This window comes from Buteo buteo, chromosome Z, assembly GCF_964188355.1.
Source record: "Buteo buteo chromosome Z, bButBut1.hap1.1, whole genome shotgun sequence".
Taxonomy (NCBI): Eukaryota; Metazoa; Chordata; class Aves; order Accipitriformes; family Accipitridae; genus Buteo; species Buteo buteo.
The window spans coordinates 76,890,841-77,035,019 of record NC_134204.1 but is presented as its reverse complement, the minus strand read 5'-3'; the positions used below and the strand labels follow the sequence as shown (position 1 = coordinate 77,035,019).

The 144,179-nt window shown below is 43.6% G+C and overlaps 3 protein-coding genes across 8 annotated transcripts in view; 2 read left to right on the top strand and 1 right to left on the bottom strand.

The window, feature by feature from the left end:
- PALM2AKAP2 (PALM2 and AKAP2 fusion) overlaps positions 1–66,181 on the top strand; it is a 271,441-nt gene extending 205,260 nt beyond the window's left edge. For 4 of the 6 annotated variants that reach the window (XM_075021178.1, XM_075021183.1, XM_075021182.1 and 1 more), the window contains 4 exons: positions 41,846–44,237; positions 52,425–52,603; positions 56,005–56,043; positions 62,518–66,181. In XM_075021178.1, the coding sequence (XP_074877279.1) occupies positions 41,846–44,237; positions 52,425–52,603; positions 56,005–56,043; positions 62,518–62,610 (2,703 nt within the window). In that variant the 3' untranslated portion in view covers positions 62,611–66,181. Of the gene's footprint in view, positions 1–41,845; positions 44,238–52,424; positions 52,604–56,004; positions 56,044–62,517 lie in introns of those variants that run through there. The other 2 variants (XM_075021180.1, XM_075021184.1) reach the window with 2 other exon arrangements.
- A 12,469-nt stretch (positions 66,182–78,650) lies between these two features.
- Positions 78,651–86,143, top strand: SLC46A2 (solute carrier family 46 member 2). Its single transcript, XM_075019959.1, has 4 exons — positions 78,651–79,962; positions 81,584–81,667; positions 83,315–83,471; positions 85,470–86,143. Exons 1-4 carry the CDS (start codon positions 78,888–78,890, stop codon positions 85,525–85,527), a joined length of 1,374 nt encoding a protein of 457 aa, XP_074876060.1. The 5' UTR covers positions 78,651–78,887; the 3' UTR covers positions 85,528–86,143.
- Positions 86,144–86,921: 778 nt separating this feature from the next.
- SNX30 (sorting nexin family member 30) lies at positions 86,922–140,003 on the bottom strand. Its single transcript, XM_075020351.1, has 9 exons — positions 139,631–140,003; positions 118,284–118,472; positions 111,942–112,052; positions 108,095–108,253; positions 105,547–105,742; positions 104,689–104,888; positions 98,790–98,876; positions 94,078–94,230; positions 86,922–92,213 (listed from the first exon to the last, which is right to left on the bottom strand). The coding sequence occupies exons 1-9, from the start codon at positions 139,790–139,792 to the stop codon at positions 92,154–92,156; spliced, it is 1,317 nt and encodes a 438-aa protein (XP_074876452.1). The 5' UTR covers positions 139,793–140,003; the 3' UTR covers positions 86,922–92,153.
- Positions 140,004–144,179: the final 4,176 nt, after the last annotated feature.

The window sequence follows — 144,179 nt, the reverse complement described above, 5'->3', positions numbered from 1 at the left end:
AGGGACAGCGAGACCAAGGGAGCAGATGAGAGCAGAAATTTTCCTCCATACCTATCATCCCAGCCCCAGCAGAAAGCATGCCAATGGGCATTCCTTGTTCTGCAAGTGCCAAGACCCGCCTGACCATGCATGAATAGCCTCTGTTAAACCTTCGCAAGGCCTGTGTGGATTTCTCTGCTTCACAGCCCTGAAATCAACACGGCAGAGAGCCTTTGAATGCCTGCGGATAGCGTCAGCACTGCTTACCCACGCCTGACACTGTGCCAGCAGTGCCTGAACCTTGCTCGGCCGTGCAGCAGAGGTGCTGGCAGAGGGGCCAAGGCGCAGCGGGGAGTGGGGTGTGAGAAGGGATGGGGCTGGTGTGGGGGTCAGGAGACAGCAGGAGCTGGTGCTGGTGGCAGGGGAGGCGGTGGTGGTGTGGTACTGGATCCGAGGAGGCTTGGATCCATATTTATGACAGTTATTTATTATTTATTGCATTCTGCAATAAAGCTTGGCAGGGCAGTGCTTGGGAGCTGGTGGTCTGAGAGGTGATTGATTTTGTGGCTGTGGTGGTATGGACTGCTCCGACATGAAGCATCAGAAAGAGGGTGATGTGAAAGGAGAAGGGATTTTCCGCCCGAGTTCCCTACTGGGTTGTTGAAACTTTCTCCCGTGTAAGCAAAGCGGTTGCGTGAGTATCCTCAGTTTCGTTTTTCCCTTCTGGTGCCACTTCATGCAAAGGAAATGAGCTGCAAGTGTTTAGTTTGGCACTGTAACTTCGGTAATCATATCCAGGGCATAGAGTAGCATGGGCTGGTGCTTAATCATTCACTCATTAGATCAGTGTCAGTTCAGCTTCAAGACAAATAGAGGGTAAGAAATTGTGTCAGTCTGTCTGAAAGGAGCAGGTATGAGATGGTTTGGGAAGCACAACATACTTTCTGGGCTTCTTGGTGCACTGGCTCATTGCCTTTCCAGCACAGCTGTTGCTGCTGCTGCTACCAGTTTTAGAGAAAACGTCTGTACTTGAAGTGCCCATCTGCTTGCAGCTGTTGTCCTTTTTTAATTGGCGTAATCCTGTCGGATGAGTGTAGCACAACTGTGACCTTCTCCTGCACTGTCCACCCAACTGCCAGCACCTCCTGTGTCACACACTGGTTTTGTCCATATGCTTTCTGTAAAAATACCTTCCTATGCACCCAGGGAGGCCCCTGAGGGCTGTCTTTACTTATGTGGCTATACAAAGAGGATTTCTCCACCTCCAGCTATGATTAATTACCAGTCAGGGCATTTCCAAACAGGATAGGGACACATGAACACCGTTGCAGACACTGCTGGTAAGACCGTACCTGCAACACCATATGCATTTCTGGCCACTCATGTTCCAGAAATGTGACTTGACACTGCAGTGGATGCGGGGGGTGGTCTGTGTGGACAGCAGGGAGATGAAAGCCTGACATGCAATTTGAGATTAAAGGAGCTTTACTTGTTTAGTCTAGAAAAATGCAGATTGGGATATATCAGAAGTTTATATATGCATCAGGGAAAGAAAAACCAAGAACGGCAATAGGTTACTAAACTGCATGGTCAGTACTGGAAAAAGAACAAACAGGGATGAACTAGCCATTAGTAGATGTAGACTAGAAACTAGAAGCCAGCCCTTAAGGATCAGACTAACAATACCATGTCAACAGCGGGGACAAATTTTCTTTGCTGTTTTTAAGACGGAGCTTGAGTAGGTTCATGGAGGGGATGAGCTGACAGGCTTTCCTGCCATAACAGGTGATGCGACTGCATGACATAGGAGATCTTGTTTCCTTCTTGTATCAGTCTATTCACAACATGCATTTATTAAAGTTCCTGCAGGAGTTTTGCAGTGGAGCCTGAGATACTGCAAATGGAAAGTGCATTCGTGGATTTGAACTGTACACAAACACCACTTCAAACTATGAGCTGAACAAGTTTCACGGGATTGGGAGGGGGATGCCTAGCCAGTGGCTTGGTAGCTGACCACCCAAGGTAAACATGGTGCTTAGGAAACTGCAGTGCCAATGTACGCAGGGTCATGTTTGCTCACTTGGAGGCTGAGTCCAGCCAGACATGAACCACTTTTTTTTTTTTTTTTCCCTTTTTACTGAGATTACTTTTCAGCCATATCACCAGACAGACAACCAAAATCAGCATGGCCAGCAAGGAGGCAAGCAGGATTTCAGCAACTCCTTTAGCACTGGCTTTCACTGCCGTGTGACCGTGGCTGCCTGCTTTCCTTGCATCAGTATCAAACCACAGTGTAAGTGCTGTTGGGCTAATGAAAAGGCTGTTTTTCCATGGTGATGCGACACATGATCCTGACTGTGGTTATGTAAGTACTTGTGATATTTTCTGCCAAACCACAAGAGATTTCACTTTCATGATTAGTGCATAATCTCTTGTGTAGATGGCCCAGGGACAAGTTTGGTGTGTTACCTATGGAGGGACATCCTAGAAAAGCTGAGAAGGAGAGTTGTTAGGCAGTCGCTCAGTATCTTCCAGGACAGCCAATGTACATCCATCCCACACTACCTTCTGATGCAGATGTGTTCCTCTTGTTCATTTTATATTGGGTGTCTCTGAGGTACTGAGTTAGGAAGCTATATATATAAAAAATCCCGGTTACAGTGCAGAATTTAAGGGAGTTTCCTCTTCTACTAATTGTTTCAGGATTTTTGTCATCTTTCCCACTTGTAAAAGTGTTTGGCTTTTGGTCTTTCAGAGGTTAAAAGGTGGGCAAGCAGCAGTTGGATCTGATTTGAAAAGAATATGAATGAGAATTCAGGATTTCCTGCTTAGGGAGAGCCGTGTGAATACCAGTGAATGAGCCCAGTCCAAAGCTCATTGCACTGTACAGTTAGTTAGATACCCATTTAATTCCACGTATTTTGAGCCATGCCTTAAAAGCACAGGTTGCTGAGATCCCAGAGCTAAGCTATGGCTTGCAAAATTTCTTCTTCCTGGGTTTTTGGTGGCAGGATTTATTTGACAACATGCTAGTAAGCTCTTACAGATCTTCACCAGGCCAAGTAATTTTCTGTATGATGTGAAAATAATTCATGCCTCTGTATCATCCCTAGTTGTATGCAGTGCACACAATGATGTATTCAAGGGAAGTTTTGCATCCAATGGCTGATAGGCTCTTAGTCTTCTTGATCTCATGCATTCCTTCTGAGAAGGTAGTCAAAATAACCACACTCATGTATAGCTGCATTGCAGAGTGTTTGGACAGACTACCTTTTTCTTACACCCTTTCTTACTGCTTTTCCTTTCAAACAGAAGGTAGAAAATTGTGCTTCTCAAGTTTCTGCTGTTTATGTGATTTAATCTTTCCAGACAATGTTAGTCCAGCCCATAGTCACTTAGTTAGCCTTTTTTTTTTTTTTTAACCTTTCTTTTTCAGAATAAAGGCATTTTGTCTTGATGGGATAAGCTTTTCCAAATATTGAGAAAATATTTTGGTACTGAGCAACTTCTTGCCTACGCTTTTCTTGAAATACTCCTTATGGTATTACTCCTTGGAGCACCAAGTATCAGCTGATGTAATCACTACACACTGTGTTTTCTCAGAGATGACATTTTTTTGTTAGGAGGATGGACATTTAATAATAGGAGCAGTGTTGTATCCACAGAGGTTTACTGTGCAACAAGGGAGACAGGTTTTGTAGAAAGAAGCAATACCTTTTATTAGCCTGAATGAAAGAAGTAAGAGAAAAGACCAATATTTTGGGCTTAGCACCCAATCATCAGCTCACATGCATGATAACTTAACTTTCTTCCGTGAAGCCACAGGATGTTTTCCAGGTTTGCATGCTGCAGGCTTCCCATTCAGGCCCCAGATAAAACTTCTCTGTTTTTTCCAGGCTTTTTCATTTGTGTAAGGAAATGCACTTAGCCTTTGGGATACGTGATTAGAAAAGACAGGCTCCTCATATTGCTGACATTGCATATTTTTGGTGTACTGTCTGAGATCTTGCATGAATTGTCTGGTGATAGAGATGACTTCAAATCTGATCTTTTGTGTCACATATAAAATAGAGATAATAAAATGATGTGCAACAGAAAAGAAGAGGTAAGATGAACAAAGTGATAAATTTAAATCAGGAGATTTAGAGACTGGCGGCTTTAAAATTTCTGTCTCACTCTCCTTTCCAGCCAGGAGTTCGGAATGGAAAACCAGGTCTCGTTCCTGTAGGAGGACTCTTGCCACAGGGAGGGAGGAGCAGTACAGTAGAACCATAGTAATAGTAGTAAAAATAATAATAATAAAGCAACAAATACTAGAAATACCTGTCACTCTTTCCTGAGGAGCTCACCAGACTGAATTCTTGGGCTTTCTTATTCAGTCCTGCAGTTCTTGTTATTGCAATATTGTACTCATGGAGTTCAGTAACTGGAGACTGAGACTAGGTAGGATTAGACTCCTAAGTACTTTTGCCCAAATTTCAGATTATCAAACCAGGTATTTTGCTGTTGCCAAACCTTGCCATTATTTAAAGTCTCTGAGTACTCATTTCCAGGACTGAGAGAGCCTTTGGATCCTATATAGCAGTGTCCTGTGTCAGCCAGGCTACATTCTGTACTACAGGTATGGATCCAGTTTTCTACCTTTTGTAAGGGAAAAACAGAGCATAGTGATGTATTATTTCTCACACCAGTTTGGTGTTTGCACATTACATACAGCATGGACAAAACCAAAGGCATTTCAGGAAGTTTCAAATGTCTTGGTGTCAAATGTCAGAAGTGGTGACCAGAGGAAGGGGAGCTGAGGTCTTCCTCACGCTGCTGGGACTGTATCTGCAATAGACTGCATGAGACATGGCATCTCAGTAAAGCACTGAGAGACCAGGAAAATGCAGTGAACCATTTTAATGGGGAGTAAAATGAAAAATGAATATTGAAAATCTTGGGTGTCTTTTCCTCTTGGATTCTTTGAATACCAAAATTAAAAAAGATACAATATGGGTACGTCTCTCACAGGCTCATTTTATGTGAAAGATTATTTTTCCTGCTTTCTCAAAGAAGGAAATAAATTAGCAAGTGTCCTCATAAGCACACTTTTTGCACTCAACTTGCAAAATACACTATAAACACATTTCTGATAAAAGGCACGGTGAGATTAAGTGATTTTTCCCAAGACGTCAGAGCCTGGGACTGGATTTGATCTCATAAATTCCAGTCTAGTATTTTAGCCACTTGCTTTTTCACAGCAGGAGGTTTCATCTCTTTGATGCCGTGTCTCATTTTCTTTACTCATGGACAACTGGAAGACAAACAACTTTTATGGCTTCATCAGCTTGAGTAAGTTCTTAACCTTATCCAAAGGCTTTGTATTTATTGGGAAATAAAAGGAAGTGTAGAAAGGCAGCACTGGTAAATCCTGTGCGGTCAGATCTCACAGGAAGTCGAATGACCCTTGCTTGAGAAACACAAACCACAAAATGTGGGTGTGGTATTTACTGGTATGTGCTTCGCATTCTTCTGTGAGGACTGATGGCATTTTGCATCACTACTGTAAATCCTGCCTACCTTTTCCAAGGAGATTTCAACACTAACTTCTCTGAAGACAATCTGCTGGAGAGAAACGCTGTGAGGGTTAGCATTTTGACTTCTGAGTGAGTCCTGGAAAACTCTCCCCTGGTGTTAATGATTTCTGGTAAGGGGGAGAAGGATGGGCTTTCATGTGCGGTGACCATTCATTAGCATGTACCATCAGTCTCAATAGACCTCTGCTTGGATGGCACAGTCATATCTCTTTGTGGCTTCCTTTTAGTATATCTCTGTTTACTTTTTCTCCCTGAAGACAAGTGAACAATTGCATTAACTTTCTGATCTTGCTATGGGAATGTTTATATTAATTTCCTGTCATCAGGAGCTCTGTGATCTCTCATTTAAAACAGGCTATGGCGAGAAGTTGTTTCAGTAGTCCTGTTTTTTTATTAAAAAGAGAGCAGGGCAAGCCCAAAATGAAGGGGAACAAAGAAGGCTAACTTTTGCAGAAAGTAAGCAGGTTATATTTGTATGTGTGTAAGGTCACAAAAGTTCAGATTAGGTGTTGTTAACTGTTTACCTGTATGAATGTTTCTTAATATAAAAGATGTAAAAGTGGCTTTAATGTGTTGTTCACAGTTAGTTAACTATCCTAAATATGGCTGATATATCACAATATTTTTGTCTAGCAGTTTCTGAGCTATTCAAGAGCACTCAGTTCACCCACTAGGAAAATCAAAGATCAGAGGTCTTCTCTCTAAGAAGCTTGTTTAATATTCTACATTAGGCCAAAACATTTTGTCATTAATATTTGCCTTGGGATCTCCTAGGTTTCAGGTGTTTTGGCAGACTTAGTTCACTGTTAATTCTGCAGACTCATATCTTAGGACTTAGGTTGATCTAGTCTGTATTTATATTCTCATTTACCTTCGAATTAAATCCTGTGATACAGACTTCATCATGTAGGTAATGAGCAAGGCACACAACCTTTAACAAAAAAGGGAAGATAGTAGGAGGCTACAAGATGAAGATGCATGTGGACAGGCTTGTTTCCATTGCACGGCAGTTGTTTGCATATCTGACCAAGGGAAGGTTCAAAGGATGTGTGGAATGGCCATTGCTCACCAAAATTCTTATTTCTACCCTTAGCCATACTGAAGTAACTTGATGTTACTTCAGCAGAAGGCACTTGATCTCTTTTGTGTTTGCAGCCTAAGTCCTCCTGTAATCCATGTTAGAGTCATGTCCAGATTCTTACTGAGGAACAGGATTTGTCCTTTGCTCTTTTTCTGGTTGTTATAAAAACATACTAATTGGTGAAATATTAGCCATGGTACTCAGGTTTGTTCTGTCTTAAATCACTTTCAGCTACTGAAGAAACAACTGAAGTAATTTGTTGCTTCCAAAATGGACTTCAGAGGTGTCAAAGCAAAAGGTCAAAATACAGAGAGAGGTGAAGGAAAAGAGAGTTCCTCCTATCTGGTTATCAAGGAAAGCCATCTCAGTAAGCTGAGCAAAAGCCAGGGCTGTATGTACTGCGCAGTCAAGGTTGTATAGAAATTGTTAAAGCCACTGCTAAGTGATGTGTGTAGTATATAATTTGAATAATTTTAAACAGATCTGCACTTTCACATTTTTTGAACTGGCACCATTTCTGTGTTAATTATGTATGTGCAACAAATACCAGTATAGTAACAAATTTCTCAGCTGAGATGGAGCTCAGGTATGTGTTTGTTTTTTGCCAAATACTTGGTGAAATCAGCACTTCAGTACTTCTCTAGGTTTTTTCCATGGCTGTCTATCACTTCACTGTCAAGAAAAGACAAAATACTTATGAGGAGGTATATTTTCCTCGGAATTTCTTTAACAAAACTACCAAGCATGTGAGAGTGCTTTGGCTGGTATTCGTGCTGCAGTCGGACTTGCAGAACTGCATTATAGCTATTTTCAGTACACCGAGCCGATGGGGGAGCAGCGCTGTGCGCAGGTGCCTCAGTTCTCTGCTAGAAGTAGCTGTAGAGACAAGTCTTGCACAGTTCTTTCTGCATCCCTGTAATTTATTTGGGTGGGATTGCAGCAGTACAAGTACTGGAGATAAAATGTTGAAGACCACTGAGTCAGATTTGAGTTAATATAAATCTAAAATTACTTCTTCTTCCTCTACCAAAGGGGGAGGGGGGCGTGGGGGGGGGAAGCCAGGATAAGTTAGTTACTTGATCTGTGTGGCTGGATTTGCATCAGTGATGTTTTCTGAGTACAAACAACTGCCATAAAAGAAAAGCAAACGTGGCCATGGTATGCATACAACATCTCACCGTTTTCTGAGCAGCGGTAGGGTACAAAAGTACCACTTCAGTTCATTACTGAAATAACATAAATGTAGAAAATAACAGATTTTTACTCTTTTACCAGTTTAATCTCTTGGAGTCTAGGCCTTGGCCTCTGACTGAAAAAGTGACAATCCATTAAGGGAAACTTAACCACCAGCAAGGCTGCAGCATATCATATTTGCCAGTGCAAAGAACTCACTTCAATGTATTTTGGAGAAAAACTCAGTCTCATTTAAGGTAGTAACCTTATTTACTATAGTGGTTTTATCGTGAGAGTGTTTATAGCAGCTTCTGTGTGAATTTATTCAGTAAAATCATGCTGATTGCCAAGTAGAGGTCAGGATACTGGAAACAGGTAAGGTGAATCCCTCCTGACAGAAGGAAAAGGGATTTCCTTTAAGCCAGGCTAAAACATAGTAGCAAAAATAAAAAATGCAAAGCTACAGATGGTCTCTGATAGCTGCTTCTGGACATTTGAAGCAGAGTCGAATGCCAGCAGTGGAAATACATACAAACTGGAGATTTGCAAGAGAGGGAGTGACCCTGCCGTGACGTGCTATCCACCATCGGCTCCTCGGAGAGGAGGAGTGGGAAGTTCAAAGGTTATCATCCTATTTATGCTAATTGAGTTTGAGCTAAGCTCTTCCCAAGAAAAAAAGCCTCTTATTGAATTAGTTATTCAGTTCCTCAGCGTGCAAGTGGAATGGCTGTAACGCTGTCTTAGAGTCTGCTCCGGGGGCCCTTGAAGAGTACAACTAAAGGATTTCTCTCAATTTAAGCATCCCTCAGATGAAGAGCAACCAGGAGACCTGAGAGACTTGTGTGCCTTTTGCTATTTAGTCTGTCTACAGAAGGGGCCAAACATGTTCAGGTACACAGCACCCTGGCAGGTCCTCTGCTTGTCCATGGAGCAGGGGCTGAGGGTAAGAACAATTTGTTTTCATACTATTGTTAAACAAGCATAATTTGTAATCTTAAGAATGTGCTGTAAAGGGGAGGCAGCATCAGAGCTACCTATACAGAAAATGAAGGATCTGTAGGGTTGTGTAGTGTTTATTCCTAAATTGTGTATTTCCATGTTGCTGTTACTTGAGGGAACAAGTCAGAAGAAGTTATGTGAAAACATGTTGTGTATCTTTATGTGTCTCTGCATTTATATTCATACAGCAAACATATGGCACTCTGTACCTTTGTATGTAGGAAAATATTGTTAATTATTTTCATTTCCATAGCCCTTTCTATCCCTAGGCTTTTGAAAGGTTTATAGGCACAAATTAATTAATTAAACCTCATAGCAGTCTTAGGAGATGCTTGTTAAGGTAGGGTTGCCGCCTAGATAAGGTAAGTCTTTTATTCAAGGTCATGCAGCAAGTCATGAGCAGATAGGAGAATGAAATCCAGATCTTCTGATTCTGAGTCCCTCTAGTTGCTTAATAGCTGTTAGTTGTCTTCTAAATTGGATTTTCTTCAAGACCGTTAGCCTTGAGGACTCATGAAAGTATGACAATTAACTGTAGCAGAACAACTATGGACAAGACTGACATCTGAAAAGCATAAATTTAAGTCAACTTGGCCTGTCGTTATTTGTACTCTTATTCTCACAGTACACTGCAGTATTCTTTTCCATGAAAGCAGTCTACTAGTCTCTGATGGCATTTAATATGAAAGAGTTACTTTGCAATTCAAAAATACCTATTACATTTCCGCAAGTCTCCTGATTTTATTACAACTCTTGAAATATTTGGTATGGTTTTTCTTTCAAAAAATGCCAAATGCCAGAAATACCTTTAATTTTTGAAAATATGTTTCCAGCCTCAGAAGTTGCAAAGAAATACTGAAATATATGGCTTCTAAATACTACCTCTTGATTTGCCTTTCTGCACCTGCCCACAAAAGGAGCAAATCAAAATTAAAATGCTGTTTGTATCATTTTGTTTTTACAATTTGCAAGACTTGCATCTCACTAGCTTTTATGATTTTTGAAGATTGATCTTTTTTATCAGTCTCTCTAGAAGGCACATGCTTTGAAACAGAATGGTCAAGGTCTACATACACTACTGTTTCTCTGTACAAGGATAGCTTGCATTTGTTATTGCTAAGTCCATTTTGACTATTCCCTTTCTAATCCTTTTATCTTAAGGGATCCAAACTATACAGATTGTATGGATCACTTATCGGTCATTATGTAATCTTCTTTGGGATGGAGGTGGGATTTTGTGCTGTCAAAATGGTGGCACCAGGACTTAGAAAGTGCTGGTATTTGTGCAAAGTAGCCCCCTGGAATGGGCGCTCTGGAATAGTAGTGGGATCTCTGTCAGCAGAGGTTTTAGTTTTTTAACTATGCCCTACTATATTATAAAAGCTTACTTCTGGATAAATATAAATCTATAATATATGTGGTACTGGCTTTCACAATTAACATGTCTCTAAACACTCTGTTTTTGCAGAAGCCTCTCCCTTCTTTTCCCCCCTGGTGTCTTAATCAAGCATTACTGAAAAAAAAAAAATTCAGAAAGTCCATGAAGTGCTTTTTTGTCCTGGTTCTATTTTAACACAGACAGCTCTGCAGTCATAAGTTACAGCATATCTGAGACACCCAGTATATTAGCAGAAGCTGTAGATGAAAAGAAAATTTGGCCGTGTGTCCAGTGGATCCCTGAAGGCATGGCATTCTTCATTGAGTTGTGTGCAGTGCAGAGCTGTTCAAGTACTAAAGCAATGATAATAAATTTTGGATGTTTGGATCCAAATGCATTAAGGTGTCAGAAAGCAGAATGCCAGCATTGGCTGCAGTTCAGTCTCTGGGCTTCTATTCAGGGTATTGCCTAAGCCAAAAATTAAATAGGGTGCCTGGGGAACACTTACATCAAATGAAATCGAATGCCCACTTCCTGTCAGAAAGGTTAAAAGATTAAATACCTTTAATGTCCTTGCAGTACAATCTTGTGGTTGTGATACCAGCTCAAACAGGAATATGTGTATTTCTGTTCTAATTTAAATCCATCGGGCAGATGGCCACTGCATTGAAGTAAGTAGTGCCTTGAGCTTGCTTTCTTTCATTGCTTACTCAAAAACAGGCAGACATGGCTTCCCCCTAGTAAGTGGTACTGCACCCCCATATAGATGAAGTCATGCCTGCTATGGCTATGCCAGTCTGTGAAATCATAGCCTGCTGTCCACATACCATGCGTTCATTACACATGTGCGTGGACAACTATCCAGGATCAAGCTGGGAAGTGTTACATACGGCTGTGCTCAGAAGGTGCGAATTCCACAGGACTTTCTCTGGGTAGTGTTAGGACACTTTGAAACCTCAAGTATGTCAATGATGTGGAAGCTGTCCATAGCCCCTGGTTTACAATTCTGCCTTGTACATGTTGAAAACAAACAATACAGTTTAATATAAATATTTGTTTCTATAAGTTATTTGCATTTCTCTATTGCAATGAGCTAATTTAGTCAAGCCAGTGATAAATTTAACATTACCTTTTGCCTGTGCAGGCACTGTTGTACATTAATATTTATTAAATCATATTAATTAGACAGTTGATGAGAGTACACCGTTGACCTTCCTGGAGGAAGGCTGCAGTATTTCTTCTCTACTCCTAGGTAAGCCTAGGGTCCAGCCAAAATCGCCATTTAGCATTTCATACTTGGAAGACTGTCCAGTCCACCTTTGACTTCCATGAAGGCTGTGGTCCACATTCAGGCTTACAGCCTGCTCCTGCTGAAGTCAATGGCAAAACTCTCCTTGGTTTGAACTGGTGCAGGGCTGGATGTACAAAGATAATGTGGCAGTAGTTTGAAGGTACTATTTATAGTGATCCCAAAAGTGGAGAAGTTTGCCGAAACATTATTGCTAGGGGCTTTGGAGTTAGCACAGATACAATTAGTGAAAAGGCAGGGCCACCTCTAGTCTCTTGGCGCATAGCAACACTGTTCTAAGACTAATTAGGGGCACATTCAGGCAGTGCAGTATTAGTAGTAATTTGATTTAATAAATGCTGCTCATTTAAAAAGCTGTAATTTGTGTTCAGCCCTGAAGAAGTAAGGAGGAACTGCAGAACATAAATTCCCTCAAGCAGAGGCACAGCCTTTCCAGATGTGTGACTAAAGGACATCATAAGCCTTACCAGAAACAAACAAAGACTGTAAATCATTAGAGTTCTGCAGCTGATCTGTCAGGTTTGTCATTCTGAATTTTACAGAACTGTGAAGTGCTATATGTTTGCACTAAATCATTTTGAATTTAAGATCAGATAAAACTGAAAAGGTCTTGGCGGTAAAGGTAAATGCAATCTTTTAATTTCATTGGGGTGAATTTTGCTAGACTGGGTGGTGTTTTTCCTTTATACATCCAGCTGTTTGTTCTAACATCTCTAGATTTTAGTACTTTATTAGGTGATGTGTTAAAGGCAAGATTTGGAAGAAATACTCAAGTTACGATTACATGCAAATAATCTGTTTCTAGCTGATGGTTCCCAGATTTCAGCTACCACCTATTAAATCTGGCACTGAAAGCAAGTAAATTTTAATACCTAACCAAAATTGTTCTCATTATGTCTTCAGTGATTCAGATGAATTAACTCATGGCTTGTTCTCTTCAGAATGCAGAGCTGGTACAATTTCCTAGCATTTTTCAGTAAGGAGGCTCTTGAGAGTGATTTCTAACATAGCTCTCCAGCCCTTATAAGAACCTGTATTCCCAGGCAAATAAATAGACCCATACAATGAAAAATAATCATGTTGTCTTACAACTGAAGTGGTGTTTTCAGACCAGTGATTTGTCTTGGTAACAAGTAAATACAAAAGCATCCTAGGAGGAGCTGGCTTATGCTTAACATCATGTGGTAGCAGAAGATGACTCTGGCTGCATACATTTGGTTCAGGTACTGCCAGTCCTCAGCATACAAGGTCCTAGCAAAACAACACCTCAGTGTCCTACAAAGTAAACAGAAGAAAGGGCAATGAACACTCAGCATGGCTGAATGATGTTTGCATGTAAGTGGTTCTATCCTTTCTGTACTGCCAGGTTTTTTGGTTCTGTTCTGAGTGTTGGAATAGTTAGCATTTCTCTGAAACTCTGAGTTCATGAAATTGAAGGAGCACAGAAGAATTTCAGTTTGGTTTAAAAATTATTACAAGTTTCTAACTTTTTCTGGTTGCAGAGAAAAGCTTGAAAAAAAGTCAGACTGACCTCTGAGGGCTTAAAAAGCATGAGGAAAATAAAAAGGACTTTATGGCTACACTTCTGTGCTTATAAATGGCATTTCTTGGCTTTCTGGGACTTCAGTAATGACATCTGAGCAAATGGAATTAGTTTTATTGCTGTATGATTAGGAAGGTTTAGTACCATCAAGTGCCAGCAATACCTGTTTGTGCACATTATTATTATTATAGTAACATGGGTCATTTTGTCTCTGCTATTGATAGTCACTCTTCTACAAACTGCATTTAAACCAATTCTAGCTTATTGTTTCTGTTACTACGTGGTGCCCATAATCTGCCGTTCAAATGTGCACCCAGTTCTTTTCAACTTCCATTTTCTTTCTTAGTCTTTAGTCTCTTAATGTTGACCTCATGCGACACAGGTCTGCCTAAGGAATAGAAGCACCTATTGCCCTTTGTTTTTCATATGACCAATGAGTAAACAATTTTTACTGGATTGAAGAGGAGGCTTCTGGGAATTAGATTTGAATGGTTGTCCTTTAAGGATTTGGGGGTGATATTTCCAGGCTGCACATTCAGCAGAAGACACTTTCAGTTTTCTCTTGAAAACTACAAATGTTATTTGTTACGTATGTCCATTTTTGTAGGAAAAAAAAAAAAAGAAAAGAATGTTTAGACAACTACTGTGTTTTTGTACATTACATATCTTGGAACTTAAACCTCATAAGAATTAGAATTTTGAAATAAGAATTTTAATGGGGTTGGAAAGCAAAAATACAAGCAAGCTTACTTTAAATGAAAGATAATTAACTGAGTGGAAGAGGTAAGGTCCCATACTGTAGTCTTGTGATATTTATCTGGTTGCCCTTGAGTAGCCCAGCAATTTGAAACCAAGAAATATTGTTCCAAAATTAAAGAAATGCAAATGAGCAAAACACATCAATTTGAATTAATAAATCTGGGACTGCAATAATTTAATTTACAGAAGCGTCTTCTAACAACAAGAAGGCCTGACTCTTTGTATAGTTCCTTACTTTCTAGGTTGTAATAATACTCCGGGCTAATTTTTAGCAGCATAATTTTAACTCTGCACTTCAGAACCTAAACCTCTATTTCTCTCAAGGCCTTGATGCTCTTTGACTTTTCTATTTATTTGCTTCACTGTAAAATATATCAGCTTTGATACTATGCATTGTTGTTGGCCAAATGAGGAATATTGTCCTCAGTATACCAGCATTGTTCAGCTTGGAGGTAATTTTTGAATGCAACGTCAGAGCAAATCCAGGGAATAGTCTAGGCACCAAAGCATGAATTTTGGTGATACTAATAAAAATCGGGAAACCAGAAGCCAAGAAATGGGAGCTCCAAACATCCGCAGAAATTAGTACAAACATGAAAAAATTGCTAATATATTGCAGAATATCATGCATTCAATCTCAGCTGAGCTCAGCCTGGATTTCAGATTTAAATCTTAACACCCTGCATGTAGGAATCCCAATCACTTGTCTGCCAGTGGGGCAGAAAGAAAATAATGGTGGCAGCAGATCCTAGAAATTATGGAAGAACCTGAAGCAAAGGGAGGAGCAAATGAGGGATAAACAGACCCATCCATCTGGGAACAGAAGGTATTGGAAGGCCTTACACGAAACAGAGGTCCCAGTGCCCTTGGTGTTAAGAGACTGGAGAAGGCAGAAGAAAGGTAGTAATGATCAACTGGGGGAAAGAAGAAGTGATGATATCAGCAGGTTACCTGACAGGTAACCAGAAGCTGGCCAGCAGAAGTGTCTTAATCTGTTTTGAGCCGACGACCATGTTCACTGTCCTCCTTCAGTGAGAAAGACTTGCAGGGCCCCTTCTCAAGACAGTTTTAACTACATGTTTAAGCATGCAGCTGTGTACCTTCACTGCTATTTTCTGGCAGTAATAAGGACCAGATTCTGATAATGTGTTCATAATATATTCTGGGCCATTTTGGTATAAATTCTAAATAATTAAAACTTGGCTCCAGTTCCCATTAGAAGATCCTTGCTCATTTTGTGCTGGGAAAGCATACCTGGACTTAAGGACAAAAAATGGAGCTTTTGCTGAAGTCAATTTTTTATCATAATTCCTGGAAGAAGAACTTGTCCAAGCCATGGCAATCATCAGGGAAAAAAGTTCTTGAGCAAAGTCACAGTAAAATACATCATTAATTGTAACCCACCCACATCCAGGCACCATATCACCAGACACTTGATTGGAGGAAGGAACAGTACTGTTGGTATTCATGACTCATTATATTTCATGGGTTATAAGGTTTAAAGAGTCAGCTGTGATCACATTATCACTGGCATTGTGACATAGACCACTGGATTTCCCTAAATTGACTTCTGTTTGGATTAGAGCTTATCTTTTAGAAAAACATCCAGTTTTGATTCCACATGTCCTGCAAGGCAGTATTCGTCACAGCCTGTATTAAATTGTTCCCTTCATTAATTATACTCAGTGCTAAGACCTTCCTGTTAGAAGACATGCATTATTTTCCTCTTGGTCTTCCTGAACACTCCCCAGTGCAGACCGAAATGTCTTGTGCTCCTTTCTCCTCTGAGGAGTTGGCTTTGTCTGAAGATTGTTGAGTGAGTGCTTTTTTTCCTTGCATAACCTGTGAGCACTTGGAAGGAGTTCTGATTTATGGCTTTAATTACAGCCTGTCTAACCATCTAAAAAACCTTCTCAGTGTCTTCCTTCAAGTCTCACCCTTGTTGTGATGCCCACACACACATCTGGCTGGGAATAGTAATGTTGATGGCATATGCGTGGCCTCCACTTTTCATCCATACTACTTTCACCTTGTTGTCACCTGATATTGCACCCTACCTTCATGTGTCCATCTCTTTGCTTAGCTCTGGTTGGAGGCTGTGACCAGGTTATTATTGCTGTGTTAAAACTAGGATAGTGTCTAGTACATTGAGGTCCACATCTGGGCTGTGTCGGGAGCTTCTGAGCATTAATCAGATTTCCTGATTAAATGGTCAAGGTGAAGTGTCTTGGTTAGAGTTCTTCGTCCAGTTTTGGCATCATTTAGGGCTGTACTTGGATTTCCACAACAAAATTGAAATATGTGTTGACATCAGAGACTTGCATCCTCATCCTTTGGGTCAGATGAGGACCTCTGGCAGTCACATGCATCCCTCACTGCAGAACAGGCAGGTTTAAAGGTGGACACAGCAGCCATGTGGACTCCAGCCTGTGTCACTAGCCCAGAAAAGAGGTTTCTGTGTATGAACCAGAGTGGTAATGGGATGCAACATGCAGGTGTGAGTGAACTCAACTTTGAAGATGTACCCTTAATTACACTACAGGTTTCAGCAGTGCTTCTGTAATAGCTGACTGTCACATCACCTCAAAAAGCTATGAGCTTTCCTTTATCCTTTTTGAGACCGTGCTAATTGGTAGGAATAGATGTCAGTGCTAACATACCGATAAGCACATTAGCCAGGCTGTTACTTAGTCAGTTGCTGAGATGTTCACAGTTCCCTAATTAAAGGCATATATTACCTTTGGGTAAATTCTGCTTAGCTGACTTACTCAGCGAAGCTCTGTCCAGATGTGTTTCTGGAATTTATCAGCTGACATAATATGAAATACTTTTTTATGCACATCTGTACAGAGTCCAAAGTCAGAAGGTGTAGCCAAGCAAGATACTGCCCATTGAGCGGAGTACCAGGGTGCTACAAAAACCATTTCTGGGTGGAAGAACAATGTGCTCTTTCTATGCCCTGACAGAACAACCCAGAGGTCTCACCGAGGTCAAGTTGAATTATCCTTTTGCAAGCTGGGTACTTCCCCTCCTAGTCAACAATGTGAATAATGATTGTCCTTGGTTTGGAGAAGTGTCAGCCCTTGGACTGTGGTGTGTATGTTTTAAATTCAGCCATCAGCAAACTTTTGAAGTAGTTTGGGTAACTTTCCTGTTGAGGTTGTGATGAAAATCAAGTAGCACTGTACACCTTTCCTTTCAGAATCTGAGATTCTCAAGCATGAGAAGTTATGTTAGTGATCAGATTGGCCTTCTGGCATATATTCTATTTTTCCTCTTGATGGGACCTTGACAAATCTGAAACTTGAAAGGTTGAACACCTGAAATTCAGCATTTAAATCTGAATGTATATGCATCAGTAACATCTAGATACATCAGCCCAAAAAAACCACTTTCTAAGTGTCAGGAACTGAACCTGGGAGTTTAACTTTAAGCACCAGGGTTCCAGTATTTTTGTTTTAAGGGCCTGGTCTGCAGTGTTTGTGGTTCCAAAAAACAATGAGCTCTGCTTTCAATACATCTGGAGCTGATCCAGCTCTCTGCTGTTGTCCATGTGCAAGCTGCTGCTCACCATTCCAGAAGAGAGGCTGTTTCCCACGTTCGTCCCACTTGCAAACAGCAAAACAACTTGGTTTTCTTCAAGTGTTTTTTTTTCAGTGAGTGACTTTTTAATGGCACATTTGTATCCTTGTATTCACAGAATTGTTGAAAGTTCATGGTGATTCTGAAGTGGTGCTATGATTATGGGTTTAATTTTATTTGCCTTTTAATACTAGACCTACTAAGAGGATTTTTTTTTCACCTGTGATGTAAGAAATGTTAAACGCTATCTGATGAAAATGCATTTGTTATTTATAGGTAAATCCAATTATTCAGTTAGTTAATGGATCTTAAAAATAGCTATAAGAAATGGTCATTCATATATTTGCCAGCAGCTGACTGCTACTTCCCCCTATGAAAAACATTCATTCTGATTAATTGATGGGTGGGCATTTGGCTTTGTGAAAGGAAAACCAGACCTGTTAGCATAGCTTTATCTTACATGTCGTAGATAACAGACAAGTACGTCCTTCTTGAGCCACCCTGTAATTGCATTAGTCTGTAAACTTCTGGTGGCCTGGTTTCCTCTCTTACTAAACTGAATGAGAAGAGTTGGAGACATGCTTGGATAGTTGCACTTGTAGATTAGAGATTTCCTTTTTTGGAGGTCTGCTTTACTGGCTTGTTTTTTCATTAAAAATGAGACATGGTTTTGGTCGGTGTTATTTTTTGTTCTGCCAGAAAACTGTGATGCATTAAGTCCTGCATGTAAAAAATGTTGGTTTGTTCTAAGCTAAGTTTATTTATAGCTCACAGATCTCAGATGATGAAGACTGCCAGCTTTAAGTCATCATAAAGAATACAAATTGAGTTCTGAGATTAGCTATTGTATTTATTTTTCTAGTTATGATAACTAATTTAGGTCCCTGCCTTATTTTGAATGTGTCAATTTTGATAAATGATATTCAACTCATAGAATACACATGACTCTGCTGTCATTCAGTGAGTTGCAAAGTATATAAAAAGAAAAATAAAATGCATGTTTATCCTCCTCATAAAAGTTCTTTTGAATGAGCAAGTTCTTGTTAACCTGTCAGTCAGAAAGGGAAACCACCAAAACTAACAAGTCAATGGGGGGCAGTGGGGGAAGTGCTGCATTGTTTTTGTTGTGTGAAAATCAGCTTGAGATTTTTCCCAGCATCCTGAGTTCCTAAGCTCCTGCATCAAAACCAGAGAAGCCACCTGGGGGCAATAAAGTTAGGTGCTTAAGCATGTTTTGGGAGCCTATGGCAAGGGGAAGGAGTTTGGGGCAAGGGGCAGGAGTTTTGAACTGATGCCACAGGCATGCATGGCTGCTTCAGCTGGCAGCTGCCACTGCCCCGGCCCCTTCCTCTGGCCCTGCAGTTGCTCCTAAGTGAGTAAACAGCCAAGGTTTGTCCCAAGTCTGCTGTATGACCGGAGAATCCTGTTCAGACAACAGCTAGGCAAATGCCAAACAAATAGACAGTTTGTACTTCAAACCTCAGGCTTTCAGCCTAAAAGTGATAACAATTCCAGTACTTTTACAATAATTTTTATTAATATGAAAGAAATCTTGGCGTTAACCCTTTCCTGCAAGCTAAACCTCTGTTTACTAACCAGTCGGTCAAAAAAATGGCAATGAGAAATAAAAGTTATTTTAGTAGTGATTTTATTAGTGATAGTCTAAAAGTCATTAGACCAAGCTAATACTTGGTCTAAAGTTGTGACCCTAGAAAGGCATACAGTGCCAGAGACTATGGAGTCCTCCACAGTTATGCTATTGCCCTTTTCTATGGGCATCTGTTCAGCTATGGAAGGAAGAAGGATCAATATAAAACCCTAAAAAGGATTGATGCCAGCATGGGTGTTTAGTTTTCTTCTGGTGGACAGAGGACAGCTGTCATGAGAAATTTCTCAGAAGTCCCACACTGCATTTTACTGACAACCATCCTTGCCCTTCCTAAGGTTGTCTGTGTGCAGGAAGGTGGGAGGCTTCAAAATGGGCAAATTTTGTCTGAGTTTCATCCTAGAGCAATAATCTAAGAACAGAGGCATGTGTCGTGTGATTTTCCCCCCTTTGATGACTGTCTTTCACTTAGTGGTGCTCCACAAGTAATTCACAGGGTGGTAATCCAGCCCTTCCTACCTGAGTTTGAAGCTGCTCTGCCTCTCCCCTGGCCTGTGTTACAATTTTGTGGTGAAATTTTGGCCCAGTTTACCCTATTGCAAGAGAGGACTTCCTGCACTGCAGGGAGAGGAGGTGTTGGCACAGAGCCCTTCACCAGCAGCTCCCAGGTAAAATGGGGTGGAGACGTCTCAGAGCCTTTACAGCATCTTGGGTGCGGTCTCATACCTAAGGCATTAATGCCCTGGCGTCTAATTCACGAGTTTGGTTCTTTGCCATGAGTCAGATATTTGACACGTTGCTTACACTTGTTACTTTTTCAAGCATTCCCCAGTTTTAAGTTGTCCCAGTTTGGTCACTGCCTTACTGGAGAGAATCGGGGTCTGAACCTCTGCACTCTTGGTAAAATGTAGTAGGAGGGTAGTCTCCTAAGAAAGGAAGACATTTAAAAAAATACTGATTTAGATAATTTTGTAAAATAGAAATAATTTCCTGGCTTGTTGGGAAGCACCTGGGTGCCTGCAGTGTGGTTTGAGATCTTTGTATAGTGAGACTAGAAATATGCAAGATGTTGTTCTGTCCATCATCCCTGTAATAGCAAAAGAAATACAGATGGGCTTTGTGGGTTTCTTCTTGTGCCTATGCTTTCCAGACTGCATCCTTTAATACATGAAATTGCAGTGCCAGCCCATGTTTCTGCAGCTGCCTCTGTGCAGACTGCTACATTAATCCTACGGGAATACAGGTTGGGAAGACGGTCCAAGCTGGGCAGCCTTCCCCAGACCTAGAATATGCCATGAAATAGCATATATTGGCATATGCAGAGATGCATCAGATGAAGCACAGCATAAAGTCATCCTCTGGTGCCACAGTGAGTTACCACAGTGGGGGCTGCTCCCTCCCGTGTTTCCATCTAGCTATATAAAAATGGCAGGAAGAGGTGAGCTCCTTCCCTGTGAAGGTATGATCACTGTGACTCCTGTGTGTATCACTGCTGGAGAGAGCTTTTCACTGCCCCTAAAGACAGCTGCACACAGTGGACACTGACTAGTATAATATTTGCAGTTCCTTTCCAAAATCCTGCATCCTTGTCATTGTTAGAGCCTTAATTAGCTCAGCAGCTGGTTTGAGCCCAAGAAATCATTATGGGTTGATTTTATTATTGCTATTGTTGTAATAGGAGGAGGGAATTAAAAACAAATGTCTCAGTGCTGGTGTTTGCCTGGAGCGTGAGACAACACATTGGTTTAGAGACTGATACATTACCCCAGATTGTAGCTGAACACTTGAAAATGCCGAGCAGGAAGACTGCTAGGCATTGATCATTTTGTAGCTGTGTTTCAGCATTGCGTTCAGAGTGGGATCCATACACAGAACCTCAGCAGAGGTCAGCTTGGGCAGGGGCAGGGTGAACACACTCAAACCACGGGGATCTCGCTATTACAAGATGCTGTGCGGAAGGAACATGGCTTGATGCACTTAGCATGACCTCTTTCACTGATACGTGAGCAGGTGGTGGATGGAGGAAGCCAGAGGAGAAAGAAGGACAGCTGGCACTGAAGAGAAAGCTTGAGGAAAACCAAAGACCAATACAAGGAAGAGAACATATTCTGGAAAAAAACTCAGAAAAAAGAAATTTTGGACACATGTGTTTATGTGGGTAATCATCACTGCCAGTTCTGCAGTCTCCCAAGAGGCAGCAGCTCCCATTTGTCTCTCAGCAGTGATGGAGCAGAAGAGGTCTCTGCCAAACCTTCCCATGAAGCCACTGTGATGCTCATGGCTGCCCGAGAGAAAGTTCCTTTTAAGTGGCAGAAATGGTGGGAGGTATTTGCTAGATCTTGCAAACAGAGATGAGGATTAGCAATATAGGGAGAGCTTCAAAATGAACACTGTGTGTTCACAATGTGTGTTCAAGTGTGTTTACAACTGCTGCCACGTCTTTTTATCTTCTCAAAGAGTTGTAGATGAGTCTTAGTGTGAAGGAAAATAAACCCTGCTAAAAGAAAAAAGGGAGATAAACAGTTGCCCCAGGTAATTCTAAGGTGAGTAAACTGTTTCAACCAACAGCACAGTATTTGTATAGGAAGATTTGAGGTCTGTCAATACCTAACAGTTCGTAATTTCTGTATCCAGGGCATAATTCATGCTGTCTATGTTGAATCTCTAGTGAAAAGAAACTGATAAATACAGCAACACAGTCCAATAGGGTATCAGCAACAGTCCTGTAAGCTCTCTGCATTTCACACAAGAGTACAGATTTACAGAGAGCTCTTTGCCGTCAGTCCTTAAAAGAGAAGTAAATTTGCAAGAGAATAATTTCAAAAAAATAAAAATCATGTCATCAAGAAATCATGTTGTAATATTCTTACACAATAAAAAACAGGCTCTCCCACATATTCTATAAATTAATCAATTAGCACTCAAATAGAAGATATCTGTAGCCCTCTCTTTAACAAGATTTTGGTATTATACATCTTCTATTTAAATTGATTTTTACTTTAAAATGCACATGACTTTCATAGTCTCAGATAACACCAGGATAAAGTATGTGCTAACCTGTATGCACGTGTGTTGACTTTCACAGTGCCTTGCCTTTCCTTCTGATTATGTGAACTTTGAGCATCTGCCTTGTCCTAGGACAAATTGTGCTGCTCAGAAATGTCTTGTCTTTGTGTGGTTTTTCTGCCCCAATATGGAAAAACTCCTTCAGCATTCTCCTTCACCTCCCTCTCCAAAGTGTGAAAGGCAGTTCAGATATTTCCAACCCAGCATTTTTTTAAATAAGAAAATATTATTGCATCAGGAGGAGTATGCTTATAGTGGAACATGGTGCTTATTTCAGTGCATTTGCTGTTGGCAAGCTCATTCCTGTTTTCTCCTGTTCAGCTTTATAGTTGAATCTGGTATCTCAGAAGGCAGTGGAATTTCAAGGGGATCCTGTAGGCCCAGAATTCACGTGGTATCACAGTTTCACCTGCTTAAAGAGAAATTGATAAATTGCACTGAAGAACGAACTAAGTTTTAGCACTGGATTTATGTAGGATGTTGTACTGCAATCATATCTATACCTTTTCACACATTGCCATCAATTCAATGAAGCTTAATTTTATAGCAGGGAGCATTTTAAGAAATCTATAATGACTAGGAAGATAAGCCAGTGCCTCGACACAAGCTTATTGGTAAGACACTAGCGGAAAATTTTAAATAATTGCTTCTAAATACTAGAAAATGACTGCAACTAGGGATGCATGTTCGTGTTTCTTTCATAATTAAAGATACCTTAACATTTCCAGATATGCCCTTGCTCATTTGGTAAGCAGCACAGTGCTCATCTTTGTATGCCTGGAGTCTTGCTGGATGGCATCATCCTCTACTGGTGTTAGATGTATGTTGTAAGATTTAAGCTGTGACCAGCAGACATCTTACTTGTGTTTGCTTTTCCCATGCCTTTCTGGAGTCATAAGAAAGCAAGATTATGGATAGCTGAAAGGTTTTAGTGAAATGAACTTAAGCTGGGTTTTTAGACCAGGAATAGCCTGCCTGCTCCTCCTAAGCTATGTACAGCTGTTTTCCAAGGAAAATACAATTCTTTGAATCCTGGACTCTTGTGAAGTATAGCCTTAGAAGTTGCTGCCTGTCACAGGAGAGACTTAATGTCAGCCAGCTCATGAGCATCATTTTGCTGCTGTGCAGGATTCCCCCTGAACACCCAACTCTGCTGGTGCTGGGTGATGGTGAGGGGCAGGGTGCTAAGGGTTTGGGGTGGGAGGGAGGAGGTCAGGGAAAAGGACTCTGGATGGTTTTTTCCCTGACATAAAGTAATTTTATTGTTGCTATTGTTGTTTATTAAACAGAGCTACCCTGTTAAGAAAAACAGCTACCTTATTAATAAAATGAATCAATTGTAGTAGAACAAAATTGGGTGTGTTTTGACATTTGCCAATATTAAGTATAGAAGAAATGGCAGCTGAGTAATTACAGCAAAAGAAGCATTAAATGCAGTTTGAAATATACACATCTTTTCTAAGCTTGGGGCTGTCTGACATTTCGTAGTGTTGATTCTTGGTTTGTAATAGGCTAGTCATGTTCAGTTTATGTTGATAAGTTGGGTTGTGCTTACTGGTCTCCTTTAGGTAGTTGGTTGATAGCAGTGTGTGCTGTTACTGCAACCAAGTGTTCTTTTCTTTCCAGGCTGCTGGGATTTCTTCTTTCTAATTTTCTCTGTATATGTTTAGTTAAAGTACTGTGTCTGTTCAAAGCTATGGCAACCCTGCATCTGCAACAACCCCACACATTCTCTGGTTATGCTTAGAGGAATTTGCTGTAAGTCTGTTTTATTTAACATATTCAACAGAGGGTAATGGGAGTCTCTCCCGATAATACCTGAATTCTTCTGAAACCCCAGGTAAACTGCAGACAGCCTGAAGGATTTTCACTCTGACTTCAGACCTCTAGCTCCCTCAAAATTCAGTAGGTTTTCTATATACCTGGGAAAAGGTTTGATTCCACTGAAGAAATCCTGACTCACATAACTGCGAACTATCCTCCGTCTTTTGCCAGTGCAGGATATGTAACTCTTCAAGACGGCATCAGAGCTAAAACACTCAGATGAATAGAAATTAACAGGCAGAACTCCAGCTTGCAAGACTGGGAGTTACCTAAATATTTTGTTTAAAACAAACATTTTTCTGTTAGCTTTTTCAAAATTCCCAAGGATCTTTGTTTCCAGCCACCTTCTCTAAACAAATCAAAGCAAATGCTGCACACAGGTTCCTTGCTACCACAATAAATGGCTTGGTTTAACTTGGGTCATTGTGGAGTGGGGTTTTTTTGTCTTGTCTTTTGTGTTTGTCTGAGAAACAGCCTCAGCATGTAGGGTGACAGGTCATCTCAAGTGGTAACAGTATTTAAAATCAGTCCAGAGGAAGATTCTTCAAATCATCTTGCATTTACGGAGAGGCGAGAGCCTGCACAGGACCGTTGCCATCGGGCAGCTGGTAGGGGACTGCTCAGTTACCCCTTTGGTGTTTGTGCACACCTAGCACTTGGGAGCACAAAGCAGCTGAAGAAGGTTTGCAGCAGGACAAAGTGGCTTCCTACTTTTCCTGTGAGCGCGGGTCAGGCCGGCTTGAGTTACCTCACTTTTAACGCTAAGGAGAAGCTCACCGGCTTGCATACCTCTCCAGCAAGGGATGCTGAAATGAGCTTTAGACTTTTAAACCTCAGAAGAGCGGAGGTGAAAAGTTTACTGTGAAGTGACTGAGTACCTGGCTACAGGAATTACACTGGGTGGCAGTGGTCGCATCTGCTGTCGCAGGTTGTGGTGTGCAGCTTTCACCCGCCCAAGCACCCACAGCGAAAGTGTATAGATAAGCCCATGCTTTTGAGAGGTACTGAAAAAGTGGAGAAAAGATGAGAGGAGAGAGGAATTCTTTCCCTCTATATATGGCTTTCAACAAACATAAGTAATTTCTCATTTCCGATTTGTTGTTTACTTGCTAGAGTAGATAAGGAGATGAACAGCCAAACATTAACTGTAAGTATATGAGGAAAACAAGTAAGTGGGATGCTGTATGACCTTTCTCACTTGTTTTTCCAGCCATCATCTTTTCGTGAAATGTTGCACTGTCAGCTGATTGGCATTTATGGCTCCAGCCCTTGTAATTTTGACAAGGTATTTTATGTTTGCTGTGCTGGGAGTAGTAACCGTGCCATGTGCCACTTTCCCTCTGAATGGAGAATGCCCCCGAGCCCCAGTTTTCAGAGCAGTCAAGTGTGAACACATCTTTTAAAAAGTTTTACCTGTTCAGCATGGGAAATAAGAAGGATGAAGGCCATTTTTAGCCTTGGAAATGAATTTCAACCCAAGTAGCATCAATAGAGGGCCTCCAGGTATTCTTTGAGTTGGGTTGAACACAAAACTCTTGGTTTTCAACAGAGTTAAAAAGTTTTCAAGGTGTGAGTCCTACTTACATTACCCAATCCAGCTGCCAGCACAAGTAGACATTCATGTGAGTATGAGTACACATGGGAGGCATTTTCTTTCTGAAGAAGCTGTAGTCTTTCTCTATTGCGAGAAGACACAGTCCCAACAGCAAGCAGTGACAGAGCCTGGCACTGGTCCCACACTGCACCTCCCCGCAGTGAATCGCCAAGAAATTGCAAAGCACGAGTGAAATGTAAGAGCCCTCTGCTCCCCCATCAAGGTCTAATGTGACAATTTCCTCTCAGATGTTTATTTCGGTGGCATCTTTGGGTTAATTCATGCTGAGCAGTTATTCTCCTGTTGCTACGGCTGCAGACCAGACTTTGTCTGAAATGCAGGTGTTGGGTTGGGGTTTTGCTCTGGAAAGGAGAGGTTTGAGGTGTGAGCGAGCTGTTCATGCAGCCTATCCTCAGAAATTGGTTTTATTTCTGTCTCATCCTGGTTGTCTTTATAAGAAGAACAGCAGGTCTGGTTACAGCACCAGGGGAAATTAAACTGACAGAGCCAATTTGTTCTCATAAAATAAATAGAAGTGGCCTTTGGGTCTAAAGTGTTTGATTTCTGCAAAAGGAGGAGGAAGAACAATTAAGATTGCTCACCAGATTAAATTCTTTGTAACTGCTGGTTATCAAATAGCCACTTAAACATGAGGAAATATTCGAGAAAACTATTTATTTTTAAAAAGTATTTGTTGCAGGAAAGAATTCTGTTGGATTGGCTTCCCTGGCAGCTACGAGCCCTCTCTGCTGAAAATTGAAAACGGGCTTGTGAGCAGGCGTGACATAACCAGCATCACAGGTGGATGGACACCTGCAGAGAAAACGGTCCGTGTCGTTCCTCCCCCCCCCCCCCCCCGTGCTTTCTGCATCTCCTTGCACTGTGTGGGGCCATACAGAGAAGTCAGAAATGTTTTACCTGGAGAGAAGCCTGAAGCATGGAGCAATTCACTTAAAAGCCAAAAACCACCATACCAGCCAGTGATAGGGTTGGCATTAAAAGCTTTACCATATCTCCTGTATCTTTGTTGGTTTACTCTGGTCCCTTGCACATGACATCCTCCGATGTTCGCTGCCCATATTTATTTCTCTGCTGGCTTGGTAGGGTAGATTTGTAGAGGAGGTACTAAAAAATGAGAAGGAGATCCTTAAATTGTTTAGTATACTTTAGCAGTTGCATGCTCAAGCACCAGTTTTGCTTCCAGCAGCCAGCCTTGTGGGGCACTTTTCATTTTACAGTCCCAGACAGAGACAACTGTGGAAATAGTACAGTTTGAAGATAACGAGCTGAAATGGTGACTCTGGTCCCATAAGACCTTCCTTCGTTCGCAGGCAACTTTGCTGTGATACAGAGGAGAGAGATAACACTTTCTCTAATATGTGTCATGAAAAGACTGTTGGTACAGGATGAGGTAGGGGAATAATTCTGGTATTTGTTTTTTCTTCTGCTATTGCACATCTTGAATTTAGTGGTCATATAAAGGTGCTAGTCTGAGAAGCTCAGAAAGACAGGCAGGGTTTTTATTCCCTGAACAGGAAAGGGATGCACAAGAGGATTTGTTTGGATTTGTTTGGTTTACCTTAAGCTTGCACACACTTTCCATAAAGAGGAGCACCTCTTCTTTTTTTTTTTTTTTTTCCCCTCCAAGCACATGTTTCAAGAATAAAATTAGCCCTCTGCAACAGGTTGTAATGATGACCCTGTGGTTCAAGTGGTATAGTTATCTCCAGCATGGGAAGGTCTTTGGGCTGATAGGGAAGCATCTGTGTCCTGAGGTAGCTGAAAGGGCTTGCTTTTATGTGAACACTATAGTTTTGTTACTGCTTAACCGGGAGTTGTAATGCTGCAAATCTCTGGTTCTGCCACATTTTTAAAGAATTTGTGGCCCCTGCTTTGTTTAACCATAACCAAAAGTTGCAACCAGCAGCTAAAATCTGAGATGGCTTCTCACAGAAACACTCATGGTATAGACTGTGCCCCACATCCAGTGCTTCATCACAGATCTTGAAGGTTCACAGAGGAAGGCTGTTTTGAATTAAAGAAGTTTCCCAAAGACATGGGGCCCTTGCAGAGAACATGGTGCCACCTACATCTTTTTCTTTGACTGGTTGAGCTCTTACTTACGCGTCTCTACAGGTGGCCTTCTGGCATGGACAGAGCAGTCTTGTGGGCAGTTAGAGTCTTTCTCATTGATAAGTTTAATTCAGCACTGAAACTGCATATGGCCTGCCATTCTGAGAGATAAATTTGGCTGCAGACCTGAGGATCCTCAGATCTGCAGCCAAAAACAGCTGTTGCCTGCCTAACATCACTTTTCATATACACAGATTTAGCCACAAAATCGAGTATCCTTGGCTTTAACCTGCATCTGTGCTGCAAATTTGAAAGATTAAAGGCCTGAAACAGGCAAACCACTTTGAAATGGTCCTTTTTTCTTAGATACTGAGGTCAGCATCACTCTGTCTTTTATAATCTTGCCCTTGATGCTTCCAGAAGACAAAACTTGCTGATCGTTCGGTAGATCTCTGATACTCATACAGACTCTCCGCTGCATTCCAATCTTCACACATTTACTGTTTTTCAGTACAGCATGATGTAGGGGACCCAGGGTGCAGTGACTTACTGCTTACAGTCATGCAGGAGAGGTGGTTTAAAATGCAGACATGTAAAGAATCTTTGCACTTCAAGAAGTTAAGAGGAATCATTTTAAAGTGTTCTTGGACCACTTTGAGATAGACTTCTGGCATTTTTGTTTCTTGATCATTCAGCCATTTCAAGTTTCTGTTCAAACTTTTCACTTCAACCAAGAGTACTAGAAATATTTTTTTTTTTACTTAAACTTGAGGTTCTATTGGAAAGGACTAAGGCTTTAAGGAAAAGAAAACAAACAAAAAAACCCAACAAAACCCAGCATATTTAAGCTTGATGGTAACAGTAGGTCTGAATTCCTGAGGGGAAAAAAGGTTGTTTATTTGAGGCCAGCTCTAGCAGGACAGGGTTTAACAGCATGTATGTTCTGCCTTTGCTACTAAGCTACACTGCTATACTGTACACAAGAGCTTCGTTACAAATAGCCTGGTTCATTCTTGCAACATACTAGTATGTTAAGGAAATGTTATTCCTGTTTCCCAAAACTAACTGGTATGAGAAACAGATGATTTAAAAAAAATATATTTTCTAGTGCAACTCTTTTAGGCTTCAATGAAAACCGAGCGTTTGCATGTCAAGTGGGCAACTCCTGTGAGTCTGTAGCAAACAAGTCTCTTGAGCACCATCTCCTGCACACCTGGGTAGTGCTGCAGTTACAGCTCTGTCCTCCAGTGACCTCCAGGCCATGTGGGGCTTTAGACGGTTGGTGGTGGGGAGCATACATAAGGTAAATATCTTGTGACCTTCTGCTCCTTCAGTGACCACAGGTGAAGCAGGGTTACTTGGACTTCTTATTTAATCAATGAGGAGCTATAGAAATTGCATTTTAAATCCATACAGTTTAATATATAATTTAATTTCTCTGTGAGGCATTTCTCCCTCATCACAGTGTATAATTCTTGGATGATCCAAGGAAAAAAAAAAGCTAATATGGGAGAAGTTATAACTGTGTTTTATAATATCTGCCCCTTGTCCAGACAGTATGAGAGGTGGTGAATGAAAGCACACAGTTATTTCCTGTCACTTTAGGCTCACCAAAGCCACTCTTAGTTTTATTTTAGGACAGGGATGTTAAGTGTTTTTTCTTTTTTTTCCTGTGAGAACCTTATTTCCATTCTGTTTTCATAGATTCATTCAACAGGTGACAAGGTGCTTCTTACCTACCCATTTTAAAACTGTAGAGGCTTGACTTGCCTCCTTTAACATGGCTCAGGCAGGTGGTCGAGCATCGGGTGAAATGCGCTACTACTGCCTTCAAGGGTTCTCGTGCCAAAAATACCACTGCTATTCTTTTTCATCATTGCTGGCAGAGGATGGCTGTGCCATCCCTTTGCTGATGCCCTAGAAGTAAGTGAGAAAGCAAATTAGTATCTTATGTAATTCGTCAGGTGAGTAAAATATGCTATTCCAACACTTAAGCTATGTCATCTGTAGCAACACATGTAAGGTGACATTAATTCAAGCCATTTTAACACAAGGTCCAGAGGGCCTTCGCAGGGGATGCCTGGTCAGCATAGTTCATATTTTTAGCTTTAACTATCGAGCCTTCAGGAAACCTAATCCAGGGGTACTCAAATGTCATTAGCCCACAGGCAGCAGTAAGGAACAAATACTGTGCTGTAGAAAACATCGTGCTTTTTTTCCCAGTCACCTTCCCTTCTAATTTTTTTTTATGTTCCCTGTCTTCAGTTGTTTTCCATGTGGCTGACACATTTCCTATAGACTGGAGACCACTGCCCTGACCTGAGTCTACCGAAGCAGATGGTTACCAAAGGTGCCCTAAGCACTTCAGCTAATGTTTAAGCCTCTCCTGTGGAAAGAATATAGTCAATCCTTTTTTTGTTTGCTACTAGGTAAAAATTACTGCTAATTACTGCTTGGAGCTTGTGTCTCACAGCAGCCCTTAGTGTAATTACTCCTTTCTAGTACAAAGCAAGCCACATGCTGTGTTGTTGGGTTGTGCCTCCTCCCCTCCAAAAAAAAAACCCCAAAACCCCAACCAAACCGCCCTACAACAATAAACCCTTGCTTATGCTAGCTGAAAACAGGTCTTGGGGTTTGTTGCCAACATCATGATTTTGAAGGGATCTCTAAGGAGGTGGGTCCCTTACAGGTTAAGTGAAGTCATGCTGGTTTTGAGTAGTGTGAACTGGCATTTTCCTTTTAAAACAGTCTCTTTGTGTGAATGGACTGTGGGTGTGGGCTGCCTCTTTTCTTTTTTTTTTTTAAACCAACCCTCCCTCAGCCTATGACATCACAGTCCTGTAAGGAGCTGGGGAAGGAATTTTATTTAAAGAGCGAAAAAAAGTGAAGGCTTTTGTGGAAAACGACATTTTGGGGGTTTGCTTCAGAGTTTACAGGAACAGAGAGAGAGAGAGAGAAAGGGTAAGCTAAGATTTCTGACCTGTGATTTGTATCTTTGTTGAGCCTTTATTATTTGATATTGGGAGGAGTATTTAAAATACCATTTTTCCCTACGATGGCTATGGAATTTGTCGCTCTGTGGCTGGTCTGTTCATTGTAAACAGTAGGCAGAGCTTTCTGAAATTCACAACTTCCTACTTAGGTGTAATATAGGAGAATATTTGTTCTAGGGAGAAAAGATACTTTTGTATATCCTGCACATGTGTTAACTAGGAAAACCACCCACATGTTCAGTGTCTATATTCTTCGGGCAGCATTTGCAGAGTCTTTTGGCTGAATTCTTTAGTTGTGGAGGGGTATATTTCCCACTAGTCAAGTGTGTTATCCTTCTTGACACTGTAAAGCAAACTTCAGCTGATAAAGAGGCCTTAAGGGTGTCTGGTTAGCTTCATCTTTTAGTTGTTTAGTTAGCACTGAAAGAAATTAAGCATAGTGCTGTGAACAGTCACATTTAGCAGCAACAGCATTCCTGGTTTCTATGGCATGTGATGCACGCTGTGACACTTAGTTGGTACCTCTGTACATGCACCAGGATAGCACATTCTTTAGCTCTTGAGAAATGAGGAAAGATATTTTAGGGTAAAGTACCTGAAAACCAAGACGACCTGATCTTTCCTTCTAGCCTGTGCTTTGCTTTTATGTACACAGACTCCATAGCTGATACCTCATGCAGTCACTTCAAATACTGAAAACTGAGTTACTGCTTGTGTGATGGGCTAGTAAACAATACTGTTTAAAATACCTGCAAGCAAGCATTTCCTATCAGATAGCAAATTATCTGAGAAATACAGATGACAGCAACCCTTAATGTAACAGCTTACTTGGCATTAATGATCTTGCCAACATTAAATGAATTAACCTATATTTATTTCATTTTTCTGTAATTAGGAAAAAAAGAGCCTACAAGTGAGGGACTGGAGCAATCAGACTTTTCAAGCAGAGCAGTGTGAGCTGGAATAACTGGTTCAGTTAACACCATTTTCCCTCACCATTATCTTAATTCTCCACTTGCTGAAAGAGCAACCGATGAATGCCTTAATCAAATAATATCCTAATGTAGTCCAGATGTGCTGTAGGTCATTTAATCAGTGGCTTTTCAGCAGGAAAAGAAGGAATAATGAGTCTTTGGTTGGAAGAGAGGAGGCGAGCAGGGCAGAGAGACGGGAAGTAGTAGGTGCTGAAAGGGAATGTCTTATTCCCTGGGATTTCTCAACTGCTTTTTTCCCAAATAAGGAATTAGAAAAAAATCCTATCCAAGTCTCACTTTCAATGAAATATTCTCCTGCAGGAGGTAGTGACATGACTGTAGTGCTTAGTTTGTGTAACGAGCAAAGCTTAGATGAAGTTGCTAACTGCTGACAACGCCTAACTCACATGGTAGGTCATATTTATAGCCTGGGGACAGCAATGGCATGTGGAGAATTTAGCAACATCCTTCTTTGTAGAGACTGTACACGTCTGGCCTCTCAGTAGCAAAACTGTTCTGTAGACCCTGTAGTCTGGCTTCTTTTTCTGTTAAATATTACTTATTTGCTGGCCGTTTGTTGAAAGGGTGTGTCAAAGTCCCCTGATCATCTCGGCTACATAGGACTCATCTTTTAATGACAGCGGTTTTCATTTTGTGGGTGCGTGTCTTTGAATGGGTATTTTTCTACACACACCATCCAGAAAGTTAAATTACATGCATGCCCTTAGAGAAAGAGCCCTGCAAATTGCAGTCCACTGGAGTTACAAGATTTTGGCTCTTGGGTAAAACCTCTAGCTTGTAGCCCAAGTGCTGTTTTCACTGTGGCGTGTTTCTGGGAAAGGGGACTGGCGTGAAAGCATTTTTTTGTGGTGGTTTTCTGATGGGCTGTGAGCATGGTGACACGGTGGAGAGCGTGACTCAGGGGAGGTGGTGCGCCAGGCTCTCGTTGGCAGTGGCTTCTCTTCCCACTTGTGCGCCTAACACAGCTATTGGCAGAGACTTCAGTTATGTCCTTTGCTCACCGTCGTATTTTCCCCCTCTCCACTTATGTAATTCAAGTGATTTTTGAGCTAGGACTAAGCTAGATTTCCTCTTTCTTAATGTCCTCTCAGTTTTCCTTTGATGATGTTGCAGTGATCTGCTTTTGCCTAAGTCTGGATGTAACAGCCTAAAATACATTTTGGGTAAAGCTACATATAAACTGTGACCTTTTTAAGCCACTATGTGCACTCTCTTTGTGGAGTTTTAGGGGTCTCTAGGTTTGAAAACAGCCAATTTCCTTGAAAAAATGGGAAGAAGGCAGTGCATAGAGTGCTCAAGCTAGCTGGCTGGTTCGGCCCTGGTACGCTAACCCTCCCAAGGCTCACTGCCTGCAGTGAAATAAACATTGTCCTGCTCTTTGTGCTCTGGGCAGAGCAGGCAACCATCGGGTGAGACGTGCTGCACCATGCAGTTACCTAGGCATACCTTTGTTTAAGGAGATTTCGCTGTAATGCGTCTTAACCTAATGGATGAGAGCAGCTGTAACAAGTCCTACTGATAGAGGCAAAGCATCAATAATAATTTTTAACCTTCTTCAGCTCTCAAAGAGAAAGAGGTGTTTAGCCTTTTTTTTTTTTTTTTCACATTTCTGAGCATAATTTTCCCTTTAACCCTCTCTGCAGCATCACTCCTAGCTGTCAAACTCCAGTAGATCTTGAACAGCCATGCCCTTTAGAAGTGCAGTAAGTATTACTTAGTCTTTAGGAAATAGTTAAAAACAGTATGATCTCTGGCAGTTGGTGTTTGTGAAGCAGAGAAGTGAAAGAAAGTGAAAACTTGGGCTTTGTTTGCAAAGGCTTGTAGGTGCTTGCTTCAGTTAAAGTATTCAGTTCCTACTATATTGCCCTTGAAAGTAAGGGGTGAAAGAGCTCCAGCATAGTAAAATCACATATCTTTGTTCAGAAAATGCAGTTTAGGCCATTTATGAAAGATTTACAGAACTGTATAAGCCAGTGAAAGAATCTGTATCATCAGAAGATTTCAATACTAATACATCTCAGAAAGCCTACTTGTGTGCTTAAGGCACATTTATCTCTGTTCCTCCAATGTATTAAAACAGTTTTCGTAGCAGCCATAAGATCTGCTCAGAGGACAAGTGAACTGTGTGGCCTTTCACCTCCATTTACTGCCTTCCTCCTGCCCCTGCCTAACCCGAATTCCTTCCTCAGGAGGTCCCTTTCTCATGCACCCAAATTATTAATATGCCAGTATTTTTCTCTAGATCTTGCATTTACAGAGGAGGTTTGTAGCTCTGTTCTTTAGATGGAACAGGAACCCCCCGCCCCCAATGAAAAAACTAAGGAATTTTGGAAATCCCCTTGTCTCATTGTTTTTTCATGCACGTGACCGTAAAGGTCACCCTTTCCTTGTGCTGACATTATCTAGATGGGTTAGAGAGTATTAAAAGCAAGGCTTAGTTTAGCGTCCTTTCCCCTCCCTGCTGAGATTAGATCATGCTTTACCAGAGCAATTGTTCCATCCTCAATGGCTGTTGGGCAGATTTCAACTGCAACATTTTGTGAAACTCTGGTTTTTCATGCATACATTCAGAAGCCATGTTCTGCTCAACTTAGTACATATATTGAGCACTCCGTTAAGCTGAACAATTTTTTGTCCTTATTCAATTGGGATTTCTCCGCTTTCAATTGACATCAAGCTAGAAGCTGAATGTGAGAGTGCTACTAGCAACAGAGCCCTGAGGTCTGAGCTTGGATCCATCAGCACCGTCTGATGGGAGCCTATTGAAGTGGACTCTGCAAATGCAACAGTTCATGGTGCAGGACCTCATCTGTGACTTGCAGCTGCAAAGAAGAAATTCTCCTTCTGTTCCTTAAGGGTTGTATCATAACTTGTATTCCCTGCAAGGTAGTGGACAATTTTCTAATTGTGTGATGTTCCTTATGCGTTAGTTGGACATGATGCTCTTCATTTCCTCCAGCAAACCATTGCACTTCCCTAGGTAGCATTAGAGACTGCTTCAGGAGATCGTATTTACCATTTTAAGTGACTTAGCACCACATGCTCTGTAAATCAAATATTCCAGCTGTTGGAAGCATTCATTCTTGTTTCAGCAAAGACAGATTTTAGAGACAAGGCATGGAAAAGTAAGCCTTTGGAAAAATGTGTAACAAAGTTAAAAAGTACTAACCATCTGTGGTGTTGTAGTTGATTACTACGCTGAAACATTTATATTGACCTTGTCTAGTGCTGCCTCTCTGCAGCATTGTTTATTTCCTGTGCCCTCACACAGGGTGTAATGTCCTGGTCATTCTGTCCTAGGGAACTGAGTGAAGCAATAGAAGAAATAATACTTAACTGTGCATTTTTCTTTTGAGATAAAATCAATTTGGAAGTGAAAGGAGCATCAGGAGTGGGATTTGAATGGATGAGACTGATGAGAAAAACACATTTTTATGGGTGAAATGCCTTCTTATGCATGCATTTACTGCTCTAATTCAGTTGCACTTTCAGGCTGACCTACATTATGAGAAGCTAACAGTGCAGAGAACAAGAGAATCCTCTTTTAAATTCAGGTTCTTGTACCTGCAATCATACTGTCACCAATTTACTGATGTCTTGGGTACTAGGAGCTCCTGGTTCTTCCCATGTGTGTGAAACGCCATTCTGGAGCTCTTCAGGGCATTGTTTTATCTGGATGCTGACAGAAAATGCAGGGGGTGGAGTGTGGCAGTACCAAATGGTGCTGCAGTTTCTGAATGAAAGTTTAATCACAGCTTCCTGTAATTTCAGATTTGCATCTGGTTTACTGTAGAACTGAACAGAGCTTTCACAGCAAAGCTAACCAGCCCTGCACACTGTAGTATCCAAGTCTACACCACTTCAATATATACTGCTTTCCCTAGAGCCAGCTATGTAACCATCATACTCTAATAACCTCAGGAATGTTTTTTTCTTTATCAGAGGTGATATTTCTTTTCATTCAGAAGTTAGCAGCCTTTTGTCCCTAAACATTAATTTCCGTATACATCAATTTGTCCATGCAGGTGCTTCATGCAATTACAGTTCTTTGCAGGAATGAAAATATTTAATAAAAAGTGGTTAGACTTTTTGGTTGTTGGTTTTTTTACAACAGCTGCACAAGCATTTAATTTAAAAAAGGAAGATACCTGGGGTTTTTGCCCCTGTAGCAATAGTTGAATTCCAGTCATGAGGGTTGCAAATTCTTCACAGAGTGACCACATCTGTATTTTTAGGGAGTAAGAGAAAATAACTGGCATAAAGGATCAGGTGGCTTCCTACCTGTAAAAAACTGCTTCCAATTTACATATCTTGGAGTTAGTGGGAATTAGTAAGGGTTATTCCAAAGGTGGATCCTGGTTTGCCCAGGAAAAACCTCAGCTGTTTGTCATTGAGGGCACATAAAATACTGGAGCTATAGAGACATGTTTGGAAAAATATGGTATCATTCATTACATGCTCATCATTAAAACATCCTACCATACAGTATATGTTCATCATTAAAGTATTCATAATTTTAGAGCCATTTTTCTTCGTCGTTAATTTATTACAGCAGCAAAAGAAGATTGGACTTTGATTTGATAAAAGAGCTTTATAGTGTGTCACATGGGCAAGCTGAAGCCTGTGGCTCAGCTGGAATGAAAAAGAATGTTGCAAAGCTTTTCATGTGCTTTCTGCGCAAATGCAATCACAAATCCTCAAAAACAGAAGAAAAAGGACATACGGAAAACCACTCAGAATGTGTCACACAGCAAGCTCTCCAAGTAGCCACTTGTTTGGGCACTGTATCCCCATGTCCCTTATTACTATCTGTATTCCAAAAAAGTCCCCTGCTGCTTCTTAGCAGGAGGTAGTATGAAGCTGCATTGATTTTTGGATTGTACTCTTATAATTTCTGAAGTGCTCAGAAGGAGATAAACCAGCTTTTCATAAAGAAAATTTGCCTATTGTACTGTCTGGCTACCTCAGACAAGTCCCTGGAGAGCGTAGAGAGCTGCTTATGGAGAATGTCACTTGTGACACTCAATGTTTACACATTTTGGTCATCGGAAATGATTTCTGTCTGTGTATTGAAGACACTGTGTTCTTCACTGTGAGAGGAACAGGCCAGGTTTTGCTTTTTGTGTGCAAGTAGGATTATGAATGGAACTATTCAAGGCAGTGCCAGCATGTGCCTAATATGTCTTAAATTCGACAAAATTTGGCAACAGGATTTAGGAATTTTTTTTTTCCTGAAACTTGAATTTTGTCCAATTTCATTACGCAAAAAATTGCAATTTTTCTGGACAACACTTTCTATAGTATTTTTAAAACCCCTAGAGGTCAATATAAAAATATCATATGGAAAAATGGGACCTTTTCACACAGGAGCAAGAAGACTAACACTTTGGTTTGGGGCTTTTTTTTTTTTTTTTTTAATGAAAAGACATGGTTCGTGTAGGTAATGTGAGTAGAAATCCCCTTCCTTTCCTTGAGCCCTGCATCGTCAGCTGCATCCCTTTTCTACCCCAATTCCAGGATCTTTTTGAAGAGTTTTTCTCTGCTGCTGCCTTCTCTTAGATCACCCAAACAGGCCACATCCAAAACACAAAGTATTTGGCCCATTTCTTCAGATTGCTTTCTGCAAAGGCTCCCACCTGGAGCATTCTTGTCCCTCCAGTGATGAGGAGGATCACCACATTTTTGGAGGTGGATGGGGTGGCAGCCACCCTGTGAGAGCCTCCCATGGGAGGGATGGAGTGCACCAGCCGGCATAAGATGGGAGCCATCACAGTGGTTTGGGCTGTCATTCCCATCTGGGATGAGGTGGGATGGTGGCATCTTTCTGAGCACCTCTTGTGTGGTAGTGAACATGAGCTATGAGGCATGGGTGCTATCACCTTCTATTACTCTGCTTTTGCTTTTCTTGCTTTTCTTGCTGGCTAAGAACTGCAACACTTTGGTGTCATACCATTTTTTTGCAGAAAACAGCTTCTCTAAAGAAATACTTGCTGTTGCTAGCAAGAGTGGAACAATACCTATGTTGGCTAGGGGTTTTCTCGCTGTACAGGGTGGTCATCTGGAAGCACAGAGGTGCAGATGACTTCTGTATCTTTGCAGTGCTTGGGACTGGCTCCATCTGTGATGCAGATGGTGACTGCATTCTTCAAAAGGATAAGCTGAATGAAAGCAGCCACTCTCATGAAGGTTTGCCAGAGTCAACACCCCAGAAAATGCATCATTTAGTTCCTTCTCTTTTGCAAAGACACATCAGAGAGGCAGGCCAAGACAGTAGGTGAAGAGGGAGAAGATGATTGACATCAGCAGGGAGGTGTGGATTAGCCAGTCAACCATATGCAAATGTGATTTTAAGTTACACTATTGTACTAAAACTGGTAGAGGCATGGCAGGCCCAATAGTTAGATCCAAGAGCAAAAGGGAAAGGGTTGAGTTGAACAAAGCACTGGCTCAGTGATCAGGCAGTGGGAGGAGAAGCAGGTGCAGTACAGGACATCTCCAAAGGAAGATGAAACCTGAAGAAATGGAAAGTTGACAATGCTAATGATGCCAGGAGACCAACAGCATCAAAAGCTGTCCTGAAACTTGGCTGGAGTGATTGGTAGAAGCCCACAATGAGGAAATCATGTTTTAGATTTTTTAAACCATGAATTTTTTTTAGTTGTTTAATCTTCCGCTGCCCTCCACCCCGTTGCTTCAGAAGAATGTCAGTGTGGCTCAGAAGGATTGCCTCCCACTTGTTGTCATAGGCATTTTGGATTGCATCAAACAAAGGAAGGCACTGGCAGTACATTTGCTGGGTATTGCTAGTAGCACACCCACATTTTTTTCCTTCTAAAAGAGTTGATTGCCCAAACACTTACACTTTTGTAAATGAAGAATTCAACCAAGGAGGAAATATGCTAATAATTCTCTAAGCTGCTAATAACTCAGTTTACTGAAGTGCAGCAGCATTGTAGAAATGACACTAATTACCCTGTTGCATCTTGACTTAAACAGAAATGAATGCACATTCAGAGACTGTGTAAATGTAACAGTAACTTCTGGAAAATCTGGGTCTAGATGAGCACTGTATGGGAATCACTGTGAACACTGTATTGCTGACTACAATTAGGATTGAATGCCGCCCTTTTCCCATTTACAGGCCTTTGTAATGGGGCAGGCTTTGAAAGCCTCCTCCCTGGAGGCAGCAATACAAAGTTGTTGGTACATACTCATCACCCAGGAGCAAAAGCAGCCTCCAAGCAAGCTCACCTCCTGCCAAACAGCTGAGGCAGGGGGTCTGTGTGCATGCCACCACCCTCCTCCCACCCATGGTGTCGTCATCCCAGTGTGTGCCTTTTCCTAGACCCAGCCAGTTATCCTGGACAGGCTCTGTGGCCTGGACTGTCTTGAAAAGCTCTTTTTTGTCATCTGCTTCCATTCTTGTGATCTTCTCGGTTATCTTCTTCAGGTAATTCATCAGTAGATTGACTTCTGCTCCTCACAGGAGTGTGTGGAGCATACTCTCATTGCCATGACCTCACAAAATTGTCCCCAGATTCTGCCAGAATGTGTTGAGGGAAAAACTGGGTGGTTTTTTTAATCTTTTTTTTCCTCCTCTAGCATTTCTCCCTGGCTTCTCTGCCCTGCTGGGAGCCCTTCTCCTTGCTCAGTTACTAATCCCGAGCAAAGAAAGGCTCCCTCCTATAAGTAGCAATGTTTCCTCATAGGTTTTACTGCATAATTGTCTGTTTTACTACATAATTACATGTGCCACACTAATTGCACAGACACATGCACTTTCAGAATTACATACTGTCATAAATGCATGCCCTGATTAGACAGTTATGTGTATATGCCTTAATTGTGAGCTATGGATTGCAGCTATGATGAGACGATGGGCTCTTACTCGTTAAGAAATTGGTAAAATACTGCGCCTGTGGTTCTGTTCCCTAACTTGAATACCCAAACGTCGTGTAATCTGAAATGGTTCATACTTTAAAGCAGTGATGGAAGTAGACATGCTTTAGTGAATAGGGTCTCTGGGACAACCGGGGACATATTCCCAGCTCCATGGCATGGAGATACTAGAAGCACAGAACTGGGGGGGCCTTCAGCTCTGGTTTGGCTCTGCAGGGAGATGTGTTTCAGTGGCTGGGGTGCACAGCTTCGTTACTTGATTTTCTGCATCCATTGAAGATGTGTTCTTGCAGCTACAGAGGACATGTAGTTAGCTACCAATATCACTAGCAGCTTTGATCTGTCTGATTAGAAGCAAATGTTAGCAGGAGGATGATGGCATACCCATGGTCTGTGTGAAAGGGGACAGCCAGCAGCCCTGCACTGACGTTTATGTCCCTTTGCACAGACTGCTCCAGGTAGCAACATTCCCTGTTTTGTACCACCAAGTCAGGCAGGGGAGATTTAAACTCAAAATATCAGAAAGGTATTGCAGTCTTAGTCTTGTCACCTGACTACCTGTTATGTCATGAAATCTGAAGCTCTTCAGGCAAATCAAGAGCAATTCTTGCCCTTTCAGGTTAAAAGAAAGTTTATTCTTTCATTCCTGCTGTGCCCACTCAAAAAACTAAGGACTTTTTTACTGGTTGTTCTGTATTTGTTTGCAAAGCATCTGATTTCTTGAATATATCCTTAGTAGGACTGAAGAAGAAACTGGCCACAGAAAGTGAAATGAGCAGAATGAGTGAAGTATGTCAAGTAAAATATATATAGTCAAAAGCAGGTTGGTTGTTTGAATGTTTTTAAAGGTTTTTCCCAATGTTTAAGCACAATTAAGAAGAAAGTAGCTAATGGCTGAAGCCAGCATTGTCTTCAACTGTGTACAACTACATAATTAGACAAAAAACTCTTTCAAAATACTTTTAGAAAGAGTTCTTCTGGCTGGCTGGCCATAATTCCTTAAGGTGTGTCAAATGCATTTTACTGCCTATATAAACCCAGGGGCAATGTGATTGTTCAGGTCACTGGTAAGTGCCGTTGTGCTCCTAGCTGATCATCTTCTGCTGCAGTGTGTATTAATAGCATGCAGGATAAGGGACAGCAAAGGTGGGGGTGAGTAGCAGACAATGGTGCCCTTGTTTGGTGGCCACTGAGTTCACAGGGTTTGATCAGTGCCTTTTGCTTCCCAAGCCCATGCCTCACACATAGAAACACATGTGGAAAGGGAGCTGGAGACCTCAGATATCAAGTTTCTGTTTTAAAGTGTTAGTCAAATAGATGTGTCACTTTTGGTTTTCAGGAGTTAGGAAGAGTTAGCAAAAGTTAGCAAGTTCTTTTTGAAGAATAATGTTGAAAATGCCCTCTTCTTTTCTTTTGGCGTTTCCTTTTTTTGCCTTTCAGCAGTAAAGAATTATTGAGAAGTTCAATAACATGTTACCAACTTAATCAGAAGTTCCTTCAGACTTTACTCACGGGAAGTTCAGTAGGCTGTTTGACCAGTAAAATCTGTCCGTACCGAAACATAAATAGTGTTTCTTTTAATACCCTCCTTGAGAGCAGAGACAACACATCAGGGAGAAATGTGAATCCAGTGCATCTGCACTGCAGATCAAAGCCGTGGGAGGGAGGAGACCATGACTCTGGTGCCTGTCATGCTCCTTGTGGTGGTCTTCATGCCGTGGGAGTTGCAAACGCTTCCTGTCTCCCAGGTCCAGTTGTGTGTGGGTTTCCGTGTGGGCTGGAGAAAGACCCCATGTCTTTCTAGCACCATGTAATTCTACCCTGCATTTGATGACCAGGATTGATCCACTGAGAAATGAACATTCCCTGCTGTTTCCATGTCTTTTTTCCTAACCTGGGATGAATCACCTACTCTTCCTGCATGTTAACATATGTTTCTGCAAAATGGGGGCAGTAATATTTTTCATCTGTAGAAGCATTCTGAGATTTCCATTAGACACAGAAAGCATTTTTAAAATACCAAGATGATAGGTGTTGTGTCCTGCATGTGCAAACCTTTAAAGAACCTAAATTGCCAAGTCATTAATAACTTGGAAATCCAAAGCTCATTTTTAGTGGCAAACCAGGACACAGGCATGCAATAATGACAAAGTGAGGATGGTAAGCAGATGGGAGATACTTAAATGAAAGTTTGTTGTCGGTTTAGTGCCTTGTCCAGCTTATGGTAAAGTAACTTTCTATTTTTTGTTTTGATGATGTGCCTTGTCTTCCCACACTCTGAGGGGCTGCTTTAATCTCAAGTTTAAGAAGTGCTAGGATTTGCTTTCCAGATGGTGTTTACTCTGGAAAAAAAAAACAAAAAAAAAAAAGTTGCTGTTTAGGACTTCATCATAGTTTTGTTCTCTCACTTTAGAAATCTTCCAGAATCCCTGAGGATGACATCAGGTTGAGAAAAAACAGAGACCAAAACTGTGCCAATTCCTTGGAGCCAGCTACTGTGCTTGCTACAAAGGAAGAGAAAATGGAAATTGAAGTTCCAGTTTCTGAACATAAAAGCATCACCACAGTGGCTTCACCACATCCTATAGACAATCCAACCCACTACTTTTCCCCTGCTGCCAGCCACAATGGACTTAAGGACAGGCACGAATCTCTGGACAGTGAAGTTGCTAAAGAGATCAGATACCTAGATGAAGTGCTGGAGGCAAATTGCTGCGATTCTGCTGCAGATAATACCTTTAATGGTACATCGTCCCCTGAACCAAGTGCAGTCTCCATTATGGATGGCTCGGGAGCATCTGTTAATGTCAATAATGATTCAGTACCCAGTGAAAGGGAAGAAAATGTAGCTGACAAGCAGGCACCCTTGGTAGTTGAACCACGTGAAGGTAGCATAACAGATGAGAACCTGAATTCTAATGGCCATTCCTTGGGTGGACTGAAAGAAGACACTAGGGAGAGTCTGAAGGTGCCAGGAAGTCCCACTTCTTCAAACAGTTCTAGAAGATCCTCTAAGGATGGAGAGACAACTCTTACAACCCTTAAGAAAGAGGCTAAGTTTGAACTACGAGCCTTCCATGAAGACAAAAAGCCCTCAAAGCTCTTTGAAGATGAGGAAGAGAAGGAAAAATATAGGGTCCGCAAAGTGAGACCATCGGAGGAAATGATGGAACTTGAAAAGGAAAGAAGGGAACTCATTAAAAGCCAGGCTGTCAAGAAAAACCCCAACATTGCCACCAAATGGTGGAACCCTCCCCAAGAGAAGACCCTGGAGGATCAACTGGATGAAGAGCATCTGGAGTCCCACAAGAAGTACAAGGAGCGCAAGGAGAGACAGCAGCAGCAAGGTGTAACACCAACATCCCCCAAACAAGTCAGCTGCTCCTTTGTACCACCAGAGCCAGTCAATGTCAAGAAAGAGGATATTGTCACAGAGCAAATTGATTTCTCAGCAGCCAGAAAGCAGTTCCAGCTGATGGAGCATTCAGGTCCATCTCAGGGTCAGGCACCACCAAGACGGTCAGGAACACCCAAAATGTTCTCCATCAAACCCTTCTACAAAAGCCTCAATTCTCCGCATGTAGACAGGCCACTGTCCTCCATGACAAGACCCATTTCAGTGTGTGGGCAAACAGGACAGCTTGAGGGTAACAATGCCACTGTTGTCAAAGCACAGAAGGTCTCCTGTACCTCAGAAGATGATACAAGTGCTCAGACTACCGCTGTTGACCCAGTAAGAGAATTACCGTGCAGTGATAGCCCCAGAGCCGGACAGACCTCAAAACTGTGGGCGGAGGATGGAGAATTCATGAGTGCGAGAGCTGTCTTCACGGTGGTGAAGGACGATGGACAGGGTGTGCTAGACCAGTTCCCAAAGTCAGCCAGTGCCTCTTCCCCTCCAGAGGAGCTTGACTCCGGTTTGGATGACTTGTCTGTCAGGTCTCAGGATACTACCGTCCTGGAGACCCTTTCCAATGACTTCAGCATGGATAACATCAGTGACAGTGGTGCCTCCAATGAGACCATGAGCGCCCTGCAGGAAAGCTCGCTGGCCGATTTCTCCCTGCCACAGACGCCTCAAGCCGACACTCCGGCTGAGTGCAGGGGCGAAGGCATCTCCAAGTCGTTCAGTGACCTGGGCTGTGACTCACCCTCCTCTGCTGGGGCAGACTCCATGCTGATTGATGACCAGCTGGCGTACCATGCTGGCCTGTTGGTTCAAAATGCCATCCAACAAGCCATAGCCGAGCAGGCGGATAAAGCAAACTGCAAGGAAGAAGAAATCCCAGCGGAGAAGGAGATCTCAGTCAAAGAGCAGCCAGCCACCACCAGGCCAGCTCCAGCCTCCAAGGAGCAGCAGAACCCAATGTTTGAGCCACCCCAGGTGTCTTCACCTGTTCAGGAAAAAAGGGACACCATACCAAAGACTTCAAAAGAGGAAGACTCAGAACTCAGGGAAGGGAAGAGTTTGCAGCAGTCACCTGTGTACTCAGCCAACCAGCCGTTCCTTGTGGAGGAAAGTAGGCACGAAGTCAGCTATTTCAGCAAGTATTCAGAGGCAGCTGAGCTGAGGAGCACCGCCTCCATCCTGGCCACGCAGGAGCCTGAAGTGACTGTGGGCCCTTTCAAGCTACGGTCAAGGAAGCAGCGGACTTTGTCGATGATAGAAGAAGAGATCAGAGCCGCCCAGGAGCGAGAAGAGGAGCTGAAGAGGCAGCGGCAAGGTCTGCAGGTGGCACCAAGTCATATTATGAAGAGCGCACCACCCATGCCCACCAGAACTATGTCTTACAAAACTGCACCAGGTAAGAGCCCAAAGCATCAGAGGGCAAGTGAAATGTGACTGAAGGGTCAGGTCAGATTCGGTTTTATGTCATATCTGAATGAAGACGTTGTTTTGCAGGGGGTGGGAGGGTTGTCATGACTTCATCTGCCTGGAAACTGCAGGCAGGAGGAGGGCATGGGACAACCCAAATTTCTGTCTGTGAGCATGCCTGTGGGCATTTTTTTTTTTCCCCCAAATGTAGCGTAGAAGTAACTTACTTACCCTGCTGATCATCATTAGGAAACCTGTGCTCTGTTCATCCTCTGCCACGTTGTGGCATGACATGTCTACCCATTGAAATTTAGGATTTTCACAAGGAAGGACAGCAGTGGTTTTTTGCAGCTCTGTGGCTATCTGAAAGACAAACATACAAAGCCTTTTTTAACAGGCTTGCTGTTCTCTTGCACTTCATTAAGAAAGTGCAAAGGCAGTGGAGATGTACAGATTTGGGGATTTTGCATTGGATTTCTTTTTGTGTGTGTTTTACTTTCTGTTTTCAGGTATTTCTTCCTCTTCTTAATGAACTTTGTCTGGTAAAAAGATCTCCAGAGCTGTGAGTTGCCTTGTATTTCAGCTGATGTCATTCACTAATGGATGAGACAGGCATCACAAACAAAATGCTTAATAGATTCAGTAGAAGTCCTCCTCTGACCGATCAGCTTCTGGGTCCTTGTGGTGGCATTCACAGCAGTTGAAGCATATCTTGCTCCTCCTTCCCCTTCCAAAAAATAAAATCAAGCACTCATGCCTTGTTAATACAACATAAAGAAGGAAATCTTAAAAAAAAAATAGAAACATGCAGGCTTCTCTCTGTGTAGTGTTTTTTATGAGTGTAGACCTACATATGCTTTGCAAGTACTTAGAAGTTTTTATTAATAGTGATCATTGTGAAGAAGTATTAATTTTACCCAGAGTACTTAAATTCCTTCCTTATTTCCACTGGTGTAAATCTGAGCCAGTGATGCTTCAAAAAAATGTGCAGCATGATCCTTTTCTTTTGAAAGTCATGGCAAACTTGAATAAGGTCTGGATTTAGTCCATTACCCAGTCTGATTGTGAACTTGGAGTCTTATGCAGCACATAAATAGCTAATTCTTGGTTTTGTTTGTTCTGCAAAGAGGATGATTTTAACCTGTGTTTCTTGCCAAAAATTGCAGCAGATGTTAATAATTTCTTTGAAGTGCTATTGTTATTACTCCCATAGAACAGCATTTTTGATAGGGAGTCTCCATAAACTGAGGTGTTTTGAGCCTGACAAGATGTGAGAGACAGGGCACCATAGACCTCAGCTAGGAGAACTCTTATAAAGGTATGCTCGAGACCGCTTTCAAAAACAGCATCATCTGTAGCTGCAAGTGCTCAAAATGAGGCTGATAATGGTTGCTTTTTACTCACAAGTGATGTTGGAAGGGCTGCTGACACTAATGCTTGTTTTAACGGAGCATCTGGGAAAACAGTGTACTTCTGCTTGTTATTATTTCTCTACACAACAAGGCATTTACTTTGTGTCTGATGTGAAAATGTTCATTGTGAATTACATTCTAGTGAGAATGATAAACTTATATTTATAATGAATCATTCCAGACAGTTTCCTTTAAATGTCCAACTGCTGTATGTTCAAAAAAGGAAATTGGGATCTATTAGCCAGTGACTCAAGCTACTGCAATTTGCAGCTGGTGACAAGGCAAAGAATTAATTTCTAGGAAAAGGATGAATATGTGGCAATGTGTAAGGATGTCATTGATCAAAAAAACCACAAAGAGCATTGCCAAAGTCACTCTTAAGTCTGCTACTTCTGGTGCTTTCTAAACAGCAGATGTGCTCAGCAGAGCTCTCAGCTGGTGGAAATTAGCTCGGCACCCTTAGCGTTGCAGGATGCATACCCTTAGCTCATCTCATCCTTGCTGTCCCTTTAGCCAGCTGTGTTGCAGTTAAAGCTTGCAGGCATTCTTAAAAGTAGGGAGAAGGGATACCATGCAGTCTCTTGGAAGATTTCAGCAACGTTCCTTTTATTTTAATACTTACGGCATGTTTTCAATATTTACAAAAACGGAGGCAAAAGCTAATTCAGCAGAGGCAACAAAATCTAGCTGTAAAGCTTCATTGCGGCCACTTACAGAGGTGATTTACAAAGCAGAAAAGAAAATCTACTTGTGGTAGGCACAGTAAGGAATATGCTGTAGAACATGTCTGATACTGTAATCCAAATATCTAGTTTCACACAGAAAAATAATAATAATAATAATAGTAATAGCAGTATTAGTAACAAGAAGAAGAAGAAGAAGAAGCAGAAACAGAGGAACTTTTGTCACCAAATTGCGTTTGCCAAAGAAAGAACTGGCACTCTTCTTTTAACATCAAGATACCTCAGCAGAAAGGGATTAGGGGGTCAAGTCTAAATTTGAAAAATCTCTTGCTAATCCGTAAGTGGGCAAGTGTAAACTCACCAGAACTCTTTTGAGGAGGTGCAGTAATTAACTTAAATAGCAATGGCCTACCTATCAGGTTGCTTTTTCCTGGTGGACTAGGCAGAGTAGCTTTACTAGGACTCCTGGTGGTCCCTAGTTATTTATTACTCCCATTTCACTTCTTTGAACCATTGTTACATGGATAACAGAAACACAAACTGCAAAAAAGGACTAGAGGGAACTGAATTGCTGCTTTGACTGAGGTGTGGAAGATTAACACAAGTTGTGTGGGTGTATGTGTGAAATAACTGCTAATTACTTTAGATAGCAAACAGGCTGTTTTTACCACCCTGACATACAATTTTCATACAACTGATGGTAACACTAAACTTGGTGTCTGCCAAGCACCCAGCAGAAGCCAACATGGTTCCTAGTAATAAAAGTCTGTACTGCTAGTAAGTATCCTTTAAAACTGTTTGGGATGATTTGAAGCAGCTTTTTAACCCATCTCAGATCACTGGAGCAAAACACAGAGTAATTTCAGTGGAACCACGACTATGTGTTGTGTGCACACAGGACAAGACCTTCTCCAGAGTACACCTGGACACGTGAAGGGCAGAACCTATGGGAACTCCTTTCCCAAAAAGTTGGGCTTCCTGCATGAGGAACCCCAAGAAAGAAAAAAGCTTGAGCATGGCTAAATGGAGAGTCACTGTGGATCCCCAAATATTTGTGGAGCTGTATTTAAATTTGAACATTTCCTGTGTTGTTTTGCTGCAGCACCTGCTGCCTTTGGTGAGGGGTTGAGCAGCTGCACAGCAGGTCAGTGGTTTTCTCCTACAATGTGTGGTCGGTACACCATCCCTCCTTGGCAGACCAGCTGGGGCTGTTTGACAGTTTATTCGAACAGGATGATGAGTGTGTGACACGAGAGGATCCAGCATATGTTAGGTGGTGTAATTCCCACGTTCCTTTTATTAGGAGTACTTAGACTTGTGTCTAACTTCCTGTAGTGCCTGGCTCAAGTAATCCCGTTCATCAAAGGAGGTGTGAAAATCCCTACGTGAGGGGTCTTGGTTCAGTGAAGGCTTTTCTGTTGGAGAGAAACCCTTTGTGAATATTTGCTGTCTCATGACAAGGCATGAGGAAATCCCTGACATGAGAAGCCATGCCTGGGAGAAGCTTTCCTGAAGCTGCCGCATCTGCCTTTTTTGGTGTTTGTCACCAAAGCATTGCCAGGTGAGGCAGAAGGCACACTGCATTCCCTGCACCCATCTGCAGGCACTTAGACCCAGCTGCACACGCGTCTGGGAGAGCTGCCCACCAAGCAGTCATCTTCTGTTGTCTTCAGCTGATGAACCAGATGAGAGAATTTCAGTGAATGGCAAAAGCCCAGGGCAGGAGTTGCAGTTTAGAGATGCAAGTGATCAGGAACCTTTACATTTCAGGTAACTTCCCTTCAAAAGCAGGGGGGGGGGAGGCAGGCGGGCTGCTGCTGTTGTATTCTTTATTCTCCTTGCTGCTTCTCCTGAGTGACAGCTCTGGAGGGTAAGCATCTGCCAGAGGAGCCACGTCAGCCTGAAAACCATTTTCCACTTTGTTTTTCACTAGTAAATACCTACACTAAGGAAACTTCTCAGGTTCAACCGCAGCCTGAAGGTATTTTTTGTATGGTGGGAGGAGAAGCAGAAACTTTGGGGCAAAATATTTTTAATATTTGTGGCCATTGCAAAATTTTTAATGCTCTGTATACATGTAAAGAATAAGGATCAGGTATAATACATATGCATGAATGCCTTTTTAAAATGAGAATTTTGAGCAAGGCTACAGCAGAAATTAAGCCTCTGAGTTTACAGAAGATACTGTTTCCTTACGCCTTCATAAGCACCAGTATGAAAAAAGCGAAGTTCAACATTCTTTTCAAGGATTCCTCTGGAGTGCTCATCACTCATCCCCTGAACACCTCCAGGAGTGCCTTAACAGCATACTAACCCAGCTCATTTGCCATTTGCTCTCATATTCCTTCCCTAGCGGAGAATGTGTATGAAGTGAGAGAATCTTCGAGACATTAGTTTTTTAATGTTTGTTTGTTTGTGTGTTTGCATATTCATGTTGCTTTACCTGGTGTTCAAGAAGACCAACGAAGCCCACCTTTCACCTGGAGTGGTAATGAGGCTCCACATTACCAGAGGGACTTTTTTTTACATATTTCAACTATCCCCTGACTCCAACACAGACTAGTCTCCTAAAACAATGTCTTGCTGAAATACCTTATTAGTTTTCTCTGCTGTGCAGGTGTCTTAAAAAATGCCAACAGCATCGGTAAAATAGTTGCTCTTACTTCTGTGAAGCCCCGTTCTTCCCATCTCCTTTGTACCTTAGTTAACACTATATGGTGGCCCTTGGTACCTGCTGGTTACTTAGTCATGGCTCAGGCCCTTGTCCCACGGCCTCACCTTGGTCACTCTTTCATCTTGATATTGCAGCAAATCAGCTGAGCATCCTTCCTCAGCTTGCAGCGAGTGCTTGAATACCCGTCAGGCTCCACAGGGTGGATATATCACCATCCCAACCCCTCTTGCTCCCCAGAGCTGTGCAGAGGTTTTGGTTAGAAGAAAGCTAATTTGTCCCCAGCTTTTACACATCTTTGATTTTGCGGAGAGGGCTCAGGCGATGTCTTGCAGCCACCAGACTGGGACACAGCAGCAGCTGCCCCTTCCCTGAGCTTTCCCTTCCCCTCTCCAGGGCTGAGAAAGGGCGTTCTCCATAGGAGCATCTCCCGCCTGCCCCAAATAGCACAAGAGGCAGGAAATTAAGAGAAATCAAATTCCAGGAGCTTCCTACTAGTTTGCTGAAGCCAGAGAGTGGAGGAAGCCATCACCAGAACTGAAGCCACAGGACATTTTTGGAGTCCCTGTGAAAGAGGAAGAAAAGTAAATGTGTAGGTGAAGATTTGTGATGCTATCGCCTGTACTCGATAGCTTGCAACAGCTCTGAAGGTGACCTCAGAGGACTACCTTCCCCTGGAGAGGAAGACACTGCTGATAACCACTGTTAACTTGCAAGTGTGACCATCAGGCTGCAGTTTTTGCTGGTATCCCTCAAGTGTGACCCTGTTTCCATTTGAGTCAGAGCACAGGTACTTTATTATTCAGCTTGCATTTGGGCAAGGACCACCAGCAGTGTCTGTGCATCAGGTGTGGGCTGTGGAAGTAGAAAGTGCCTGTGATCATCATGTCTCATGATAATTTTATGCTGAGTGACTCTTCTGCCTGGGAACTGTACCTTATCTGGATGAAAATCTGCCAGAAGAAAATTAACCGAGCAACAATTCTAACACAGTCCAAACTGACAGAATAGCTCTACAATGGACTGAAGCTCTGCATGAGGTTCACGGAGTTTTTCTGTGGTTGTTCTGAGAGCCCTGAAGCCTCAGACACCCCATCATCTAACCACAACCTCGCTGATGGCTGTGCTGGTTGCTTGCCTTTCTGACACAGTTGGCACTGGTAGAATCTCTCTCTTCCACTTGCCTACCTCTTCTCACAAAATTTTTAGGAACTTTTCTGTGAAAAGTAGTTGAAATGATGCCATGAATTCCTGAGTTTTTAGTGGAATTCACTTACACAGAGAAAATGGTTATATAAGCATAATTTCTTGTGGATACAAACCAACAAAACACTGTTCCCTTGTGGGCAAATCTCCTTATAACCTTGGCTTCTCTGTTTGTGAAAAGGGAACAGTGACACTGTTCATGTTGACACTGCCCAGCATGCACAGAAGAGTTGCATGTTGCTGCACATATCCAGGGAGGATGGATCAGCTTGAGATATCCCTTTTCTAAAATGCAGATCCCCAAAGCCTACAGTTTGCATTGTTTTCCAGGGGAAGTGGAGTGCAATGAGCTCTTTTCAGGCCTGTCCATAGGTCTGAGCATCCTGTGATGTGTCTGCATCCCTGGGGGAAATCCAAAGCTGGGCAGACATCTGAGAAGCGTGATTCTTCCTGCATTACTTGCATACATCCAAGACAGTTACTTTGAGAATTAAGTAATACAGCAAGATATCTCACCCTTAATCAGGCCTTTTATTTTCAGCAGACTTTTTTACCCACTGGACCTAAAGGGCGAGGTGACGGTTATTCTTACTCTCTTCTGCTGAGCAGTCCAAGCTGTGATACATGGGTGCAGGTGGGCAGCTCAGGACCTGCTGTTGGCCTCTGCTTTGGCAGTGTATCTCCTGGTTGTCTGTGGAGCTGGTGCAACCCAGAGAAGAACCTGTGCCCGTAGACACTCCCCCTCCAGTCTCTGTGGTGGGGTGATTTACGGAAGAGAAATTTCCAGCCTCATCCCTGCACTGGCCGGCTTAAGCTAAGCCTGTAACGAGAAACCAGTGATCGTGGGTTTTTCCATACTGGTGAAAAATGAAACAAGCCCGGCAAGGGGATTTCTTGTAACAGACCTCTGCAGTGTCGACTCAGGTTTCACTTCTTCCTTCAAGAATAAATCCTGCTGATCCTTACAGGGGGTTTCAAGGCTGCTCTCTGGTGGCTACCACTGTTATGATGCTTTTTGGAGGAGCAACTAGGGTTTTCATTTGTCTCAGCAACAGAAGTTTCATGAAGATCTGCACAATCCTTCCAATTGCTTCACTTCTTGGTAAGGGTGTGGGGGTGGCTTTTTTCCTCCTTTTTTTTCTTTCCCATCCCTTGAACCGTTTTATTTCAAAGACCTGGCGTGCCATGGAAAAGAAAACCTGATTTTGGTTCCACATTGCTTTCCGCTGTCATAGCTGAGGACCGCCCCACCTTATTCCCAGGATCTGCCACTGTCATCCTCATTCTTCCCAGCAGGACAAGGTGGGCAGCTCACTCCGGATCAGCACCTGGTGATGAGAAAAACACAGGCTGTCCTCCCCGGAGGAGCGTGGGTTGTCCACCCCCTGAGCTCTCCCGCAGCTCACTGCAGTGGTCTCCTTGCCCTGGCCTGCCTTTTACCCACCTCTTCAGCTGGGGTCACTCTGCCTAAAACAGGCTCCCCTGGGTGAAATGGGCTCAGTCAGAGAGCAGCCTGACTTCTCGCTGACTTTCCTCCCACCAGGTGACCAAAGGGCCCTGTCTGAAGGAGGGGTGTGTGGGATGGAGAACCCATCCTGCTTTGCCACAGGTCTCCCTCCAGGAGCACCCTCTGCAACTTGCAGGAAACAGCTGCCAGGATTAGTTGCACCAGGGACCAACCCAAAGCCTTTCACACTTACAAAGCAGATAAAAAGCACTGGAAGAAGAGAAAAAGCCAGCAACGCTTACCAATATGTCTTCTCTGGATATCTTGCACGTGGTCCCTGGCATACAGTGGTGACATCCTGTGTGCTGTATTTTCTGAGCCAGAAAAAAAATAATCTTGCAATTTTCCAGAATCTTACAAACATTTCCAGATCACCGAAATGTGTCCTCTAGGATGAAAGAGGGGTAATTCAGCCAGTAAACAATAGTGGGGGTTAAATTTGCATTGTATCATGTGGTAACTCTTCCAGGTTTTGTAAAAAGATTTTGTAGTGTTTTGGTGTAGTGAATTTCAGGATGAGGGAGAGTGTTTTAAAAGCCCATGACCATCCTGATTTACCAGATTGTTTCACAGGCTTCTTTCCAAACTGTTTCTGCATTCAAACCCCACTGAAAACGTTTCTCCAGCTGTCGTCGTTTGGAAACAACTTGTGAGTCCTTCAGCTTAGAAAGGGTCATTCCTTTTCATGTCATTGCAGGAAAGATAGAGAAGATCAAGCCTCCGCCATCCCCCACCACAGAAGGCCCCATCTCACAGTCTGACCCACCACCTGAGGAGCCTGCAGGAGCCCAGCGACCCAAGAACCTGATGCAGACCCTCATGGAGGATTACGAAACACACAAAACTAAGAGACGAGAAAGGATGGACGACAGCAGCGTAAGTGCACTTTTCTTTTTCACTTTTTGCTCTGCGATAGAGACCATGACTCGTGAGAACCAACATTCAGACAACAAAAACATTTATTTCCCAAGAATCTGCTCAGATCACCGTGCAAGTGCGTAAGGATTTTAGCATGTTGTAAGGGCCAGTGTGTTTGAAATGGAAGGATGAGGGCCAATGGAGAGGAAGAGTGTCACTGATGGAAATATCAAAGGCAACTCATATTAAATTTCATTTTAATTAGTTAATTAATAATAAGGGCAGTTGCCAATTGGCAGACTCTGTTAATTCACACACCGCCAGGACCCTCCAATGGGTTATTTTAGTGGCTCTTTGAACTTTGTGCATCAAACATGTATTCATGCCTGTGCTTGTAGACTCCCTAAATCCTGTCCCAGTGTGCTCAGGATTCAGCGTAAGTGGATAACTTCCCCAGAAACCACCCCTTGCAGAACTGGATTGGGAATGTCTCAGAAATTAACTTAGATCCTTCAATGGGCAGCATGCTGTTTCCCACTGGATTTGTTGTCTTTCTTCCACACAAACAGAAAATCAGCAAGAATTTTAGTTTGTGAAATGAGTGCCTGCATTTCAGTCATTACTGTCATAGAGTTTAACCCAATTAAGGTGTTCTTTATTGGAGGCACTAATAAGAAGAGCTATGAATTCCATAGCTGGAAGTATCAAAATTCAGGTGCAAACTTTATGCAACCTTTATACAGCCTGTTTCCCAACAGAGCACAAGGTGTGTCTTATTCAGACTCATTATTACTGTGGGCAATGAGTGCAGAAGGTAGTGAGATATAAGTTCAATATAAAACTTATTAAACAGACACAGTGTTTGCTGAAGCAACCACAGTCCTCCATACATTTCCCGGAGATGTCAGTATGATGACCCCAGCACCAAGGAGCTCCTGCTTCAAACAAACTGCTTTCTAGTAATGTTCATTAAACGTAGAGTCTCATTAGCTGTATAGAAGTAAGTGAAGGTTTGTAAGGTGAATACTGCACTAGTCTGGCAGCTTTTAATCATTACTGGTGAATATTGCACAGGAGCACAAGATGCTTGAAATCGGAAGGAATGCAGTATAGAGGGGTCCTGTTGCATTTCTGCTGGTTTACTAAAATGTAGTAGGAGAGCTGACTCAAAATGTAAACAGATAAATTTTCAGAGCACACCATAAACTTTCTTGTCCTTTCTTCTACTGAAGCCATTGAAAAACACAATCTCGTCATCCGTCACGCTCCTGCTGCCATGTAGGAAGCCAGCTTGTGCAGTGGAATGTGCCTTGTTGTGGCAGCAGCATCTTGGGGCCATATCTTGGGAAGGAGCTGGTCTCTGGTTTTCCCTCCTTCCCCAAAGCACTCAGTGAAATGGGGTGGCTCCACCTGCTCTGGTGAGTGCTGTTTTCTGGCATCTCCCCAGATAATCTCTCTCCCTGAAGGGTACTCAGAGGCTTGCAGGAGACATGTCACACCCTCACGCCCTTTGCAGGAGCCAGGAAGAACTTTAAAAAAAGAGGGGCATAAAACTGCTGCTGTGCAAACCAGAACTGGTCCTCAGGAGTCCCGCAGCGCACATCTGTCAGTCTGGTGGCTTGAAACCTCGGCGTGGCAGAGAAGCTGCTCTGCTGTAGGGGTGACACTCAGCTGGTACCCATCCTGCACTTTTCCTCCATCTTGGTGAAGAGTGACTCTGACTTGCCCAGCCCGTGAAGCAGTGGCTTGTGGCTGAAATCTCCTCCCACAGCTGTGATGGTCACATGCCACTTGTCGTGCATGTTGTAGCACACAAAACACATGTAAGATGTCATTAGACCTAACTCCCTCTGCTCAGTTACCTGAGTGCAACTCCTCAAGTGCTTGCAGAGCTGCACGTGTGCCACTTAGGAAGCAGGTTGGCTGTGACTGCATAGTCTCTTCTGCAGTTTGAAGTGAGCCCTGATGTCCTGACCGGAGCGCTGGTCTGGGCAGTGTCTAACCGAAGAGGCGTGCGCTGGGTGCCAGCTCAGCTGTCTGCTGCTGCTGAGGCTGCCCAGGCACTGACCGCCCAAAGATGCTCTGCCAGAGCATTGGTGCCAGTCAGGCGACTTGTGGGATGGATCCTTTTCTGGGACAAATTGTCAAGGCTGCAGTGAATTTACAGAGCCCCAGTGCACACCAAAGTCCCGCAGTGTTGTCATTCTCCTCTTCTCTAAGCCCACTGCATACAGCCAAACAAGATTTGCATTCTTGCTGCTGCCTACCCAAAATCCTATTAGAGGGCTGTGTCCTGCAGAGCCCAGGAAGAGCTTCCTTGGATCAGCAGGAGTGTTTTGTTTCTCCTCCATGCCTTTTTCCACTCTCCTTTTGTAAACAACTCCCACCATTTACAGGAGAAAGATAATTCAAATAAGAAGTGCTGCACTCATACCACTGTTAGTTTGAGCTAATATTTTACATGCCAGGCTAAGCAATAACTATTTAAACAACAAATAGCTTTGATTTGTTGGCAGAGGACATTTGACCATGTGCTCAGGCAAAAGATTTCTGTAACTAACAAAGCAAAAGACCACACCGCTGGCCTCTTTTTAAAAATGTGTGAAATAATCAGGGGAAGGAGCACAACTAGCAAACAGACAGGCAACTGCCACTTAGAGCATTAAGTCCTGGGAGGTGAATGTGGTTCAGCATTGCTCTTTGTGAGTGAGGGGAACCAGAGACTTCCTCGAGTATTAGAAGCAGTCAGGGTCCTGTGGCACCCGAGGCTGAACAGAGTCAGCACTGCTCCAGGGGCAGAAGGCAGCAGCCAGTCTCCTGAATGGGATTGTGGAGAGATTTGATGTCCGTGGAAACTCCCCGTCATATGCTGAGCACGCCAGCAGTACTGATGCATAGAGCTTCAGTTCCTCCCTACATAAGACACACCAAAAGGCAGGAGGATGATTTCAGTAGGACGTCTGCCCTGTCTCTTCTTTAAACATCACCACCTTCTGTTTTATGTCTGGCTTCAGTGGCTACAACACAACCACTCTGGCTGGAGCTTGCAGGTTTTGCCTTTCAGAAACAGGCAAATCAAGCGCATCTGCTCTTGGAAGAACTGCACTGCTCAGGCAAGGGGACAGTTTCTTCCAAAGAGAATGTGTTACAGTAGAGGTTTCCACAGGTGAGAAAAAGAGAAAAAGCAGCTGCAAGAAAATGGGTCAAGCACTGATGGTAAACAAGACTGAGACTGGCCAAGCAACGTCATTAAAAAAACACCAAAGTGACTAATTTATTTTTTTTTTATGACACCAAGTTGCTTGAAATCTTGTACTCTGGAATGTGCCAGTTCTTTCAACTTCTTTATTTTGTTCTTGTTTCCTAGTTGTAACATGCTTGTTCAATGTACTAATGCTGGTCTTTTCCCTTTCTACCAGTACACCTGTAAATTACTGTCTAGCAAGGTTACTTCTGAGGTACTTTTCAACTGCTTATTTATTTTTGCTTCCTCTTGCATGGTGTTTCCAAGTGCATGTTGCTGCAGTTTGCATTTTCATACTGTGTGCCAGTGCTGTTTCATATCAAAACTGGGATGCAAATGTGTGTGTGGGATATTCCCTTATACCTCTCATTAACATATATTTGTGTGGCTGGTTTTCTAACCTTTGGATTCTAGTTACAATTTCTGGCATGGGAGGGGTTGTAATTAAAGGGATGGGAGCTGTTGCCCAGGTCTGGATCATTCCTGGGGCATGAAATGAGAACTTCTCCTTAATCCCTGTTATCATTTAGCTGGTAAAGCTAAACCTGGGATCCAAGCATCCTTAGATGCTGAGTGAAACTGCCGTGGCTTTCCTTTGTCTCTGATTACAATGTATTTAGCACTATCAAAATCTCTAGTATTTTGTAAAAAATCTGCACACCAACCTTTCATATCTGGAAGAAGAGAGTCAGATCCAAGTGCACACCCTCAGTCTTGTGAATTTTGTGAACCTGTCTTTGCGCCTGTCTGTTGTGATGTGACGACTGATTACAGTCCCACAGCGTAGCATCAGTGTTGGTCTCAGAGTAGAAGAAACCCAGACCTGCTAAAGAAAGGGTATTTACAGTGACATTTGGTATTTTAGCAAGGCAATAACTTGCACAGTCCTTATCCCTACAAAGCTGAACTCTGCCAAAGGCAAGAATTTTAAGAGCACGGCATTGATACCAACTACACTTTTGCAATGTTTTTTAGGAACGACGTGCTCAATAATGTGGACATTTCCATTGCCTGTAATTTTCTGTGCAGACTTATGTGTAAATCTGGACTTCTCTAAGAGACACAAACTGTGGTAATGACTGACATTCATCTGTCTAGCATCAGCATTTTTATATAAACATGAACCTTCCACTATTTCCCTATTCCATAACATATTTGACCACATCAGCTATACCTCAGGCAAGCATATGAACTTTTTCTGTCCTGGAAAGTAAAGGAAAGTCAAGTCTATGCTATTTCCTATTCATTAAATAATTTAGTGTGGGTTTTATGTCACTGATACAAGCCAGTGATTGATCTTTGTGTAGAGTATTTATAGAGAGTTTATCAGTGTAGGAGCAGTGTGCTTTCAGAGACCTGGTTTTAGACACAGGTTGGGCCTCTTCTCCCCCATAGTATCTGCACAATAACCTGGGTTACAGTTTATGAATGGCCAGTAGTGATCAGAGCGTTTGATGTTGTGTGAGAGGCAGAAGTTCAGGTGTAGATTTTATGCACCCAGCCCTTGGCCTTCTGCTGGGAAGGGTCGCATGTCTGCCTTGTAAAAGGATAATGACGCAAGGAGTAATGAACTCAAAATGAAGGTGCATGGATGGGAAAGGGGGTAGAAATGAAAAAGGCTGTAGGACACAGTGATTCTGTATGCAGGTGGAAGTATGCCATCTGGCTAATCCCCAGTGTTAAGCGTCAGACTGAAGAAACCGTTTGGTTCTCACTGGAAATCTTTAGCTGAAGCTGGGCAGTTTTTTCGGAAGGAACAGCAAGAATTAAGGCATGATGCCCCCCTGCTCTCTACTGACCCCAGAGCTGAGCTGTGTCTCCTGTTCACCAGAGCCCTCTGTAATCCGCTCCGGTGCAGGCAGGTGGCTCAAATTTAATCGTCGTTGGCAGCGCTGGAGGAGCAGGGGCTTCCACGCGATGAGCCTGGCAGCTCCGCTCTGGTAAGTGGCAAACCCCCAGCAAGGTACAGTAGCTGCTGAAGTTGTGCCACATGCAGTAAACCACAGCCTGCTTCGTTAGGTTGATGTGGTTTTATCACCTCCAAATTCCTGCAGCCTATGTTAAAAGCACGTCTGTCTGCTGTTTTAAAGACATCACAGATAACTATGTGCCTGCACATATATATGTTCTTTTTATCCTCAACATCTTCTGCTTTTGTCCCTACAACTACACATATCTTCACATTTATGGGGCATTATCCTGAGTTTGCTTAATATCAATCATGCTGCAGGAGATACTACAGTAAGGTGACATTTATGCAACATTAAAGGCTACTGCTGAAAATTTTTGTGTTGCAAAATAGAAAACCAACATACTAGATTTGATGGCAGAGGGCACACGGTTATGTTTTAATATGTTTCAGGTAAACATATTTTTCTCAGATACCCAGCTCTTCACTGTGCTCACTAGAGGTCTGGTGTATTCAGTGAATATCATTAAGTAGGTACAGTAAAGAAAATACCTTTATACTGGAGAAATAGATGTTCTTTGTCTCTCAGTAGTTCCAGTTTTATATTAAAGCATTTAGTTTATCATTCCTGAGCAGGAGTGCTCACATCTGCAGAAGCAGGCAGCCTGTTCCCTGCCTTTGTGCTTCTCTCTCTGTGCACAGTGTGCTCCATGGAGCTTTCTTGTGCAGTGACTTTCCCACATGGTACTGGTAGATTTCAGACACCCAGACTTTGTATTTTCTGGTTTTGTTGCTTTTAGTTCTTCCAGGTCCAAACGGGAAGGATCAGTAAAATATCAAGCTCCAGAAAAATCATTTTGCTTCCACATCAGTTTTGCTGCTACTGTGCAATAAAAATCAGCCTGTCCTGTATAGTTGTCAGTGTCATTCAGTGGTGGGGATAAATATGCTTGGGACTAAAGCATATCTGTATTTTGCTTTTTATTCCCTTGTTGCCAGTAAGAAAGCAATTATTGTTACATCTGTTGGAGAGAAACTCAGGACAGGTTAGTCTCCATCTCTAGGATGGATAGATAAATTAATCTTACACCTGACAGTAGCAGCTGTTTCAATCTTTTTTTTTTCCCCAAAAAATCCTCAATAATAAATGAAATCTCTCAGGAAGGAGGCCTCTGCAATTCTTAGCAAGACCCCAGAGCTGCAACCACAAGATCCACACAGCACTTTTTTGCAAAGAGAGGTGAAGAGTGGTTTTGACAGCCCTATGTATCTTGGGATATTTGTCTTTCCCTTACACCTACTTCTGCTCTCCAGATTCTTCCTCTTCTATTGCGGCTAATAGTCAAATCGCCTCTCCCAAATAAGACATTGTTTTTTTCACCAATGTGGCCTTACCATTAGGGAATAGCCAGCTCGGTTCTTCAGCCTAAGCTTGAATGAACTGTCTGCTTCATCGTTTTTCTGATTTTTGGTGTATGCCTTCTGCATGCAGTTATGAGCCTGGCTGCCTTCGGATGCCCTGACAGCCCTGCCTGGGTTGCCCTGCCTGCACCTTCTGAGCTGACATGAGACATCATCAGGGAGGACACTTACAAAGCATTGAGGTAGCATTTTGTAACACGGCCAAAATGCAGCATGTTATAGACCCCCAAACCAGCCACAACAACAAAAGCAAAAGACTTTCCTTCCTTTCATCTGCTGCAGAAAGCCCCTGGGTGCTGGACTCATGATGGGTCTACAGACAGCCCTGATACCTACCAAGAATATTTTAAAATAGAGATCATTTGGTATTTTCAGCAAGCAGCTTCCTGGGTTGTGAATTCAATGCTCCATTGAGGAGTCCCAATTCTCCACTCAGTCATTCCAGTTCCATGCTATAATTACCCCATTGTTTCCTGTAGCGGGTGTAAAACTGACACAGCCTAGTCAAAATGAAAGTTATTTTAGGTCAAACACTCTTTTCAGTAGATTAGAATAATAATTTTGGTGTAACTATTTAAAAGGATCTTTAACTTACTCATATCTGCTCTACTATTTAGAAGGCTTGTTTATTAATACTAGGCCAGACATCAGTACTTGTTTTTCCTGCAAAGGCTAAGTCCACATTCAATGCCCTCGTGGTATCTCTGATATAATTCTGGAAACAGTTTTCCTTGGAGCAACCAGCAAGGCTTGCAGAAGTAGACAAGCTTCTGCGCATGTTTGCAGATGGGATAAATGGAAGAAACCCTGTTGCTGTCTTTTAAGACAAAGATGACCTGACTGATCTAAAGCAGAAATCTTCAAAGTTTAAGGGTCCTGACTGTTGCAAGCCATCACGAGAGACCATCACAACATTGTGCTTTCCAGCAAGAGAGAAGACTGACTGGAAACTGTTGTAAATTATGTAAAATCCATTTTATTTTCAGCTGGCATAAATCTACAGGCCAAATTCAGCAGACCTCATTTAAATATACCACTACTCCGTGACAGTGGCAGTTTGGGTTTGAAATATAAGCTGAATTTGCTGTTTTTTCATGTAAATTTCAATATCCAGTGGGGAGAACAGCAATATTCTGTGTTTTATTTAATCATTATCCCATAGTGGTCTTTATAGTTTCCTGTCTAGCAGTATTTGTCTGTTGCCATCCAAAAAAAAATCACTGGGGTTTTTTCTCCCCTTAATTTCTAACCCTGGAGCAGCCACTGTCTTTTCTTATTCTGAGAAGATAGTAATATGGTGCTGATACCCAGTCCCAATTTTGCTTCTCCATTGTTCAGTTTGGGTTGTCTTTCCCTGGTTCATGCACTCAGAATCCCAAACATGTAGTTTAAACCACTGGTCCTCATCCCTGCAGTAGGAGTAGCTCCAGTACGCTGCTTACAGGCTGGTGTCCCAGAAGGAATTTTTTTACCGATTTTGTGGGGGTTTTTTTAAAGATTTGTTAGGTTTGTGAGCACATTTGCCCTCTACTGGGTAAAATAGAAACTACTCAGCCCTGCTCCCCCTTCCCCGTGGTTGCTCTGCAAAAACAGGAGGCATGATTTGGGGCAAAATTTCAGCAAAAAATCCCTCTGGTGGACCTGGACCAGCTTTGTAGCCCTGGTCATTGCCAGGAATCAGATGGAGCTTTAGCTCAAAATAGTCTCTGTTGGCTAGATTTTGCCTTTAGTTCTTTGGCTTGTTCATAGTCATAGTCGAAAGAAACTAGGAGGGCAAAGAAATAATAAAGCTGGCAAAACTCCACCCTACCTTCAGCTCCTGAGTGGAGGTCTGGGTCTTAGCATAAATGCAGAACTATGTTCTCATTCCCATAAGCAAAGTTATGGCCTGTAATTTCAGCTGACAGTTCAGAGCGGATTTCCCGATATTGCCTGTACAGGAGCCCCTAGTACCTGTGTACTTTTCCAACTACAGCTTGTCATGACCTGAAAAAAAGAGTTACTGTAGTCTTATATTATTTATCTTTCTTCCAGTTAAGTCTGAAGTCCTCACTGCATCTGACTTTCTATGCAGAAGAATAAAATAGCATCATCCTTTCTCAAAAGGCCAGCTACTCTTCTCCAGTCAAGGAGTGTCCAGAGCAGCTTGCAGGAAGCCTTAGGGACAGAGGACAGCAGTCATTGTTTCAGTGAACACTCACATATTTGTTGGGTTTTTTTTTTTACAATTTTTTTTTAACTGACTGTTTAAACATTTCAGAAGTTTACTTCTCTGGGAGGGCTGTTTTAAAACCCATTGAGGGCAGCAGATGTTGGTAGCTTTGTGGTTTGATCATGGAGCTGTTGTTCAGTGTTGGCCAGAAAATAAGATTGCCATGTGCTTCTGTAAGAAGGCCCCAGACCCCTTTATGTCTCGCTCTGCTGGAAGGAAAAGACTCACTGCCATGCATTATTTGCCAATGAGTACATCAGGTGCACATCACGATAACACCTTTTGGTTTCATCTGATAGTTTTTTTCAACCTTGTTAAAACTGTTTCTTACTTTTCTAGTTAATTGTTTCTGTGTGTGCATGTGTGTGCATATATATAATACATACACAATGCGTATGTTTTTGTAAGTGTGCATATAAGTGTATGTGTGACTTGGTGTGTGTGTGTATGAAAAACATAAAAATGTATCAGGGCCCATCTTGTACCAGACTCTGCAGGCTGTGCAGGTCCTCCTCGTGTAAATCTCCTTTTCGGCATGCATGGGGTGATTTTTCACTCCAAGAGCACTTTGATTACAGTGTGTAGGCTCTCCCGTTGGCATAGCTGCAAGCCAAAGACCACAAGAAGAAGATGCAGGGGGGGCTGCCTAGTTCTGCCTAAGGGGGTGACGCGCTGAAATAAGCAGCAGACTGCTTTCCAGCCTGCACATGCAGCTCCAAAGCAGTCTCTGGGCAAAGGTTGCTGGCTCCTGGTACCAAAAGTGTGCAGCTGCCCCTGGGGAAAGGACCCAGACCCTGTGCCCTGCCGTCCCGAGGCAGGGATGGGGCAGTGTGCACTGGGCTGGTAAGGACCAGCTGGGGCTCCCCTGAAGTGAGCGGGATGCTGCCAGACAACTCCGACCACTTCTGTCCTCCCATGGTATGGCTTTGCTCGTGTGCCACCCCGCACCGCCCACACCTTCACATCACCAAGTGCTTCATCGCATGAGTCCTCCCAGTTTGCACGAGGTGCAGCCCTGGGAGACGTGCGGGAAGGGCTGGCCCGGCTGGTCCCTGCCTGCCTGGCTACGCAGTGTGGGGCACCCCGGCACGGGGACGAGGGGCAGCTGAGTGACGTGCTGTGTTTTCCCTTTCTCTCCCGGCCAGGTCCTCGAGGCGACCAGGGTGAACCGCAGAAAGAGTGCTCTGGCACTGCGTTGGGAAGCCGGCATTTATGCCAACCGGGAGGAGGACGAATAACCACTCTGCAGCGTGAAGACAGCGACCAGGCACGCCGAAACCAAAAAAAGAGAAAGGAAGAAAGAAAAAAAAAAAAAACAAAACACAAAAAACACCACGAAAGCAGCAGCATTTTAGTCCAATATTTATTAAATACACAACAAACTCAACAATGCACATAGACACAGAAATGATCCAACTCATGGCAATCCTAAAACAACAGGAAAAACCCACCTAGAAAATACCCCCTTCTTCTTCCCTCCATCCCCCCTCTGAAATAATGCAATGGGGAGGGTGCCGGGGGTGGGAGCACTCGGTTGTCCTCACGGACCGAAGAGGCTGCAGGTGCGTGGTGGGAGGTCAGTGTGGAGGAGCCTGTGGCCAGGGCTCACGCTTGTGCTTCCCACTGACCAAATTGAGAGCCCTGCCTTGCCGCCTTGCTCCCGTCGGACCGTTCGCCTCCCACAGCCGCTGCACCGAGATGGTCAGCATTACTTCAGCGTACTCTTATCCAGCCACAAAACAGAACAATATTGCCCTCTGTTGCTGTTTATTTAAGGGGACCGCAAGGTTCAGTTTGGAATTGGGGTGGTTTGGGGGGTGGGGGCAGGTTCTACTCCCCTTTCTAGTAATTTATCTGTTTAAAAGGAAAAAGAAAAAAACAGGGAGGCAGTTACTGCAAATGTACAATCCAGTAGACTCAGTAAAACAGTCCTTGTGTTGCAAACACAAGCCATCACAATTTAGGAGTGGAATAGATGGGGATGAGAGCTAAGCCAAATGGATTATCTTAGCTTTAGGATCCTATATGCTTGCAATATCACCTGAGCTCCAGGTTCTCAGAGCATATTTACGTAACAAAGTTTCTAAATAGAAAATCTGTATTTAGCGGATGACAACTATTTTTTGATGGTGGGGAGGGAAAAGAATGGCGTATGTGTAAAATCTATGAAGATGGATAATTTGAAGTAGAAAGGTAGTGGGAAAGGGATACAAATAAAGGACATTTAATTTTTAAATGAGGCAATAATTGAACTAAGCCAGACTCTGGCCTAGAAAGAGGTATGAAATAAAGAAGAAAGATAGTTACGTCTTCAACTATATTTATACAACATAAAAAGCCTTTGAAGTAGAGTGCTTTGTGGAAGTCTTCACGTTTCCAGGCAACAAAGAAGCTAAAGGGCATAATGAGTTGGAAGGAGTGAGCAAGGAAGAGCAGACAAGGGAAGAAAATACTATCTTTGCCGTTCAGCCAGTGTTTTCAGTGCTACAAGCAAACCATAGAGCCTTTAGTTATTGCTTAGGCTTGGGATCAGCAGTGAAGGATTAGTGTGGATCTGTGTGTGTGTGTGTGTGTGCGTGTGTGTGTGCACGCGCGCATGTGTGTGTGTGTGCGTGTGTGTGCGGGGTGTGCATGAGGCTGGCATACCAGAAAGTGTATGGCAGTGTGTGTACTGATTATTTTCTCTAAAGCTGTTTACCAGCTATAGGGGTGAGTGCTAATTTCTTTTTTTTTCTGAAAGGGGATATAAAAACAAGGCACTGAGTTAATGCAGTATTTGTGATATTAAAATTTGACCCAACATGGTATTTGCATGAGTCACAATTGCAAAGTATTGACCAGTTTTGTAAGCTGACAATTAGGAAAAGAAATGTGGTATTTATTCTTGTGCTTTGTATTTGTATGTAGTATAGAGGCTGCGGGTTTACTCTTTCTTTTCACGCAAGCAATACAATAGGAATATTTTACAACTGGGAACCATAATTTCTGGATTAGAAACCAACAAGTTTGGGAGGCGACAGAAAAAAAGACACTGAGCTTTTTTCTATATAAAATATTCTGCCTTTTTTATAAACAAACAGTTATTATTTTGAAACCTTTTTAAAAAATCAGCCAGGATACCGGTCCTCCCTTAAGCCTTTCCTCGGTTTCATTACCTGCTGTGCTGTTTTATCCTGAAACAGTGAGCTCATTTAAAATGAGTACCGATACTGTGAACATACTTCTGGTGCTTTTCTTAAACAAACACAGAGCTTGCAACCAAATTATTCCCCCACCCCCACCTTCAGTTCCTCCAGCATTTGATTTCTGTCCATGGACACTATCATTTTGAGGCTTATTTTCAGGGAATTGTAGCAAATACAATTATATATACTCATTAACTCAGTTCTGTCAATTGTCTTCCTAAGTGCTATTGAACAGAAGAAAACCCTGCTGAACCGAGTGTTCACTGTGATAAAGGCAGCGAGTTATCTCAAGGATGCTCTCTAAACCCAGGTGCTTGGGGAGGCACTACACCTATGAAGGAATTACATACCTAATGAAGTGGACCCCTTGTTCAGACATGGCAATTGACAGTGGACTGTGATTCATGTCTGCAGGTGGGTCGTTACCATAAGACAGTAGGAAAAGCAATGCCACCAATGCAGCACTCTAGTGAGACCACAGGTCGTGAAGCTGCATCCATGAGCTCTGCCCATCTGTACCAAGAGGCATCCTGGCTCCCTCCACCCTGGGTAGAGCTTAAGTGAGACTGGGAAAAAGGGGTTTCCTGAGCAGAGGAGACAGCCCCTGTACTTACGATGAGGTGGTCTTGCACCAAACAACACTCTTCAGAGTTCCCCCCAATATTTGCTCCCTGAAACCAGAGCAGCCCTGGGCTGCCTTCCCAGGAACCTGTATCTTCATTTTCTTTAACCTGGAGGCCAGTTTTTTCCTCCTTCTCTCTCATTGGGAGCCAGTGACATTGATCACCCGTCATAAGACATCTCTTCATGCTTTGCCACATCTTCCCCTACTGCCACATTTGGCCTTCAGTCTTTGAAGTGAAAATTAAATTGTTCCCCTAGAAAAGGGATATGGTCGTGGGGAGAGGCCAGGCGGGAGTCCTGTGCTCTAGAATCATTTGCTTTCAGCCCCTGCAACAAAAGTACTTGCATGTATCAGTCCAGGACAGTCAAACTTTCTACCCAGCACAGTTTTCTCTTCCAGAAATTATGGACACTCGTAAGCAGCAGCACACATTCAGTGCTGTGGTAACACGAGTGCGATGCAGTTTACTTGCCTCTGTTATTTCATTTGCATGCTACCAAGCTTAGGTGTTTATAAGTATACACCAGTAATACGTATCTTATCTATATATAACTATATCAAATGCAACAAAAGAGCACTATTGCAGAGTTAACTTTGTCTCCACAAAAGAAACGCTCAGATCCTTTCCCGTGGCAAAGACTGGTTTTAATGAAACTGTGTATTGAGAAATAGTTAAGCATTAGCATTTGTGATTATAATCAGTTTGGGGTTACAGTGCAGGTTTTCTGAACACTTTGTTTTAAAAGCTGCCAGTTTGGGCTTCATCTTGCTCCGTACTGACATTATCTGAAGGAAAATACAGTAGCATTGACATGTTTGGCAACAAAAAGGCGGCATCCTTGTCATGACTTATTGACCAGTTTCAACAATACCTGGCTTTCTGTATGTTAACCACTTAAATGTTATCCTGCTTCTGTTTTATAGTGACTGTGAGGCCTACAATGCAAGTATATAATTATTTTCTCATTAAAACAGAAACCTGTGTTGTGTTTCTATAAAGCTGCCTGTTTCTTCTTATTCTTGCAGGAAGGTGTACCCCCACAAGCAGCACATGGCTGGAAGAGAGTGGCTTGTGTCCCACCTCCCAAGGCAGTCAGTTGGTCTCTCTCCCCCTGTTCTTGACTCTCCTTCTGTCTTTTTGTGTAGAGGCGGGAGGGATCTCCTTTTCTCCACTCAGTGGTGTCAGCTGCGGATACAAGAGCATCCCTGAGTATTTCTTTCCCATTAACGTGCTTGCGGAGGGTTGCAGAGGCCAGATCTGCTTCGTGATGAATGGCACAAGCTTTCTTCCCTTGCTTCCTTCACACCTGCAGGACCCCTGCCATCCTGCACCGTAAAGCACATCATTTCAGCCAGCCATCCATTTCTCACATTCACAGCTGCACCAACCAGCCACTTGCCCATTGCCGCAGCCCCTTGCCCCCCCTTTCATGGTCAGCTAGACCAAGAGAGACCCCATCCCTCACCCCTGCTTAGGAAGCTGCCATCACATTTGGCAGTGAGAGCTGGAAGGTGCTGGAGCCCTGGGTGCATGGCAGCTGCAGACCAGCCACAGGTACTTGTTGGGAACTGGGCGGGTTCATGCCAGCTTCTGCCCTTCCCTGTGCCAGGAATAGTCGGGCATTTAATTATAACCCTGCTCCACAGCCCACGGGAGGAGGGGGAGGGCACCGCTGATTTCGGTGGGAGTTGGCTAGGGCCAAGCACAGCAGTTCAGTCTGTGTGCTCTCAGTAACACGAGCTCTCCTCTCCCTTGTGCACACAATATCAGAAATGCCTGTGGAGAGAAGTCAGATGTGGACTTCCTTTCTGGTTAGTAAATACTGCGGAAGTTAGAAAATGGATTAGAAAACAAGCCTGAAGATTTACCCACCAGTTCTGGTCTCAATGTCTATAAAGAAAAAGAGGTTGTTGTCTTCTCAACACAGAAGAGCATTTATTTCTGTCTTCCTTTGCCTTTCCTTGCTCCCTTGCTCTGTGCTAAAAGGGATAGTGTATTGGACTTACTGCCATACAGTGGGAAAGGGAACTCCTTCTAGACCTCGCCTTTGGGTTTTATGAGAATTAAAAGTGGAAATTGGAGATTTGCAGGGGAGCATTTAGACGTTGCAAAACTAACGCAGTGACGCCAGTGGGTGGCAGCAGCTCACGAAATTTTGCAATGCGTTCTGCTGTTACCAGCTGTTGGCATTTGTTTAGTAACACATACTTAGAACATCTAAAATCCCTTTCACCCCATTGCGTAGCCAAAATGGCATGCACCAAGCTTTAGAGTATTTTTACAAAGTAGTTAAGGACTATAAAAGAGCCATTTTATCCATCACTTCTGGCATGGTCCCCTATAAGGTTAAGGACTGTAAAAAGTCCAGTTTATCCCATATACTTACCCCACTACTTCTCCCATGTAGCTAAGGACTATAAAAGAACCATTTTATCCATTATTTCTGGTGTAGTCCCATATAAGGTGAGGATATTGCACCTCTAATAGTTGTAGGTGTCTTTGAGAGGCCTCAGCACAATGGGAAAGTAAATGGAGATGCAAAGGATCTCCTCTGCAGAGGTGGGTTTGATTAAACTGCTTTAAAAGGAGGGAGAGATTTGGTATGGTGTTTTCAGTTGTGTGTGGGAACAGAAGATTTTGAAAAAACCACAAATGAGGTCTGTAGTGTAAGGAAGCTGAGCACCACAAGCTGTAGCAGAGGAAGGACAAGGCTAGGCAGGACCAGAGCTACCAATATTAGCATGGACATTAGCACTAAAGATGACCTTCAATTATGTTCTAGTTATTGAATTGACTAGGATGGGCAGTCCAGGAAACTTAGAATTGTGTGGGTCCAGTCCTGCACTCCTCCCTGGGTTAAAGACCAAAGAGCATCCCAGTGTTTCACATGGTGCAAGACCAAGCAGCAGGGGCTAACCTGTCACATCAGCAATAACACAGGGGCAAAAACCCCACCAAATTAAAAAACAAAGAAAAAACCCAAGCAGCAACAGAAAAAAACCTAAATGCCACCCAGATCTCAGGGTCTGCTGCTAACTCTGGCTGAACCCTGATTAATTGGCAACCAAACCCACTGCTTTATCAATGGGATCTCCAGGAAGTAACCTTTTACAGTAAGCACTAAATGTGGCGTCAGTGTGCGAGCTCCTGTTCAGTCCCAGGCATATGTCATCTCTGCAGTGAATTCAGGGCAGTGTGCCACCAGGAGCTGGCAGTGTTTTGGACATTGTTCCAATCTAGAGTGTGGCTGTAGCAGCGAGAAAAATCGATGAAGGAAGAAAAAAAATTGTGCAAAGCTACTTTATCACATTCTCTGTTACTGCAGACTGCACGGGGAGGATTGCATGGCGGGGATTTGTGTGGCAGCAGTGACATCTGGAGGGCTGATTGCACTGACCGTGGGAAGACCTTTATTTCCAAGGATGTCCCCTAGAAGCCAAATTCTGGGATCAACCAATACCTGGGATGGACATGCTGACTGATGCATGAGTCTCGGGGCCCTATCAGTGCCAAGCCCACTACAATGCCCACTAACGCACCAAGCCCTCTTGGGATCAGCAAAGGGTCAGGAAGAGAGCCATGGCACAACTCACAATCTTCCCAGGGGGAGATAGCTGGGATGGGGACCCCAGAAAATGCTGCTCTGCTTAGCATGCAAACCCAGTGCCCTGGACATGCCTCCTCCTGTACAAGTTTCTGGGGTGCACCAGATGTCCCAGCCAGCCCTTGTTGGAGCAATTGTGAACTCTGCATTGCCTCAGCAGGCAGCTTGGTGCAGGGCTGTGGCTGGGCATACAAAACACTTTTCAAGGGGCTGTGCTGCACTGAACTCTTGCTGTGAGGACTGTTGCTGGCTGGGAAGGTGTATATAGGGCAGGGGGCCAGAGTAGGAGGCTGGAAACAGCTCTATGAGGACAGGAGGGTTTCATGTTGGGCTGCAGCAGACAGACTGGGGTGATGCACTCCCCCTTGGTGTGTCACTGATGACAAGAAGCTGTGGTTCAGAGTGGTTGGATGCTTACATACAAATAGCCCCAACAAGCGCTTTCTCCTCTTGTAGCATCTGAGAAAGCTGAACTCTCTTGACCTTACCTTAAAGTGAACATCAAGTCCTCAAGCTGCAATTGAAACACAAGAAGCCGGGAAAATGCTAGCAAAAACACATGGATGATATAACCCTGGTGAAGCAGCACTTCGCAGCACTCATGCAAGGCTTCAAAAGAGTTGTAAACAAATAACCAGTCATTAGAAAGGAGGGAAGAGCTTGGGTCTCTGCAAACTGTCATTTCCATCTCCATAGACAAAGGTGGAGTTTCCTGATACATAATGGGAACTGACTTGCTGGGCAGCTTTGTCACCCCCGCATTGCATGGAGGAGGCAAAAAGTATTCAGCCTTACTTAATTGGATTGAAAGAAGGAAGGTGCTAAAGTAGGGCATTTGCTCACTCCCTGGTAAGGCTTGTTTGCTTCTAGGACCGTGGCTTTGGGGTACAGCACTGGCACAAGGTGGACCCCGACTTTCACAGTATTACCCTTTCCGGCTCCCTGCCAGCTCCTTGCCCTCTGCTGTTCCCTTCTGGTTTCCATATGATGCTATCCGCACCCAAAACATGGCTGTTTTCGGGCAGCAAGACTAGATGGCTTCCATAAGCATGGGTATCTCACCCTGCTTTCAGTGAGCCTCACAGTATGGAGAGGACCCTCAATCAGACCGAGTCCTCAACCACAGGTCCCTGACTTACTGCCACTGCAAGGCCCCATCAGACTCCAGTCAGGCTCCCTCCCAGGCTAGTTTCCTTTCAGGTGTTTAACTAGATTTTGCCAAAGCACCCCACGAAGATGGATAAACTGAGACTCATGAGATAAACCTTAAGTGGACCAGATCCCAATGTACCAATACCTCTAGAAGTACTTTGTTCTTTGAGGACTACACAGCACTGAACTCAGCTGGAAGCTCATGGATTGAGCTTGTGCCAATGCATGATAAAATAATGTGGGTATGTTAGTGGGATTGACCTGAAAGGGTGTTGGGGGAGAGCCAGGTGAAACAAAAACCTTCTCTTGGTTGCACTACTCATGCCAAAAGGGACATGATTACAGTTTTTCTTTAATCCTGTGTTTGAGGAAAGCAAGGGAGCCAAGCTCCAGCCATGGAGTGCTGCAGAGAAGGCAGACTCAGCTTTTATGAGGTGGAGAGGGTTGTTTTTAAAGAGAAAGTTAATTCCAAGTTGTGGGACTTGATGTATAAAGAAAGTGAAAATTTCTGGCAGGAACAGAGGGAGAGGGCGATAAGTAATGCAGGTCAGAGGGGAGTGGTATGAACAGTGGGAAACAGAAATATAAATAGGGGAAAATCTTGCTGATGGGAATTTTTCATGCAGGGAGCCATTTCTGAAGCCAGCTGAAAGCATACTCAGACAATGTTTGAGCAGGGATGGAAGCTATATGGCAAAAAGCATATTTACCCAAGCTCTCTGCAAACCAGACAAAAAACTCTGCCAGGGTCTCACATGCTGCCAGGTCCAGACTATGGTGTTGCAGGACAAGATTCAGCTCAGCTGTCCTTCTTGGCCATTGTTTGCTGAGTCACTCTTCAGCAGAAGGGAGTCAGGAAATAGCTGAATGATATCATTGCTCATGAGCCCCATAATTTATTGACATGCAGACTCTTTGACTTTATAAATTAAAAGGTAAGTCAATATACTCTATATAAGCTTTGCAGGATGTTTCCAAGGAATTATATTGTCAAGATGCCCCAGCACTAAAGGATCAAAACAGCATTTCAGTGCCCCAAAGGGCTTTATTTTTCAAATCTTCCTTAATCTCTTGTTCCCTGCCTGTATAGAAGTATTAAATCAATGTGGGTTTAAATGTCAGGTAGGTCATTCTCTTGGTTTACTCTGTAGGCATCTGCCTGCTTTGCCCTAGGTTGCCCTGACTGTGTCCTTGCAGAGGGTGCCTGAAAGCTCATGGCTAGACATGACTTGTTAGCTGGTAACAGCTCCCGTTGGCATCTTGGACACAAAAATCCCTGAACGTGTTGAACTAGGATAGCTGCTGACCCTCGGAAAGTGGTGGTGTGGAAGTGCATCACATGTGGCAATGAGGGGCATGAGCCCACATCACCTGCATGTGGTCCAAGCCCTGCAGCAGCAAAGCAACCTCATCTACAGCAGAGCAAGAAAAGCAAGGTCTTCTGGAGGGAAGAGCATGCACTTGATATGGCCCTCAGCTGTGCCCTCTTTATTTTCAGCAATGAGTGTCTCAGGTCCTGCAACAACTGGGAAGTTCTTCAGGTGTTAGCAGTCCTTCAGAAGGTGACTGCAGCTGGCAGTCCTCCTTTCAGGGGTATCACTGGCACTCAGCTGGTGACCGAGGTGCACTGTGCAAAGCCATGCTGAAATCGGTAAAGTGGTTGGGAGATGTCTTCCCACTGTCCATGTGCAGTTAGCAGGAGGTATGAAACCACTAGGAGGAACTCACCAGGAAATGCAGAGGTTGTAGTGGGAAGAAGCAGTGCTGCTCTTGGCCAGTATGGGCAATTCAGCAACTACACAACAGAGCATAAAAGTGGATTCTTAGCATAGCAAAGCTTTGACTACCCCAGAGTGCCAAAGTGAAGGGGCAAGGGAACAGCAAACACCAGTAACAGCAGCTGTCTTGCCACACAGCTTAAAATTTACAGTTGTATATATATTTATTCATGCTTGTTAGACATTAAAGAACTGCAGCCTGGAAAAAGTTAGCAGCAACAATATTGCTGGAAAGCTACCCAGACTCTCTTGTTTCGCTGGTACCTTTTACCTGATACCCCTCTTCAACTCCAAAATTTCCTGCAGATACAACGGGACCCTTTAGAGAAAGGCGAAGCAGCACAATATTTCAGTCCCATTAATGTCTTTTTATACACATACTGGAGTCTGAAGGACACACAAAATCTGCCAAGGCTGTTCATTCACTAGCTGCCTGGGAGGGTGCTAGCTAAAATTCTCCTGAGTAGCACACAAAGAGACCTGCATTGCCCTATCTCCATGAGCTTTCGCCAGAGCCTGGAGCTTTCTCCTGGAGCACCTTGTCTGAGGCAGAGTTGTGAGCCTGAGGAACCCCAGACACATCTTCCCTGTGTGTTGAGTAGAGGTGACACCTCTGCATGGGGTTGAAAAGCCTCAGCAGCCCCTGCAGCTTACCAACCTAGGCACAACTCTGTTCTCTCATCTGAAGAAGATTACCCCAGTGGTGCCATTTTCCACTAGTGCCCTGCAGCAAAGCAGGTATGGACACGATCCCCCATAGCCTCCCAGCCACCGTCATGGAGGATGCTGGTGCCTTTCCCTGCTGTCCCAGGGATCTCTCCACCCTGCCAGCTCCAAGCAAGTGCCCCCACTCACGTGCTGCAACTTGGATAATTAGCCAGGCGTGGCTGAGGCACATGTTAAAAAACAGGGTTAACCCTGTTATCTGCTGTGCCTCGTGATGCCAGGTTGCCTGGAAGTCCTCAGCTGGCATTGGGGACTGTTTGCAGTGAGACAAACAGTGATAGGCACTGCCATGCAACCTCGTGCACCGAAACCACCTTGGGCTGGGTTCAGCAGCTGCCACCAGCTGCCCTGAGGGTCATACGAGTGGTCCATGGAGGACCTGCCTGCCCCTGAGCACATGGTGCTCTGTAATCAAGGAGAGGGTTTGAGAGCTTGTTATCGAGTTTGTTGTGGTTTTTATTTCTGAGCTGCAGAGGTTCAGTAAACAACCCCCACTGGAAGAACTGCCACACGGAGAAAGACAGTGGTGAGGTTCATAAATGTCACCAGAGTGTCCTGCAGCATCTGCAGCTTTTGGGTTGTGTATGCAGTTTATTGGGGTTTTTTAAACAAACAATGTGAATGTGTTTGACAGGATGATTGTGCATAAAATAGACTGGAAAATTTAAACACTCAGGTGACTAAAACCATAGTTAAGCTTTCTTGCTAATTTCTGTGCTCAGGACCTAGCACAGTGGAGTAAACAGAGAGAGGCTGTGAGGAGTGAATTACTATCTGCCTGGTCTGACTGTCCAGGGTGGCTATCACTGAGGGCTTACTGCAGCCGACGGTGTCAGCAACTCCTTTACCTGCCTTCAAAACATAAATTTAGTCATGCAAAGGACTAACCTGAGATCTGTCGGGGAAAACAGCTGGATTACCAGGCAAGGGTGTCTCTCCAAGAATTAAGATTTAAAGAAGTATTTTACCTTCCCTCCTCTCCTCAAAAAGCGCTATGCCTTACACAAAGCACAAGGGAGAGCCCCTTTAAGCATTTATGATACTTTTGATTGTTTCCACCTCTCACACTGGAAGATAGGGTGGATTTGTCCCTTTTCTCTCCACTGTCCTGATGTCCTCTGCCAGCTGCTGTTCTTACTTCCATGGAGGCACAGACTTATGGAGAGATATTCATTCCCTCCAATTGTACCTGACTAGGGCTGAGTTATCTAGCAAAGGTCCTACCAGCCCAGAAAAATTAGCACTCCTCCTTCCCTTGCTCTTCCTTTCTTCTTTCACGCCTCACTCCACAAGGATGGGTGGCTTACTATTTCTTTTTCCTCCTTTATTCTCCACATTCACCTTTCCAGTATGCTCTGTGTATAGTCTTCCTCTAACTCACATCCACACTTAACACAGTTCCTCTCCAGCCTTGTAAATCTCAAGTCAAATTTACTCACACACTCCTTCTTCAGAGCTTTCATTCACCCTTAATGCCTTTTTCTCAAACTTATTATTATTTAAATGTGTTTGTAGGCTTTTCGGTACCCATTCACCTTTGCCATAAAAGTTTCTAGACCTATATAAAAAAATGAGAATGTGAAGTAGATGATAAGCAAAATTATTTCTAAATAGCTTTGCAGAGCACTTGGGAAGGGGAGGACAGTTTTTGGTTTTGAACCAAGTTTTAACAGCTTATTGACTGTAGTTCATTCAGTATTGAAAGTTTTTAATAGTCATGTTTTTGCTATGGTTATTTCATTTTTCTAGAATTTTGCTTTATTCAACATAGGGTTGCTTAAGCTGTAGTTCTAGGATAGTTTGCTTCATCCCATTTCTCAACTCCATTGCTGCCTGCACACTCTTGACCTTTGCAATGCTTCCGTGCCAAACCCATATACGCTGACAACAATTTTAAAAAGACATGAATATTAATGAAAAAAAGGATGTACACACAAGAAAAAAGGCATTTAGCACCAGGATTATCTGGGGCCTACCTAAGAACTACAGCAGGATTTGTTCTGTGGTCCAGCTCATTAGGCAGACACCAGGTACTGCAAGAAGCTTTTTTTCCCTGCTTCCATGGAGAGGATTAATGTTAAGGCATACCATTAGCTGTCAGCACTATTAATCACCTAAATTCCTCAAGCTAAAGAAAAAAGAAGCCAACTCAGCAAAGTGTTGCGGATCCTGTGTTTTATCTTTCCAGCGGAGAGAGAAGCCCACAGGAGGCTTCAACCAGGTAAGCAGGAAACTCTGAAATGAGAAAAATAGAAAAAAGAATAACATCTGGGGTTGAAAGCCAGACAATGCAGGTTTCTGGTGCTGCTTGGTCAGCCAGCGTCTGCCCCAGAGGAAAATGGGCAGCGCTGCTGTTTCCAGCTCCTCGCTGCTCTCCCGTGTTGTTCCAGGACCTGCCCTACCCTGGCATGGGGTCACCCCTCCTCACTGCCCTTCACATCAGCGCATCCCATGAGGTCTCTCCGTGGAGCAAATCCATTCTCCACCTTTTTGCAGCCTGCACATCGCCCTGGGCTTTGTTCATGTGGGGCAACAGGTGAAGCCTCAAGGCATGGGGGAATGAGGTTGGCGTGTGCTCGCATTGCCTGTGGCCTGGGCTTCCTCTTCCTCCCGTCAGCAGCAAAGGAGAGCAGATGTCCCCATAGGTGACCTCAGCGTATCTGTGGGTGCTGTGCCTCCTGAATGCCGGAATGCTGGCCCAAGGGTCCCACTGTCTGAGACACCTGAGCGTGCACACGTTAAGGGCATGGTCCTGTGTTTTATTATGGCAATTGTGGACTTACCAGCTGTTGTGCTAAGACGCTGACACCAGCACTGTGAGTTCCCAAGCAGCCTGGATGTTGTTTTCCAGCGCTGCTGAAACAAGGCTGCTGGGGTGGCCTTTCACATCCAGGCATTAGCGTCTACCATGAGCAGCTCTGCACCCCACAAGACAACTGCCCTGGACCAGGATGCCGCATCCCTGTAGCAACGCAGCAGCTGCCGGGAGCCGGTCCCCCTGCCCCGTGCACCCAACTTCCCCTGCAGCCTCCACCTCCCCTCCATCTCCCCCAGCTCTGCAAGCAGAACCACAAACCTTGGGAGGACAGGGGCAATATGTAATTAAATGCCAGCCAGAGAGGAAGCCAACCTCCCAAACCACAGAGTGAAAGAGCATGGCTTGGCCTTACAGTCTGTGGTCATTTATGACAAAAACGTATTTTCCAAAGGAAAACAGGCCATCACTGAAATAGCTGCTTCTCCCCAGTGTTTTCAACCAGCTCTCCCTCTCTCTGGTGCTGTAACACGACTGCAGCTCCATCCGGGCTCAGACCCAGGCGCTTCCCAGTACCCAGTCATGTTTCCCCACCTTGCCGCTGCCACGAAGCCACAGAGTGCATCAGGATGATCCGCACATACCAAGGAGGAGGAGTAGGAGTTACAGAGCTGATTTTCCACTGTGGAAACAAAATGTCTTGCCAGCCAGAGACTGTAAATCACAGATCCCGTCAGCAGGCTTAGGCAAGGGAGATGAAGAGGGCTTATGCACCCACGTTGGATTGCAGTCCTGGATGTCTAAAGGACATTTTCAGACAAGGAATGTTGAAGACCAAGCTCCAAAATGCTTGTACCTGCCAAGCCCACCTGCCCCAGCCTACTAAAATCCCTACAGCAACCCAGTTCAGAAAGAAAAAGTGATGTAACTGTCATAAATGGTTTAAATATAGAAAAACCAATACTGCACAGGAATGTATAACATCCCCACAGGGAGACATTAAACACATTTATTTGGGCAGACTGACAAATGTCCAAGAGCTGGTGAAACATGGTGCTGACTTGGCCTCTAGTGGGCCTCCAGACAAGACAACTCTAGTGAGGGGTGCCCTAAAACAATGTGTTCCTTTTCCAGCAGGCTACACCAGAGTATTTTTGCTTGTAGACTAGTCTCAGTGATTCTGTAGGTTCATTTTTCTTAAATGTCAAGGGCCAATCTCTTAAGGCTCCACTGTGTTTATGCCACAAGAACATATTTTAAAGTGGATGGAAATGTCCCTATAAATATTAGTAATATGAGAACTGGGCCCCATGGAAAAACTAATGCTAGAGAATAGTAATTTTGAAGTCTTTGTGGCATCAAATTAATATGGTATTCATGAAAAATATTTTGCAATGGGAAATATTCTGGAGCCTGGGTTAAACTCTTGCTTTAGCACTCACTGTTTTGCAATCACTGACATGAAATTATATCCTTCCACAAGAACTAGTTCTAAAAAGTATATTTAATGTGAATGAACACTCAGAATATTCTGGAAATATATACATAATTCATGAGATCACTGATGGCATTCAGCACAATTCATTACCTATCTAGGCCTGAACAGCATTAAGCATAACATAGTATCACCTCAGTGTCAGATGAATAAGCTAGGCAGTCTGTACATGCAACAAAGTGTGGAGGAAAAATATCCCTTATTTAAGAGTTGAGCAGATCTGCAGTCTTTCAAGTGCAGTGCCTGTAACATACCTCTGCACTACAAGACAACTAATGTCCCAAACTGAAGCTTGAATGGGACAAAGTCATTTATCTTTCCCTCTAATGTCTGGTGGAAGAGAAAGGGCTCCCTGCGTGAAGCAAAACGTGGCAATTCCTCTGGCTGCGTTTGTTGCTTAAACTGGTCACAGGCTGATGCTTTGGGGTTTTCAGTAAGTCTGTCTGGAATTTCCATCCTCTGGAAATATTCCAGGGTTTTGAGAAAAAGATTTGTCCCACTTCTGAATAAAAACTAAAGAAACTAGACAGCTTTTGCAGAAAATCTGGGGGGAAAAAAGGCAACTGTTGGAACAACCCACATGACATTTTACAGCTGGCTAGGAGTCTTTTGGCCTGACACAAAAACAAATTCTCCAGTGAAACTGAAATTGTCTAACAGCAAATCATTCTAGCAGACAATTCCCCACTCATTTCCCTGTTAGTTCTTGGGTCTTTATTTCCTTGAATCTAAATACAAAACAAAAATTATTGCACAACCAAACTAAGAGTGAAAAAGTTCAACTCTTGAGCCATGAATATGCAGGGATTGAGTAAATGTCACCTGAATGAATAGAGTGCAACAGATGGAGGTTTTAACGTTGTTCTTGCAAATTAATCATTAATTTATCTTTTAAAGTAATCATCATAAATCTTCCTAGAACAGATTGTTATTCTGCCTGTTATGATTCATTAAACCAGTGCAGAATGAGATCATTATCATTTAAGTTAGCATTCCTGAGGCTGCCAAATATCCTCCAAGTATTTCCTGCAGCTGGGACTGCAAGCATCTTCCTTGGAACTGGCAGCCTGCTTGCACCATATCCTGCTCCAAGAGCTTCTTGTGCCTCTGGCCAGCCACACCATCATGCCCACAGGGACCCCAAGCCACTTGGGGTGGGTGCTTTGCTTGACCCCCTTGGGCAGCAGCAAAATCAGAGGCTGACTTCAAGCTGCAAAGCTCGGTGTGTGTGTGGCAGAGAGGCACGGCTACCACCCTGAGGAGCTGGGACTGGAAAACGCTTCCCCAGAGGTGGGCTCTCAATCACCCCAGCCTCCAGCTCAGCTGGCTGACTACTGGGGCACAGTGGTCTCCAATGTCTTTGGATAAATTGGGAGTTTTCTCTTCCTGTTGGAAATTCCCACATTGTAAAGCCAAAGGACGGAGCAGGCAGAGTGGCAGCCATGGGAAGCAGGTTACCAAAAATAGTTTTTTTCTCTTTAATTTCTTTCTGGTGTAATTTCCTGACTCTGTTGTTGAAACAATGACATAAGGGGCATGATGCAGCAACAGGGCAGGCAGGAGCAGGTGAGAGCAAATCAGCCAACAACATATTTGTGTAGAAGAAAGGACAAAGAGCTGGCAGTAAGGGGAATTCACAAATTACCTGACAAAAAAGCACATAGCCATCCCCTGCCCTCGCAACCACCCTGAGAGTCCTGTGACAAGTTAAGGATGCCAAAAGGGAAAACAAAAACCCAAACCAAACAAAAAGCGAACCACCACCCCAAACTGCAGCAATTACTTGATGAGGGCATTTTCACTTCCTAAACTGGGAGAGAGAAATTCCCCTAGGTCATCTGATCTCTGTTGAAACTAGACCAGGAAGAGGAGCAGTGGCAGTCGGCAAGTGCAAGGGCGTTCTCCAGCTGTACAAAAGCCTCTCGCGTGTGAGCCAGTGATCAGAGCAGCGCAGGGATGTGCGTGTGTATGTATACGCAGCAAGGCGAGGTGCAAATATCCTCCCAGCCAGATCATCTCTTGCACAACTCTCTGACTCTGTGCAGCCCGGCAGACCTTTTGTTTTTTCCTCCGCTGCTCCTCTCCAAGCATGCCTCCAGAGCAGAACTTCTGAAGAGCCGTTTCCTCCTGCACCGTTCCTCCCACGCATCTCCCTGAAAACAGTTCTCCCCAAGAAAAGGTAGTCGCCAGCAGCATGGTGGGGGTGACGGTGATGAGGACGTGGATTGAGCCAGTGGTCGCGGGTTCCCAAGTAGCCAGCGCCTTCTATGACACGGCACTGCTGCTGGTGGTGAAGAACTACTACAACCAGACCAACACCACTGCTACTTCCCACGCACTGGAAGATGCTCAGCAGAAGGCTGTCTCTAATTTTTATATAATCTACAACCTAGTCCTGGGCCTGAGCCCACTGGTGTCAGCCTACGGCTTATCCAAGCTGGGGGACAGCATGCATCGGAAGATACCCATCTGCTTCCCTCTTCTTGGCTACTTGGGCTCCAAAACTCTCTTGCTCCTCCTGATGCTGCTGGGCTGGCCCATCGAGGTGATGTATGGGGCTGCTGCCGTCAATGGGCTGACAGGCGGTTTCACCACGCTCTGGGCAGGCGTCATGGCTCTGGCATCCCTGGGGTCCTCCGAGAGCAGGAGGTCTCTGCGGCTCATCATTATTGAGCTGGTGTATGGCCTCGCTGGCTTTCTAGGAAGCATGGCATCTGGCTACCTCTTTGTCGGCTTCAGTGACCACTATCGAGAGGGCACTGTGCTGGTGGGCTGCAGCATCGCTTTCTATGCTTTCTGCCTCCTCTACAGCATTTTTGTCCTGATAGTCCCCAGGCCAGCTGCTTCCTGCCCAGCCAAAGCCAAGAGTGCAGAGGAGGTGGGCAGCCAGCTACCAGCCCACGCAGGAACAGGAGCAGCAGCGGCAGCAAGTTCCCAACCTTCGGAAAGCAGCAGCTCCACTCCAGTATCCCCCTCAAAACTACTCATCATCATGCTGTTTGTGGCAGCAATCCTCTATGACCTTGCCGTCGTTGGTGCAATGAACGTACTCCCGCTCTTCTTGCTTAGGGAGCCTTTAAGTTGGAATGCTGTGGAGATTGGCCATGGCAATGCTGCTGGGTACGTGATCTTCATCACCAGCTTCCTAGGGGTATTTGTGTTCTCCCAATACCTGAGGGACATTACCATGATCATGATTGGAGTGGCATCCTTCAGCGCTGGCATCCTCATTATGGCCTTCGTGCGGTGGACGTTCCTGTTCTACATTGGTGAGTCGAACAGCCACTCGCATGAGCAAGTGCACCTTGAGAAAGGGGCTGGGGTCTTTCGACATCAGGAGGAGGGCTTTTGCTCTGCTTCACTGCGAGTTTCAGAACAGGGAGCTTGGCAGACCATCGCACGAGCAATTCCCCAGGAATATTCATTACCATTCCCCTCTCCTCATATCTCCCTTTGTACTCTTACACTCAGCACCCTACAATATCCAGAGAAGGCATACACTCCTGCCAAGGCTTAGTTTAAGGTTAGTTGACTTGTAATTTGTCACTTGGTCATAGCCCAGATCTGAGCGGGGGAGCAATGCTCACACAGCAAGGGAGTGGGAATTGTTGCTGGCTACCTGTACTAGTTGGACCACACTGCTGCATTGATGGGAAGCACTTGCTCTTTGTGAGGTAAGGCTTAAGGCTACAACAGAAACAAACTGGTGAAGTTTTCCTATTAAGCAAACAACTTAAGATGTGATTTATTTTTGTTACATTAAGGCATTTATGGCTGATGGGAAGCTTAATAGCAAAACATTGGAGCTGCTTTAGCAACTAAAATATCATGATAATGTAGTGTACAGAATCTTACACTATGTACAAATGACCAAGGGACAGATAACTATAGATGGGGCAGCATCCCATGATGAAGGAAAGGCCAGTTTATTGTTGGGAGGTAGCCTCTGCAGGAATACAGATGACAAAACCCAAGAACCACATCCATTGTGGCAGTGAGATGGATGATACTCTGTTTGTCAGATATGAATCATGTGTAGCATGGCTTTGAGGTTTTGCTTCTGAAAGCGAGAAAAAGATCTAAGAGAAATGGCCTGAAGCGATTTTTCTGTCTGCCCCTACAGGGAATGAGAAATTGAAAAACCAAAAAAAGTTATTCTAAAGGAAGAGATAGTAGGATATTATATTTGTGTAGTAAGCCAAACACTGAGTGAAATTTTTAAGAGATTTTGTTTGTTTAGGCAATCAGGCTGGGGAACAAAAAATAAAAAATTAAAATAAAATATGCTTCTTAATATTAACTCCATCATGAACACACATTGCTACACACCGTGCAGGATGCTTATTCCCTGCATTGCAGAAACACCTCAGTACACTAGACATGAATCGAGTTTTCAGTGAGGTTGGTTCTGTTGACAGGAAGGCAATTCCAGCTCCCAAAAAGTTTCCATACTAGAGAAAGCTTAAAGTAATGCAAGCCAGAAGCACCCAGGTAGAAAACAGCTGTAGTATCACAAAGGTACTGTTTCTGTCAAGGTCATGTAGCATGGGGTGCTCCCTCTGCTGGTAGACTCAAATCAGCCTCACTATCTCAAAGAACAGTGCTATATTCCATCTAAACTGGGATTTCAGGCTGAGACCAAGAGACCACAGCTGGTTTGGGCAAAGTCCCTCTGCTAGTGGGAGCAATAGGTGGCTTATCCACCATTGCTTAGATGAAGTGAGGACCTACACTCCTACCAAAGATTTGTGCTTCCTTCTGGTACTCAAGGGACAAGAAAAGGTGAAGCAAAGTCCCTGCCCAACCCAGAAGCACGTAGTCTTCAAGAGCAGTAGTTGTGTGGGGAAACAAGAAGCAGGTACTGATGACTACATATTCATTGCATTGCAGCACGGGCAGTGATGCTGTTTGCCCTCATCCCCTTACCAACCATCAGGTCCATGCTATCCAAGCATGTTGAAGGATCATCCTATGGTAAGTACTTCGGTTACCTTACTGATCAAAAAACCTCAAATCCCTCCATTCCTTCAGCCTAAGGTACAAAGAGAAAGGTAAGTTATTGCTGCAATCTGTGCTTTACGTAATAAAACCAGAACAGCTGATACCACAAATGAGAAGGGAGGAGCAGAGAAACTTGCAGAACAAGATTGTCACGTCCAAACTTCTCATCCTTGGTTGCATCATCATTTATCCACAAAATTTGCAGTACATGCTTCAAGAGATTACTATCAGTATGCAGCTCAAAGTCAGGGAAAATATCTGGGGTGCTGCTCAAAAACACAGTACTCCAGGGAAAACCAAGGGGAGGACTGTGATATTCACACCATTTATGTTTGGCTTCTTTTACTTCCAGCTTTGGGAAGGATGGATTTCTTTCATCTTTTTTTCAGTTATGCTCTCTAAACACATATCCAAGTGTTACCTGGCAATTTGTTCCTGTCAGACCACAATTTAACTAACAAACGATAACCTTTGCATAAAAATTGTCTCTTTTTGGTACACAGGAGCAGAAATTCTTTTCTATGGAAAAATATATTAGAAAATAGTAAAATACATACATTTCACAGCACCTTACTGAAGGCTACTATTTTTTACCCCAATGAGCTGGATTTAGACACAACAGATGGGACTGGTCTTGCATTCAAATAAGGCCCATGACTGCCCATGCCTCCTCCAAACATGTTCTCACAGCCGTCCTTTGCATTCTTTTCCCTTCTGCCATATGAACACGACACTCCTCTGTCACCAGTTCATTCCTACTGCTTCTGCTCCTCAGCGTGGTCCGTAGCAAATTCACCTACCTGCCACAAATAGCACAGCTCACACGCCAAATTAATCCTTATTATTAATTAATTTTTAACCTCCACCATGAGCCATAGAGGCTGCACCTGATTCCAGCGGCAGGCCAGCTCTCAAGCAGGACCATGCAGCCAAGCAGCCCTTGCCTCTTGGTAGCGGTATTGTCTCCTTAGGTGGTGGCTGCTCGCACTGTGCAGCTGGAGAAGGCTGCCAGGGCAGCAAGCTCAGCACACAGCCCTGACCTTGCTCCCAGTTTGCACATCCTGGCAGGGCTGGGTTACTCCCCCTTCCCCCATTTACCACGATAGAAACAGAAGGGTGCACTTTGGCAAAAACCCTCTTTCAATTAGAATTCAGTTTCTGCCTTTCATCCACCCTAAACATCATACAGATTACACACGCCTCCCCATTTCAGGCATTATTATGATTTTAACCCAGTGGACCACTCTTCTGGCCTAGGGTAGAGGCAGACCCTGACTAAAATCTCTCCTGTCCTGAAGGTGTTAGTCCAAGACTACTTTTATACCTCCTAGGGAAAGGAGCACTTATTGCCCAGTTTATTGCTGATCTTCCAAGCAGCCACCTCTAATCTAGACTGTTTAAGCAGACAGTTTTCCTTTGGGATCTTTTGTCCTATGCCTAAAAGAAGGGAAAGTCATTTAATTCTGGTCTAGAACAGAAGAAGATACAAGCTCATGCCATCTGGCACTTACGAAGCAACAACCACATCGCTCTTCCACACAGTGGTGTTCCTGGAATCGTCAGGGAGGTACCAGAGCTGGTTTTTTCTCCCCGGTAACAAACTATGTTCTTGTTTTACAGGTAAGGTGTTTGTCCTGCTGCAGTTATCTTTAGTCATCACGGGAGTAGTGACATCTACAGTCTATAACAAGATCTATCAAAACACACTGAACTGGTACAGTGGCTTCTGTTTCATTTTGTCTTTTCTAGTCAGCTGCCTGAGTCTCCTCCCTTTAAGGTAAGGAATAGGAAGGGTTTTGTCCAAAAGCACATGCTGTTATTTTCTCCATGCTTCTTGACTCTAGGTCTAATACAGATAGGAAAAATAATTTTTTTTTTTAATTAAAGAGAAACAAAAATCTTGCAGAAATGTGTTGACAAATATCAAAAGAGATTCAAAGAAAGAAACTTGCAAGTGATTTAGCCAATTTTTTTAAACTTCTTTTTGTTTAAAGTAACATGAATTGCTGTCAGAGGAATACTTGGCAGTTTAAGAGCTGATAATCCCAGGGGACAAATCCTTCACACAAATGTACTGCTTGATATTGCAAAAATAGTAATAAGTAGAATGAAGGAATAATCCTACACAAAGTAAAACATTTTTTAAAAAAATCCATTACAGGTTACTTATTGTGATAGAAAAGAATAATCTGAGTCTCCTTCAGGTGTTTCTTTCAAAGAGAAACCATTAACGCACAGTAAGGATATAGTCACTTTTCTGATCCAGGCAATTTGCCCAACTGTACAGCTACAGAATGACTGAGAGGTACAATTTCAAGAAAATGTTTTAAGCACAAAACCAGCTTAATTTGAAGAGACAAAGCTGAAACAACATCTTGTCGTGGTTTAACCCCAGCCAGCAACTAAGCACCACGCAGCCGCTCACTCACTCCCCCCCCACCCAGTAGGATGGGGGAGAAAATCGGGAAAAGAAGTAAAACTCCTGGGTTGAGATAAGAACAGTTTAATAGAATAGAAAAGAAGAAACTAATAATGATAATGATAACACTAATAAAATGACAACAGTAAGTAATAAAAGGATTGAAATGTACAAATGATGCGCAGGGCAATTGCTCACCACCTGCCGACCGACACACAGCCAGTCCCCGAGCGGCGAAAAATCCCTGCCCCCCCCTTCCCAGTTCCTAAACTAGATGGGACGTCCCATGGTATGGAATACACCGTTGGCCAGTTTGGGTCAGGTGCCCTGGCTGGGCATGAGAAGCTGAAAAATCCTTGACTATAGTCTAAACACTACTGAGCAACTGAAAACATCAGTGTTATCAGCATTCTTCGCATACTGAACTCAAAACATAGCACTGTACCAGCTACTAGGAAGACAGTTAATTCTATCCCAGCTGAAACCAGGACACATCTCCATCTGCTCTTCCAGAATTTTTGATGGATCTCCCTCCAAATCTGACCTTGCCTGTCATTCTCTCCCCATGACCCTCCAGCTCATTGCATTACTAGAAGCAATGAGACTCTTCCAGTATGAAGTTAAAGTGAATAGCTATAATGTCAGTATTTAATCCATGCAACAAGAGTATTTTCATTCAGATACAAGGCAAGTACTGGCTAGGCTAATGTATGATCCCAGGCAAAATTCTTGCCAAGTTTTGCTGTAATTTTTTAAAAAACATAACAGCAGAAAGTCTAAAGGCAGTATGTATACCAACTTCACTGTTATCACTTAGGAAGAAAAGAAAAAGCAGCACTAAGGAAGGTTCCTACACCATCAGCTGTGCCTCACCCAGAGCACCAAAGGCTTTCCAGGCTTGTGAACATGTCTGACACCTGGTGTCAGCAGGACTACAACTGTAGGGAAGACTACTTCATACTCATCGTTCCCCTGGCTTTGCTCTCCTCCTCCTATTTTCCAGACACAAGAGTGACTCTGCACAACGCTGCTGTTAACAGCGAGTCACTGCTAGCTACTCAACTGCTTTTTAATACAGGCTCCAAATAGAAGTTAGCACCATTATCACCACAAACACAGGTTATTAGGACTTCAGAGTCTGAAAGAGGACAAATGGTGCCAACGTCATTGTTTGTACACAGGAATAACTTACAGAGAGGCTGGCAGATCCTTGAGAGGAATAACATGAGCACTCAGCCAGCTCCAGACACCCCAGCAAAGTTTAAGCTAAAGAATTGATGGGGCAAAAGCAAACTGTAGCTTGAAAAAGTAGTTTGCTAACTCTCTTGTAACCTGCATTTTTATTGCTCTTTACAGCATTGTGGCCATCAAACAACGTTCAGCCACTGGCTCCCTTCAGATTCTGACTGAGTGACAGAAGCTGTACAAGCTAAAGCATCTTCTGGTCCTTACCAACTCTCTGAGCTACCAAAGTGGAAGGTTTGCCAAGCATTAGTCCCCACAATTATCATCATTACAGGAAGCATCTCATTTGTGTTTCCATTTCACAGCATGCCATGGCCTTTCAGCCACTGAGCTCACCCATGACAAAAGTTTGCCTTGTGTATTTCTGCAGTCCATCATGTTGCAGAGTACATGCATTGGCTATTGCACACCAGCGGTCTTCAGAGCATTTTGCTTTCCTGCTAGGCTAGTTAGCAATAGTGCAGAGGGATGAGAACAGGGTAGAAATGAAGACACATCCTTCAATGTTGAAGGGGAAAGCAGAGGATCAGTTTTTCCATTAGTTCCTTCTTGTCTGTTCCTTCAGAAACCTCAGAGCAGTTCTGTGACTTTGGCTGATGAAGCAGGGGTCCACAAGCCAGATGCTGCATGCACACAGTTGTCAGCAGGAGAGACCTGCTCTCCGAGTGCTACAGAAGATGTGTCAGCCCAGCCGATTAATGTTACGTAGAAGACCACTAAATACAGAAATACCACTGTAAAAAAAAAGTAAGATTAAGACACTTTTAGTAATCCCTACAATAAACCACTCCTGAACAGATGTTCATGCCTCTGACTTCTGGGATATTGTCCCACTGTCCCTGGACAGTGCTTTAACAGAGCTCATGGGAGGACACCTATGACTCAAGAGCTGATACCAGCATTTCAACTCACACCACCAGGACATAACACATTAAGAACAGGTAAGTGCAGCACACTATTCCTACAGGCTTTACGAAGGTGTAGTGACACTAATACCAGGTAATAGTCACCTTATTACCTCAGCTTTATACTGGGTTGAAAACCCTACCAAAAGGAACCTCATACAATACAGCCACTGGCATGAGATGTTGTCAGCTCAGTCCAAACATGATTCAAAAGACTGGCATGCCCCAGAGGGATGAGGGCTTAAATTATGTGTCTACTTACATGCTAATTGAACTACAAGGATTAAGCAGCCTCCAAGCTCCTGGACTAAGTAATGGCAAGTTAAAAGCCCTTCAGTAACCAAAATCATCTGGAGGCAAATCAGGCAGCTCCAGTTCAAACCAGGGATGCAGTAAGCAGAAGCTGATTACTCACTATGCAAGCCCTTTCTGAAGAAGTTGCTGCCACCCCTGTTCCCCATAGACACACACTCTTGCAATCTTTCCTCAGCTCCAGACTTCACTTTCAAGTAATACCAAATGTACTACAACAACAGATGGATGACTTTTGGTTAAATCAGCAGTGGAACAAGATTTTAAGGGAAGAGTATTTCTGCAGTATGATAGTGAGCTGCCCAGCAAAATAAGTGCACACATCATTTCAATGGCAAAGTCTGCAAAAAATGAAACTTTACATTCTAGGTAAAGGAGTAATCTTTTAATACATTTATTGGTCCATTCCATTAAATTAATTGAGGTAAACAAACAGTGCATTTTAAAAAATGTACACACTAATAGAGAATTACAAACAGTTTTACCTCAAAGTGTTTTTCTCCATCAATACTAGTTCCATAGTAAACAATGCACAAAGTATATTTATACAGAGATATATGAAAGGGTATAGAAACATGCCAGCACCAGAAGGCAAGACAACATTTCCTAGCCTGCGAGTCTGAACAAGAGCACAGTTGCCAGATTTGGTCGAGTGTAGGAAGCAAAAGCCTCCTTCCCATTTTTACATTGTTGACTAGCTAATTCAGAGAGACAAATCTTTTCACAGCTCTCATTTTGGTTTTTAATGGTATGAACAGTGACTCTAGTTCTGGTAAGTGGGTTCACAGAGGCTGAAAGCAGAAGAGTCTGGGTGATGAGCCAGCACCATTTTGGTCCCCAGTACTGACACCTTCAGCAAGGAAGGGGATGAGACCACCTCCACTCACAGCCAGCTTGCCTTCACCTGCATGACCCAACTCTCCAAACCTTAAGAAGGGACAGAGGGATGCAGGCACAGAGGAAAAGAGAACAAGGATGGTGCTGTTTTATTTTCAAATACTAAAGACAAAAGCCCTTTGGCTGTTTGCTGTCATAAGACTGTCCCTCTGCAATCTGTCTCCCTGTGCAGTGCAGATGTAGCACTGGCCCCAACCCTGCTGCTTGACCTGAAGATAGGGATTAATATCCCAGCAGCAGAGTTAAGGAAATGGTTTAGCTTCAAAGCATACAGTACCAAGGCCTTCAAAGTAGTCTAGGACAGCAAGTAGCCTTTAATGTTTTAGCATGTCACTTACAGAAGGGTAATCTACTTACGCCTTTTTGGAAAGTGCATTATTTTCTGCACAAGTAATGTGCCTTAGCCATGCAACCTTAAAACTAGCCCAGTTCATTACTGGGTACTTGTACAGGTTGGATACCGTGGCAAGACTCCAAAGTGCTAAGCATAGAATTAAGCATTGCCATTTTATTCCATAAAATTGGTTAAACAGCACTCCCAAAAAGTTTAAAATGCAACATTCACACTGCCAGAAGGCAAGTTTATTCCTGTGATCCCCAGTTTTACTTTACAGTAAAAAAAACCAAACAAAACACAAACCTGGCAAGTAGTAGCAACTCCCCTACCTTAAAAAAAAAAAGACCCCATTTTCCCTATTCATTGGTTGTTGTAGTAAAAGTTAATATACCAAGGGAAAGACTGTTCTATCTTCAGAATTTAAGAAGGCTGAACATCTAATGAGCTAGTTTAGTCTATGCAATTTTGTTCAGTGGTTATCAGCACCAGGATTTTAACAGTCTGCAACTTTAATCATAATCAGTTAAATTGTGCAAGTTTTAACAAAAGCATGGCTCCTGTTAAAACACTGAACAGTCCCTGGTGGGCTGGGAGGGAATTCTTTGTACCTTGGCATCTGCAGGACTGACACCTGAAACAATATGCATCACAAACAGACTATGCAGAGCCACTGCTGCAAGGCTACCTCACAGTACCTCTGCAGTACCGTCTCTGCCACTCATGCTTTGCAGATGTTTCTTTCTACCACTCATCCCACTACTCTATCTTTAGCACAAGTGTCAGTATGACAAAAATCCAAGTAGGCTTCAGTGAAGAATCCATAGTTTATTCTTTGATACAACTCACATCAGAAGAGTTCGTGTCTTTAGGGCTACACCTATTACCTTTTCATTTTTCAATGGATACCTGAAAAAGCCATGATGTTTCAACATCTATGTTTATTGCAAGAGTCAGAACCTGGTAAGAATACATATGAACAATGCACGGTTCGTTACCGAGCATGAAAACAAGATCTCAGTGCTTGGTTTATTGTGCTGGTGCCAGTTAAGAGAAGAAACAAACACCCCAGAAATTATACAGAAGTAACCAGGACAGCAGTGAATCATGCATCCTCTGAGAGGGAACTTGGTCTGGCTATGGATTACAAGGAAAACTGGGCTAATTTAAGGACTGTTGAAGGTGCTGCATGTTACATAGGCTTATAGAAAAAGTGCCTTTGACATCATTTTAATGCATGTGCAGAGCGTGACCTTAAGTGACTGAACACTCAAGTTATTCAAAGATGAAGCTTCTGCACTACTCCTGCTTCCCTTTACCAACACCTCTTACTTTTCACACTTAAAGTTTGGGCCATCCAAAGGACAGCCTCTATCCTGTAAGGATTACAGAATAACATGTCAGAGTTTCACTAACAGTTCAGATCTTAACCTCTCACTAACAGCAGTTAAGTAAGTGCACCCTTTACAAGTGTCACCTCTTTACATCTTACAGGAGTTTCCTGCTCTTTTGTAGTTGTCCTGTTTCGCACTGCTGCCCCACACCTCACAGCCTCTCTCACAGTTACCTAGTGATTTACAACAGCTCTTTATAAAGAGACTCCTCCATAGCCCACAGGAGCCGAGAGACCCACCACTACACATCCTTACACTGCAGCAATTCTTACAGAGGACTCCTGTTTTGAGTGTTTGCTTCCCTTGTAGGGGCTTAAGAGGTTTTGGTGTTCCGGATCATTAAGAAATCCTATCAGTGGCCACAGCCTGAGGCACATGTTCCAACCTCTCCTCCAAATCAACTTGCAGGTGTCACAGAGCCATATACTCCAACAGGGAAGTGCAAAGCATGCCCACCTTTCAACAGCTTAGCCAGAAAAGGATTTACCTGAATTTGAAATGTATTTTGGATGAGGACTAGTTTAAAAACTATGCTGCAGAATCAGTGGCATCAGACTAAAGAAAATTTAAGCTGACCTTCAACAGCTCCACCCTCAATGGTTACATGTTGATTTGAACTTTACTTGGTACTCCCCACTATCCATTATGCTTCTCATGAACAGCTGTGATGTCAATTGCTAAATTCCCCACAACCAATACCCACTTCAATTTGACGTAAAACTAAGAGGGAACAGGACCTCAGTGTTGTAAGGCATCAGACAAAACCTAATCAATTATAGGAAAAAACCCACCAACCTTTCTACTAATCTTTCACTTTTCTTTTTGATAAGGTGAAGGGAAGACTGTCTAAATATTAGTTCAAATTACATTTTGCTTGACTCCCAGTGATGTTGCAGAGTCAACTACAAAATGCCATTTACCACACAGGAACCAGCTCAAAAAAGCATGTTTATCTCTGTGGGAAATAGGGAAGACTGTTACCCTGAAGGTCAGACTGTTAAGAGTATGGAAGTGCTTATTTTAGAAGGGAGACATTGAGGAGAACACTTGGTTACTGCTTCAGTATGATCCCTTTAAGCACTTCCCTTGCACCACAAGTAGTTTGTCATTCTGGACAAAAGAGCAACTTAAAGCAGAGTTCTTGTTTACACCAAATAAGTATATATTGACAAACTGTGATCTTAAACCAAAAAGCATAGTTTGTTTAGTACCACAGAGTTGTCAATGGAGGCTGAGTCAAAAAGGAAGACCGCTTAAAATGTCTTAAACTTGACTTTTGCACCCAGAGAGCATCATCTTGTTAGCCTGACAGCTACCACATCGCTGCAATAACTCATCTTGACAGTTGCTACAAAGTCACCAAGCTTAGTAGGGGAGCCTCAGGTGTTTACGAAGAGATAAAGTCCAAATCAGACTGGTACCTGGTAGGTCGTCACAGAACACAGAAGTTGCACATACTCAATTACTGCTCAGATTCTTCACAAGAATGTTGCCAGAGATAAGTAATGACTCAAGTTTAGCAGTAAGCACTCAGAATTATTTATACCATCAAATTCCAATACTACATTGATATCAGCCCCAAACCCCCTCACTTAGGATGGTTAAAAAGGATTTATCTGCATGCTGTTAAACCAAGACTCTGGGACCCTGGAAATTGCAGCAGCATTACTAAGGCCATTAACACCAAGCAGGCATTTACTTGAGGCGGGACTGCAAAAGAAAGGGAAAAAAGGGGACTTGAAGAAGCAGTTACATTTCTAAAGGCCAATAAAAACTACTAAGAAAATAGATCTGTACCAAAAGTAGTCTTAGAAGACTTGCCATGTGGTTCAGTAGAGACAGGTATAAACACTACGTGTACCTAATAGGGTAGCCATCCACCCCCACCGACCTGTTTAAGGCAAGTTTCACATACAATGATGCTTGGTGTAAGAAAGCATTTGACACTTTTTGGCTTTTGGCTGCTGCAAAAAAACATGGGGAGAGAAAACAGAGTTCTACCTTTACTACAGCAGGCACCTAAGTGACCAAGCCCAAATTGGCTCTAGTTCAGAAAAAAAACAAAATCCAAAAACATTTAAAGCATGGACCAAGAGAACTCTAACATGCAACTTCCAGAGCTAGCTTTAGAAAAAAATACACTAAAGACTCACACTTGCTTCCACCATTCCCATAAGCCTGGAAAGGCCACTGTTCAACTCACTCCCGCAGCTAAGCTGATTTTAATTCCCAAGTCAGTCACAAGTACACTTCAGCCAACTGACATTACTTCATAATCACCAAGGTAAACAAAGATACTCAGTATGAACCAACAGCATGCCACACTCACAAAAACCACAGTTCATGCTTGCATCACAAGCTATCTGCAAGTGGTATTGGTATGTTCTGTCTAGGACCAGCCCAACTCCCACACAGAAAAGTCTCCAGAAACCATTTTATCCAGAGGGAGCATATGGGTGGTAGCAAAACAGAAAATACTCATTTCCAGCCTTTCCCTGCCCATCCAAAAAAAGGGATAAGGATTGGTTAGGGAGTACTGTATCATAGGAATAATTATCATTTTTTTTTAGCAAACAAAGCAGAATGGTAATAAAGATGTCATTTGGCACCTTGCAGTAGAGTTTTATTTTCATCTTTTCAGCGTTCCACTCATCAGTTCCTTCCAGACTAGAGAGGTAAGTTTTATCAAGATCCCCGTGCACTTTCACTATGAACCCCCAATCACTCCATAGGATAAAGAAGGAACCATTCAAGGTAACTCAAAAAGATGAAACATACCCCAGTTTTAATACAGAAAGTGAGGAAAAAAAATTCAAATCATTTTCAGAGCGTCTGTTCCAGCCTAAGTGCAGCTGGCATTTCAGTTAACTTGACAAAAGGAGTCCTTCATACAGTTCCAGTATGTCTAGTGGTACTGAGCATCGAAGTGCTAGACTGTCCATGAAGGTACTTCTTATTTGGTCTCTGGCTTGTCTTGCAATAGTGGTATAATTGACTCCCACGCCGTAAGGCACTGAAGAAAGAAATAAAGATTTAAAAAATGGATTGTACATCAGTTTTTGTAACTTTTGACCAACCCTTCCAGACCAACAGAATGCAAATTCCAGAAAGGCTAGCCAGGTCTTTATAGATTATTACAGAGGGGGGAAAATAACAGAATCTCAAGCAGCAAGAAAGTGTTCAAAAATAATAGCTACAGTTTCCAAAGACAACAAATTAAACTTTCCAAATTTATCAGCTGGCCCAAGCCATTAAAAGTCATCAGAATACCCAGGATTTCCAAGTATCAAGCTAGTTTCTAAACTGAAGCACACCACAGCTTTCAGCTAGGCAGACAAACTGTTTCTAGCAGAAATCCACATCTTTGCAGTGTGACTGTGGGAGAGGGCTGATTTGAACACAATGGCAGCTATTATGGACAACCTCCAGCAAACTTATTTGAAAAACCCATGCATTTAGGGAAGGTAGTTCAGAGACATGGTGTACTCCATCCAGTACACCTCTAGGACTTGACTCCACTGCATGATGAACTGGTAGGGCCTGGTATAGCAAAATAAAAGTGGATCCTAGATTCTGGGTTATTAGAAAGTCACTCCAGGCTTTGGAGTCATTTCCCCAGACACATATACTTACTCCAGTGCTGCGTTATCCTTAGTGTCTTTCAACCATGTACAGCCCAGAAGTCAAACTTGACAAATATAGACTGTGGAATACATATTATTAAACACTGGGAAGGGGCAAACTCATCACCAGCCCTTATACCCACAAGTCACTGTTGTAAAGCATCTTCCTTCTAATCTTGCTGATCATACTGCAGGTGAATAGAGTATTTCTAGTTGTGTATCCTGAAGCAATTAGGCACTGTCCTACCAAAAAGCTTCCTTGCTGCAACTAAGAGCAAAAGATGTACAGCAATTGCAGAGGCACTGCTGGATGTTCAGTGGAGTCTTTAATACCCTCCTCCTGAGCAGTGTCAGAAGAGAGAAGAGACCAGGGTGAAGGAAGTTCTGTGTGACTACTTGTGAATTACTGAAGAGAGACACTGGAAGGGGCAAAGTAACTGCATATTAATATTACATGGAGAGGTAACCTAGCACAGGAAGAAGTTTTTAAAGTAGATGTGGAAAAAAGCAATAAGCAAGAAGATGAAGTATGTCACCATGCATAAGCCTAGTAGTGTCTAATGTATCAACCCCTTCATTGGGCAGCACTGTTCTAGCATGAAGGAAGATGAGATTGGCAGCATATGCAGTTAAATGTCAAGGCCCTTTCACTTAAAAAAATAAAATAAAAAATGACATTGAATCTCAGGTACACATGCACCAACTGAAAAAGGGCAGAGGCACCTGACTAGGTATTTCCAGGACTAGCATACAAGTGACAGAACTATGCACAAGAGGACAGAGATTAGAATAATTTATGCATAGCAGGTGTAATCTATATATGGATCCATGGACGTACATTAACCCATGTAGTTTGGCTCATAAAAGGCAGAATCAAGAAATTTTCTAGTCTGGTAGTATTACTACAATATGCAATTTCGGTCTTTTTCATCGCCACTACTGCTGCTCTAATTTGAACACTAATTTGTTCAATTAAAGAATGCAAGACAGACAAGCATCCAGGACGAAATGCTGTTACAGGGTTGCCTTGCGAAAGACTGCTAGTCTCACGCAGATTGCTTCAGCGTGACCAGCAACTCAACAGATTACACTAAGCTGCTGACAAAGAGCAGCTTCCGCAGCACTAGAGAACTGATTTAGATGTCCAAAATTCTTTTCTTCAAGTCAGCGTGAAGATTTCCTGAAGAATCATCACCACCTCAGGGGAAAATGAACTACTCTTATTCCTGCCAATGCTCCAGCAGTGCCACGTACCTTCTCGTAGTACTGGATGTTTTTATCTGCCATCCCCATGAGTAGCTGCCTGAAGTCTTGCCTTTTGTTGTTCTGCCATCTCTCCATATCTGCTTTCAGGTCAGCATTGAAACACTCTACTCGATCTTGACATTTCTCGACATCTGTGGGTACCTGCAGCAAAAGAAATGAAGATTGAAACCATCACTGAGAGTGCTAGGCTGCTGAATTAGCTAAAACCTCACTGAGGAAGCTACAGAGGAAGGGATAAGTTAACAGCCCAGTAGTCATCCTGAAAAAACTCTGTTATGGCTGCAGAGAGAAAAGCCCCAATTCTGTATTAGTGAGGAGATGGGATTGCTTAATTTGTTCTCTGCTGTTTGAGGTGGTAGGCAGTTGTGCTTGTCCACCTCCATGCCAGATACAGAGGCAGACTGAGGAAGAGCTTGCTAGAGGCACATAAAGAGGAAACCATTTGGTCTAAGTACTGGGTGCCTAGCTCAGTTCCTAGTTCTCAAACTGAGCAGCGTGACTACAGCTCCAGAGTGAGCTTTCTCTCCTCCTTCCCATTTAGAGTTGCACTAGTCATTTCCCAATTTACACTAGTGTGTATGAAACAACAAACATTTAGGTTTGTCCAAAGAGCTGGATAAGAGACCTCAGTGTTATCTCTCAACCATAGTATACAAACAGCAGTGATCAGCTACAGTTGCAGAATAAAATTCCTAAGCCTCTACTCTCTAGCTTCCACTTTTAACCTTACAGGCTGCCTGAAAAAATAATAATGTTAAGTGCAAAGCACTGATGATCATCACTGTGGATTGGCTCATGGGACTTTGGGCTCAACCCTGGACATGTAATCACACATAAGCAATAGGAGAAATCTTGAAGGACAGCCTATTGCAAGCCTCGGTAGAGATTTAAATGGATTGTGACAGTAGTCATCAGCCCAAGGTAGATGCACTTTAGGCCAAAGAAGTTGGTGTTCTTTGCTTATGTTTTAACTAACAACACATATACCACCAGGCAACTACAGGAACAATTTACAAACATTTCTTCAAGCAGGAAAGCCACGAACACCTTTCTCTTCCTTCTCCTTGTGCCGCTTGGTCCACACAGATGGGAAGCTTGTAAGGATGTGCAGACTAGGCCCATGACCACAGAAGAGGAAAGCCCTGAGCTGTTCAAGACACCTGAAGCACCTCCTTCATCCTCATGGGATTTGAGTACTCCTTTATTCACACAACTGGATTTACCCTACAGGCAGCTTGGGGGTTCAGCAGCTACACACTTCCCCCACCCTCTCTGAGCACCATACTTATAGCTACAGAATCCAATCTGCTACAACTCCAGACATGGAGTTCTCTTGTAGGCTTCAGACAAGAACTACCAAGCCAGTGGCTAGGAAGTTTAGAAGATACTCCCCTCAAGGCAAGTATGCCCTGTGTCATATTTGCAAGTACTCTGCTATCTTAAGGGGAAAGGGTAGGCTATCAAGAGAAAGAGTCATGAAGTCTGGAAGCAAAACCATGTAAGATTTCCCAATCCAATTAAGTTAGTTTCTAAGCACTCGCCAGCTTCCTGCTTCTTCTGCCAGGATCTGAAACCACAACGAAGCTATTAAAAAAAACCAAAAAACAACCCACCATTCTTTCTCACAGCCAGTTCTCCTGCAGGTCAGGCCGAGAGGGCTGTATGAGTTCAGAGCTACAGGGTCAATCCAGTGGTCAGCAAATGTGTCACATACACTCTAATTAAGGAACAACAGCAATGAACTCCAGCTAAGTCTCCACAGGCATCATGAAAGCAGTGTCTACACATGCACTAGTCCTATTTAGGAGAGTAAATACCTTTCCTTCCAAAACCACAGCTTCCCAGAACAGAAGTTGCAACTCAGTAGTCGAAACAAAATGTTAGGTTAATTAACAGCTTTTAAGCACTTTATATCTACTGCAAGGTTAATGAAAAGAGAGGTTCTAGTTCTAACATCAAATTTGGGCTTAAGTTAAAACATCAATGCTGATGTATCTGCTTTTACCAGTGCAGATATTCATTATTAGCTAGCAACTAGGAACTGAGAAGAAAGAAGATTGCACTTTGGGGGAAGTTGCTACTTTCTTAATGATGGCTGCTCTCAGCTATTTGAATAGCTCAAAAAAAACCAAACCCCAAAATCACGTGATAACTGGCTCAAACTGGAATAAACTCTGGAAGGGCCCATCACTATTTTAGTAAGCCAACTTAAACTGAGAAGAGATGAACATGCAGGCAAGAACTGAGCATAAAATTGTATATTCAGGAGTCTGGTCACCTCATTATATGATAATGTAACTTCTGCACCTACATTTATTCCTCTTCACATAGTTCTTCAAAAGACCAGAGTCTAAGTATGCTTCACATCTAGAATTTAGCGTGGTCAAGTGCAGATGGCATTGCTTGCAGCATAAGCATGTCCACTTTTCAGAACTCCTCTACAGCATCATTACCACGTAACAAATGGTCCTGAAGCACAACAAATACAACACTTATTAGGCAACTAATCTCTGTATATGATATTTCTACCTTCCTAGTTCTCTGGAAACATATGCTGTTTTGTTTGTTTTTTTTTTCTGTAAATACACATGGTCATCTTCTACTTCAAGTTCTGCACTGCCATATTTACTGTTCCCACAGATCACCACACTGCAAAGCCTTAAGGCAGACAGAATAAATTCAGCCATCAGAGGTGGACTTCATCTCAAAGGGAAACAATGCCTGTATTTCACCATATTGGTTGGACTACTGCAAAACCAGCTCCAGCGTGGGTCAGAAATGGGTAAGAAGCACTTCAGCACTGTACTTGTTAGAAATAGAAAGGCTGCAGACCCCGCACTAACACTGTTATGCTAGTGTTAAAAAACACCACACACACTATGTTTCTGGTGTAAACTTCAGCACTCATGAGCAGTATTTGCTGACAGACAGTTACAGTAGCCCTACAAGCCTTCTGCATTTATAGCCCACCAAGTTCTAAGCTGATCATCTCAATGTGAGAATGACCTAATGACACCGACAGAGCTTTGTGAAGCCAATCTGATTATGTGTACAGCGAGTCTCAGAATGCCCTCCAGGGGAAGAGATTAACAAGTAATGATAGGCCCTCATTTCGTGATCCAAAAGTAGGCCTTTTTTCCCTTAAGGTCTGGGGGGCTGTTGGGTTTTTGTTTTGTTTTTTAACATAATTCCTGCCAAATCAGCTAAATATGCCGAAAGGAACACAAATGCCGTTCACTGCATAACCCAGCTCATGACCCTCTGTCTGCTTTTAGTTTCCAGCAGGGAAGCCAGGAGACCTCACTGAATGTAAGATGTGGGGCTAGCCACAGCTCTGAGCTACCAGCTCTTACAGACGAGGACATTCCCTTCAGGTGGAACAATCTGAAAATCTTGAGCTAGTATTTTAAGAACATGCAAGGAGTTCTATTAGTTTGTTCAACTTCCACTTGAAAATGACACAAAAGACTTATCTTAGAAAAAAGGTACAAGGAGTTGCCAAAAGATATGCTTATACTCTGGAGAGGAGACATAAGTATTCAAAAAATTCTTAGACAGCTATTTAAGTGCTGTGCTTTACACAATAATCCCAGAGAGGTGAGATGCAAAAGCCTTTTAGCAGCTGAGACACTAGTAAAGTTCAGCGGTTCCACTGCATCAAAACTTGATAAAGTCAAATGCCTAAAAACCGCAGTTGGCTTGCTGGATATGCTAGATTTAGTTCCCTTCACCCTACATACAACTTGTTAGAATACCAGCTCATACAAACCTACACTGAGGAAGTAAGAGTACATACCACACCAGCCAGCAGTGGGGCAGGCAAAAGACTAAAATACAAGAGCACCACAAGATACCCAAGACACCACTATTTGTAGAGTCCACAACAGACACAAGATCAGAAAAATACTAGTTTGCATTTCTATGCCCTGGTCCTCTTCAGCTTCTTAGATTCAAGACATTATGTGAACCTCCTGTAAGATTATTGTACAGGAGTCCTAATACTGGAAAATAATCTATTAATTATTAACACAAAGGGGAACCAAAAAGCCCCAAGCAGAGGAAGGGAACAAAACCTGTTGTCATTGTTGGTGAAAGTTGCAGTGATTTGAGAGAGGCCTCTTGCACATTGCTTCATGCGGAAAGCAGGTGGCAGCACAAGCACGAGAGTTTAAGTTTTGCTTCTGCATGAAGCCCGGCCAAAACCTGTCACCCGCTGACACCTGCTGTGTCTGTTCAGCATCACAGAGGAAGAGCTCCCTAGCAGGAGGGGCAAAATACAGAGTCTTCCACAGCCAAAACAGGAGTCCTACAGTACAGTTAAACAGTGCCAGGGCTAGGACCTTAACTCAGCTAGCTTACATACTGCCAAATCACCATGGTCTATTCTACCACTACTTCAGTCCATGTCACTGAACACTCCAACTGATTGCCTAGCTGTGGTTGGAGTGTTACACTGGTCAGAACCACCCGGCTCTGAATGGTGGGATATCAGTAGCACATAAGTTGCTAGACAGGTTATATATGTTCATACCTAGGGCTTTATTTCACACCAGCTTGCCAACAACAAATTTCTGTTCTGCCAGAAACTGCTTATACTGCAAAGAAGCCACCAGAGCCAGACAAAGCAAGTTGTTTCTCCATTCTTCTCAGGAAGTAATGTAAGTGCAAGCTGGTTTTGTAGACTAGTTTGAAGTGCTAACCTTTGGACGGTCTTCTTTTTTCAAGGCTACTGCTTCCAGTTTTGCTTCATACTCCGCTTGAACTTGGTCTCTCTTCTTCAACACGTTCTAAGGGCAAGAGAAAAGACAATTGTGAGCTCTTGTTCCTTCCCTCCCCAGCCTGCAAGAAACTGCAAAGTGATACAGCTTAAGTGCTCAGTCCAAAGTCAGACTTTCAGACTTACTTTCTCTTATTTTACAGTATTTAGGGAGTAGCTTTTAAAAACAAAGCATTTGCTCTCCAGCAGCTGGCAGGGTCAGAGAAAATTGAAGTTTTGGACAAGCTGGAGGCATGCAAGATAGAAGCTGTCATGTCACCATGAATATTACCCTAAGTAAATTCAATTCATCATTTGACCTATTATTAGCATGAAAAGGATATAAAAGAGAGCATCCAAGCTGTCAAGAACTAGTGCAAAACTTTTGACATCCTCAAGCACCAAACAGAAAACAGCACAGCCTAAGAGACCGGAAGGCCACCACAGAAGGTATTACATCTCCCTTTTCACTTACAAAGACTCCTCAAAGTCTTTTATAGCAAGCTGTTACATTATTGCACTAGAACAAAAGTGAGCTTTGCTTTTAGATCAGTTTGGGGAGTTTGGTTGTTGGTTTAATTAAAAAAAATAAAATTTTGAAAAGCACAATTTACGTGAAAAGCACTGAACTACCCGAGTGAGTTTCACAAGCAGTAAAACATTTTATTGACGGAGTATTCTCGGCATAGAGAGCAAAAGTTGCTACCTTTATCTTGTAATATAGCCGCAAGTCAAGATCTCCACTAAGGTTGTACTACAGTCTTACAATTTAACAACGACCACAGAAGTTAGTCTTTTTAAGAATATACTACTAAAAAATAAGCAGTTCTGCGCCTGCAAAAGTGGGCAACTTACTTCTCCAGTCTTCACAAGGAAACAACTAGTAATTTTTTAGAACTCAGTTGATGCAAAGTTATTATTTAAAATGTTCAGAGGGAAGTCAGCCAACACTTACTGCTGAGGCACCTGTAAATCTGAACATTTTAAAATGACTAGTTTCAGACAAGGCTAGTAAAACAGGACTAGTCACATGCTCTGCTGCCTACAGAAATATCTCTTTAAAAGTGTAGTTCTCAGAGCTCTAAGAGCCAGTCTCACCAAGATCTGTTTCCTAATTAAAGATGTACGAACCCTGTATCTTCTAATCATCATCTTCCCCTTCCTCCCCCTTAAGCCAAGGGAACATCACTGGTGCAGTTGCTCTAGAGTAGAGACTGAAGATATTGCAATCATTCTTACAAACCTCAGTCCATGGTAAATTGGAATGGCACCCCATCCACAAAACTGCTATACGTTTAGGCAAAAAGAGGGGGCAAAACTGAAAAATTCACCTTCAACAGCTTAACACTCCCTTTTCTCCCCAAAGGGATGCAAGCAAGCATGCCACTGGTTTGCTTGAAAAAAACACAGCATTCCCATTCCTTTTGAAATCTAAGCAACTATGTGGAATAGCCCTTAAGTGACTGAGGTTACCAATGCAACAAAAGCCTGAGAGATTTAACAGATATTTCTACTTTGTATTACTTCTTGAACCTGAGTCAACTGAAATTTCTTCTCAGAAAAACAACCGCCTCCAGCAATTGCATTCAGCCTATAGAAACCTCAAGTTAGTGCAGTAAGCTGGATCTGTACCAGGAGTAGCCAATGATTAACAGGTACCAGCAGATTAGATTCAAAGGGCAGGTGTCTTATTTCTCCTTAAGTGCTCAAGTCCATCCACTGTGGACCATTAACAATATGCTTCTGAATACAGCTTTAAGTATCCATTAATGGCTGACCTGTAAGTCATGAGAAAAATACTGCCTTCCCTTTCACTTGTCCCATATGTGAAAGGAAGTGTTTCCTCTGGCACCTCCAGGCAATCTCTTCTCAGTTGCAGATCAATGCCTTAAAGCTTCAGCAGCTCCTTCGAAAAACTCTGTGCCAAGTTTCCCCAGACTTACCACAACCCATGCAATACTTCCACTAGTTAAGGCCTCACTTAGAAGGGGGGAAAAAAAAAAAGTAAAAAATAATTTTTTTTTTTTGAAGTTGGAAGAAACCAACACCAAACAGAACAAACTCACACACCACATTTCAGTTATTTGGGGACAGAACCAAACCACCAGTCCCTGTACAAACAAGACTTAGCTTGCTTTCAGTGAGGCAGGTCCTTCTCCATTTTGTATTTAGTTGAAAAATTTCACTTTGGCCCAGATCTCTGAAGGAGCTTCAGGAGTTTGCCATCAGCCTCCTTTCTTGCAATCCTATGCCATTTGCACACCATATAGCTTCCTACTACAACTAGACCTCACAAGAGGATCCTTATTTACTGCACACTTTTAAAGACAGAGTTAGTTATTCATGTGGTGCTTGTTTTAAACATGCATTAGAAGTAATGTCCAAGCACACAGCTAGGGATCACAACACTGCCAGAAAGGCTTATCAGGTGATAAGCATACCGAGATCATATAACATTTTAATATCGCCACTGAATTATGTAGAGCTGAGTTTGTCCTCTGCACTTGCCTCCCTGGGGAACACCAGCATACCACAAAAAATGTGGTACCTCACGTTTGTTGACAAGTGCCTCACTGCACCAGGATTTGAGAAATCATCTGGCCATCTTATACATGACCTATGTTTTGGAAAAGGTCTCTCCTAGACAGTCCCAGCAACATTTAACTCAAGCCTGCAATGCCAGCCTCTCCCCACTTCTGTAAATCTTTCAAATGAACCCAGAGACGGGGCTTGCCTGGAGTCAGCCAATATTTGTTTCAACCAGAACTACTGGGCTTTGCCTCAGTATGTGCAGTTCCCTCAGGTTTCCCCCTCACATATAACAGTGCTCCTGAAGACACTAAAGTAAACATTAATCTCTAAAAAACCAGTGAAGATAACCTGGCAGTTCTTACACTGAGGGACATTCACCCAGCTAGAGACTGCTCTACAAATCAAGTTCCTATACCTACACCTGGGGTACAATGTGCAACAGAGAAAGCTACCAAGGTTGCACTGAACTCCTAGTGCCTAGAGACTTGCCTTCCACCAAGCACCCTGTCCAACAACTGTGCTCTGAAGGCCAAAACAGACTTCAATTTCACAAGCAGGCCTCACAGCAGCTGATGAATAGGACTGCACTGCTAGTGAAGAGGACAGCCTTTTCAGCAGAAAGCCTCCCACACTCCAAGTGTAGCCTCCTTTACAGTTACTTACATGGTTTTATGGCATCTGGGAAGACAGTTCTGTAGCTGCTTACTGCAGAAATAGTAACAGACTGGTATTTTCTAGCGTAAGAAAACTGCACCTGGTATGACCTCAGAGATTTCAGTTTTGATATTTGGGAGTGAAGAAAAATAGGAACGGTCTGCCTTGGCTAGCAATAGGTTTCTTTCTTGATTTTCCAACAAAGCTAATGAGATGCCCAAGCTGGACACAAAACAGCATAATCCTTATTTGCTATTAACTGCTATCTTGCAAGTGTCGTTTCTAGATCCAACCCATTCCAAAGCACCAACACAATGACTATGTTCAGTTCATTACCAGAGAACAACTGACAGGAAGAGTGAGTCCTTTAGGGCGCTAGGAAGTTAAGTCAGCTGTCTAAAAATTAAGCTAAAAAGGGTTTCTTTAGCTGAAGAGGTGCTTCAGGCAAGCCTGTTAGCTTGGAGACTGCACTTAGTGTCTTTGCTGTCCTCTGACAAGAGCCCTTTTTGAATGGGCCTGTCTCCAAGCCAATAGGTAGTCTAGCTGCAAGTCTTTAATGCCATGCTTCCTGTAGTAAGTGGTGTTTAACTGCCTGAAGTACCTCTTCAGCAGAAGAAACCCTTGCTTTTTAGCTTAAAAAAAATTCCTCCCACGCTACATTTGTGAAAAGCACCTCTCACAACTCAGTTTGCCACTTTAGATGCCATCTCCAGTACGCCATGGCCTTTGTAGCATCAAAAGGCACATGTTCTGGGCTAAAAGCTTTAACCACTAGCCTCATTGTTTTGGGTTTGTGTGGTGGGGTTTTTGGCAGCAGGGTAGGGGGCCGCAGGGCCGGCTCCTGAGAGAAGCTGCCAGACACTTCCCCAGCTCCGAGTGGGACCCGCCGCTGGCCAAGGCCGAGCCCGTCAGCGATGGCGGGAGCCCTCTGGGAGAACAGGTTGAAGAAGGGGAACCTGCAGCGGGGGAGGAGAGCGGGATGTGAGAGAAAGCCCTGTGCAGGCAGCACGGTCAGCGAGGAAGGAGGGGAGGGGAGGAGGTGCGCCGGAGGAGGTGGATGCCCCCGCAGCCCGTGGTGAGGCGGCAGGCTGTCCCCCCCCAGCCCACGGAGGGGAGTGGACACCCCTGAAGATGGCCGTGACTCCATGGGAAAGCCCACGCTGGAGCAGTCTGTGACTTAAGAACTGCAGCCTGTGGGAAGGACCCATGCCAGAGCAGGGGAAGAGTGAGGAGTCCTCCCCCTAAGGAGGAAGGAGTGGCAGAGACAATGTGTGATGAACTGACCACAGTTCCTCCCAGGGTGGGGAGGAGTGAGCAGCTTCATGGTGCTTTTCTGCTGGCTGGACTTAAACCACAACACTCATGCTCTGTTTATTTGTAAGTACACAAACACACACACACACCCCTTCCTACAGAGTAAGGTTAAGTCTGAACACCCTGGGTCAAGGCTTCCATCTACAGCTCAGGGTGTTCCAGGAATACTTGGGTGTTAATAGTCCTATAAATAAAATGCACCTTGTTTATGCTAGGGTCAACACCATGACTACGAAAGCAAAGAGTATACTCAGGGAATTAGTGCAAAGCCTTCATAAGAATCATTCAGCCAGGCAAGACAAGAGCCATACAACTAGCCATCTGAAGCTGGGAAAAGAAAGCTCTAGGTGTTTCAAATCTCAGTTTGAGAAGTATAGGATGACTAAGATTAAGAAGGACCACTATGTTCAGACTGTAGGTTTAAAACAGGCTATTAGATCTCTAAAGAAGTGCATACCATAGCCTTGTGACAGTTGTTCCAAGTGGCAAGTCCTCAGAAGGAATTTGTTTGTTAGTACCCTATAGAGGGACTGCTAATACATATTGTACCATGGCATTTGGTGAAAAGCTCTAACGGCCAAACTAGAGTCCTTAGGTTCAGTTTTCAGTGCAGTTAACTCAGTAATTCTTTTCCCCGTGCAGTGGAATTGACTACCAATGCTCCTTAACTTCAAGAGAATAAAAACTGCATTGAAGTAGCTATTATTACTTCTGCATAAGCCATAAGATACCAAGTTCCTAGGCTGATTAAGAGTCACAGAACAACATCTTTAAGCAGCTACTTGGTATGCAGAACTCAACAGAACTTTACAACAGATACATCCTGCCCAGGGTATGGGGATGAGAGAGGAAGCAGTGTCTGTCATTTGGACACATGGTTCTAAAAGGAGCCAGCCAACCCTGCTACACAAAAGTGACAGAAGCTGCTAATGCTACCTTTGCTGCAGGGCCAGACACTGACCCAGTAGTGAAGAGCTGAGCCATGACTGACTTTCTGACAATTCAAAGACAAGATTCTAGGCAGCCACAGGATGTCTCCTACAGAGTACCACCTGCCACTCCAATGAATAAGCAACTCTTCAACACTTTGTGTGCACCCTAGCATTACTGACCTTAGCTTGACTGAATAGCAGAGCAGATAGGTAATGCTACCCATGCAGTACCCGGTCAGCATACCTAGGTTTGTTTTGATTAGGAAAACATCCTCCTACCTAATGCATTATTTACTTCCCGACTTTTCCCACCACCAACCCTTCTTGCTATTAGAAAGAATGAACTCAGTGATGCATCACTGCATGCAAACACCAATGACAGTGTCATTTCTGCCACAGGGCTCTCTTTACCTTCATTGACTCCGAGTACAATATATATTCCCTAAGCACAGGCAGGAAGTCTTCTGTCATGTCTTCACTGAGTTCTTCAAGAGCTGTGCAGCAGTTCCCAATACAGGCAGACAACCCTTCCAGTGGCTCCGATAGCTCAACCTCCAGCGCTCCCCAGGTTGAATAAACAGGTCCATATTCTCGTAGTTCCACCAAGTATTCTGCAAAAGGCAGATGGAAAAGTAGATTAACAGAGTAAGAGTGAGGCACAAGGATCTGCAAACACCCACACCAAACAGGAGAAACTATGCACCAAGCTTGGCAAACATTAACTCCCCCAGGAGTCAAGTCTTGTGTTGCATTAGCATCTTAATCGACAGAGCTCTATGGCTGCACAGGTGACAGGTCCAAGTTGCCTCCAGCTTAACTGACCATTCCTACAAGCTTCCAATACAAAGACACTTGCATCTGTGCAGTAGCCAAAGTAACTTTTTTTAAACATATGTAAAACTTGGGTCTGCTAAGACAGGTCTGTAAAGGTTATCTTCATCTAGGAATTCCACCTCTGCTCCGCCAGATGGAATGTACAGGTTTTTCCCTCTGCCAAAAGTCTTTCCAAAAATAACTCTAGTAAGAAAGTAGGTTGGTATAACAACAAGAGCCATTGTAAAAAAAAAATATTTGGAGAATTGAGCTAAAGTAAGATACTGCGTTAGGCTTTGGGCCTGTTTTAAATCTGTAAGAGGCATTAGATTTTGCTCTGTGTGGCCCATTACAGGGCAGAATCATTGACACAAGTTGTCTTGGTCACACCATCAACCAGAATGAGATACAGGCACTCAGACTGAAGTATTGTGATAGAGAACCTTGTGTCCTTACCCAACTGTTCCTTGATAATCCGTTGTGCTATTCTGTCAATGGTACCAAGCTTTAGAGAGAATGTGTCTAGATACTCCCCAATGGCTGCAAACTCCAGTGGCCGACTTCTTAATTTGTAGCCTCCTGTAACGTATTTGACAGACTCCCCCATCTTTGACAGCAATGCCATTCCTTGCTTTTTATAGGCATTAAGATCCTAGGAAGTTAAAAAACCCAAACAGTTTAGAAATATTTCACTTGGTTGTTGGAAGATTAATATAGTGAGAGATACTTTCTAGTCAAGATCAAATCATGTGAAGGCAAGAGATTACATGTGACATGTAGCCTTGGACAAAACCTCACGTTATACAAGTTGTACAGCTGAGCACAGTTTCAAGACTACCTCTGGACAGAGATAAACTATCCAGAAGAATGGTATGAAGTACATTATAAATGAGTTAGTGGTCCACATTTGCACATGGCCAGACTTTCCCATGTTCCTGTACTGTCACCAGGGAAGTAGTGATATTAACAGCTCTGTTTCCACTGATAGTGTTCATGCCATTCATCCATACATACTTTTAACTCATAGCCCACAATACTAGTATTATGCAAATGCACCAGCTGGCTCTGATGACCTAGTACAGAGCTACACATTGCATGCCTATTTGGTCAGCAGTCACATCACACCAGTTGTGTGGTCAGATAGAAGGGAGGAGAAGACTGCACAGAAAACGCACAGCATGGGAAGACTAGCACAGCTTTTCTGCAAGACAGAGGGCAGCTCAGGCTGGGTCAGATGTAGCCATGTTGCCTGCACAGAAAGCTTAAACTTCCTCGTCAATGCTTTACATGTCTGCATAAATCAACATTCAGACAACTTATGTTAACAAGGTTGTTTACCTACAATATTCAGGGGATTCACCTTGACAGCACATCAGAAAAAACTTGTTAGCCAAAACGCCGTCCATTTTGCATTTTACTGCTTCCAGCAGGGGTCACTATTCAACATCGCAAAACAGGATTAAGCGCTCTAACTAGGTTATCCTATGCAGGGGAAGAGATGTTTTCAAATGAAGTAGACCCGTAGAGGCTGAGAATCAAGACATGGTATTACAGACTAGACTAAAAGCTTAAGTGTTCTTTAAAAGAATCCAGCAAACATCTTCAAAACATGTACTATGGTATTCTTTCCAAGTTCTTAGAAGACAAATCTGATTAAGAGAACCTGACATATTAGCAGCTACTATAATTTTGGATTATGTTGGCATTTAAATGCAGTGGGTCCTTGACTCTTGCCTTCTACCTGTCCTAAGCACTATCTGCAAGCAGGCATCAGAAGACAACCCTTTAACTCAAAATTACTCACTTACTCTCTCACACATTCTGGTGTGTTACTGGTCCAAACAGGGAACTTGAAGAAAGGTTGGTTTCTCTTTTTCAGCCAGGAGGTGGTCTCATGACTTTCTGCAGCAACTAAATTCTGAAGTCCTAGCACAATGAACTGACACCTCACTGCTGCAATAGAGCAAGTTCCAACACTAAAGACAGCCAGAAGAACACATGTCCTTTTCCCTCAGCCTCCCTGGATGCTCTGTATTCTCAAGGCAAGCCCTGCCTGGGGCTGAGAATACAGCCCTTACCGTTTATTTTGCAGGGGTGGGAGAAGATGACTAAGCAGCTAAGAAAGTTGCATCATGCATTGACAGCTGAAAAGCAGAACAAAGCTATCTGACATTTAACTATCAAGGTGCTAAACAAATTCTGTATTTCTGGCTTGTTTCAGCAGTTAAGTTCACCATGGAGGGGAAATAAAAGGGAACTGGAGATTCTCACATTACCAGCAAGCAGAGCATGAGCCTGAAGTGAGCTCAAATTAAGTGTCACATTTGAGTGAGCTAGCATAATGTGACATTGGAAAGACGTGCTTTTACAGCTCTCTTCACTTATCAGGTCAAACCCAAGCGTGTGTGTAGGTCCTTCTAGTCTTATTTAAAACGCAGTTCAAAAGACAGCTAAAGAAAATTGCACCGCTTATGGGTGAGTCACACAGAAGATGAGCATGAAGTTGTTGACTGAGAACAAACAAGAATAAGGTCTTCATGCTTAGTTTTGAGGGCAACAAGTACAAGCAGTATAGAAGGCACAGACAAGAAAAAAGTCAAGAAACTTGCAAGCTTTTGTGCAAGAGATCTCTCCTCCTCCACCTTCCTCCTCGCCAAAACAGGATTTTACAAAGTCTACAGTTTTCTAAATTCTGAACCTTTCTTGCATCCAAGGCATATGTTCTAGACACAGCGATACAAAACAAGCAAGTCTGGAGAACTGAATTTGTAAATCTACAGACCACCCCTCCCTTCAAGCAAAGGGAACCCATACAGTTGTCACACACAGGGGTCTGTCACACACAACATTCAGGGTCCCTAACAACTCTCTGGTATTTTAGAGGAAGTTCTGACCTGCATGTGTAGTTTTATTAATGCCTTTTTACCTTCATTTCAAAAGAGACTGCAAAGGTGTCTGTTCTGTTGTCCCTGTCAATGACTGTGTTTGGAAGTTCCTGGCTTACCTTGGCTGTGAGAAACACGTTGAAGTGATCATTAAAAGAAAGCACCGGGTGATCAGTTATTCTCTTCAAGAATTTGTCTAATGCTTTCCTCCTCGTCTCCACAAACTCTTCAGAAAAGCGATCGACAACACCCTTCACCACAAATTTCTCAGGAAGAGGCTGTCAGAGACAAGCAAAATGCACAACATTCAGAAGACCAAAAACTTGTTTCTGCTTTTTGGAAACATACAAAGCAATCAAACTGCAGTCTTAACAGACACTGAAGTGTTATGTTTGCTAACAAGAACCATACATCAGATGGGATGCAAGCCTTGCTCTGAATTACTGTTGAGCTGGTCTGGCCTAATGCTAGAATGCTAGCAATTCTACTGAGTGGCTTCAGCTGAGACCCACACCAGTGAAGCCCAGACAGTCCTCACGCTAGGTACTTCTAGCATAGCTTAGAGAGTTCCCCCCACTGCTATCCATGTTCAAGCTCCAGCTCTAAAAGAGATGCCAGCAGAGCTGCACACTATTCACTACAGCAATTCATGCACACACACACCTTGATGTTAAAGTAAGTCTGTTCAGTCCAAGAAAAACGAGAAAATTTAACAATTCTACTTACTCTTTTCCCCTGCATTCTGAACAAATCCCCTGCTCCTGGACAGGGAGGGCCCTTCTGTAAAGGGCTGATAGTGTTAGTAATAGCACTACACTGAGCAAAGACAGACGAGCATGGTCGAGTGGTCCAGGCTGGAACCTTCCTGAAGCACTTGCACAGTCAGTCATCTATCATAGCTGACATTCTGGAGCACGTTTGTGTAATGTTGGCAGACCTTTGTTACTATCTACTCTTTCACCTTACTCCTATTTTGATACCACCAGTTCATCTCTGCAGTTCAGCTTAACATGTAAGCCCAAGTTTGCCTCCAGACTTGCTAGTTCTGCAATCCCTCCTGTTACAGTAAGACTCCAGACTTCAAAGTACCACTTCAGATGGAAGATAACTCTTCAAGCTTCAGCATGGTTAGTCTCAGCTCTACCACTAGATCTGCTTTTGTTCTCTCCAGACAGCATGGACTCCAAGATTAATATAATTTTTAAAACTGTGCTTTGCATTTTATTCTTGTGAAACAGTCTGCCCAGACAGATAATCTGCTTACTCTTAGACTAGCAATGACAGCCATTTTCACCCAAATCAGGAATCAGAATTCTCCTCTGCAAAGAGTCTTTGTTACCTAAAATCTGTGACAAAAGTAATTCAAAGTAAAAAAACCTGCATATACGTATGCCTTTCCCACCATACCCTAGCTGATGTGGGATGTACATGAAGATTGCACCTCCTAAAAAAACCCAGCCAGCCTGACTTAGCTGCAACACAGCTACGTTTTAAGCACTGTATTTAGTTCTTATAATTTAAGACTTATCTTATTATGCTTAGCATTCAGATTAGTCATTCTAGTTAAACCAGTGTAAGATACACTCTAATTAGACTTCTTCAGAAGAATAATGCTTAGTGCAGTAGTCTTCAGGGAGGAGAAACTCTCTTCCCTTGCTTTGTAAACTTTAGCTGGGACTCTATACTTCAGGAAGTCACTACCTCAGCACCATATGCAGAAGAAAAAGGACAAGGTGGAAGACTAAAGAACCCTAGTTCAACCAAATGCATGCAAACTGCCACTGAATCATCACTAAAGTTTGAGCATTTTAGACCCACAGAAGAGTGCACCTCTATTAGAGAGGCTTCTGCCATTTAATCTGCTTTTAGCAATAGCAGTAGTTATAGTCCTTTACATTTTAGGCCTTTGGAGGTCCATCCCAAGTAGACAGTACACACAGCTAGCAAGTGATATTCTGCTTTAACTGCGTGTTACTTATCTGACTTTTAGTCTTCCAGCTTAAGAGTCTTTCTAACTTTTCCCCACTGCGATATGTGAGCAGGGTTCACTATAGTCACAAATGGCTTCAAGGATCCAAACATCACCAAAGACAAGATCCTTGGCCATGTTAGGCTTATCTTTCTAGTCTAGAGACAGATCTGAGAGCATTTCTACTGTTGTTTGAAAGCACAGATTAGTCTCAGATAATTTAAAAAAAAAAGTTAAAAAAATCAGTAACTAAAGAGATGAAAAGGAACCCCTATTCAGTTTAGTTTTGGCTCCTAAGTGTAGGCTATCATGACATGCTGCACTGAGAAGACACATCATTTGTTACAGGAAGATTTTAGGCGGATTCACTATACCAAGATTAGGAAGACAACCCCGTTTCGGTATTTTGTCAGGCAGAAGGCCTCCAGGGATTGCATTATCTTCAGTTACAAATACAGATACTCTTAGATTGGCTTGAAACATCCTTTCAGAATGCACTTGAGTTACAGTGCACCTGAAACAGCCTTTAGCTTCTATTCCCCATCTACTTCTAGGCAATAAATACATAAAGCATTTAGCAATCTCCCTGCCATACCACTGCATGGAGGAGGTTAACAGGAAATTCCGCAACTGCTAACCTGCGCATAGACAGATAAAAGAGGGCAGCGCATTCTTATGCTTCCAGATTGTCTAAATGAGAGACACTTAAGAGATTGCCTTGTTCTGCAGCCGGTTTCATGTCCAGTATTAGAGCCACTTGTGCCAAATTTGCCATTCTGTGTGCAATGAATTCCAGGTCACAGCAAAGCAGCTTGATTCCCTGGCTGTGACTCACCTTCTGCTACTAGACTATTATTTACTGCCTTGCAGCCTTCAGGCAGGACTGGCAGCCTGTTGGTACACTCAGGAATCTGTACAAGCTTAACCTCAATAGTTCCAGCTGTTCAGGGAACAGGAAGGGAGAAGAGAGTGTCTGGGCAGCTAACACATTAATCTCATGTCTCCCCCTTACCCTGGCAAGCTCACTCTCTCTCTTCTCCTCTCCCTACCCCTCAGTAAATATATTTGGTGCCAGTAAGTGGTGTCACATGATTTTGTGAAGTATTTCTTATCTTTGAGCTATTATTTCACTTAGAGGCAAGTCCCAGAGTAATTAAGGACTTAAATAGCTCTCTACCCTGGAACAACCTAACTGAAAAGTTCTCACATAGCCTAGTCCTTGCTGAGGGAGGGAGAGCAAAGAAACTTCCCCCTCATCCCAGATGGGCAAGCTAAGGTATGCTAGCAGTGTTGCTATTTCCTGATAATTTACCTCCTACAGGCCTTTTTTAATTTCTTTGTTCAAAACAGCTGATGGTGGTGATCCCACAGGCTTCCTACCTTTTCACATCTTCTACAGCATGAAAAACAGACTGCTGAAGATCAGTATCAACCTCTTCGTATCACATAAGGTGGTTGGGTCGCCAGCTTCAGTGACAAGAAGGCGTACAGTAGTTTAGCTAACCTCATTAGCTAAATTTCTGCCTACTGAAGGCATGCAATAACTACCAAGCCAGACGCTAAGATTTGCCAGTCTCTGCTACTAAATGTTAGCACAAATAGTTCTAAAATACCGTCTTTAAAACCAGCTCTAAAGGCCATCTTGAAAACTGACTGAGACTAGGACTTGAAGTACCTGAGTGGCCTTCCATAAGCCTCAGATAATTGGAAACCTAGATATAATAATTGAACAAACAGATGAAGCATATTCCATTTATGCCATAACAAATGTAGTCACCACCCATATTGCCCTACAGGAGGCTGCCAGAGCTCGCTTCTCAGGTGTGCCAACCAAGAAAAGTCTAAGCTTCATCATCAGTCAAGAATGGGAAGCATTTCCCACTCTGCTAGAAGGGAATGAAGTACCGTATTTAAATCCAAAGAGACATATCACCAAATCACCCTTGGAAGACAGATACAGAACTGTCCTTAATAGCAGATTCTTGCTTACTACCTACGGGAATGAGATGCGTTGGCTGAGACTCTTCCAGCTTGTTTCTCAACCAGTCGAAGTCTTGGTACCGCCGGCGGACCGAATACTCTGGCAAATCAAACTCTGCTCGCATGGTCTGGAAAAGAACAGGATACGCTTAGTATGCACAGAAACCTCTCACTTCAGAGCTTAGCAGCAAATGCAGTACAGCCATCACTGGCCAGACAAGCCTTGCATGGGGACTCCATGCCCAAAATCGTGTTTGTAGCCAGCATGACAGAAAGATCCTCTGGCCTTTCAAGCAGTGGGAAAGCCAGCAATAAGAAAAACTTACTACTTGGAGCTGATGTATTCTTAAGATTTATTCATAGTTCATTACATGTTCTGCTCAGATAAGCTTTATGGGAGGAGTCTGTGGAGAGAAGAGTACTGTGCACCATGTAAAGCTCTTGCCAGTTACAAGTTTGCAGGGAAGACTGTGTGAAATCTTCATTCCAAGGATGAGGCTATTTTAGCCATCAAGAAGTAAAAGCAAAGGTATTTAATGACTTGTTTATTCTATGATGTGCAATAACTGTGGGTGAAAAAATGTTTCACCACTGCCCCATATTCCAGAAGTGACAGGCTTCTTACACTCCTTCAAGGCTAAAATATTAGAACATCTAGGTTTGTCAAAGTACTGTTTTTGTTGATTCCTGAGAGGAAGAAACAAGTTTGTTTACATTAAGTTTGTGTATGCCTCATTATAGGTATCAGTACATTAAGTTAAATCTTTAAAGTTTTCATTCTTGAGGGCACAGAGTTAAACTTGCCATTACAAGTTTGAGACAGAAGATAGGTATGCAGAGAAACTGCTGGCAAATGTTTTATCCAGTCCTCGAACAGTTCATAGCCTGGAAAGCTGACTGCATGGGGCCGCTTGCACAGCACATATTGCAACTGCCTAAAAGCACTAATGAAACCGTGTACCAACTAGGAGTCTCTGCTACAGAGCCTGGTATTGCAATAGCCCTGATTGAAAGATAGATGGCCTTTATCATTATGTACCACCAAGAAGCACAGTTCAGGGAAGCCTAGAGAACTATACCTGGTTACTTGCAGCATCAAGAGCATCTTGCAATGGAGGCGATGCCGCAGCGCCAGCACACTACACATCTACAGCTAGACATCAAAGCCACTGCGTTCTGGGGAACGCACCAGCTCTCCTAGCTTTGAACTGGCACTGAGTCCAGCACTAGGTTGCTTTGGCACTCCTAGCCACTACAACCACCTGCTAAATTCCAGCAGAGATTTTGTATTTACCTCCAGACTGAGAGCAACTGCTGCATATGTGGAGAGAGCCAAGTAGCAGCCTTCAAATGCAATCCACCTCTTCACTTGTTCTCTGGATGACTCCAACTCTTCAATTACTGCACTTTACTCCCACCAATCCCCGCTGGGGATCCTGTACAAGTTCTATGCCAGAAATCTCTTTCTAGGGGGAAGCCAGCAGCCTTAGCACACTATCAACAGAACAGTAGCTCTAGTATACTATAAACAGCATGCTAATGTGGTATTACCTATGAAATGGTTTGGTTTCTAGTAAAGGAGGGCATAGAGACAGAGAAAAGAAGAAATCAAACTCACCTCCTCCCTCCTTTGACCTGCTAGCTACAGTAAGAGATACACACATTAGTCTATGGCCTAACATAATGAATGCTCACCAATGGAGCAGATGTGTTTGTAGATGAGGGACTACCAAGACCTAGACATCCACTGCAGGTTTGTGCTTTGCTCAGCTACACCTTGGAATAACACCAGCTTATTTAACGTGTTAGAGTGCCACACTATAAATGAAACTTTTGAGACTTCATATGAACCATTTTCACCTGTTTTGAGTAAAAGACTGAATAGCATTACAGTAGAACAAGATAATTCACACACACGTAGACAACCCTCATCTGCCAGCAGTGTTGACTGCTTTGTTCTGTTAATAGGGCAGCTATACCTCAGCCTTGCCGGAGATGACCAGGAATTTAAAAAAAAAAAAAAAAGTAATGACTTAGTAGTAGGGAGAGCTTTTCTGAACTGGCTGTCACTGGCCTCTTAAAAGAGATCAGACAGTAAATGAATGAGAGTAATCAGGATGTATACACACTACAGTGTCTTATCCTGCAGCATGAGGATGAATGTAAAGTCTGCCATCTGTTAGCACTGAGAACCTTATTACCAAGTAGTCTGCTAACAGTTAAGGAAAACTGTACAGGTACTATTTAGTCTAGACATAGAAAAGCAGGATAAGTCTCAGTGCACAAACTTTACATTAGTTACCATTGATCTCTAGCAAACTGCTACTGCTGCTTTTACACCACAAGCAGATTTGCAAAGTCTTCCATATATCAGGGTTTGTTCCTCAGAGAGAGGGAGATTAAAATACATTATAGCCATCAGCATTTCAGTGTTTGCTGTACAGGTTGTCAAATCTAGACAGCAAATAAGCTTTTCAAAGACTATTTGGACAGAACATAAGGGCACTTCAAGGTTTTAATGATACCTCACTAACACTGATAGAATTTGGATCTCAGATCAAACTGTTCATTAGCTCAGCGCAAGTTGTTTTTTCCACAAAAGGGAAGAGGGTCTTGCCACTGTCCAGGGATGGCAAGTGAAATGTCTGTGGTTTTGACACAGTTTAATTCCTCCTGCTTTCTTAGTAGGATCCATAAATCTCATCTTGCAAGGACATGTGGGAAGGAAGCCGAGAAACTTATGTGCCAGATGTCAATCTCGCAAAAATAACAGGCAAGACATTTCTAGGGATTTATTGAAGACTCCAGCAGTGTGCCAGTAAGTATCACTGTAGTATTCTGGGCTCAATTTTACTTGCTGGAAAGCAGGCAGGTTTACAGACACTATTACCTCTGTTGTTGGAATAATTTTGACTTGAGGCAATGTTAAGGCAATCACCAAGTCCTGGTCTTGTGTAAGATTCTTGTCTTTCTTGAAAGGAGTCAGCAGCCAAACTTAAAAGCTAGCCTGTGATGACTACATGAAAGTATTCTTGTACCCTAGTTCTCATCTCTTACTCGCTACACCTGATTGTGGATTCTCCTCCATGTTACTATTTAAGTTTGGGGCAAAAGTCTTCAACTAGAAGAGGAGGATGGCAGAAGGGAAAGGGAGCAAGGTTGGTGTTCTTGGCAGTTCATAGTTTCATTTGCCTCAAATAGTTTAGCCAGTTTGAAAAAGAGATCATAGCACTTACACCTGCTCCTCTCTAGGGATCAAGCTGTTTCATGTGCTCAGGTAACCTACCCAATGCAGGCACTGGAAGCAGGAGGAGAAGGACAGGAAAAAGAAAACAAGACCTCCACTTCAGTATTGACTGCTTTGAAAGCCTCTCTTCAAGCCTGCAGAGCAACTGCATGACTCTGTGGAATGGCATGCAGCTGTTTAGAACTCCATGGAAAAAGGCACAGAAGGCCTTGCCATCCTAGAAAGTACAATAAAAGTGAGGTTAGAAGTACACTTACTTATGTTTCCCTCCGGAGAGATGACTACCTAACATAAGGCTAAGCTTCATTTTCCCCCTCCCTCCTCAGAAAGATCTGCTTGATAAAATCCCTCTAGAGTGCACATCAGTCTATCTGAAGAGCACAAAGGTGTATCACCAAGAACACTCAAGACACTTCAATCATCACATCCAAGACCAGTTAAGTTCCAGCATGCCTTTTTGGTTTCACTAGCCTCCCTGTATAAGGAGACGGCTGCTAGCAAGAAGAAAACAGGGACAGAAAGAGTTAAGAGAGCCAGGTCTGAATCACTGTCCCCATTATTTTGGGGATTCCCATTACATTCTTTAAATGTGTTCATCCAGAAGACAGTCTGGGAAATGCTACCTGGGTCTTACTGGAAAGCTGTGAAAGCAGGGGCACAAGCAGAACGAAGTAAACTCTAAACTTTCTCCTCAGCTTCCCTGTAAGCCATTGTTTTGGACCAGATGTTTTGGACCCTTCCTCAGCCACCACCATCTGTTGACAAAGGTATCAGTAGATGAGAAGTCGGGGGCATACTGCAAGACTTCTTTTTTGCTGTTACAATGAAGTACCTTTCTAAAGAAAGAAAAAAACCACACAATACAAAAACAAGACTGTGGTCAGGTTACACTCTTCCCTACAGTGGTGTCCAGTCACAACCACAAGCGCACTACAGCACTAGCAATTACATTCCCCTCTTCCACTTAGTGATGCTGCTTTCCTCAGCAAGGAAGTCTTCAGCAAAACTCATCCTAGGACCTATGTTTATCCAAACGTTTGAGGTTCCAGTAGCATTCTTCAGTGGAGAAAGAAAAAAAGCAGCCATCCTTGTCTCCTCATCCAGAGCCACCACAAAGACCCTTTTCAGTCCTTCACAGGTCTCAAACCCTTCTCATGCCAGGCTGCATGGGAGGTGGGGGGAAGCATGGCCTTACACTGATGACAAGAGCAAGGTCTGATATAGAAATTTGACCTACAGCCTGGTGGTGCAAGCATCAGCGCTCATCCTCATCACTGTCTAGGGATTATTCCTGGGCAGATTTTTTGCCATGTTTAATTACTGCTTTCAGCTACAATGGCTGATTGGGCAATTAGTTTGCCATCAAAGAGGCCTTGTTTGTGTGGCAAGAATGAGTCCGACCATTAATACTGCTAGTCTTCCAATAGTCTTTTTTAAACAATGGTAGATAGTGCTAGAGGTGCTAACCCTAGAGGTTAGCCGAAAGTTTACAAGAATAATAAACCCAAAGAGGTGAGGCTTTCATGGTGACTGATAAGAATAAATTACGCACTGTTTCATAATAGTATCGTAATGCTATGATATAGCAGATTTACGTGCTACAGTGAGATCCCAAATAAAACAAGTATTCACAGACAGGTAGGTAGGTATGCAAAATCAGAAGTACAGGATGAGGGGTTTTTTTAATTTAAAAAAGGACACTGTTGGGTAATACATCTGATCTACATACAGTAGATATCTGACCCACTGTCAAGAGTTCTGCTTTAAGAAGGGAAGCCTTGTATGAACACAGGTTTCCAAGAAGAGGAATATTATTAGGGTGCCACTGCATAGAGGTATTTTATCTTGACAGAATAATCAGGTCTTTAATTTAAGGGAGAAATAACATTAGCCAGTTTTAGCCATTTGGGTGTGGAAAGTTATGCCTCATTTTGTGCTTTCTATTCCTTCTGGTCACGTAACAGCTGAAGATTAAGTTGCTCCAAGAAGAAAAGTTTCCCGCAGTACTACTTAGCATTTTCTAGTAGTTAAGATACAGCATTTCTTGCAAGATTAAGACACTTAGAGCAACAAAGAATGACAGGCCTATGTTAAGTGGGCAGTAACAGGTAGCTACTATTTTAGAGAAACCACACTTTCTCCTGTGAGGCCTGAAAGTGGAACTTTGGCATAGACATTCTGAAAAAAAAAAAATCTATGGCCTGTAAAGACTTCCTTATCTCAAAGGTAAATATTCTCTCCAGTGGATAGTGCCATCTAAGTAGGCCAGAGGAAGGTTAATCTTTTTGGACAAGTGGATCAAGTATATTCCAAGTGAAGTTAGTGAAGACTTTGCCTTGGGTAACTACAAGTGCCTAAAACATGTCAACATCACCTAGAAGCTGATGCTAATGAGAATGAGCTAGTTAACAGAAATTAACATTCCAGTTGTGAGTGCAGTAGACTTTTCAGACCACTTTTCCTATTAGTGTAATTAGACTGCATTAATGATTGAACTCCAACACATGCTGAAAAAATCTCTAGCATATTTCTTTTGGTAAGCAGCAGCATTCTTAGGCTACTTAGTTTTAGTAGCAGCTGTACAGCCTTCTGTACCAACAACTGCACGGAAGCTAGTGTATAGTTGAGGATCAAGATTATGATTTAGAATAAGTTGCTGATAGAGGAAGTGTGGTAAACACTTCAAGCAACAAGCTTAAAGCATTTCAGAACATGACAGACACAAAATGTGAGATGATTAACAGTGAATCAACAACAAGGCACATCCCCCTTCAGGGGAGGTAACTCAAACCAAATGGGTGTCAGATTACTTTATATGAACAAACGTTCAAGTTAATGAAAGAAACTGGCCTTGCAAGCTTACAAACAGTTCTATTTAAGAGAGTCAGACACAAAAATCTAAACTGACACATTAAAAGTTTTGCATATTTTCATTCACTGAAGTAGTAACAGTTCTGCTAAGAGAAGTCATACCTTCGACACATTCACAAGGTACTGAAAGACACTAAGTTCTTGTCCTCAAGATAAGAAAATACAATGCAAGGCATAGACATGCAGAATATGACCTAAAAAACTCCCCAAAGTACTATGAATGGAGAATGTTGCTTTGTACCTTTGTTGTAACCCTATATGTGATATATGTCTCCATTGTGCACACGTGTTTTTTGGGATCATCAACAGTAACAAAGAGATCTCTAGTTTCCCCATCCAAGTCATCATCCAGCTGCAGTCTGTTGAGGAGAGAGGAGGAGGAAGCTGGGCTAGAAGTGTCCACAGGTGTGCCATTGGGTAGACTGAGATCCTGTATCGGAGAGAAAAAACAAGTTTTTAATAAGTGAACAGATTCATTGTAAAGCACAGTATTCTCAAAGATGCCACTGACAAGTTCCACTGATATATTTACAAAGGCTATTTATTTCAGCAGCTCCAAGGATAACCCTTCTGCCTCCAAGGATAACCCTTCTCCGGGACATCTGGGCAATCCGCTAAGGTCCGGGCTTTGAGCATTAGGTTGTTCTACTGCCCCACAAGTTGAAGAGGAAGCACATTACCACCACACCTCCCCTTAGTGTGGCGCAACCTTGTTTCTATTCATGAGAAAGTGGAAGTATTGCTGAACCAACAGCTCCTGGTGAGGCTGAAACAACTCTGAAAACAAAACAGCTAGGCAAATCGAGAGACCTACTTATAAGACAGGCTTCAGGCAAAATGGCAGCAGTTTAGCTGACAGGAATGCAGTTAGCCTTCTCCACTGGAGACTCCTACATAGAGTAAGGAGGGCAAACTTTTATCAGAGGCTTCCCATCCCGTCCACTAACTTCCACACGTTGACAGCAGTCAGAGACTGATCTGCCATCACAGCACTACAGAACAATCACAGATCATACACTCCAGCACCAGTGCTTATGTACACCCCCCTTTTGGAGTCCTAAGGCCAGTGAAAACACTTGTGTTTTGCTTGGGGAGGTCCTCATTCCCATCCTCCCAACTACAAGAGTAGCATCCAGTGCCTAGGAAGACAGAGGCTAAAAGAACCAGCAAGTGGCTATTTTAGGAAGAGATGCACAAGGGTTTGGGGAAATCTAATTCCTTGAAACTGACTCAGCAGCAGGGGAAAAAAAACCAACAACAAACCCACTTTATAGCCAACTTCGTACATTCCCACACCTTTGAGTCTCACTCTTTGACACAGATCAACTACTCCATACAGCTAGTAGTTACTTCACATAAATATCACAGCAACTTCACATGTATTCTCTGTTCTGGTTTTGTAGCAGAGGGAGCTGACAGCATGTGACAAGTTGTACAATATTTAGGAACATCTGACAACAGTATTAGAAAGTCCCAAAGATCCATGGCTCTACTTTTCAAAGTGAGGACTTTGGGGTTTTGTTGGTTTTTTTCTTTTAACTAGTAGTACAAGAATAGATTTATCCACAGAGCATTTCCCTTGTAAGGACAAAGGTTCCTCTGGTTGCTAGACAGAGAAACCGCTACAGCTGAGCAACACATTAACTAGAAGTGTTTTAGTTTTAGAATTACTGCTTAGCCCCAGCTTCACACAATCCTTAAGTGGCTAAATGAAACATGTAATCTTAGCAGAGCAATCCTGTTTGTGTAAGATCCTCTTTGTCCATCAGTATTCCTTATGCAATTGTAGTTTATGTTCCAGCCAGACAAGGGTAGTCCCTGTCTTCAACAGAAGTCCTCCTTTGTTCAAGGGTTCAGAATTACAGATGAGAGCTTCAACTTAAAGCCACTTACAAAGGTCTGCATTTGCCAGTGGCTAAGACCTGGTCTAAGTTCCTACCAGTCTTTGTCACAAACCCATCATGGGACTACTGGATTTTACAGACAGTCCTCTGCCTGTTGCATTCCTGCACAACTGTGGTAGTATTGCTCTTTACCTTGAGGATTGCCTTATGAAGTAGCAAGAATAATGCTTTAGCCTAGACATTTTTGGAAAGTGGTGACCTAAACTACTGTCTACTAAGAGAGAGGTTAGATACATTCTCCCAGATAATGCTTAGAAGCGGTTGCCAACAGATGAGAGACTTCAGATTTAACTGGCAAGTGAGAAAGAATTGGAAGGTAGGCACTCATATGCTCTCTTAAGAGAGCAAAAGAGCAGGATGAGCATGGCACAGCTTGCCAGCTCATACAGGAGGTAGACAGCTTTGACAACACAAGCACGTGGCTCAGACTCCACATAGCAGGAGCGTGTACAACAGGAAGAAGCAACACTACAATAACTCAGCAGATAAGGAGTTCTGTTGGAGTTACACAAACAGAATAAGCAGAAGACAGGATAAGATTAGCAACAGGAGATGGCTTCAGAAAATCTGCAGTTCAGTGAGACAGGAGAATTTGGCTCAGCAAAGAGCAAAGCAAACCCTGGGACACTGCAGTAGCTGTAGACAAATCTGTTCCTGTTTCCAAAAGGAAAAGACAGCTCTTCATTGCTCATGTGCAATAAGCATTAGTATAAGACAAGTTGTGCCAGAACTGCAGCCAGTCAAATTCTAAGCCTCCACTATGGAAATGAATTAACCTGTGAAAACAGCTTAAGCCTGGTTGCACGTGAGATCTCAAAAACTTTTAACAAAACCTTCCGAAAGAGAGCTTAAAGAATGTGATGGAATCTGCTTAAAATACGAAAACTCTGCATCAAGGTGTCAGAACAACCGGAGAAAGGACCAAAATATGGAGCTTGCAGCCACTTGCATGAAGTTAGCGACTTTCCTCACCAATTCTTTTGGAAGATAACAATATCATACTAGCATGTCTTGCACTTCTTAAGCAGGGCAGGGGTTTGTGAAGGCTGGAATCCATTTCAGTCCACTTGAGTGTGTTCTTGCAATCATGGGTCCTGTGGAATGTCTCAGGTCTTAAAATAAAGGCTGTGATAGTTTTACCTGATCTCAGCCTTAGATGAAACACCCCAGATCTAGATCAAGTAACGCTTCTAGAGCAACTCTGGTGAGGAGCAGGAGGGCTGCTAGCTGTGGTAGGGGGTAAAGGACAAAGGATGCATACATTGAAAGTACTACTGTGCTATACTGCCTCATCTGCGATGGCAGAACCCTCCTGGCAGTCACAGCTGGAATCATGCCCTGCTACTTAGCTAGTTTTTAGCAGTTGAAGAGCAAGTTAGAAGCTAGCTATTTGTCCTTCCTAATAGGTGGGGCCTCTTAGCTTACTGCACAAGGAACAATGCTTATGAGTGCTGAACCTTCATTTATCAGCAGGCAGGATCAGTTTGCTGAAGTCTTATGCTATTGCTAGAAAGAGGTAGGCTTTGAAGTGTCTCAGCAGATGGCCTAGCAATCTAAGTTGTCTCAGGCTGTAATCCTTTCAGCAGAGGACCTCCTTGTCACATTAATTGGCACTGGCTTTCTTCCATGGACTTGGGGGATTTTTTGCAGTTGGGGAAGCAAGACTGTATCATCTGTTCTATTCTGCTTTTACCACAGAAAGAGCAGTATGTCCTGCAAAGCCTAGCAGGAAAGGAGATCTGCAGCCATCTGCATTTCTACCTGTTGGTCTAGTTATCATATCCACAAGCATTTGAAATACCGACTAGTACTAATTGTTTTATGTAACAAAGAGTCTGACTTCAGTGCCAGGGACTCATGCATCAGCTTCACCTTTAGTGCACTACATAGCTGCTCATCCACTGTTTCAAGTGCCTATCTGCATTATCAGAGATCAGCTCAGTCCAAGTCCCAGCAGGTACCTACTGCTCGCAAAGCTCTTCACAGAAAAAAAACCTTTTCATCACAGCACCTGTTACTCACAGTACAGTCAGCCTGCCATCAGTCCCACAGCAAGGAGGAGAGGACGCTGCTTCTGCAGCCAGGCAGATGGAATGGAGGACAGGTTCTGTCAAGACACTCTTCAAGTCTTAGAGAGTATCCAAGAGCAAAGGTCCTTAGCCTCTGTCTCTCACCTCCTCAGGCCAGTCTCATAGCTTTGTCACCTGCTGAAGCAGGTCAGGTGAAGGTCTAGCAAGGCCTGGATCACAACCTACAGCAGATATAGTATGACATTCAGGCCTTCAGTTTCATGATCTACTGGTTAAGTACTAGGCTTTTGTGCACAGTTGTACAATCATCTACAGGCAGACTCTTCACATATTCCTGTGGAGTTTGTAGGATTCCCCAAGACACCCAAATTTATGAGTACATGAGACCAGATGACTCCAGTAGCACATGTTTTATATCCTACAGTGCAGGGCAAGTAGGAACTAACTGCCTATATTGGAAATGCATGAGCCCTGCCAACTATGCAGGCTGCTATCTGGTAAGGAAGCAGTTTCACATTCTTTTACTGTATTATGCAGTCCAAGCACCTTGACTAGTTAGCCTGCCCAGAAACAGATACTAAATCTATCAAGAACTTCAATTCATCCAAGTTTAAAATTCAGCTGAATTATATAAACTTGAAGTCTGCATGTGAGATGCAAAATTAGTTGGGAAGTTTCCAGCTGATGTCATCTTCTCCCTCCTTCATCCTCCCAGGAGATTTTCCAAGACTCTGGATTTACAGAGCAGCTTGGATCCGCATAAAGTGAAACCCCAGGGGCTTGGTATTCCATCTTCTGAATGGCAGCCTCCCCTAATGGAGTAGTACACACCAAAGAAAGCATCCAGGATTCAATCCCTGAAGGCTAAAAAAGGGTCTAAAATTCTGTAGGTATTGGTTATTGTCAAGTGAAGATCATGCGGTCTTCTGCTGACTTAAGTGCAGTTAGTCAATACTGCAGCTTCTACAAATGGAAATTTTAGTTTTTACCTATCCTGGCTTAGCAAGTGTACAGCTTACCCAGATAGCTCTGCTATCTAAGCAGTAGTCCATGAAGGAAGTGGAAGAGGTGGTTTAGCTAGGTCTTCCAAACACAGATAAGCTCATCTCTGGAAACGGTTAGCCTAAAACCACCTGATGTTGCAAGCACACGGCTCTCATTCAACAAGTATTAGATGATAGTAAGAGACATTTAGAAATGTTGCTGTTTAGACACAAGTGGTGCACTTAACCCCAAATATCCCTCCCTACCTCAGGCACCTTACAGTCAGGCCTGTACTACTACTACAGCCTTACTGCTTCACTTCTGAAATTTGGAGTGCTGTGCCTTTCTCCCTGTGTTTCAAGGCATTCCATTGCTTTTTGCCATCCGTTTCCCAGAGAGACACATAACCACAGACACAGTCATGTCAAGAGGACAATGATTCCACACAACAACTGCAGCTGGTTTCTGCAACAACCCTTACCTTTGTACCTTCAGTACAGAACAATAAGCCATAGCAGAATTGCTGCTGGTGACTGGAAGACTAAAACGGTTTAGACATAAGTGTTCCCAAGAACACTATAAAAGCTTGCATTAACTTGGCTTTCCCAGACCTGTTCATAGCACTACTTGTCTCATCCCAGAAAGTTTTGAAAGCAGGTATTTTTTTGTTTATAGAGTTCTCTGCCACTGGCCTGTACAGGTCAGCTCTGCATAGAAAGAAAGTACATTTCCATCCTCTAGTCCATCTAGATCAATTCATCTGTCACTGACAGCATAGTATCCTATTAAAAGACCTCACTGAGCATTTCTGTAGTGAAATGTCAGTCTGCATATGACTATTATCCAATACCAGCTCCAGACAGCTACCTAAACTTCTCTTCAGGTAGAGAACAAGGGAAGAAAAGGCATTGTTTCCCCTTTACGTATGTTCGGTTTCATTCTCTACCAGGCATCAGCATCATACTTTGTTTACTACAGGTCACCTTTGTTACCCCACACATATCTGAGGTAGATATGAGGTACTGCGTGTCTCCTCCTCTTGCACTTGTCTTTGGGCAGCTACTTTAAGGCAAGAGTGACCCAAGTGGGGGATCCAGACTGGAGAGAAGGGAGAATGCTCTGGCCACCACAGGGAAGGGAGGATAAGACAGCAGTCTTGCTCTACAAGATCTAAAAAAATCAAGCAAAACCCCCATAGTTAAACTCCAAAACCCCTATTTGTTCCTGGGAGGAAGTACCACATTTCTACATTGATCCACAAACAAGAGAGTGCTAAGTTGTAGTTTGACAAGAACTGTGAAAATCAACTTCTAAGGCTGGACTTACCCTCCTGGGAAAGGGTAAGTTGTTACGTGTACACCAGCTTCTGACATCCTTTTCCAATAACGGGAAGGACAGTACAGTATGTGTGGGTGTACTTACAAGGAACAAGATTATACCCTGAGAAAAGGTCAGTGTTTTCCACTACATTAATCATCTAGAATCAGACTGCAAGGTTGAGGCTATTTTGAGAGCAACAAAGACTAAGCTCAAATCAGAAGCAATTCTTCTTGCTCTTACCTGGAAATGTGTCAGCAGAGGAGGGACAGTACTGGGTGCGGAGGACACAAGCCCAGATTTTTACTTCCTAGCCCTGGATGGTATTACGCAGCAAGTCTGTGGGTCCTGCAGCATTGGGTAGAAAGCCCCTAACTCTAATGGGGCATGCATACCACACCTGGCCCAAGCCTCATCTCTACAGTTCCTGTAGTACCACTGGTATTCTGCCCATCTCACCAAAAAGCCACTAGATAAAGACTGGATCAATTTGCTCTCATGATCTTTTTAAATAGGTGTCAGAGTACAGCATGCTGCCAAGTCATGAGTCTGATGACTTTGTTCTGGAGTTCATCACTCGAACTACTGTTTCCACTCTGTAGCTCCGAGTTGCCTGGAGTATCCCTGAAATAATAAGAATTTCACATGCAGCAGCTGACTATAATGGCATGCAGTTTGGTACCACTCAAGACCTGGGAGCATTCTTGCTTATAAAGTATCATACTTGGAAAAGTGTTTCTTTGCACTTTGCCTAGACAGAGAAACACTGGAACAAGCTTCACAGAGACACTACATGATTGATACAAACACTTTCCAAGCCTTCTCATGCAGGTCATGGGATTCCCACCTCTTTCCCGAGGGTAACAGCCAAGTTTTATACGATGGATTATTTTACTTTGTGGTTTGTTTTCCCATAAGTCATCACAGTTAAGCTAACCAGAGCAAGAACGTGGGCATAGAAGCATTTCCTGCCAACAGCATTTTCAGCAAGAGCAATAAGCCATCTCCTACCTCTGTTGCTGAAGTCTTTAGGGACTTGGTTACAATACAGCTCAGTTTCAGCCTTCCTGTGCACAGGGGTAAAGGGGGCTGTCACAAGAAGGTGTCAAGTACCACATCAGACCATCTGTTCATACAGTCTGGCTATATGTCTGTCTTCTCACAGAGTCCTTAAGATGGTGGCCTCTTCTCCCAGTCTGGAAGGGGAACTGTGCAGTATCACACTGAAGCTAAATGTGGTTCAGGTTACACTGTAAAAAGGAGGACTATGAGTGGCGTCTCACTGACGTTTTACAGCAGTTAAAACAAGTCCTTCAATATTAGTAATAAACCATGTTCCTCTGATACTTTGTGCACAGGTCAAAAGGCAGATGAAATGGGTTGTTATTTGAAGCAGACATTAATTAGGCAAAATGTAAAGAGATAAGACATACTTTTGTCTTATTAATGCTCACCTGCCTGACATGTACTTCCCAGTATCCTTTGAAAAGGAAGGAAAGCGCGAGGAGTAACTGGATGCTAGCCCCATCTTATAGCTCCCTTACTGTGGCAAGGTATTTTAAATGCAAAGAGGTATTTTAACACATCCACAGGATGAACTGTTCTCTTGGAAGAAACAGTTCCAGATGCAAGGTTAGCTCCTACATCTGTTTACAAAGCACTAGTGTCCTCACAGAAAGCCTTATCCATCTTCCTAAGCAAAAAGCCAGTCTGGCAACTGTCCAGTAAGATTAATTCAGTTATGTTTAAGCTGTAGAAAGTAGTAGAAAAGTGCCTGTGACCCAAGGAAAGCATAGATTTTAACATTTGGGCAGACTTAGATTTGCATCCTTTAGCAGAGCTAAAGCTTCTTTCTTCCTTCTACAGTTCTCAGTAGAAAGCAATAAGCACCAACTCCACTCTATCTTCAAAGATCTCCACAAATGGCAGAAGCTAGATGACTTGAGAAACATTTAGAAAAACGTAGGCCTTTTGAGACAAGTCTCCAGTTACTCTCCTCTAGCTCTTAAGTTCCGCATCCATCTGTAAGGAGTTTCTTCCAACAATATTGTTTGTTATAAGACTTGAATTATTATCAGAAGGGTTCTGCAGCTGTATGCACAGGAACATCATTACCCATTTTAACATGCTAAAGAGCACCTTGTTAATGAACAAGCTTAACACACCCAGTGTTTTGTTTAAAGCTTCATTTTCAGAACCTGAGCTCTGACCTTCTAAATAGCAAAGCAGCAGCCAGGATTCAATTCAGACCATGAGCAGGAAAACTTGAATCCAGCATATGACTAGGAGTCATTCCCAATCCAAGCAGCCAGATTTATATCTGATTACAGATGGAACAGTTTGTTAAGCTTGTCCAAACTAAACTGCTTTCTCCTAGAAACATACGGCTTTGTGTTAAAGCTCTGCAGACATACCATGCAGCAGTTTTTTTCCCTGTTCTCACTTTAGAAGTAGGTTTAGCTGCATCAGTTATCTAGGTAGCCAGTGTCACTGAAGTGCCAATTTGGCTGAGACGTTTTTGAGAGTAAACAGTAGTATTTTTTAAATGTGTGTGGCAGGTTGACCCTGGCTGGACACCAGGTGCCCACCAAAGCCATTCTATCACTCCCCCCTCCTCAGCTGGACAGGGGGAAGAAAATATAACAAAAGGCTTGTGGGTTGAGATAAGGACAGGAGAGATCACTCACCAATTACTGTCACAGGCAAAACAGACTCAACTTGGGGAAAATTAACTCAATTTATTACCAGTCAACCAGAGTAGGGTAATGAGAAATAAAACCAAATCTCAGAACACCTTCCCCCACCCCTCCCTCTTTCCCGGGCACAACTTCACTCCCAATTCTCTACCTATCCCCCCCAGTGGCACAGGAGGATGGGGAATAGGGTTTACGGTCAGTTCGTCACACTTTATTTCCCCTGCTTCATCCTCCTCAGGGGCAGGACTCATCACACTCTTCCCCTGCTCCAGCACGGGGTCCCACCCACAGGAGACAGTTCTCCACGAACTTCTCCAACGTGGGTCCTTCCCATGGGCTGCAGTTCTTTATGAACTGCTCCAGCATGGGTCCCTTCCATGGTGTGCAGTCCTTTAAAGCACAGACTGCTCCAGCGTGGGTCCCCCACGGGGTCACAAGTCCTGCCAGAAAACCTGCTCCAGCGTGGGCTCCTCTCTCCACGGGTCTGCAGGTCCTGCCAGGAGCCTGCTCCAGCATGGGCTTCCCATGGGGTCACAGCCTCCCTCTGGCACCCGCCTGCTCCGGCGTGGGGTCCTCCCTGGGCTGCAGGTGGAGATCTGCTCCACCGTGGACCTTCCTGGGCTTCAGGGGGACAGCCTGCCTCACCAGGGTCTTCCCCACGGGCTGCAGGGGAATCTCTGCTCTGGCGCCTGGAGCATCTCCTCCCCCTCCTTCTGCACTGACCTTGGTGTCTGCAGGATTGTTTCTCTTACATGTTCTCACTCCTCTCTCCGGCTGCTGTTTCTGTGTGTCCCACAACTTTTTTTCCTTCTAAAAAGGAAGCTACCACTATCGCTGATGGGCTCGGCCTTGGCCGGTGGCGGGTCCATATTAGAGCCGGCTGGTATGGGCTCTGTCAGACACAGAGGAAGCTTCCAGCAGCTTCTCACAGAAGCCACCCCTGTAACCCCCCTGCTATCAAAACCTTGCCACACAAAGCCAATACAATGTGAACAGATGCAAAGGACTGGGGAGCAGCAGAGAGAAGAAACATGAAGGAAAGAGATAATAGAGGGCTCGGAACCACTGTAGTATCCTGCTGAATACTTTAAACAAGCAAGAATACACTTCCATATTGCACTATGATGTGGGTTTCCTCATGCTCACTGTTTTAGATGAGTTGCATTAGCATTTCCCCACACAAGATCAGTGGAGGTTTCATGAGAGCAAGTCAGACTGATGAGATATCACTGTGCAAGTAAAGGAGGCTGAGATATGCAAAGGGGAGAACTCATATTTTCATCTCAAACCCTGGAAAAGCTGGAGTAGTGTGCTTTTGGAGAGGCTCTCAGAGTTAGTTGATGTAGGTACAATTTAAGGGATAGCCCTCCACCATGTTTGCTGATAAACAAGACATTTTCCAGCAGAAAGGCATTTGCTCCCAGAGGGGTAAAACAAATAAAGTGTGTATCTGCTGAAAAAACAAAACAAAACAACCAAAAAGCACACAGTATGACCACTTCTCTTCCTGCTTTAAGGACAACAAGCGAGGAAAAGCAGTCATGCAGTACTTCCTCACAATATGAAAGCTATCTACAGAGACTGATGGGGGGAAGAAACAAGGCATGATATCTACAGACTAATTAAAGTATAGAAACACCCTTTATTTATATGGACCAGGCTCCTGACAGCCACTGTGGCACATACGGGTGTTTGGCACAGATTCTTTAGTGATCCAGAAGCAAGCTAGTCAACACACTGAAAGTCAGCATACAAATCCTTAAGAGGCCAAGCTGATCACTGGCAATAAAAGGTATTGACTAAAATTTTCCAGGGATTTTCTTGGCAACAATCCAAAACACAGCTTCATCTTGGCAGTATCCAAGATTTTCACTTACAATTGGCCTTACACTGGCATCTAAAAAGCTACAGCAAGCGTGCCAGTTCTACCCAGATAAGCATGGGTTTGAGTATTGTCTGGGGTAGTCTATCACTTGCCATTCCCACATGTCAGCGCTTTCACCACTGAGCTAGTCAAAAGTAGCTGTTGCTAACACCATCTGCAGCACTGAGGGGGAAGAGGCTTCTCTGCCCTTGAGCACCACCTGCACTGCAGCATATTCCTTTCAAGGAACACATCACATCATTCAAGCTCACCAGAAAAGTGAGGCCAACTATGCAGACAGACTTTAAGATAGTTTTTTTTATACCCTAAGAGGTCCTTCAGAAGGATGCAGCAAGTTCCATTCAAGCAGTGTAAGGCAACACTTTCCCCTAAAGACAGGGCATTGAACCAGTGCAGTAACAGATTTTCTGGTAGATGTGACAGAGAAGTTTCACCCCTTGCTAGTACTTTGGCTTTGAGAGGCTACTAGCTACTCATCAGATATGCAGCATTAGGGTGATTTAAAAGAGCTTGTTTTTTCAGACTTAAATTCAGCTTGAGGTTAGAGCACAGACTAAGAGTAAGAATCAGGATTCAAGCATGTGCTTCAGTACTGTAAGCCATCCCATCACTAATAAAACTACAGACCACTGCAACTATTCTTTTCCAAGACAGGCAGAAAGCTTGTCATCATCACAGTAGGGTCTGCACTCCTTAACCTAAAGGTATCTTCTAGAAGCAAGTAAAGCCAGTTGCTATTTACACTTTGTTCATTTTCCTGGAGAGTAGAGTACAACGCATTTTTGCAATGTCTTTGCTCCCACATGCTGGTGTAGTTCTCTTCAACCTAAGACACATAAAACCACAAATCTGGGTCCAGGAGAAGCCCATCTTTAGGGGTTAGAGACACCACCACTTTCACTTCGAGAGTAACTTCTCACCTACTGCTTATTGCTTCATAGAGGAAGCAGTGTACAAGCTCTGAACACGGCTGTAAGACAGTGATGTTCTCCAAAGGAATTTATGCTTTGAGGACCACTCTAAATAAAGCTCTTGGCTGAGCTCTTTCCTTGCCTGTTGTATGAATTTTGGATTATTGCCTTTATTTTCAGAAGAATTTCAGCTAGTTCCACTAACCATGTCACCTACATGCTTATTCAGACAGATATTTCATGATTTCTGTGAAATATCTGGTTGAGAAACAACAGTTTTGGCATTATAGTATCACCTACACCCAAAGGCAATACCTCTTTCCGTACTCCACCCCTCCCAGTTTAGAAAATAAAACATGTCCCATAAATTCATCTGTCAGTAATCCATTTAAGTTGGACTGGCATTGGGAACGCTAACTCATTAAAAGAGTTGCAGCTCACTGGATTTGTTTTCCATCTTCAATTGGTCGTTACAGTATTGCTAGTAGCTACCTTACTGTCAGTTATTGCCCATAGTAACTGGAAGAGAAACAGGTTCCCCACAGTTTTTCAATAACTTACTAAGAGTAAATTCTTACTAAGAGTAAATTCACTCAGCTTCTACCTCAGGGTTGTGGCTGCCACCACCTCCAAGGTGGAGTTTAGAGCTTTCTGCCCCATGTCATCCTAGCGATGTGAGTAGTTTTCCCCAGCCACAAGAGCTTGGCATCTCAGCTGCACTACAACCCGGGCTCAGGCAGTCAAGTCAGCCACAGCTTAAAAAGTCAGGACAGCTCAGCATTTAAGATCTTGCTTAAGGTCAGCAGAGACCAAACCTCAGTGAAGTTAATTCTGAGATATACTCAAGATCAAATACCATTATTAATTGGTATATTGTCTTCTGCAGACTGAAAGCACATGCAAGTTACGATCTCAAAGATGCAGTTTAGGTGTTGCAAGTAGATTTTCATGTAGCAGTTCTGAGTTAAGTCTCACTGCACCGTAAGAGCTCCTGCCTTGTCTCCTGACCTACTTTACAGAAACCAGCCTCTCCACTCAGATAAGGAAGAGACTGGCTAGTGCGACAGCCAGACAATCTGTTTGAGATACCATAAGAGTAATCCACCATGCTAGAAGACACTAGGACAACAGTTTGCAGGTTAACGAGGAACTGACATCTCCCAGATCACAGTGTGTCAATAGGAAAGCCTCTTTATCCTCCTGGCCCTCCCATCATTAATTACAGGGACATGCTGCCTGAGGCTTATCACAAACCCCTGAGGCACTGATAGGAGAATGATGTGCCCACACAGCTGTAAAAAGAGAGCTTCTTAATCAGTCTGCTTATCCCCTTCTCCCCATGAAGGAGCTCTGAGAGCATCCAGCAACTTGGGTAGGTTTGAGGCATTCCAGCACAGGCAGCCCAGAGGATTCTTTCCAACCACCAAGCATAACTTTTTCCACCATGGCTGACAAGTTATTGCCAAGACTCACCCTTTTGAAAACCGGCTGAAGAACCAAGTTCCTCTGTGTACATTTTAAATATCTGTTTTCAATACTCTGTCTCATTAAGTATGAAGCAATCCTGTTGAAAAGATTATGAAAGCTGTGCAACACCGAATCCAACTTCAAAGTATACCCCTCCCTCCATTCAGTTAAAATAAGAACCACAGAGTAATAATACTGTCATACAGTAAAAGCTATGTTCAGTTTTACCAGATGTAAAGATTTAAAAAGTAACAGTACTAAGACAGTTATGTTGATGCGTTTGTCCCAAGTTAAGTGTTAGCTATCCTTCATCTTGTTCAGAAGAGATGGGGATTATCAATTCCAGAAAAACTCACTGTACCAGGAAGTTGTGGATCATAAAGAGACCACCAAGTACTGTTTTACAACAGTACTAGAGCAGCTACACTGTAAGATATCATTAAAGCAGCCTTACCAATAAAATCCTATTTCTACAAATGAAGGCAACTGTAAGCAAGCACACCAACGCATTGTTGTATGTACTTCTACACCATCAAACCCCAGAGTAAAAGGAAAAAGGAAACAAGCACTCTGTCTTTTCAGTAAGATACCATGGCACTAAGCTACCCTATCATGAGTTCGAGAGATTAAATACTAGAGACAGCAGTTCTAGTTACCACCATTATGAAAGATGGGAAACTGCATTCAGCCAGCAGCTTGGCTGTGGGTAGAGCACTGATGGCAAGCTGAAAGCCATGCTAGGTTTAAGTCAGTTCTTTTAACTAGGAGACTAGAAAAGAGCTACGTGATGCATGCATGTTCACACATGTACACAGTGCAATAGAAAAGAAAGCAGTTCCTTCGAACAAGACAACAACTAAGCTCAGCCTTTGAGAGCTGATGGCCCACTTATGAAGCATGTGGCGGACAACCACTTGTACCTAAAAGCTTCCTGGCCTAAGAGCCATATGGTTCAGTGATTTAACACACATTTACTATGCAATATAACCTCCCCATTCAGTGTAGTGACTGGGGGAAGAGAACCACAGACTTCCCAAAAGCCAGGAGAACAGCTTCATAAATAGGTGAATTCTCAAACAGTTAGGAGACAGTTCAATCAAACTAGCAATCCTACTGTCCTAGGTGGAAAACAACATTTCTGTGTTCTTCAAGCACTTCTTCCACAGACAAGGACAGGGATTTACGAAGAAGCCTCATGTTCACAGGTCCCTAAGGGTAACTTGATTCACAATGGTATTTGCTAGAGGGACAATACAGCAGAGGTGCCATCACCTAGAAGATTTCTGAAGTGCATTGATGACAACTGCCTGACACAGGTGACTGATAAGCTGACAAGGGGAGATGCTTTGCTGAACTTAGGAAGAATTGATCAGGGATGTGACGGTAGGGAGCTGCCTTGGCCACAGCAGCCATGAGCTGGTGGAGTTTGGGATCCTGAGAGGAGGGAGCAAAGCAAAAAGCAGGATCACAACCCCAGACTTCTAGGGAGCAGACTTTGGCCTCTTCAGGGGTCCCCTAGGAAGAAGACACATGGCCCTGGGGCAGAATCCAGCAGAACTAGCCAATTTTCAAGAAACACCTCTCCAGCGCTGAAACTGGTCCATCCCATAAGCAGGAAATCAAGCAAAGGTGGCTTGAGATCCGCATGCATCAACAGAGAGCTCCTGACTAAACTCAAATACAAAAAGGAAGAATAAGAAAGGCAGCAGCAGGCACAGTTAACCCAGGAGGAATACAGAGACACTGTCTGAGCATGCCAGGATGGGTTTAGTGGGATGGAACCAAATCTGGCAAAGTATAAGAACAGCAACAAGAAAGGCTTCTACAGGTACATCAGCAGCAAAATGAAGAACAAGGAAAATGCAGTCCTGATGGGGCAGAGGATCTGATGACAAAGGATGCAGATAAGGGCAAGGTACTCGGTACTTTCTTTGCCTCAGTCTTTATTGAGATGACCAGCCTTCAGGATTCCCAGGTCCCTGAGCTCAGTAGGAAAGTCTGGAACAAGGCAAGCTCACAGTCAGTGCAGGAGGACCAGGTTAGGGAGCATTTCGACAAACGGGACAGACATAAACCCATGATGAGATGAACTCACAAGTGCTGAGGGAGCTGGGTGATGCCACTGTAATGCCACTTTCAATTATCTTATCCTTATTATGGTGATGAGGGAAGGTTCCCAAGGACTGGAAGAAACCAAGTGTCACTCGTGTCTTCAAGAAGGCAGATACAGGGAACTACAGGCCAGTGACCCTCACCTTAATCCCTGGAAAGGTGATCGAGCAAATATCAGAAAGCACTTCCAAACACACAAAAGACATGGTAATGAGAAGTCAGCATGGACTTAAGGGAAGTCATGCTTAACCTACCCAACACCTGCTATGAAGATATGACTGGCCTGGTGTACAAGAGGAGAGCTTTAATGTGGTTCATCTCAACTTTAAGAGGGCTTTCAACACTGTCTCCTATAACATCCTCCTAGACAAGCTGATGAGGTACAAGCTAGGCAGATGTACAGCAAAGTGGTCTGAAAACTGGCTGAACTGCTGGGCTTAAAGGGTTGTGATGCCACAGATTCCAACTGGAAGGCAGACATTAGTGGACTACACCAGCAGACAGTAATAGGGCCACTACTGTTTAACACCTTTATTAATGACCTAAACAATGGGACAGGGTACACCCTCAGCAAGTGTGCTGAGGGTACAGAACTGGATAGAATGCTTGATATATCACATGGTTGTGCTGTCATTCAGAGGAACCTCAACAGGCTGGAGAAATGGCCTGATGGGTACCTCATGAAATTCAACATGAGGATGCACAAAGTCCTGCACCTGGCAGGAATAACCCCATGTAGTAGTATGTGCTGGGGGCTGACTGGTTGAAAAGCAGCTTGGCAGAAGGGAAAAAAAACAACCAAACAAAAAAAAAAAAAAACCATCTCCACAAAAAAAAAAACAACCCACACCACACACAACAGATCCCAATGAAAACGTTGGCCATGAGCCAACAATATGCCTCTTGGCAGAGACAGCCAACAGCCTGCAGAGGAGAATGCTCAGGAGATCTTACCAATATGGATAAATACCTGATGGAAGGGTCTACAGAAGGGGGTGGATCTTTTCAGTGGATCCAACAACAGAACACCAGACAATGGGCACAAACTGAAATACTGGAAGTTTCACTTAAACATGAGAAAGAAATTTTACTTTGTGGGTGACTGGATGCAGGAACAGGTTGCCCAGAGATATTAAAAAACTAACTTCACAGCATCCTAGGCAACCTGCTCTACCTAACCCTGCTCTGAGCTGAGGGGTTGGACTAGAAGATACCCAGAGGTGCCTTCCAGCCTCAGCTTCTCTGCAATTGTCAGTTTTGTGTTCCTGTAGATTGGAACTGAGATCAACTCATCCATACTGACATCACTTCATGAGTTCACCAACTTCAGTTCCTGACTTTCTGTAGTCCGCAGTCTCTCCTGAGACTGAGAACTTACCTCCAGCTTGCTTTAAGTACAATACATGGTGCTGGTCTAACAGTCCTTGTTTAGTCAGAGAAGGAAGAGGTTTGTAGAAGCTCAGGCAGAACTATTTTAAGCTTTCAGATTATACTGCAAACTGGTTTCATCTGTGGGTGGATGAAGTTAAGAGCAATAATTATAAACTAGCAACCAAGCAGACTGGAAGTAGAGCTCCAGACTCTTGGTATATTTTTTGTTGGAGAGCTGCCAGGCTCCCTTCCAGAATATGAGTGCTAAGTAAGAGCACTCCAGCAAACGCACCAAGTATTTATACTTGATCAGGTGCTAATACAGGCCTATGGATTCACCAGGGTGGTAGCTTGGAAGCAGATGAGCAAGGGGTCCCACACAAGCAATAGTTTTCAGTTAGTAACCAGAAGTTTGCAGTAGGAGTTTTAACGTCCATCTCCATGAATTAGCAAATTCAAGCTATGCATTCACTGCAAGCCTGGTATTCCACAGCAGCTCTGCTTGATATACTTACTACCTGTAAAACAGCCTTGAAAGGTCACTTCAGCTGTCTAGCATTAACAGAGCCAAATACAAAGCATGCGCATCTTCAAAGAAGAAAAGCTGAACAGTTTATAGGTAGCTGGCCACAAGTACAGTGTCAGGTAGTCAGAGATGTCTGAAAGAGGACAAGGGAGTCTGAGCCCTAGGACAGGTGGGATATGAAAGCTTTTGGAGCGATAGGCAAGAAACCAGTACTGGGAGTTGAGACCCTATCAGCTGCCAGTCTCAAGGCAGACCATAGCAAGAACAGCCAACATTACCCTGTTAGGAAGATACTCTCATGACACAAATCTAGGGGGACTACAAGGACCACAGCTAGAGGACAGAGTAAGCAAGCCATACAAAAAACACTTTCTGACTCTGCACAGCCTGGCACTTCCAACACTTAGCAGCATGCTATTAAAACTGCATAGCCTCAGTGGGGCTGCATCCTGAGTCTTATCACACTTCTACAACTATTTGGGTACTATTACATCTACTTCTCACCTCAGCTCTGAACCCAGTAACCCATTAATAATGCCTTTTCTCCTCAGTGTCAAAGTCTATGTACTAGTGCACAGAGCAGACTCACTATTGAAAGTGACATACTAGTGAAGGAGAGTCAAGTAGTCACATGCAAGCAGAACTTTTTTTTTAAAGGAAAAAGGAGAGAAATCCACACTGACACTTCCTCATTTGTCCTACCTTCCTCTGCAGAGGATCTGCTCTGAAAAGCAGATCTCAATTAGCTTGCATGCCTTCCAAAACCTCTGTAAGAGAGCAAGAACTCAGTTTTACAGCTAACTCTGCAATGGCACCTGTCATGCATCCTGAGGGATTGTTTCCACCTGCATGTTCCCTTATCACCTAATGTCAAAAAAAAGGGGGGGAGTGGGGTGTGTCAATACTGCTTAGGTTCAGCTTTAGCTGTCTCCTTATTTGGAGGTTAGCAAGGGTAAAGGGAGGGAGAATAAGCTCGAAAAACCTGATGGTGGTCAGGTATCAGGACAAAATTTTTTATGCAATTAGACTTGAGGGGAACAGAAAGATCTTTATGGAAAGATCTGGCCAATACAGGAAGGCTTCAGAGACAAGAATCTACAACTCAAGTGTTTAATGTTTGCTGCAGAATCACTGTGAAGGCCAAGTACTTAGCCAGAAATGTCCATTTCATTTAAGAAGTAAAGGTCTTCTGGCTCCTAAAACAGCTCTCTCCCACAAGTCAGGAGAAAGATGCACTCAGACAATGAAAGCTCTGCAGGCCTCTTCATAAGACTCAGAAAACTTGAGACTAGTCTACTTAGAGGGCCTTAGAACAGGGGAAGCCACAGAAAACAGCACAGGTGGTTTTCTTTCCCTTTCCCATGTCCTGCTGCTCTAGCAGCATTAGCCACCATTCTTGAACAGCAACCAGAGGTTTATGAGACTAAGTTAGACAGGGTCTAAACTCCTAGATTATTACCATGTTTGTATCAAAACCCAACAGGAGGCATACAGGCAGTGTTCCTGTCCTCCAGGTTCTCCTATTTCAGGATAAAGTAGTGTTCTTACTCAGGAGCTCCAAAAAAGTAAGGAAAGCATGCTTTAAAGAATGCAAAGCAGTGATGGCAGAGGTTCAGCCACTTCAGGCTGCACATCTGTGGCAGTGGGAATTGAAGCACTGCTTTATGGACAGAAAAATTCCCTTACTTCTGCACTTTCTCCCCTCAGAGGATTTCAGTCTTAGGTATTTATATCTTGCAGTGGTGTTTAGGAAGCATTTGCTCAGAGCAGGTAAGAAGAACACAGAAAAGGCAAATTATGCAGTTCATGGTGATGGGTCAGCCATTGCCACTATCCCTCTGCCAGAGGGATGTCCTAGTACAGTCCTATTATGGACAGTGGTCCTTACAGAAGCTTACTGACTCAGAGCCACTTTGCAGCAGGAGACTTCAACCCAAACTTCTCCTGCAGTGCCAATCTCCACCAGAGTCTCCAGAAAGGCCCTTGGAAAGACCAAGAGAGCAGAGAAGCACATCTCCTGTTCAAGAATCAATAAAGAACAGCTGCAGACCTTTAAGCCCAAGTTAGACTTAAATACTGACCTCCCTCAGTTACCCAACTCTTGGAGCTGTCCACACATTGTTAGCTGATTAGTGAGCCAGGCTTTCAAGAGATTAATGACTCTCTACCAGAAATTAAGACCAAGAGACACACTAACCACCTAAAAGGCAGTTTTAACTACTTACCTCCACTTAACATATTTGCTGTCTAGACTACTCAATATACAGTGCAAGCAGTTGAAGTTTACTATTGCCTTAAAGTTTGGAACACCCGTTTGTTTGCTGAAGTTTTTCCTGAGGTGGAAAAAAAGTCAACTCATTTTTTTCTTGCCAGAGCGTCAGGTATTAAGCGGAAGAAGGGACATCCCTCACACAGCAGAGCTGTTGGACTCCTTCCATCAGAAGGATCAGACGTTTGTCTTTTTCTGCTAATTCAGCTATAAGGAAAAAAAAAAAAGAACGCTGCTCTCCTCCTACTGGAAATCCTTTTATTCCGCAAGGCTCATTACCCTAGTGTCATTTCCAGGTCAACCACAGAACTGCTCTCAAGTCTAAAAATTGCTTACCTCAGCCCCTTTTGGCTCTCCCCTTTAGAGTACTTTTGTGCTGCCAAGCGCCTCGAACAGGACAGTACTACATACAGGTACTAGAAGATGGATTTCACCTGTGTTGCTGGTGGAAAAACTGGGCAAGAACCTTCCTATTGACAAGTTAGCTGACCACAACCTGAGGCTAGAGAGGTACTTCTGCTCCTAGGTTATCAAGGATGGTGATGCACTTCTTGGACACCTCAAAGCAGTAAAGCAGACAAGAGCTTGCTTGTGCTCCAAAAGAAAAAAATCTCTTTAGTACAGCTGAAGAAAGAAGTTACAGGGTGTGAGCTCCTCAGAACAGAGCTTCTCACCAGCTACACAGCAGTGTGGATGGACAGTGCTAACAGAGTGAGTACACCACTATCACTGCACTCCTGAGCTGCAAGAGGACCCATGAAGGCAGCTGCCAACTCCTATTGCTACAGGTTGGTCAGACAGCAACCTAACTCCATAAGTAAATCCAATCTTTCACAGACAAAAAACTCCACAACTCCTACTCCCACCTTACTCACATACCTCCTTCTCTCAGAGGGCCATCAACTCTCTGACAAGTTTCTTAGACGAAGGCATATGTTTGCAAAGGGAAGGTAAGCCTGGGTTCTCACTTGAGCAACAGCGGGCAAATGTTCGAGGAGAGGGCTCCTTAGACAGGCAGGAACAATTGCTGAATCTGTACAGCACAGTTACAGAGCAGCAAAAGGTGACATACAGAAGACGACAGACTACCTTGACCCCTTCCCCTAGAACACAGGAGCGTATTGGACCAGATACTGCTGGCAGCCCCAAGGCTTTTGAAGACTTGCAGATCCATCCTTCCCAGGAGCAGCTCCACCCTCCCCAGGACAACAGCCACAGAAAGCACCTCTTGCCACCAGCAGCTCTGTTAACACCTTGTAAGCACACCAGCGAGCCCAGAACTGCTTATTACGAAGTTTCAAACCAATCTCACCCCTTGCAACCCTTGCTCTCAGAAATCCTACTTTAACAGGTTTCTGGAAATCTGCCCACAGAGATACTACGTCCTTGCAAGAGTAGTTAACATATCAGGAGTGCTGTGCTGGCACTACTGCTTTCGCATTTGGGAATTATCACATCCAAGGCCCACACACAGGAAAGGCACGGGCAAGCCCGCTAGTGTCCTGTGGACACATGCCAGAGCTAGGGAAGGGAGAGCACGCAGATACTCCTGCAACAGCATCCCTTCCGTATTACACTGCTGTGAAGAAGCAAGCAGAAGCTCAGCTCTGGAGAGGGCAATCACAGACAAGTTGATGGCAAGCTTGGTGGTAAGGAAACAAGGGCAGCTCCAAGCCTTCCCTGTGCGGGCTACAGGAAGAAGACGGCAAGGGAGCTGCAGCAATTCCTGAAGCATTCAGACCCGTCTGTAGAGGGTACAAGCCACGGGAAGATACGATCGGCAGAATCTTGCCTCTTGCACCCACTCCGGTGAGAGCAGGAGCAGCGGCATCCCACCCGGTCCCTCGCAGAGAGAAGCACGATGCCTGCAGCCCCCACACCGAGTTCCTTCTCCTCCCGCGGGCAGCCCCGGGCTCTTGCAATGGATGTCAGCAGCGCCCAGGGCTTCATTTCCCCGCGGGCAGCCAGGGATGCAGCCGGAGGAGTGGATGTGGCGGGGAAAAACACGCACACACAGCCCTTCTCCCTCCTCTCCACGCTCCCCTTCAAAAGCGGAGACAACTCCCCGCCCTCCCCCCCCCCCCAAACGCCGCGGCCCCCCTTCTCCGAGGCGTACCTTGTCGGCGATGCTGCGGGGCAGGAGCAGGTCGGGGCTGGGGGTGAGCGCCGGCCCCATCTCCTCGCTGCTGGACGTGGCCAGGGGATGCGGCATCTCCCGCAGCGACTTGGGCCCGGAAGACGGGAGAGGCTTGGGGGCGCCCGCCGCGCCGCCCGACATCGCGCCGGGGCCGGGCAGCGACCGAGGAAGGAGGGAGCGGAGGCCGCGCCGCCTCGGTGGGGAGCTGCGGGGCCGCGACCGGAGCCTGCCCGCCGCCGCCGCTCTACGAGGAGGAGGAGGAGAAGAAGAAGGAGGAGGAGGCGGCGGCGGCCGAGGAGGAGGAGCGAGCGCAGCGCCTGCCCGCGCCGCCGCCCGCCCCTTTACAAAGCACCACCGGCGCCACCTGCCTCCCGCGCCGCCCGGCGGCGGCGGCCGCCCCAGCTGCCCGGCCGGCCCGCCCCCTGCCCCGGGCGACGAGCGGAAGGCGCGGGGCCGCCCCCGAGCGGCGGCAGCGGGCGGGGCTGCGGCGGGAGCGGGCCCCGCCCCCGGCAGGGCGGGGCGGGGCGCTCGGTGCCAGCCGCCGCCCGGGGGTGGGGGAGGAGGAGGCGGCGGCGGCGGCCCGCGAAGCCGCCGGGCGGGGCGGGGCGGGGCGGCCCGGCCCCGCCCCGCCCCGCCGGTGACGCCCGGTTGCAGCACTGAGCCGAGCGGCGTGGAAGCGCGGCTGAACGGCAGACGAGCAAACCAGCTGCTCGGCTTTCGCAGGCTCGGATCGCCGACTTCCAACTATTCACGTGTTTGAAGGGAAACTCGGCAAAAACGGCGGGCCTCCCGCGCAGGACGGGAGCCCGCCTCGGTCGCGACGCGGGCGGGGGGGCGGGGGGCCAAAACGGCCGTCGGGCTCGGGAGGCGCCTCCTCCAGTCCCCCCAGGAAGAGCGACCTACGGAGCCGGGCGTGGGGACAAGGCCCTTCCTCGGGGACCTGGTCTGTGCCACGGGCTGGGTGCTGCAGCCCAGGCAGAGGCGCCGGGCGATGCCTTGCGCCCGAGGCCAGCAAGCTCCAGAAACACGCTGTCGACGACGGCCGTGTGCTTACCGCCGCCGCGCTTGGGAGCGCTCGCATTTTTGTAGAATAACGTTTCATACTGGAGCTGCTTGGCGTGCATCGCAGAGAGTTCTTTTTCTACTTGAAAAAAAAGGAATTTTAAAGAAGATGCACCGGGAAGTTCTGCTCTGACCCTGTGTGGAAAGAATTTTTGTATTTTTTCAGGCAACCCTAAATTCAGGCTCTCTTGTGATTTGCTAAAATGAGCTGAAAGATGACACCAAGTCCTGTAGAAGTGGTCCATGCGAATTTGTCTAACAGCATGTGTCAATTGCAGAAATTCAGCGATCGGCCCACAGTTAACAACATGAAAAAAGGGTTGATGACTGCTGAATAATTAATAAGTTGGAGAAAAAAAAAATCATATTCTGGTTTAAGTTATTCCCTGAGCAGATAAAGCAGCTATATTTGTCTGATAAATTATTCCTTCTGAATAATTTGCTTAGCATTAATTAGACGTAAGAGAGTAACATGCTACTGGGGGAAGAGATGGATCACTGCAAGACTGTCACAATCCCTTCCCGCTATATACAAAGAGATGCACACAGATACATGACCAAACAGGACTCGGGTGCTGTAAACATTTTTGCTCGTGTTTAACTCCTCGCGGGGGAGTACAGCCCACTGAAATCCAAAGGGCAGCACCACTACCTAAGGGAAAGCTAGCAGGGTGTCAACGCCAGGTGCCACGCAGCAGGACAAACACAGGACTGCAACGCTGTGGACTTTCATTACAAAAAGAAATGCTATTTATCACAGGGAAAAAAAACTATGAAAAAATCAATCCTTACTATAAATAACTACTCAGTATTACATAATGTTTGAACTCCAGTAACAATCAAAAGCCCCGACCAAGTCCAGGCCCCAGTAAGAAAGAGGCTGTGAAATATGCCTTGTTCATTACACTTAAGAAACAACAACCTATTTATCTATCAGGAAAAGGAAACAATACAAATTAGCCAGCATAAATACATACACCCCAGCTTTCTTCTAGACTATCCAAATCTTAAGTGGAAACTACTGTGATAAAGCAGCAGGCAGGTTCGTGTATCTGCCACACTGTTCAGGAACCAGTTCCCTGCAGTTTTGTGAAAACCTGTATCTCAAAGGCTTAGGACTTACCAAGAGCTCTTCCTATCTTTTCCTTAAGCATCCTCACCCAGCTGTGCTTCCAACTCAGACTCTTCTCCAAAGGAAGCCTTTCAAGGATGCTTACACCAACACTGTCAAAACTTGGAAGCCTTGGGACATTCTAGCTCTGTGCAGGTGCAAACAACCTTCTACACATTAAACCTGTTGGCTTGGTGGGCAGCGGGCCGAGCATAAGCCTGTTGCACCCTTGCAACAAAGAAGACCAACAGTATCTGGGCTGCCTAAACAGCAAGCAGCACCAGCAGCAGATGGAGGGCAGGGCTTATCGCTCTCTACTTGGTGCTCGTTACACCTGATCAGAAATACTGTGTGTGACTGCGGGCCCCTTAATACAAGAAAGACACTGACAAACTGGAGAAAGTTCAGAGGAGGGCACTGAGATGGCTGGTGACTGGAGCACTTGCCCTGCAAGCAGAAGCTGCGGGGCTGAGGCTTTTTCAGCCTGAAACAGACATGGCTTCAAGGGCAGTTAATTGCAGCCCCCAGTACCCCATAGGGAGGTGATGGAAGAGATGGAGCTGGGCTCTTCACAGCAGTGCCTAGCAGGAGGACAAGAGACAAAGGACGTGAAGTGAAACAGGAAATTCCTGGTGGATGTTAGGTGGTATTTCACGAGTTTCACATGTTTTTTTCTGAAGAAAATAGTTCTGCCTCTGTATCACTGAAATGAAAGTCCTACAGGCTACCTCTTTGGATTGTTACTAGGATAAATAGAAAGAGGAAGGATCTACAGGTTGCTGTCTCATCCTGCCTTTTCAGTGATACTCTTGCACCTCCATTAAGGCAGTGTTATACAGAAAGTACTCATATTATTCCTGCTGTTCAGCTGTATCTTCCCAGCCAGGGCTGATATATATTATAATTAAGCATCTCTGGCACCAACCGGATATCATTCTGCGTATGTTACATCTCCTGTCATTTTTACTAAGGGTGGGATGTAGGCCAGCAGAAGCGAGAATAGGAATTGTGAAGAGCTCCTATGCAGTGCTATTGAGTTGCATTATGTATGACATAGACACAGTTGTTGGTATAGAAGCAGTTTGGTGGTGGGTTCTGAGATCCAGGTGCTTTCTCTATTGCCTGTCTAAATCCTCTAAAAAAGAGATTTTTCTTATTTAATACAGTTCCTAATCTTAAAATAAGTTGACAGATGTTACAGGCAGCAGCAAATATGTTACATGGCAGCAATACAATCTTAGGTGGCAAAGTGCTCTTCTTCAAAGCAAGAATTGGAGCAACTCCTTAATAATAACAGAAAGTCACCTATAGGAAAACCTATTTACAAATTTACAGACAGGCAGCACCAGTGGTTTACTGCTGTTCTGATCTGGAGTACCAGGTACTCCAGTAATAGCACTCAGGATGTTTTTATAATGGCAGATGGCTTTCTAAGTGCTCAGTATGAGCCTGAAAAGGACTCTCAGTCCTTCCGTAACATTCTTTTTGTAATGTATCTTCATCTTCTTGTTCAAATAATGAGATACAAAATGGCAATAAGGTTTACAATGAATAGCAGGAGGCTAACTGCAGGTTGAATTTATTTACTAGACCAGACACGTAAAACCCACTTGTTTTTCTTGAGTTATTCTATTTAAAGCCTAAATTACAGGATTCTTCTCCATAGCACACTCCAGACAGTACAGACAACAAACAATAAGGTAGGCTGGAGGCCACACCAGCCAAACTGTCAGGCTTGGCTGGTTTGCCAGGTCAATGACAGTAAAAGCTTTTTTCCCCACTGTTGACAGCCTCTCCTTGACCTCTTTATCTTTTTCCCCCTGTGCTCTACCTGGAGAGGATAACGTTTGTGTCTGTCTGCACATAAGCACATATGAAACTAGTATGAAACAAGACCATTCTAGAGGAAGTAAAAAAATTAAAATCCAGCTATCTTTTGAAAAAAGGTCCTTCCTTCCCTATGCTACTACAGCTCGTGTCTTGTACTGCAGAGATTAGAGAGAGCAGGCTTTTGACCCGACCCAGTTAAATCTTATGCTTGTTGACTGTGTACAGAGATGGGATCCCTTAGCACAATCAATAGTCAACAGCACTATTCATGCACACATTTAAGCTAATGGGCAAGCTTTTGCTGCATCAAAAGCCTTCAAAGCTGTCAAGTTTGACAGGGAAGCAATGAACAGGATTGTAGGAAGATAGGGCACTTGTGATAGAAAGCCAAAGTCTGTGCTAAAGGGCTATCAAATGAAAAATCAGAATTCCAACCGTGGAGAAAGAGTACAACCATGGATACAGTATCTTGAGGCAATTGGATATAAAAAAGTAATCCAAATAAAGTGTTTAAAGACTCTTCAA

Coding starts and splice junctions, on each gene's coding strand:
- SNX30 (XM_075020351.1), bottom strand. CDS start 139,792: ATGTCGGGCGGCGCGGCGGGCGCCCCCAAGCCTCTCCCGTCTTCCGGG. Junction 104,889..105,546: donor GATTATCAAGGAACAGTTGG/GTAAGGACACAA, acceptor TGCCTTTTGCAG/AATACTTGGTGGAACTACGA. Junction 94,231..98,789: donor AAAAAGAAGACCGTCCAAAG/GTTAGCACTTCA, acceptor CTTTTGCTGCAG/GTACCCACAGATGTCGAGAA.
- SLC46A2 (XM_075019959.1), top strand. CDS start 78,888: ATGGTGGGGGTGACGGTGATGAGGACGTGGATTGAGCCAGTGGTCGCG. Junction 79,963..81,583: donor GACGTTCCTGTTCTACATTG/GTGAGTCGAACA, acceptor ATTGCATTGCAG/CACGGGCAGTGATGCTGTTT. Junction 83,472..85,469: donor CTGAGTCTCCTCCCTTTAAG/GTAAGGAATAGG, acceptor TGCTCTTTACAG/CATTGTGGCCATCAAACAAC.